The sequence below is a fragment of the Ranitomeya variabilis genome, chromosome 7 (assembly GCF_051348905.1).
Source record: "Ranitomeya variabilis isolate aRanVar5 chromosome 7, aRanVar5.hap1, whole genome shotgun sequence".
NCBI classification, from domain to species: domain Eukaryota; kingdom Metazoa; phylum Chordata; class Amphibia; order Anura; family Dendrobatidae; genus Ranitomeya; species Ranitomeya variabilis.
Genome location: NC_135238.1, coordinates 189,615,481 through 189,759,659, shown reverse-complemented (window position 1 = coordinate 189,759,659; position 144,179 = coordinate 189,615,481). Strand labels below are relative to the sequence as shown.

General features: G+C 43.3%; 1 protein-coding gene across 2 annotated transcripts; it reads left to right on the top strand.

Moving 5' to 3' along the window:
- The first annotated feature begins 57,701 nt into the window (after positions 1–57,701).
- Positions 57,702–111,835, top strand: COL6A2 (collagen type VI alpha 2 chain). 2 transcript variants are annotated; one of them, XM_077272555.1, is made up of 28 exons: positions 57,702–57,866; positions 67,216–67,310; positions 73,297–73,925; positions 76,350–76,370; positions 77,403–77,468; positions 79,507–79,560; positions 79,644–79,688; positions 79,800–79,826; positions 79,916–79,942; positions 80,028–80,072; positions 82,422–82,475; positions 85,817–85,879; positions 86,798–86,860; positions 92,273–92,362; positions 92,535–92,597; positions 93,121–93,183; positions 93,485–93,547; positions 95,616–95,678; positions 97,130–97,180; positions 97,265–97,300; positions 97,632–97,694; positions 97,846–97,908; positions 98,236–98,271; positions 98,442–98,487; positions 100,053–100,205; positions 101,417–101,869; positions 103,046–103,084; positions 110,453–111,835. In XM_077272555.1, the coding sequence occupies exons 2-28, from the start codon at positions 67,223–67,225 to the stop codon at positions 111,049–111,051; spliced, it is 3,063 nt and encodes a 1,020-aa protein (XP_077128670.1). In that variant the 5' UTR covers positions 57,702–57,866; positions 67,216–67,222; the 3' UTR covers positions 111,052–111,835. The 2 variants fall into 2 exon arrangements, with proteins under 2 accessions (XP_077128670.1, XP_077128671.1); XM_077272556.1 differs by lacking the exon at positions 110,453–111,835 and adding an exon at positions 104,306–104,696 and having other exon boundaries at positions 57,734–57,866.
- Positions 111,836–144,179: the final 32,344 nt, after the last annotated feature.

Sequence of the window (144,179 nt, the reverse complement as noted above, 5' to 3'; positions counted from 1 at the left end):
AGGGAGCCTAAAAATAGAGTTCACAACAGCTCCTCACTTGTCACCATAAACTAATATAGCATGTTCCTCATTCTGGCACCCAAACAGTAATTAAGTCCCTCATCCTGGCCCCCTTTATTTGATAATCTAGCCTAGCCTGGCCCCCCCATATAGCCATTCTGGTCTGTCCATTGTACTGGCCTTACCCCCATAAATCCATCCTGGTTCCCCCATATATCCATCCTGGTCCCACTTATATATACATCCTGGCCCTCCCCCCCCACCATATACAGTTAGGTCCATATATATTTGGACAGAGACAACATTTTTTTAATTTTGGTTATAGACATTACCACAATGAATTTTAAACAAACCAATTCAGATGCAGTTGAAGTTCAGACTTTCAGCTTTCATTTGAGGGTATCCACATTAAAATTGGATGAAGGGTTTAGGAGTTTCAGCTCCTTAACATGTGCCACCCTGTTTTTAAAGGGACCAAAAGTAATTGGACAATTGACTCCAAGGCTCTTTCATGGACAGGTGTGGGCAATCTCTTTGTTATGTAATTCTCAATTAAGCAGATAAAAGGCCTGGAGTTGATTTGAGGTGTGGTGCTTGCATTTGGAAGGTTTTGCTGTGAAGTAAACATGCGGTCAAAGGAGCTCTCCGTGCAGGTGAACCAAGCCATCCTTAAGCTGCGAAAACAGAAAAAACCCATCCGAGAAATTGCTACAATATTAGGAGTGGCAAAATCTACAGTTTGGTACATCCTGAGAAAGAAAGAAAGCACTGGTGAACTCATCAATACAAAAAGACCTGGGCGCCCACGGAAGACAACAGTGGTGGATGATTGCAGAATTATCTCCATGGTGAAGAGAAACCCCTTCACAACCGCCAACCAAGTGACCAACACTCTCCAGGAGGTAGGCGTATCAATATCCAAATCTACCATAAAGAGAAGACTGCATGAAAGTAAATACAGAGGGTTCACTGCACGGTGCAAGCCACTCATAAGCATCAAGAATAAAAAGGCTAGACTGCAACTTGCTAAAAAAAATCTAAAAAAGCCAGCACAGTTCTGGAAGAACATTCTTTGGACAGATGAAACCAAGATCAACCTCTACCAGAATGATGGAAAGAGAAAAGTATGGCGAAGGCGTGGTACAGCTCGTGATCCAAAGTGTTGTGAATTAGACTTTTTTGGCTCCCTCTTGTGGTTACTATTGATATGATTCTGGGATTTCCTTCCCTCAGTTTGCACCCAGCTGGGTCGTTACTTCAGGGGTGTTGCTATATAAACCTCATGGAACCTTAGTCCAGTGCCTGGCGTCGGTGTTATCAGACACATTCTGTTTGCTCCTGTTTGCTGGTCCTGGTTCGTGCAAAATTAAGCTAAGTCTTGCTTTTTTGTTTTTTTGGTTATTTATTTGCTATCATTTTTGTCCAGCTTGTACTAAATGTGATTCCTGACCTTGCTGGAAGCTCTAGGGGGCTGGTGTTCTCCCCCCGGGCCGTTAGACGGTTCGGGGGTTCTTGAATTTCCAGTGTGGATATTTTTGATAGGATTTTTTGCTGACCATATAAGTTATCTTTCTATATTCTGCTATTAGCTAGTGGGCCTCTCTTTGCTAAATACCTAGCTCATTCTTATGTTTGTCTTTTCCTCTTACCTCACCGTTATTATTTGTGGGGGGCTTCTATCCAACTTTTGGGGTATTTCCTCTGGAGGCAAGAAAGGTCTTTCTTTTCCCTTCTAGGGGTAGTTAGCTCTCCGGCTGGCGCGAGACGTCTAGGATCAACGTAGGAACGTTCCCCGGCTGCTGGTATTTGTGGTGCTAGGATTAGTTATATGGTCAGCCCAGTTACCACTGCCCTATGAGCTGGTTTTCTGTATTTACAGACTTAGCATTATTCCTGAGACCCTCTGCCAAAGCATCCCACATCATCTGTAAAACATGGCGGAGGCAGTGTGATGGCTTGGGCATGCATGGCTGCCAGTGGCACTGGGTCACTAGTGTTTATTGATGATGTGACACAGGACAGAAGCAGCCGAATGAATTCTGAGGTATTCAGAGACATACTGTGTGCTCAGACCCAGCCAAATGCAGCCAAACTGATTGGTCGTCGTTTCATACTACAGATGGACAATGACTCAAAACATAAAGCCAAAGCAACCCAGGAGTTTATTAAAGCAAAGAAGTGGAATATTCTTGAATGGCCAAGTCAGTCACCTGATCTCAACCCAATTGAGCATGCATTTCACTTGTTAAAGACTAAACTTAAGACAGAAAGGTCCACAAATAAACAGCAACTGAAAACCACTGCAGTGAAGGCCTGGCGGAGCATCAAAAAGGAGGAAACACAGCGTCTTGTGATGTCCATGAGTTCAAGACTTCAGGCAGTCATTGCCAACAAAGGGTTTTCAACCAAGTACTAGAAATGAACATTTTATTTACAATTATTGAATCTGTCCAATTACTTTTGGTCCCTTTAAAAACAGGGTGGCACATGTTAAGGAGCTGAAACTCCTAAACCCTTCATCCAATTTTAATGTGGATACCCTCAAATGAAAGCTGAAAGTCTGAACTTCAACTGCATCTGAATTGTTTTGCTTAACCCCTTAAGCCCCGAGGGTGGTTTGCACGTTAATGACCGGGCCAATTTTTACAATTCTGACCACTGTCCCTTTATGAGGCTATAACTCTGGAACGCTTTGACGGATCTTGGCGATTCTGACATTGTTTTCTCGTGACATATTGTTCTTCATGTTAGTGGTAAAATTTATTCTATATAACTTGCGTTTATTTGTGAAAAAAACGGAAATTTGGTGAAAATTTTGAAAATTTTGCAATTTTCCAACTTTGAATTTTTTTGCCCTTAAATCACAGACATATGTCACGCAAAATACTTAATAAGTAACATTTCCCACATGTCTACTTTACATCAGCACAATTTTGGAACCAAAATTTTTTTTGTTAGGGAGTTATAAGGGTTAAAATTTGACCAGAAATTTCTCATTTTTACAACACCATTTTTTTTTAGGGACCACATCTCATTTGAAGTCATTTTGAGGGGTCTATATGATAGAAAATACCCAATGTGACACCATTCTAAAAACTGCACCCCTCAAGGTGCTCAAAACCACATTCAAGAAGTTTATTAACCCTTCAGGTGTTTCACATGAATTTTTGGAATGTTTAAATAAAAATGAACATTTAACTTTTTTTCACACAAAATTTATTTCAGCTCCAATTTGTTTTATTTTACCAAGGGTAACAGGAGAAAATGGACCCCAAAAGTTGTTGCACAATTTGTCCTGAGTATGCTGATACCCCATATGTGGGTGTAAACCATTGTTTGGGCGCATGGCAGAGCTTGGAAGGGAAGGAGCGCCATTTGACTTTTCAATGCAAAATTGACTGGAATTGAGATGGGACGCCATGTTGCGTTTGGAGAGCCCCTGATGTGCCTAAACATTGAAACTCCCTACAAGTGACACCATTTTGGAAAGTAGACCCCCTAAGGAACTTATCTAGATGTGTGGTGAGCACTTTGACCCACCAAGTGCTTCACAGAAGTTTATAATGCAGAGCCATAAAAATAAAAAATCATATTTTTTCACAAAAATGATTTTTCGCCCCCAATTTTTTATTTTCCCAAGGGTAAGAGAAGAAATTGGACCCCCAAAAATGTTGTGCAATTTGTCCTGAGTACGCTGATACCCCATATGTGGGTGTAAACCATTGTTTGGGTGCATGGCAGAGCTTGGAAGGGAAGGAGCGCCATTTGACTTTTCAGTGCAAAATTGACTGGAATTGAGATGGGACGCCATGTTGCGTTTGGAGAGCCCCTGATGTGCCTAAACATTGAAACCCCCCACAAGTGACACCATTTTGGAAAGTAGACCCCCTAAGGAACTTATCTAGATGTGTTTTGAGAGCTTTGAACCCCCAAGTGTTTCACTACAGATTATAACGCAGAGCCGTGAAAATAATTTTTATTTTTTTTTCTCAAAAATGATTTTTTAGCCCCCAGCTTTGTATTTTTACAAGGGTAACAGAATAAATTGGACCCCAAAATATGTTTTCCAATTTGTCCTGAGTTCGCTGATACCCCATATGTGGGGGGGAACTACTGTTTGGGCGCATGACAGAGCTCGGAAGGGAAGGAGCGCCACTGGGAATGCAGCCTTAAATGGATTGGTCTGCAGGCGTCACATTGCATTTGCAGAGCCCCTGATGTACCCAAACAGGACAAACCCCCCACAAGTGACCCCATATTGGAAACTAGACCTCCCAAGGAACTTATCTAGATGTGTTGTGAGAACTTTGAACCCCCAAGTGTTTCACTACAGTTTATAACGCAGAGCCGTGAAAATAAAACATCTTTTTTTCCCCACAAAAATGATTTTTAGCCCCCCAAATTTTTATTTTCCCAAGGATAACAAGAGAACTTGGACCCCAGAAGTTGTTGTTCAATTTGTCCCGAGTACGCTGATACCCCATATGTTGGGGTAAACCCCTTTTTGGGCGCACGGGAGAGCTCGGAAGGGAAGGAGCACTGTTTTACTTTTTCAACGCAGAATTGGCTGGAATTGAGATTGGACGCCATGTCGCGTTTGGAGAGCCCCTGATGTGCCTGGACAGTGGAAACTCCCCAATTCTACCTGAAACCCTAACCCAAACACACCCCTAACCCTAATCCCAACGGTAACCCTAACCACACCCCTAGCCCTGACACACCCATAATTCTAATCCCAACCCTAATCCAAACCGTAAATGTAATCCAAACCCTAACCCTAACTTTAGCCCCAACCCTAACTTTAGCCCCAACCCTAACCCTAACTTTACCTCCAACCCTAGCCCTAACCCTAACCCTACCCCTAACCCTAAACGTGACTGAAGTACGTGGCACTTAAATACGTGGCACTTAAATACGTGGCACTTAAATACGTGGCACTGAAATACGTGGCACTGAAATACGTCATACGTGGCACTGAAATACGTGATACGTGGCACTTAAATACGTGGCACTGAAACACGTGGCACTGAAATACGTGATACGTGGCACTGAAATACGTGGCACTGAAATACGTGGCACTGAAATACGTGGCACTTAAATACGTGGCACTATGACTGTCAGAAAATGTTCATTAAACGGTTAGGGGTGAGGTTAGGGGTAGAGTTAGGGTTAGGGTTTGGATCCCTTTATCACCTTGATGGTGGTGGGTGGCTTTTCAGTGTGTTTTCTGTTTTTTTTCGATAAAAACGCATGCGTTTTTAACGCAAACGCATGTGCTTAAAAACGCAAGAAAATACTGCAGGTTGTATTTCTGAAAATAAACCCATGCGTTTGAAAACGCGACCAAACGCGTACAAAAAAACGCATGCGTTTTCAATGTTAAATATAGGGAAAAACGCATGCGTTTTTTTGTGCAAAAAACGCTGCAGACAAAAACGCAAGTGTGAAACCAGCGACGCTTTTTATAGCAAAAAAGTTTTTGTGTCTCCACATTTTGAGACCTATAATTTTTCCACATTTTGCTCCACAGAGTCATGTGAGGTCTTGTTTTTTGCAGGACGAGCTGACGTTTTTATTGGTAACATTTTCGGACACGTGACCATTTTTGATCACTTTTTATTCCGATTTTTGTGAGGCAGAATGACCAAAAACCTGCTATTCGTGAATTTCTTTTATTCAGTTTTATTCTTCGGGTCAGTACGATTACAGTGATACCTCATTTATATCATTTTTTTATGTTTTGGCGCTTTTATACGATAAAAACTATTTTATAGAAAAAATAATTATTTTGGTATCGCTTTATTCTCAGGACTATAACTTTTTTATTTTCTTGCTGATGATGCTGTATGGCGGCTTGTTTTTTGCAGGACAAGATGACGTTTTCAGCAGTACCATGGATATTTATATCAGTCTTTTTGATCGCGTGTTATTCCACTTTTTGTTTGGCGGTATGGTAATAAAGCGTTGTTTTTTGCCTCGTTTTTTTTTTTTTTTTTCTTACGGTGTTTACTGAAGGGGTTAACTAGTGGGGCAGTTTTATAGGTTGGGTCGTTATGGACGCGGCGATACTAAATATGTGTACTTTTATTGTTTTGTTTTTTTTATTTAGATAAAGAAATGTATTTATGGGAATAATATATATATTTTTTTATTATTTATTTAGGAATTTTTTTTTTTTTTTTACACATGTGGAAATTTTTTTTTTAAACTTTTTTACTTTGTCCCAGGGGGGGACATCACAGATTGATGATCTGATAGTGTGCACAGCACTCTGTCAGATCACCGATCTCACTGACAGGGCTGCAGGCTTACCAGCGTCTGCACTGAGAAGACACTCGGTAAGCCACCTCCTTCCCTGCAGGACCCGGATGCCGCGGCCATCTTGGATCCGGGACCTGCAGGGAGGAAGGAGGTAGGAGACCCTCGGAGCAACGCGATCACATCGCGTTGCTCCGGGGGTCTCAGGGAAGCCCGCAGGGAGCCCCCTCCCTGCGCGATGCTTCCCTATACCGCCGGTACACTGCGATCATGTTTGATCGCGGTGTGCCGGGGGTTAATGTGCCGGGGGCGGTCCGATAGGCAGCTGACACCCGGCCGCGATCGGCCGCGCTCCCCCCGTGAGCGCGGCCGATCGCGTATGACGTACTATCCCGTCACCGGGAATTAAGTCCCAGGTCACCTTGACGGGATAGTACGTCATACGGGATTAAGGGGTTAAAATTAATTGTGGTAATGTCTATAACCAAAATTAGAAAAATGTTGTCTCTGTCCAAATATATATGGACCTAACTGTATAACCATCCTGGCCTCCCATATATATATATTTATATATATATAAGCCTCCTGGCTGCCTCATATATATGCATCCTGGCTCCCCCATATACAGCTCTGGCAAAAATTAAGAGGCCACTGCACAGTATTATAAAAATAATCTTCCGTACATGTCTAACAGCCATTCCATTCCAGTGTCAGTTGAATTCCAACCAGAATACACCTCATTCTACTTAATGTGCTTCTGATTAGGTGATCATTTTAACCAAATCTTATTTAACGAAGGAAAGTATAAAAAACCCTGCTGTGGTGTTCACAATCCTCTTGCAATAGGACAAGCTGGGTGGCAAAACAAGTGCTAGTAATAATCCAAAAGTAATAGGAATGAAAAAAATAACATTTAACCATGCCAAAGGAGTCAAAAAGAAAAGTCTTGAGTGAGGAAAAGAAGGGCTCAATTCTGGCTTTACTAACAGAGGGACGCAGTGAGCACCATATTGCCTCCATCCTTAAAATTTCTAAGATGGCAGTCCATTACAACAAGGTCAAACAGCAGACACTGAGGACAACAATGTTACAGATCGGCAAAGCGCAAAAACGACTCTCCACTGACCGGAATGACCGCCATCTTATTCGAATGTCACTCAGATCTGCAGGATGACATCAAGTGACCTACAAAAGGAATGGGAAATGGCAGCTGGGGTGCAGTGTACAGCAAGAACAGTTCATAACAGGCTTCTAGAGGCAGGACTCAAGTCATGCAAAGCTAGAAAAAAGCCTTTCATCACAGAGAAGCAAAGGAGAGCCAGGTTGAAGTTTGCCAAAGACCATAAGGATTGGAACATAGAGGACTAGAGTAAGGTAATCTTCTCTGATGAGTCTAATTTTCAGCTTTGCCCACAACCTGGTCGTCTAATGGTTAGACAGAGACCTGGAGAGGTGTACAAGCCACAGTGTCTTACTCTTGGTGGAGGATCGGTGAAGATCAGGGGATGCTTCAACAAGGCTGGAATTGGGCAGGTTGTTCTTTAGGAAGGATGTATGAATCAAGCCGCATACAAGGTTTTCCTGGAAAAACAGTTGATTCCTTCTGCTCAAGCAATGTTCCCCAACTCTGAGAACTGTTTTTTCCAACAGGACAATGCGCCATGCCACACAGCTAGGATAATGAAGGTATGGATGAAGGACCACCACATCAAATCCCTGTCATGGCCAGCCCAATCTCCAGACCTGAACCCCATTGAAAACCCTTGGAATGTAATCAAGAGGAAGATGGATAGTCACAAGCCTTCAAACAAAGAAGAACTGCTTACATTTTTGTACCAGGAGTGGCATAAGGTCACCCAAAAGCAGTGTGAAAGACTGGTGGAAAGCATGCCAATACGCATGAAAGCTGTGATTAAACATCATGGTTATTCCACAAAATATTGATTTCTGAACTCTTCCTGAGTTAAAATATTAGTATTGATGTTTCTAAATGATTATTAACTTGTTGTTTTGCATTATTTTAGGTTTGCAAGCAGTGCATTTTTTTGTTATTTTGACCATTTCTCATTTTCAGAAAATAAATACAAAACTTCGGCGACATGTTGTCAGTAATTTATAGAATAAAAGAACAAATTTACATTTTACTCAAAAATATACCTATAAAGAAAAAATCAGACAAACTGAAAATTTTGGGCTATGTTCGCACGCAGCGTTTTTGATGTGTTTTTTTAACTGTAACATTGCTTTCAACCAATACAAATGCATTCACTTGGAAATGTCATTGTAACATTTAACAACCCTAGCTGGCCATGTGGAGTGTGACACATAAGGAGACACATCTTGTTTCATTTCTGAAGGAGGGACTCTTAAAGTCACAAAGCTTACTTTTAGAGTGGCATCAGGCGGCATTAATATTCTTAAAGGGCCATTATTAAAAAGTGAATCTCCTAAGCTGTTATTGCCTATGCAGTGAGTGGCTGGGCTGCCAAGAATTACGACGCACCCCAATACCCCTTTCATGAGAGGTACAGGAGGGGTTCCTGAAAACATGTTGCATTGAATGCAAGGCCTGCCCTGCTATCAAGTCATATGCACACCAAGAATCCTTTGAACCCAGGTACTGGATGGCCACAGGAAAACCCACTTCACATTCTTCAGTTGGTTTTGCCATACTGTTTTCTTATGTATTGACTGCAAGGCCTGCCCAGCTACCCAGTCATATGCACCCTAATAAGCCTTTGAACCCAGGTACTGGATGGCCACAGAAAAACCCACTTCACATTCTTTAGTTGGTCCTGCCATACTGTTTCCTTATGCAATGAATGCAAGGGCTGCCTTGACCCAAATTTACACACACCCCAATCCCCCCTTGGAAGAAACATGGAGAAGGGCCTCATGAAAAAAACTGTCCCATTACAAAGGAGCGGGTCTCAAAGACTTGTAATGCCCATACACTAAGTGTTTTGGCTGACAAACATTTTCCCATGAGGGGTACATTTTAAAAAAATATTTAATGGGGATCATAGACACCCTTGCCAAAAAATTGACTGTCAGTGGCAGCACAGAACATGTTAACCCTGGTGATCTAGTGGTGGAAAATGATGAGAGGTGGAGGAAGGCCTCATTAAAAAAACTAGGCCCAATGTAAAGGAGTGTGTCTCCCAGACTTGTAATGCCCATACATGCAGTGCATGGGCTGACAAACATTTTCCCCAAGGGGGATACATTTTTTAAAAATAAACTATGGGCATCATAGACACCCTTGCCAAAAAATGGACTGCCTTTAGCAGCACAGAACACATTCAGCGTGGTGATCTAGTGGTGGAGAATGAGGAGACATTGCTGAAGGCCTCATTAAAAACTAGGCCCAATGTAAAGGAGTGTGTCTTCTAGACTTGTAATGCCCATACACACAGTGCATGGGCTGACAAACATTTCCCCAAGGGGGGTAAATTTTTTAAAAATATACTATGGGCATCATAGACACCCTTGCCAAATCTTGGACTGCCTGTAGCGGCACAGAAGACGTTAAGCCTGGTGATTTAGTGGTGGAGAATAAGGAGACATAAAAATAAATCATAATGAAATCAAGCAAATAAATTAATGATGTGAATCCACCGATGAAAGTAAATAACAAAAGGGAGGGGCGAACACAGGTTCATAGATTTGAAGCCAGAATGTGTCCAACGAGAAATGTTTGTCCCTAGCAACAGCTCAGAGACAGGGCTATAAATAAAAATATAATATAAAAGTCTTTGAATAATTTTCTATTGTAGAGGTATACACTACCTCACTAGAGGACTGTCCAGAGATAGGGAAAATGGAAAATATAAGAATAAATGTGAATAATAGACGTACATCTCTTTTTGATGACATTTCCCCCTGTGGGAGTAACATTTGTTTTGGTTTCCAATTAGTAACAGGCATCATAAAAACACCCTTGCACAAAATAATTTGTGACTTTGGCATCACGGAATCCTTTCACCCTGGTGTTCTACTGGTTGTGGATGATGAGGATGAGGATAAGGAGGATAACATCAAACAGACCAAAGTGTATACCCATGTGTGGTTGTGAAGAGGTGCATGAGAAAACACCTCCCAAGGAACAGAATGTATTAGAGCCTGGTTATGTTTCGCTGTTTTCTCTTCGTGTTGTACAGAAGTCTTGCCCAATCCAGCCCTCGTTCATTATTATAAGAGTCAGCCTGTCAGAATTTTCTGTTGACAGGCAGATGCGCTTATCTGTTATAATTCCACCAGCGGCACTAAAAACCCGCTCAGACAGGAAGCTAGCAGCAGGGCAGGCCAGGACCTCCAAGGCATAGAGAGCCAGTTCATGCTACATGTCCAGCTTGGATACCCAATAATTAAAAGGCACAGAGGAATCACGGAGGACATTTGTACGATCTGCAAGGTACGCTCTCAGCATCTTCCCAAACATTGCACTTCTTGTGACAGCACCCCTTGCCTCTGTGCTGGCACGATGGGAGGGTCTGAGAAAACTGTCCCAGAACTTTGCCATTGTTCCCCTGCCTGAGCTGGATTGTACTTCTGTCTCTCTCGCTTGGACTCCTCGGTTGTACAACAAACTCTGACGTCTGCTGCCAGCGTTCTCGCATGGGAATTTTATAAGTAACTCTTCTACAAGGGCCCTCTGGTACTGCAAAATTTTAGTACACCTCTCTGCCTCTGGCAGAAGAGATTGAAAGTTCTCCTTGTAGCGTGGGTCTAGAAGTGTCACCAACCAGTAATGAGTGTCACCCAAAATTTTTATAATGCGAGGGTCACTTGAAATGCAGCACAAAATAAAGTCAGTCATGTGTGCCAGACTGCTAACAGGCAACACTTCCGTGTCCTCACCAACAGGACGACTGACCATGCTGTCCTCCTCCTCCTCATCATCCTCCTCCTCCCTGTCCTCAGGCCATCCCCATTGAACAGACAGTATGACAGCTGTGCTTGTAGTACCATCTATAGCACATGAAAGTAGCTCCTGTTCTTCCTCCTCCTCCTCATTGCCTACCAATCCACGTTGGGAAGACATGAGACTGGGCTGAGTGTAATCCCCCTGTATGGTTCCTTGATCCATGTCCTCGTGCTCTGCCTGCAATGCATCCTCTTTAATTGTGAGCAGAGAGGTTTTCAGAATGCTGAGAAGTGGGATGGTGGCGCTAATTATGGCATCATCGCCGCTCACCATCTTGGTGCAGTCCTCAAAGATTTGTAGGATGGTACGTATGTCTGACATCCATGTCCACTCTTGAGGTCTTATGTGTGGAGTCTGAATGAATATCGACGGCCTTGTTGATGTTGATAGTCAACAACTGCCCTCTTCTGCTCGCAAATCATTTCCAACATATGCAGTGTAGAGTTCCAACACGTGGGGACATCACACACCAGTCGGTGAGCCAGAAGCAGCAAACGCTGCTGAAGCACGGCAAGAGCGGCTGAAGCTGTAGCTGACTTTCTAAAATGGGCAGACAGACGACGTACTTTCATTAGCAGATTCGGCAGTTCCAGGTAGCTTTTCAGAAAACGTTGAACCACGAGGTTAAGCACATGGGCCAGGCAAGGTACGTGTGTGAGCTCACCTTGCCTCAGAGCCGCCACCAGGTTCCAGCCATTGTCACACACGATCATGCCTGGCTGAAGATTCAGCGGTGTTATCAAATATCTGACTGCTCTTTCAGCGCTGTCCAAAACTCTTCTGCATTGTGCGGGTTGTCACCTGTGCAGATTATCTTTAACACAGCCTGTTGCCGCTTGGCTGAAGCAGTGCTGCAGTGCTTCCAGCTTCTGATTGATGTGTTGATTTCATAGATGGAGGCTGAAGAGGAGGAGGAGGTGCAGGAGCTGTACACTGTGGGGCCAACCCTGATTGATGTAGGGCCCGCAATCCTCAGCATGGGGAGGATGTGGTCCATCCCAAGGTCCGACTGGGTCCTGGCTTCCACTATGTTAACCCAGTGTGCTGTCAGTGAGATGTACCATCCCTAGCCACAAGCACTTGTCCATGTGTCCGTGGTTAGGTGGACTTTCCCTGTAACAGCATTGTTGAGGGCACGGGTAATGTTGTGGGACACATGCTGGTGTAATGCCGGTACGGCACACTGGGAGACATAGTGGCGACTGGGGACTGAGTACCTTGGAACGGCCGTCGCCATCAGGTTGTGGAAAGCTTCCATCTCAATGAGCCTAAAAGGCAACATTTCAAGCGCAAGCAGAAGAGAAATGTTAGAATTTAGTACTGTGGCCTGTGGGGCATTGGCTGGGTATTTCCACTTGTGTTTCAATGAGCGGACGGGCTTGATGATGGTGCTGCTTGACTGTGGGCAACAACAGGTACAGGGCTAGAGGCATCTTCACATGCACGGTGGACTGGGGATTGGCTTCTATGCAAAACAGTGGAAGAAGCAGTGGTGTCACCTGCAAACAGTGCTTTGCTGCCATGTGCCTGATCATGCTGGTGGTGGTCAGGCTGGTAGTTTTGCTACCCCTACTGATGCAAAAATATCATTTTACAAACCAGATACAACAGGACTCATCCTGACATCCTGACAACAGGACTCACCCTAAAAGCCACAGAAAACTGCAGCTAGGTATTGTTAGGTGTTGAGATCCCGCCTCTGCACAGGGGGAATCTCAAACCATCTCCGCTGCAGTCTCCCATTCTTCTCCAGCCACAGTGGAGTCTGCTCAGCAGAGATGTCGGTCCCAGTGTCTAGCTCAGGCTGACACTGGACCACTGGTTGCTGCTGCCTTTCCAGCTTCTACCATTGTAGCCAGTACTGGTCAGCGGCGAGCAGAAGTGTTTGGGACTAAGTCCTGCTCTTCCCTTTCTGAGCATGTCCAGGGCAAGATCTCTCGTTGGAGATCAAGGGTCACATGCTTAGATACTGCAGCAACTCACATTGGTCCTTTAGGAAGGTCCTGAAGGTGTTCTTCTTCTGTGGCTGACTCCCATTGGTCCTTCTGGAAGGTCCTGTTCTTGCTGCAGCTATAAAAGATTTGCATGGCCACACGGCCATGCGCTAGTGTACATTTGGAATCGTGTGTGTGTTGATGAGTGCAAGTCGTTCTTTAAAATCCCCTCCCTTGTGTATGACTGTTCGCAAAAGGTGGATGCTTGCTGTCTAGCTCCCGACTAAGCTGTCAACATAAAGACACACGATACAGCATCTATTGCTCTAACCGCCATTGCGGCACCGTGTGCTTATAGAGCGCTTTCCTATCCCAAGTCTGGGTGGTTAGTGGCATCCGCCAAAGCTGCACAGCACGCACTCTTGTGCTTTAAGTTATATTATCTGTTACTTTGACACCCCAGTTACGGTGTCGAGCGCAAGTGGTCTGAACGTACTCTAATCCTGTGTCTTGGGATAGAGTCCTGAGACTCCTTGCTTGTGCTCTTGGTGCAGTACCGTGGCCCTGTGATGCAACAGGGTTTGCTTCCTTCACACAGGGTGAAGTTAACCTGTGTGTGTATCCACATTGTACCGCCATATAGTCCATCATTACTCAGCAGCAGGTTCCTTCTCTGCACGGTGGACCCCGGGCTGCGAACGCACCTTATACCATCTCTTATAATTTGGTGTGTTCCGCTAGCCCTAACAGGTATATAGTAAATAAGCAGCAGACAGTTATGGAGCTTTTGGAGGTATGCAGTGAGAGCTATTTACTCACATACAGTGCCTGCAGGCCTTGCACTGATGTGGATATGTGCACATAGACTCCCCTGCCTACCTAGAGCTGAAATCTCGGGACCCCTAAATTAGCCCTAAAAAGGACTGTTGGTTTCTCAGGAGTTGTGGACTGAACAGTTGCAGACCTACACTAACTATTAAAAGGACGAATCTGGCCCTATCTCAGCAGCAGCTCTCCCTACACTAGCTAAGTCCAGAGCAGAATGCGGCAATCAGAGCGGCACCAGGTCTCTTCTAGAGCTCCCGCCGAATAATACCGGAAATACTCGGTAGTCGCCGAGTACACGGAGCACAGTGATACTCGGGCAAATACCAAGTAGTGGCGAGCACGTTCGCTCATCACTATTATATCTAGACTACCATTCAAAAGTTTAGGGTCACCCAGACAATTTTGTGTTTTCCACGAAAATTCATACATTATTAATCAAATGAGTGGCCAAATGAATTGAAAATCTAGTCCAGACATTGACAAGGTTAAAAATAAAGATTTTTATTTGAAATAATAATTTTCTCCTTCAAACTTTGCGTTCATCAAAGAATGTTCCCTTTGCAGCAATTACAGCATTGCAGACCTTTGGCACTCTAGCAGTTAATTTGCTGAGGTAATCGGGAGAAATTTCACCCCATGCTTCCAGAAGCCCCTCCCACAAGTTGGTTTGGATTGATGGGCACTTTTTGCATACCATACGGTCAGGCTGCTCCCACAACAGCTCAATGGGGTTGAGATCTAGTGACTGCACTGGCCACTCCATTACAGATAGAATACCAGCTGCCTGCTTCTTCCCTAAATAGTTCTTGCATAATTTGGAGGTGTGCTTTGGGTCATTGTCCTGTTATAGGATGAAATTGGCTCCAATCAAGCGTTGACCACAGGGTATGACATGGCATTGCAAAATGGAGCCTTCAAAATCCCTTTTACCTTGTACAAATCTCCCACTTTACCAGCACCAAAGCAACCTCAGACCATCACTTTACCTCCACCATGCTTGACAGACAGCGTCAGGCACTCTTCCAGCATCTTTTCAGTTGTTCTACGTCTCACAAATGTTCTTCTGTGTGATCCAAACACCTCAAAATTGGATTTGTCTGTCCAGAACACATTTCTCCAAACTTTCACTGTCCAATATCTGTGTTCTTTTGTGCATATTAATCTTTTCCTTTTATTAGCCAGTCTCAGATATGGCTTTTTCTGAAGGCCAGCATCCTGGAGTTGCCTCTTCATTGTAGATGTTGACACTGGTGTTTTCCATGTACTATTTAATGAAGCTGACAGTTGAGGACCTGTGAGGCATCAATTTCTCAAACCACAGACTCTAATGTACTTGTCTTGTTGCTCAGTTGTGCAGCGGGGCCTCCCACTTCTCTTTCTACTCTGGTTAGAGCCTGCTTGTGCTCTCCTTTGAAGGGAGTAGTACACACCGTTGTAGGAAATCTTCAATTTCTTGGCAATTTCTCGCATGGAATAGCCTTCATTTCTAAGAACAATAATAGACTGTCGAGTTTTGCATCAAAGTTCTTTTTTTCTGGCCATTTTGAGAGTTTAACGGAACCAACAAATGTAATGCTCCAGATTCTCAACTAGTTCAAAGGAAGGTCAGGTTGATAGGTTCTCTAATCAGCCAAACTGTTTTCAGCTGTACTGACATACTTGCACAAGGGTTTTCAAGGTTATTCTAACCATCCATTAGCCTTCTTACACAGTTAGCAAACACAAAGTACCATAAGAACACTGGAGTGATGGTTGTTGGAAATGGGCCTCCCTCAATATGAAGATATTGCATTACAAACCAGACATTTGCAGCTAGAATAGTCATTTACCACATTGACAATGTATAGAGTGTATTCCTGAATCATCTAATGTTAGCTTCATTGGAAAAAACTGTGCTTTTCTTTCAAAAATAAGGAAATTTCTAAGTGACCCTAAACTTTTGAACGGTAGTTTATGCATCCTGGCCCCCCATATATATCCATCCTGGACCCCATTTATATATATCCATCCTGGCTCTACCATATATCCATACTGGCAGCCCCATATATATGCATCCTGTTCCCTTGTCCTGCCTCCACCCTCATAAATCCATCCTGGCCCCCCATAAATCGATACTGTCAGGACTCTGAACATTTTTTACCTTTTGTGCATTACTGCCCTCTTCCAAGATGGCGTCTTTGGTCTCATGTGCACTGTGTCTTCCTGCTATAAAACTCCACCCCAGCCTTCAGTCTGTGCTAGAGTATTCTGCCTTGCATCCAGCTCCTGACCTCTGATTACTCCCTGGCTATACACCTGCTCCTGTGAACCTGTGTGGTGATCCTGCTACTCTGCTCTGAGTTCCTGCTGCATACACAAGTTTCCAGCAATCCTCCTTCATCTGCTGCTCGTGTTTACTTCATCGGCATTTGCTGAACATGTAAGCTGCTGCTGCTTTGCTATAACCTGAGACTATTAACCAGGCCTCCCTGGTTGAGCTAAGATATGATTTGAACTGCCTATAAGCATATCTATCTGTGTCTGGACTAAGACAAGGATTTATTCGTGTCAAGTATCCTCAAGAATAACTGTGCTTCATAGACTTTCTGCTTGATTGCATTTTTCTCTGAAGACTGCTAAGCTGCGTTTATTATTTGCACCAAGTGTTGTGGACTTGAGTTTCTCTCTGTACCTGTTTGAATCACCGTGTGATAATATAGACTTTACCACTTATAAAACTGTGTCCTGTAGTTGTCTTGTTCCACGCAAAGAGTCTCCTGAGTTATCCCCTATAATTATTACAGATACTGGCCTCCCATATATATGCATCCTGGCTCTACCATATATCCATCCTGGTCGCCCATATATCTGCATCCTGGGCCCCCATATATTTGCATCCTGGTCCTTAGTCCTTTCCCCCATATATCCATCTTGACGACCTCCTTATATCCATCCTGGTCCTTTTTTCCTGCCCCCCATATATCCATTCTGGTCCTTTTTTCCTGCCCCCTTCTTCTGAAAAAATGGTTAAAAACCAGCTCACCTGCTAGGCATGTGTTGTGGGGAAGCCCGGATACCGTGTAGTCATCACGTGGAACAATAAAGCGAACAAGAAGAAAAAAATCCACCTTCCAAAAAATATCCAAATTTATTGAGAATAAATTGCAAAGTCCAATGACATGGTTCACATGAAGATGAGTAGCAGCAGGCTACGCATTTCGAACAATAACATGTTCTTTCTCAAAGTTGCTCCATATACATAACAGCATGGTTAAATACCAGCTACAGCCAATAACAATTGATTTACCAATCACATGACACATAAGTTAACTCATACAATTTAAAAACATAATAATGAAGAACAAATAAAGAAAGATATAAAAACTAACACACATATAGGCAAGAAAATTCATAAGAAATATACAAAAGTTGTGTCTTAGTAGTGGAACATGATTTCTTTATGAGCATTCAAGCCCGCAGGATGGCAAGTATTCAGGCAAAACATCCAATAGGCTTCACGTGTCATTAAGCGTCTTTTGAAGTCTCCTCCTCTGGCTTACAGCGTGAGTTTCTCAATGCCGATAACCCGTAGAAATGCCGTACTCCTCTGATGACAGGTAATAAAGTGCTTAGATGCATGAGACATAGAACGATTACCATTAGTGGAAACAATAATATCTGTAATGTGCTCAGAAATGCGGATTTTAAGCATATGAGTGGTGCATTCTATATAGCTCAAATTGCATTTTATACATGTAATCATGTACACCACATTTTTGCTATTACAATTAATCAGCTGTTGTATCTTAAATTCTTGTCTATTACCACTATCATGGAAAGAATGTGCAATAATAGAATGAGCACAAGTTCTGCACCTAGAAGCACCACAGCGGTAAAAACCAGTGTGATGCAACCAGGTGCGAGAAGTATTGCCGGAATTGAAGAAACTTGGGGAAAGAATGTCAGATAAAGTAGTGGCTTTCTTTGCCACCACTTGACATCCCGAAGATAAAATGGTTGATAAAATCTCATCTTCATACAAAATGGGAATGTTTTTTAAAATAAGAGACTTTATACTATTGTATTGAGAACTATATTTAACAGAGCAAATTATTTTCTGATTCTCACTACCATTATTAATTTTATCTCTTGGCATCAACATATCACAATGTTTTTTCTGTTTGACAATGTTCTTTGTGGAGCGCCCCCACACTGCCGCAGGGCCGAGGGGTACCCGGAGCCGGGCCTCTAAGTCTCAGTCCTGGGGTTGTCACGGTGGCTAGACCCGGTCCGTGGCCCTGTCTGTCAATGGGGGACGTCCGGTGCAATAAGTGGTGTGGTAACGGTGCAAGTCGCGGTAAATAACGAGGACACCAGTTTGCAGTCTCTTTACCTCTTTACTGAAGATGTTGGAGACCTCAGTCCAGAGCGCTGTTAACTGGGTTTTCAGAGACCGGCCGGTCCAACGACACATCAGGAGTTCTCCTCACAGGTGGGAATCAGTATCTACCTTCTAGCGCTGTGTGTTGTAGTTCTTCCCTGCTGAGCTCCCGGGATAGTCCTCACAACTGTTTCTTTCTGTCTCTACTGTTCGTTCTCCGTCCTCCAGGTGATATGGTAGGACGCACCCGTATGACGGGGTAGGCCTGGAGTTCTTCCGGGACTCTAGAGTCGCCCCTCTCCCACAGCTGCCTCCGTTGTCTGCTTAGGTGTTAAGTGAGACAGCCAACCTGTAATTAGCTGTCCTGCCGTGGTTTGCAATGTACTTAAAGTCTCTTACTTGCTCGGCGTTCCGGCCACCGATTGTTTGCGCCTCAGCAAGGTGCTGCCTCTTTCAACAAAACCCCTGCTGGTATTCTCCTTTTCTGTATTCCCGTTGTTTGCTGGTTAGTTCTGCTCTGAGGAGTCTGCCAGGATCCCCATCCCTGACAGGTCCTCTCACTAGCTCTTCCCAGCTACTTCTCCCTGTCTTCCTGTCCAACCCCCAGTTTTACCAGAGTTGTGAGGAGTGGCCTACTAGATAGGACCACCCCCCCTGGTGGCCGGAGTGTGAAGTGTGGTGAGAATGTACCTGGTCAGAGAAACTCCTTAGTGCAATCAGACGTACCATAGCTCCCCATAGTGGCGGAGCCACAGTACTGCAACAACCAGGACTCTGGGGTACTGCATTTGCTCTATCAAGGGACCAGTTAGAATAACCCCTCTTTCCCAATCTGTCACAACCTAAATCAATTTCATGCCTGAGAATAACAGCATTATTACAATTTCTGGTGATCCTAGTTAATTCACCTACTGGTATTGACTTGATGGTGTGTCTAGGATGACTGCTAGAAGCGTGTAAAATGCTATTCCCTGATAGTGGTTTACAATATGTGGAAGTGGCAATGACATTACCCACAATACCACGTAGAGTCAAGTCCAAAAAAGAAATCACATGAGGATCAGTACTACATGTAAAACGAAGATTAAATCCATTAGAGTTAAAATAACTCAAAAGTTCCGGGCTGGCAGACACTTCGTCACTCCAAATAAGGAGCATGTCGTCGATATATCTGCCATACCAGAATATGTCCAGCAAAAAAGGATTATCATCAAAATACAAAATTAATTCCTCCCAAAAGGACATAACCAAATTGACTATGGATGGTGAGTGTTTGCCGCCCTAGGGGATTACGACTAAAAAAAATTCCCACCACTATATACTCACAAGAATTTGTGAATGAATGGAACTTGATTTTGAGCAGCTGTTCTATCCAACTCATGCAACTTATCATGAAATATGAGGATATAAAGTTGAAAAATATTCAATCAGAGATTAATGATAATAAAATCAGCTTGGAAAATAAAAATAATGCTAAATATAATGAGGAATTAGTAAGTATTAAGAAATCTCTCTCAAAATCAGAAGATGCCATTATGAGTCGTAAGAAAAATAAGAATTACTGGCTCAATTGCACCATGTATTTATTTTTCCGATCAAAACTCATGGGACCAACAAACTATAACCAGACTGATAACAGTAAATTCCAGAAATTTCCTGGATCTTAACTTCTCCAATACACAATATTTTGCAGCAACTTGGGATCCCTTTCTGCCAAGTGTGCTGTAACCAGTGACCCCACAGGTAAAAATATTCTATACATACATCCAGAGTAATATAGGGAGGATGGGTGGGAATTCTACACTGCCTCATAGACCCCTTTAAACCCTTTCACCATTTCTTTCTTCCTCTTATCTTCCTTCAAGTCCTTGATTTAAGGTACCGTCACACTAGGCGATATCGCCAGCAATCCGTGACGTTGCAGCGACCTGGATGGCGATATCGCTGTATTTGACACGCAGCAGCGATCTGGATCCCGCTGTGAAATTGCTGGTCGCTGCTAGAAGGTCTGCACATTATTTGGTCGCTAGGTCGCCGTGTATCGCCGTGTTTGACAGCAAAAGCGACGATACCAGCGATATTTTACACTGGTAACCAGGGTAAACATCGGGTTACTAAGCGCAGGGCCGCGCTTAGTAACCCGATGTTTACCCTGGTTACCAGCGTAAAAGTTAAAAAAACAAACAGTACATACTCACCTGCGCGTCCCCCAGCCTCTGCTTCCTGACACTAAAGCGCCGGCCCTAAACTGAAAGTGAAAGCAACAGCGGTGACGTCACCGCTCTGCTGTTAGGGCCGGAGCTCAGTCAGCGTCAGGATGCAGAGGCTGGGGGACGCGCAGGTGAGCATGTACTGTTTGTTTTTTTAACTTTTACGCTGGTAACCAGGGTAAACATCGGGTTACTAAGCGCGGCCCTGCGCTTAGCAACCCGATGTTTACCCTGGTTACCCGGGGACCTCGGCATCGTTGGTCGCTGGAGAGTGGTCTGTGTGACAGCTCTCCAGCGACCACACAGCGACGCTGCAGCGATCGGCATTGCTGTCGCTATCGCTGCAGCGTCGCTTAGTGTGACGGTACCTTTAGTCTTTAAGAAATTGATGTGTAAATCGTCTGATCATGTTTCTTTGTGGCTAAAAGCAGTGTAGGAATGTGGAAGATAAGGTTTACAATATATCTCTGGCTACCAAGTGGGTACAGACATAGAGGCTGGGGTCAGAGTATTCAAAGGCAAAGTTTGTGTAAAAGAATCTACCATTGTGCATTGACTTTTCTCTAAAATTAAGTTCTAATGACAAGATAAGTCATATTTATTGATCTAGACTTTTTATTGTATGTCACGCCATATGTTACTGCATCTCATTGCAGTTGTGATAAGTGCTATACCAATTAAGTAGGATGAAAGGGTTAACAACATAAATTTTGGACTCTTCCCTCTTGTGTTATAAACCAAAAAGTCGTTTTTTAAAACATCCTGTTTGAGCCGTGCCTGGATAACGTCTGCAGAGGAGATACAGAAGTGTGATTTGAAGGAAAATGGAATTTGCTGGACAGCTCAATAATGAAAAGAGAAAAACGAGAAACAAGGAAGAAAGACAGGCAACAAAAAGTTAATATTGCAGAGAATTTAGTCAATTATACTTGACAAATATTTTTTGCGAAGAAAATGTTCCATGAATTGAAAGACAAATGAATAGCGTAATGCACACCATTACTTAAATCATAGAGTGTCATTTTCTCCTATTTTAGCCCCTCAGCAGCTGTGGTCTCTTCACTTCTGTAGGCGGGCAGCAGCTTGTCTCATGTGACCGTCAAGAAATTGAATCTCCCAAGAGTGCACAGCAGTCAGCTCTTACTAAACCCATCTCCCCTATTGTGGTAGTTTTGCTGTCCTGTCTTCCTCCAATGATTCTCATAGATAAATACCTTTAACACAGCCCAAGCAACTTTATTATTATGTAATGTCCTCCAAATTTTTGCTCCTTTGGCCCCACCACCCTATCTTGTTTTTATCTATTAACTTCTATAACCCTTCACCCCTACATTTGAAATTGTTGCTGGCCAGACGATGTCTTGACCGATTCTTCGGCTAGCAGCTACTCTCCTAACAAATTATTATTATTTTTTATTATTATAGCGCCATTTATTCACATTATTATGTAATGCCCTCCAAATTTCCAGCTCCATTGGCCCCACCACCTTATCTTGTTTTTATTTATTAACTTCTATAACCCTTCCCCCCTATATGTGCAATAGATAGTTGATGGCCGGACGATGGCTTGGTCGATCTTTCGGCTGGCAGCTATCTCTCGTAACAAACCTACATTCGGGAGTGTTTGGCTCAACAGAGAGCTACCAGTACAAAATAATTGGCAATCCAGAATCAAACAAGCTGGCTCCTTCTCTCCTCCAATATTGTCTCTCAGAGGCGAGCTAGAGGGTCCCCATACGCATTAGACTGTTGGCCTGGTCCTGCAGACGTTGGCGGTGTTTGCTCAACATGAGTCTAATATGTATAACAGCCTTAAGCCATAACTTTGTTAGTTTCCATCTCGTCAGTGCCTCTAGTATTGGCACCTGCATTAGGAGATAAATATCTGTGGAAAACATTATAAGGTACTGCCACTGACCAATCTGTACAAGAGAAGGTACTGCAGTATTTATGTCCCAGAACAAACAGCATGGAGCACTAACATAATTTAAAGTATTATAAAAAAACATTTTTACTCTTGTTTTCAAGTGCTCTATCAGTGCTACAACTCATGATGCCTGTGCTAGTCATCAAAAATGAAAGGATAGAATCTGTCATGTCCCACGACTTGGAAATGATGCAGTATTGTCTTTGTATTGTTGCTCTTCGCTGCTATGCAATAATTGCCTTTTAGAAGCTTGTCCTCCCTCTCTCCCTGTCTGTCTCCCTTGCTCTGATGTCAGTAACCCCTCCCTTCTTCATTCTGAGTATATCTGCCACATTAAGAAGCTCATGTCTTGCATCTCTGGTTCTGAATAGTTTTTTTAACCTAATGTAATTGTGCAGAACTACAAGACTTCAGCTTGAAAATAAAACTTCATACGCACCTCTACATTTGCGTCAAGCTATCTGTTGAAATTTCTTTATGTGAGTAATGGTACATAGAGACAGCCAAGAAACAGTGTCTCAAGAGCCCCCACACTCGCAGCCTAGTTATGGAGTCAGAATAGAAACAGTCCAGCTTGTCCAAGGAGGTCCACTGTGCTGTCACCTATTTCAGTGGGATGCCCTCTCCCCTTACCACTAAAAGGTTTTTCTTAATTATTATTATTATAAACACCCTCCAAAGATTACATTCTGGTAATTCACTAGAAGAGATTAACAACTGCCCAGAATGTTATTGTATAAACCAAGTAAGAAGCAGTGGGGTGAAATTTGGACCTTGTTTTAATTCTTTGAATAACTTTCACATAACAGACACATGACAAACATGACAAACAAACAAAAAAAGGGACAGAAGTCACACAATTGTGATTTCATAAAGGTCAGCACAGTCAGTTCTGCCAAATCTCAGCCCCAAAGGTAAGCATGGACTCACCCAAGCCATATATTTCCAGCGCCATATGGAAAACTGTGATTGGCATTGTGACCTTTATGGGCACATGTGTGGCAGACATTATAGGAGACACCTACGTTACGTATAGCTGGTATGGATGCATGTGTATCTGATGGTGGGGGCACTGTGACTTTTATTGATCATGTGTATGGGCAAGCACGGTGGCGCTGGAGTCCTGGGTTCAAACCCCACCAAGGACAACATCTGCAAAGAGTTTGTATGTTTTCTCCGTGTTTACGTGGGTTTCCTCTGTGTTTTCCCGTTTCCTCCCACATTCCAAAGACATACTGATAAGGAATTTAGATTGTGAGCTCCATCGGGGACAGCGATGATAATGTGTGCAAAACTGTAAAGCGCTGCGGAATATGTTAGCGCTGTATAAATATAAAGATTATTATTATGTGTAACAAGAAGCATGTGTGTCTGGCATTGTATGAGGCCCATGCACCTAATTTAGCGGGTTTTTTTGCGGTAGTCTTGATAAAGAGTCCATTGAAATAAGATATGTCAAGATTGTTAAAGGAAATCTATCTACGGCAGCATATGTCAGACAATGAATGCATGATTACAGACAGGTATGTTTGAGTCTGAAATGCTGCAGCTTTTCAAAGAAAAACATACTTTAAAAGCCACCAGGCACCAAGTCGCACAAGAGACTAGTCTCACCACCCATTCCCTTGGAGTGATCGGTATCTACCTATATTTTGCAAGCAGGGAGAGCCCTGTCAGTCCAAGGAATAAGGTGTAGAGAATCCAGTTTCTCCCAGCTCTTATGGAGCTAGGGTGAACAGGGGGACGATCAGGGGCGTGACATCACAGCTAATCTAATCTATGTCGAGTTATGGTGTTCCATATGCCAGAAATCTTATACTAGTCAGTGACTGGAGTATGATTTCTGGTGTGCCACATGGAGATGCATGCCTCTGATCGGTGGCGTAACTACAAAGTTATGGGCCCCGATGCGAACTTTCAAATGGGGCCCCCCATACCAAAATATATAGGTGAATTAGAAATGGCGACACACAAACGTCATCTGCGTTAGTAATACAAGCACCATTACAGAATTAGTCGTCGGCTGGGTATGTGTATGGCTATAATATGTGTTATGTGTAGTGTTGAGCGATACTGTCCGATACTTGAAAGTATCGGTATCGGAAAGTATCGGCCGATACCGGCAAAGTATCGGATCTAATCCGATACCGATACCCGATACCAATACAAGTCAATGGGACTCAAGTATCGGACGGTATCCCTGATGGTTCCCAGGGTCTGAAGGAGAGGAAACTCTCCTTCAGGCCCTGGGATCCATATTAATGTGTAAAAGAAATAATTAAAATAAAAAATATTGCTATACTCACCTCTCCGACGCAGCCTGGACCTCACCGAGGGAACCGGCAGCGTTCTTTGCTTAAAATGCGCGCGTTTACTTCCTTCCGTGACGTCACGGCTTGTGATTGGTCGCGTGCCGCCCATGTGGCCGCGACGCGACCAATCACAGCAAGCCGTGACGTAATTTTCAGGTCCTGAATGCAGAATTAGGCATTCAGGACCTGAAATTACATCACGGCTTGCTGTGATTGGTCGCGTCGCGGTCACATGGGCTGCACGCAACCAATCACAAGCCGTGACGTAATTTTAAAATGCGCGCGTTTCCTGCCTCCCGTGACGTCACGGCTTGTGATTGGTCGCGTCGCCCATGTGACCGCGACGCGACCAATCACAAGCCGGAACGTAATTTTAAAATCCTGAATGCCTAGAATTAGGCATTGAGGACCTGAAAATTACGTCACGGCTTGCTGTGATTGGTCGCGTCGCGGCCACATGGGCGGCACGCGACCAATCACAAGCCGTGACGTCACGGAAGGAAGTAAACGCGCGCATTTTAAGCAAAGAACGCTGCCGGTTCCCTCGGTGAGGTCCGGGCTGCGTCGGAGAGGTGAGTATAGCAATATTTTTTATTTTAATTCTTTATTTTACACATTAATGTTGTTTCGATACCGATACCCGATACCACAAAAGTATCGGATCTCGGTATCGGAATTCCGATACCCGCAAGTATCGGCCGATACCCGATACTTGCGGTATCGGAATGCTCAACACTAGTTATGTGGCTATGTGGGATCATTATGGGATGTCTGCAGCTAGCCAGACTCTGCTCCACTATGCATATGGCTATAATATTTGCTCTGTGGCTATGGGGGATCATTATGGGATGGCCGCACCCAGCCGGAAATCTGCATCCCATAAATTGGTGCATGGGTCCCACACCTCTAAGCTGCTGCCCGCAGAGTACATGACACGTGTGCTCCATACCTCCCAACTTTTGAAGAAAAGAAAGAGGGACAAAGTTTGCTGCGCGTGCAGCGGGTAGTGGCACATTTTAGGCCATGCCTCTGACCACACCCATTTCACAACTAGTCACACCCAAATCCACATCCCAACCACACCCATTTAGCACTGCTGATCACACTGTTCCATAAACAATAATTATAAACAAAAAAATATGGACACACATGATGCTCCATACTGTATAATGGCCCCACATGGTGCTCCATACTGTATAATGGCCACACATGATGCTCCATACTGTATAATGGCCACACAGTGCTCCATACTGTACAATGACTACACATGGTGCTCCATACTGTATAATGGCCACACATGATGCTCCATACTGTATAATGGCCACACATGGTGCTCCATACTGTACAATGGCCACACATGGTGCTCCATACTATACAATGGCCACACATGATGCTCCATACTGTATAATGGCCACACAGTGCTCCACACTGTACAATGGCCACACATAGCACTCCATACTGTACAATGGCCACACATGATGCTCCATACTGTACAATGGCCACACATAGTGCTCCATACTGTAAAATGGCCCCACATGGTGCTCCATACTGTACAATGGCCACACATCATGCTCCATACTGTATAATGGCCACACATAGTGCTCCATACTGTACAATGGCCACACATAGCGCTCCATACTGTACAATGGCCACACATGATGCTCCATACTGTACAATGGCCACACATAGTGCTCCATACTGTACAATGGCCACACATAGTGCTCTATACTGTAAAATGGCCACAGATGATGCTCCATACTGTACAATGGCCACACATGATATTGCCTACAGTATAATGGCCACACATAGTTACTCCTACACACGCGGCTTCGCTCCGTACACCTTGCACATGCAGCTCCGGTCCGTACACACATGGCTCCGCTCCGTACACCTCGTACACACACGGCTCCGCTCCGTACACCTCGTACACACACGGCTCCGCTCAACTCGTACACACACGGCTCCACTCCGTACACCTCGTACACACACGGCTCCGCTCACCTCGTACACACACGGCTCCGCTCCGTACACCTCGTACACACACGGCTCTGCTCACCTCGTACACACACGGCTCCGCTCCGTACACCTCGTACACACACAGCTCCGCTCACCTCGTACACACACAGCTCCGCTGCGTACACCTCTTACACACCCGGCTCCGCTCCATACACCTCGTACACACCCGGCTCCACTCCGTACACCTTGTGCACACCTGGCTCCACTCCGTACACCTCATACACACCCGGCTCCGCTCCGTACACCTCGTACACACCCGGCTCCGCTCCGTACACCTCGTACACACCCGGCTCCGCTCCGTACACCTCGTACACACCCGGCTCCGCTCCGTACACCTCGTACATACACGGCTCCGCTCTGTACACACACGGCTCCGCTCCATACACCTCGTACACACACGGCTCCGCTCACCTTGTACACACCCGGCTCCACTCCGTACACCTCATACACACCCAGCTCCGCCCCGTACACCTCATACACACGCGACTCCGCTCCATACACCTCGTACACACCCGGCTCCGCTCCGTACACCTCGTACACACCCGGCTCCGCTCCGTAGACCTCGTACACACCCTGCTCCGCTCCATACACCTCGTACACACCCGGCTCCGCTCCGTACACCTTGTACACACCCGGCTCCGCTCCGTACACCTCGTACACACCCGGCTCCGCTCCATACACCTCGTACACACCCGACTCCGCTCCGTACACCTCGTACACACCCGGCTCCGCTCCGTACACCTCGTACACACCCGGCTCCGCTCCGTACACCTCATACACACACGGCTCCGCTCCGTATACCTCATACACACACGGCTCTGCTCTGTACACCTCATACACACACTGCTCTCCACACAAACCCCTCCTGACCTCACACAAAAGCTTACCCTCCTCCAGCACGATGACAACCAGCACTGCACTACTGTCCTGCACTACACGGAAGCCCTTGATCATGTGACTCCGACTCCTCCCCTCCTGTGACCTCATCACAGGTCCTGTGCGCACAGAGCAGCGGCAGCCATAGTTGTGGTGTGCGGCTCTCTGCGGTGGAGGGGCTCTGCTGTGGAGGGGCTCTGCTGCAGGACAAGTGCAGTCCCACACGTGATCGCGCATGCACTGAGAGAGTGCACGCGCACCAGGGCCTTTAAAGAAGATTTATTTAAAGGGCCGGCGGCCCATTTTGTAGCTCAGAGTTCTTAGGGGCCCGCCCAGTCTGCTGGACTGGGCGGGCCCCTAAGCACTGCGGGCCCCGTCGCAATTGTGACCCCTGCGACCGCGGTAGTTACGCCCCTGCCTCTGATCAGACACTCCCGATTCATGAATCAGGAACATTTGACTCTACTATGTCTCCTCATCAAGACCGGCAAGAAAATTGCTGGTCTTGTTGAATCAGGGCCCTAAAGTTCAAACAGTTTTGTGGCAGATTTCTGGTGCGAATCATTTAATGAATTAGCCTCTAGACAGAGTTGTACGATAATAGATTCTGTCATCCAAGATAATCGGGTTGATTATGCTAATGGCATTCTGTTCAAACTGTGATCAGAGTTTGATCCGAGTGTCAGCATAGTGAATTGGAGAGAATCAAAGCACAGTGAGAAGATGGAGAATAAAATGTCTCCTTTTCTATTGTGTGATTCCTTGGAAATTGTATTGCACTCAGATGTCAATCGTGTTAGTTCACAGCACTCTTCAATTGACAAAAGTGCAGATCCGAGTTTTCTCCTGTATAAAGACGCAAGGTCCAAAATCCAAGAAGCGTGGTGGGATACATCATGCACAGGAAAATAGTGGACAGTGTGCAGCAGGTGACGAAGTCAAAACATCTTTATTTTGCCATATACAGGATGCGACGTTTCAACGTGTAACAGGTCTTTTTCAAGCATGATATCCGAGTGCAGTCCGATGTTTTCTACACACCCATAGACTTAACTGGTAAATTGCATCCAATTTCAGTGAAATTGTAGCATGCTGCAACTTTTCTCACTGACAGATTCCGTCAGCGAAAACAATCGGTCATCAGCACTGCCCCATTGAATAACATCGGTCCAAGCCCGATCCGATAAAAATTCAGATAGCACTCATCCGATGTATATGGCGGTGTGAGCGAGCCCTCTGTTAGATGAATGGCAGTTATGCCTGCTCTTGTCACAGCTTGGTATAATCATAGACCAAGAAGTTCTCGTGAAATGTCAGTATGAGTTTGGTTATTTAGGTCAGTGACATATTTATATACTGACTACTAAAAATAATATTGATCAGGAATTTTAACTAATCTTATTCTAAAGGGAAAAACAATCTCTTGGCTCATAAATTTTGGTCAGTAACAGAACACTTGCCATACATGCCTCTTATTAGGAAATGAGAGTTCCTTAGAAATATCTCTTTTGTTTTTCTAGTTCCAGGCAGATTCAATATCCTAGATTCCCAATGGAAATCCCCAAGTAGTGTTCCTAGTTTATGTCAGACACAGCTGTGGATGAGCTCACATCAATATGATTCAGAGAAAGGACCATTCCAGCTACAGTAAATGCAAACTTAGGTAGAGAATCAGGGGGCGGACATGCCATAGGTGCAACCTGTGAATCCACAGAGAGGCCCAAGAGATAAGAGAGGCCACTTCCACCTCCAAACCAGTGAGCAGCTTCTGTCACAGACACTTATAGTGCATTATGATGCACTATAGAAATGCAAAAGGCTCATATTCTGCTCTTACATAAAAGTCCTCTTCTCTATGTGTCCGCCCCTCCAGAGAATATTATGTAGCCTAATATCGCAAATGCCCAAACAAGACAAAAAACACATTATCTGAAGTAAACTGAGGACTGGGGTGTAATACAGCATGGGAGTGAAGGGGGTTACATGGCCGGTTTGCTGTGGGCTGGAAATAAGTTCTCTTTGTCCTGAAACTCCTCTTCTAAACAGGGGTCAGACAGGTATGTATGGTGATTGTGAGTTCGGTCTTTACTTACTTGTAGATCAAGTGTCCTTATAGCTTCCCTGTCAATGGGACTGGATCCGGCTGCACCTACAAATATGACAGGAGACCATTGGTCCGGTTCAACAGTTTTGGCTTTACTGTGTAATACGGATACAAACAATTGTGACATACATATTGAGAGAGAGTCTTTTTTGGTGATGTTGTTCAATTGGTCCTGCGTATTATCAGTCCTTGACTCCATTCTGCCTGACCTGCCTCCACCTCAATTTTCACTGTTGGTACCAGGAACCTTCTATCAGGCATAACAGTTTCACTGAAGCCCACTATCTTTCCCTTTCACTGCGACCCGGCTGATATCTTAAGGAACCTTCACACTAAGTGACTTTGCAGGGAGAACGATGACGATCCGTGATGTTGCAGCGTCCTGGATAGCGATCTCGTTGTGTTTGACACGCAGCAGCGATCTGGATCCCGCTGTGATATCGCTGGTCGGAGCTAGAAGTCCAGATCTTTATTTCGTCGCTAGATCACCCGCTGTCATCGCTGGATCGGCGTGTGTGACACCGATCCAGCGATGTGTTCACTTGTAACCAGGGTAAATATCGGGTTACTAAGCGCAGGGCCGCGCCTAGTAACCCGATATTTACCCTGGTTACCATTGTAAAAGTTAAAAAAAAACAGTACATACTCACATTCCGATGTCTGTCACGTCCCCCGGCGTCCACAGGGTTACGCGCTGCTGCTCAGAGCTTCCTGCACTGACTGTGTCAGCGCCGGCAGTAAAGCAGAGCACAGCGGTGACGTCACCGCTGTGCTCTTCTTTACGGCCGGTACTGACAGTCAGTGCTGGAAGCTCTGAGCAGCAGCGCGTAACCCTGTGGACGCCGGGGGACGTGACAGACATCGGAATGTGAGTATGTACTGGTTTTTTTTTACTTTTACAATGGTAACCAGGGTAAATATCGGGTTACTAAGCGCGCCCTGCACTTAGTAACCCAATGTTTACCCTGGTTACCCGGGTGCTGCAGGGGGACTTCGGCATCGTTGAAGACAGTTTCAACGATGCCGAAGTCGTTCCCCTGATCGTTGGTCGCTGGAGAGAGCTGTCTGTGTGACAGCTCCCCAGCGACCACACAACGACTTACCAACGATCAGGGCCAGGTCGTATCGCTGGTCGTGATCGTTGGTAAGTCGTTTAGTGTAACGGTACCTTTACTCACAGGGGAGACAGAGATATGGCACTCAATTCCTCCATCCACCATAAGCTATAAGCCCAAGACTGTTCCAGTGACCAGACGAAGCATCAGATGTGTCTTTGTATTGTTAGGAGTGTTGGCAGATATGCAACAGATACAGACTTATTTGTGTGCAGGAGGAGTTTACACTTTTCTGACAGTAGATGGCGATGTTGTTACTGTTATATGTTTAGTTGAATGTAATGCATATACTTGTACTTTGGTTTCATTTTCTCTCTTGTAAAAGGTCCTTTCAGACTTCTTGTTATGCTGTATTAAGAAGCTGATGCATGTACCTCACGTTCTGTGAAGATAAAGTTGAATTACCCCATATAATCTACTCTCAGAAGTTTCTTTGCGACCAAACTATGCAACAAGGAGACTTGTACTGAAAGAACCCTCCCACCTCTGCTACGTGCATCTTCTTAGAAACCATTGACACCGTCATTGTCTAGCACTTTCTGACTCTACTAAACACCCCACTCTCCTCCACTCATGACTTAACTGACTCAATTAGGAAGTGCTTCCCCTATGAATTGATCTAACTCCTCTCAACCAGTGGGTTAATCCCATATATTAACTGTATGTTTTTCTGTGTATCCCTATGGTGGTAATGGTCCCCCTAGTGCACAGACCTCCCTCCATTCCCAGGAACGGCCTTGAGGCAGAGCCTCTAGGAGAACCGAAACACAAAACTGGCCATAATAATAACATAAAACATTCTTTATCACCCATATACATATCAACAGTAAACAAGGTCAAATAACTCCCCTTTTGCCACAAAGTCGTCTATCCTTCTAACCCCTACAATATCACAGCTGATTCTTTCTGTGAGGTAAAACATTTCCTGACTGTTCAAAAATAAGCAGGGAATATTTTAGCTCACAGAAAGCAGCATCTCCTATTCCCTGCTATCCTGCTTGCTTACTCTTTTGCTTCCTACCCTGGCCAGGAGATGTGATATGTTCAGCCCATGTTTCTGAATGGTGAGACACAGCTGTTGCACAGTACTGTATATAGCAGGGGCACATTTATAAGCTTATCTCACAATAAAGACTGCTCATTGTGAAACTGAGTACTAAGAACATGTGTTCGAAATGGGTCCAGTTGCTCAAGGCATTTCTGTATTCTTATACACCAGCTTGTTAAGCAGCTTCATTTTAAAGTTGTCAAATAAAGACTTTTGATTTTATCTCCTGAGCTGGATACCTTTTTTCCTTGTAACAGTGCAGAGAGGTTGATCCTGAGGCTGGCACTGTTAGCAGCAAGATTTTAGCTAGTTAGTTAGGTGGTTGTTAATCAGTCAGATAGTGTAGCTAGCTAGTGTCCAGTGTGGCTGTGAGACTGTCCTTCCAGACTTTTTTTTGCCATTACTGAGGTCCACAGACAAAGGCAGTAGGGCACATGTCCTACAAGTGTGCTGTGCACTGCTTCTATTTTGTTCCATGCATGAGTATAACAATCTAAATCTTATTTTTTCACTAGATAAATGTGAAACAGCATACCATATCCCAGTTTGTCATTTAGTGCTGTGGTGACATTGTTCTGTGATTTGAGCTGTTGTGCATGAAGAAATATTTTTTGGGGCAGTTGCTAGCGTGATACACAATGTCATATCTCACCTTGTTATCTAGTGTCAGTGAAATTCAACAGTGTGCATAGCTCATGACATTAAAAATATATATACATTTTTTCTGTTGCTAAATGTCATACAGCCCGCAGTATTCCACGTTGTCATTTTGTGGTGGTGATATGAAGCTGTCTGCAGACCTGTGTGTGATGTTAAGGTGGATTTAGAGGAGCAGAGGCCACTTGATACAACGCTTGCTATCTACTTGGGCACAAGTTCTTTCTGGCCATCATCTACAAAACCTACCTCTGTATGGCTGCCAAAGAAAGGAAGTGGAGTAGCCCATCCAGTATCAGAAATTGTAAAAATGCTGCACAATTGCTCACTGCAGCAAAACAAACAGTCTTTTCATCCCTGATATCATACCTGTCTCACAACTCTAAACAGCTATTCAGTACTTTCAATTCTCTCCTGCTTCCACCAGCTCGCCCGCCCTCTCCTCTCATCTCATCTGAAGACTTTTCCTCACCACCTGTGAACTTGACACAATAACGTCCCACCTCATTCCAAACTTTACCACAGTCTTCATTACAAGCCTAACACACCTCTTCAACCTGTCACTAACAAACTGGTGTCTTCCCTCCTAATAGAAACATACCTCGATTACGCCCATCCTCAAATAGCCCACCCTTGACCCACCCTCTGTGTCTAGCTATCGCCCCATATCATTTCTCCCCTATGCCTCCAAACTACTGGAACAACACATCCATTTTGAACTGTCCTCCCACCTCTCCTCTTGCTCCCTCTTTGACCACTTACAATCTGGCTTCAGATTGCACCATTCCACTGAAACTGCCCTGACTAAAGTCACCAACTACCTACTAACTGCCAAATGAAAGCGACGGGTTTGTCCTCCTCCTTCTCCTGGGCCGGACATCTGCCTTTGATACAGTGTACCATTCCCTCTTACTACAGACTTTCTGATCTGTTGACATTACAGACTTGGCCCTTTGTTGGATCTCCTCGTACTTTACAGACAGGACATTCAGTGTATCCCACTCACACCACATCCTAATCTCGCCCCCTATGTATCGGTGTCCACCAAGATTCAGTTGCAGGACCGGGCACGATGCTTAGGGCACGCACTCCCTCCCTCTTAAAGGGACAACCCACATAAACCTAAGATATTCCCAGCCTATAGCTGGGAGACACCTTCTATTAAAGGATTCTCTTCCATTCCATTTCAACAAAGACTTTATCACATTCAAACAGTCCCTCACCACTTTCAAGTTCACACTCACTGCAGCAAAACAAACCTACTTCTCATCTGTCATATCCTTCCTGTCTCACAATCCTAAACAGCTATTCAACAATTCTCTCCTCTGTCCCCCAGCACCCCCTTCCTCTCCACTCATCTCAGCTGAAGACTTTGCCTCATTCTTCAAGCAGAAAGAAGATTGATAAGATCAGACAAAGTTTTTGCCTAAAGTCCCAACAGCCCCTCCTCATGACTAATCAGCCCTCCTCCTCCAAAACCAGCTTCTCAGCCATTACAAAAGATCAACTTTCCTCTCTGCTCTCTAAATCACATCTCATCAGCTGTGTACTTAACCCAATCTCATCCCACCTCGACCCAAACCCACCACAGTCTTCATCCCAACCCTAACCCATCTCATCAACCTATCACTAACAACTGGTATCTTCCCGTAATGCTTTAAAAAAGCCTCGATCACACCCATCCTCAAAAAACACTCCCTTGACCCATTCTCTCTGTTTATAGCAACCTGAATGGTAATCATATAATTCAACCCCTGAACTGAACTACCTTGCATGTTTACTCCATTCAATGTCAGCAAGCAACCTGAATGACAATCATATCATTCAACCCCTGAACTGAACTACCTTACATGTCTTTTTACTCCATTCAATGTCAGCAAGCAACCTGAATGGCAATCATATCATTCAACCCCTGAACTGAACTAACTTGCATGTGTTTTTACTCCATTCAATGTCAGCAAGCAACCTGAATCATCTTCAATCAGGTTTCCACTCTTTACACTCTACTGAAACTGCTCTCACTAAAGTTTCTAATAATCTACTAACAGCTAAATCTAATGGTCACTACTCCATGCTATTTCTCCTGGATCTCTCCGCAGCATTCGATACTGTGGATCATCTGCTCCTCCTAAATATGCTCCTCTCCATTGGCCTCAAGGACACCATTCTCTCCTGGTTCTCCTCCTATCTCTCTGACCACTCCTTCTTTGCATCTTTTGCTGGTTCCTCCTCTCTCCTTCCCCTTACTGTTGGGGTTCCTCAAGGATCAGTCCTAGGCCCCCTCCTCTTCTCTTAGTATACCGCCCCTATTGGACAAATAAGTCACCCGTCAGGGCCGTAGGGTACCCGGTACAGGGTCCGGTGTTCAAAGGGGATGTCACGGTGGCAACCCGGTCCGTGGCCCTGGGTGCCCATGTAAAAGGGAAATTGAATAAAGTTTATGTTCGTGACGCCACCTGTGGTATTTGGTCAGTGGGGACCGACGCTGCTTTAAGGGGTCCTCTGGGGTGATGTTGTGGCAGCTAGAAGGTATAACTTCCCACAGGTGAAATGTATCCCCAGGGCTCCCGGTGTGTAGATGGAAGGTGGTGAATGGCACAGTAAAGAACGAGGACACATGTTTGCAGTCTCTTTACCTGGTTTACTGAAGACTTCAGGCAGCCACAGTCCAGGGTATCAGATCACAGGATAGGCAGAGTCCAGCCTATCATTACTCCAGAATCCAGTACAAAACTATTACCCTCATCCACAAAGCACTCCACGGATCAGCACCACCCTACATCTCCTCCCTGGTCTCAGTCTACCACCCTACTCGTGCTCTCCGTTCTGCTAATGACCTGAGGTGAACATCCTCCATAATCAGAACGTCCCACTCCCGTCTCCAAGACTTTTCACGTGTGGCGCCAATTCTTTGGAATGCACTACCCAGGTTAGTATGATTTATCCCCAATCCCCACAGTTTTAAGCGTGCCCTAAAAATGCATTTGTTCAGACTGGCCTACCGTCTCAACGCATTAACCTAACCATCCCTGTGTGGCCCATTCAAAAAGCTTAAACCATAACAAGGTTCCTCGCATCATGTTCTCATACACTTTATGCAGTTAATTAGCCCTCTGTGTCTGTACTGTTACATATTTAGGCTGTTAACTGGTTCATGCAGCTTTACATGAACACCCGATCCTTACACTATGGCTGGTCCGAACAACGAAAGCAGTTGTTACCATCCATCTCTCGTGTCTCCCCTTTTCCTCATAGATTGTAAGCTTGCGAGCAGGGCCCTCACTCCTCTTGGTATCTGTTTTGAACTGTGATTATTGTTATGCTGTAATGTCTATTGTCTGTACAAATCCCCTCTATAATGTAAAGCGCTGCGGAATATGTTGGAACTATATCAATAAAATTATTATTATTAATACGAATGGTAACAAAAGATCCCAGAAAAACTTCTAAACAGATTAAAGGTGAACTTCAAGCTCAAGGAACATCAGTGTCAGATCGCACCATCCGTAGTTGTATGAGTCAAAGTGGACTTCATGGGAGATGAGCAAGGAGGACACCATTGTTGAAAAAAATCATAAAAAAGCCAGACTGGAATCTGCCAAACTACATCTTGACAAGCCACCAAGCTTCTGGGAGAATGTCCTATTGACAGATAAGACAAAATGGAACTTTTTGGAAAGGCACATGAGCTCTATGTTCACAGATGGAAAATTAAAGTATAACAAGAAAAGAACACCGTCCCTACTGTGAAACATGGAGGAGGCTCTGTTATGTTCTGGGGCTGATTCCAAGGTAGACTGTGACGAGCATGGTGGTGCCAGGTCAGATATAGACCTGACGACGCTGTGTGGCCAGCCAATCACTGTAATGCCACCAACAACATGGCATTACAGTGTGTGGCAGACAATTCCTGCATGTTCATTGGCTCTCTAAAGAGCACCAAACCTGCAGGGTGGGTACCCGATCTCCCACCAAGCAACCCCGGAAATACTCGGCGAGCTCCGAGCATCTCGAGCAGTGGGATGCTCGGGCGAGTACCCAGTAGTGGCAAGCATGCTCACTCATCACTAGTGGTGACGTGTTTCTGTTATACTTTCCACTGATTGTTCCACTCCTTGTTTTGTCTTACCAATACTGAGGTAAATACTGACCAAATACTGAACATGTGAATGTGGCCTTAACGTGCACAGCAGCCAATCACAATTTGCAGTGAGCATATGGGATGAGGAACAGAGACCAGCATAGCACCAGACAAAGAAGCCACGGGAGCTTCAGGGAAGTGAGTAATGTATTTTTGCATACAAATCAACACATCTTCATAGCTTTTTGCTAGACCTAGTGCTAATGCACCAAGCTAGCAGACAGCCACGAGCCACATATAATGGGTCGTCCACAAACCACAGATTCTGGATCCCTGCTCTACACAATCTCTATAATTTGGTTCAGAATTGACAATGCAGATGTCACAATAAAGGAGAACTTCTAAAAGGGCTTGTGCAATGCCTAATCCTTCACCCTTCTCCCTAGAAAGTAAAAAATAGAGGGAGGTTGAAGTAGCACTGCCTCCCAACATGCCACCCCTATGCTTAGATTATAACACGCTATGACCAGTGTAAACACGACACAACAGACTAATAATGACTATATGGCAAAACATAAACTGTTTAAATCTTCCTCCAGAACATGAGGCAGCAGAGACTGCAGTCACAACTGCACTACAGGCATCTAGAACAGGCGGAAATAATAAGGTTAAGCCCCCAAGAAGGAAAAAAGTAAAGACAGCTCAGGATGGGGAGAAGATTAACCTTTATGGAAGCCCCCACATACATTGATAGGTTCAGCTTGGAGTCACATCTTGTGGATATAACAAGATCCAGCTGTTGTGACCTCTATTAAATGAGTCATTGGTGCAATTCTAACATCTGGGCTCTAGTCCAATCTTCAAGAGGAGTGGGAAAGTAAAGGGGGCTGGTAATAAAAGATTTTAGAGCAGAGCAGAGGGGGGTAAACTTTGCACACACTTTGTACAACAGAATTCCATTAACATTGTTCTTTCTTACTGATGAAAATCGTAGCAACAAAGCATTAGTTAGCCACTAGAATAAATTAGTCAAATAATTTCTCTCTTTGCAACAAGTTTAAAGGGCTCGTACAGTCTTAATCTACAAGTCGGCAGTTACTCTGCCCACTATGAGGCTTCTCTGGTGCCAATGATGGGTGCAACGGGAGCGTGGCTGCAAGTATGTGATTTCCTACATGCGATCACATGCCAACTAGACATGCGCAACCTCACTCAATGCAAGTATATTGAGCAAAGCCGGATATAGTCTAGTCAGAATGTGTCCAGGAGTATGCAAATCACATACTTACAGTCACATAACGGCCCACTCCCACCACCTGGACAGCAGAATCCTCAAAGCGTGCAGTGCTTACACCAACATTAACTACCCCAGCAACCTGGAAATTATGAATCTTGTGTTAAGAGATTTTCCAACTTTTAAGCATTGATGGCTTATGTTTTATGTTTTATGGCTTATGGATTATTTATTAATATTCTGATGGGTTTGGTCCAATCTCAGGGATGTCCACTGATCCCTTTTGCTGTTTACATACACACAGTAGCTTTTATTGCTGCCTGTTCCTTTTAGCATTATTCAATTTAACATGCCAATGTATCAACCAAGCAGGAGCCTGTTACTAAACGCTGGATAAACCTACAGATTCTTTTAGGGCTCGCTCAAATAAGTGCATAACATGGACAAACGCTATCCGATGATTTATCGGATAACACTAGCCCAATTTTATTCCATGGGGCAGTGCAGATCTGCTATTGTTTTCTCTGGCCAGTTCCACATCCTCCAAGTGGCTCCAGAATTCAGATCATGGGCTTCCATACAAGTCTATAGGTGCATGTGAAACATCGAAGTGCAATCGGATGTCATCTAAGCGCAGTCTGACGTCCGCTCACAGAGACAATGGAGAAGATGAAAAAATTAAGCTCTCCGTCTTCTCCACACTTGTGCTCCGATTCTATATCTCATCACACTGAGATGACACTCGGATCAAACTCTGACAGAGTTTGACCCGAGTGTCATTACGATAATCGGCCAGATTCTCTCAGATGATGGAATCATCGCTCATGTCACACGGCATCATTTTGAACCCATAATTCATCCCCTTATTGTGGAACTACAGCTCTGTATTAAGAATTTTGACCTCTAAGTAAAATCCTGGTGAATCAAACTTTTATCGACTTGTCAATCTCTTTTGAGAAACTAGGAAAATGCAATAGTTCTGACATTGGCTACAGAATATTCTCAGAGAGCAGAACATTCTCTTCTGCTTTACTTATTGCAGCATATGTTTTCTTTAGATTTTGACCACAAGATACAGAACTTTCTTCACAGACTTCTTATTTGTCTTTGTTCACCCAAATATATTTTTAGATTTCAAAGCAACCTGCTTATAATTAATAATTTGACATATGCCATACTGGTCCCATATGTTCACCATGGAGCTGGTTCTTTACTGTGACGGTGAGGATGCTTTAAACAGTGAATTTATGAGTTGAAATAAACGGCATGTAATCTCCAGGGTGTGTGACACAACATGGAGGCAAATAGATGACTTGCTGAACAGTTTGTTACCATGTTCATACATCCTAGGACATGTTATCAGCTTCGAAATGATTCAGTTAACACTTTATTACTTCCAATGAAATGCTGTTCAGACCAATCAAACTTCCAGGGTAACTTAGATGTAAGTTTGCATGATGTCATTTCAATACAGAGACACAGCTGCAGACCACAGATGTAACATCTGGCATTTGATTTACTACAAAGGATCATCACTAATAGGCATATTTTGATTTTAATGTCTAGCCTAGACTTCTTTCAAGGTGACCATGAAAGAGAAGCTATCCCTATCATCAGACAATGGCCTATAGTTTAAATTACTTTTTTGGGTTGTATATTTTTTAAAATGTTGGCAATTTTTTTTATATCATGATTAGAGATGAGCGAATATTGTCGGCTCCCTCCTTTTTTCGGCAAGCTATAGCGCTCATCGAAGAAGCTGCAGCGGGAACCCGGATACCTGGATCGCTTCCGATAAATCAGATGTTCGGTGCCGTAGCTTCATGTGACATGGCTGTGTGAAAGTCACAACACACAGGCTCTCCATGCAAATGTTGTGACTGTCACACAGCCTCAGCACCGGACACCTGATTATCAGGATTGCTCCAGGTGTCCGGGTTTCCGATGCAGCTTCTTCGATAAGTGCTATAGCTTGCCGAATAAAGAGGGAGCAGACTATGTTTGCTCATCTCTAATCATGATCTTCAACGTGCAATGCCAATATTTTTATTATTAATTCCCCTTTCATTAGCTGTGAGTCAAGTATGTACATTGTGTACACCTAAATTGTGATGCTGAGTCGCTTCTCACGGACAAGACATAACTCAGGGTAGTCAAGAAGTCCAAGGTCAAGTGCCAGGAGGGTACTTCATAAACATAGGGAAGAGATGAATAAGTAGTCAGGTAATGGTCCGAGCTCAGAATAACAGGAAGATAGCAGATCAGAGCAAAAGGCATAATAAAAAATGGGTAGTCAATAGGAAAGTCCAGGATCCTGCAACAAAGTATCAGAAAGTCAGAATGCTGCGAACAAGTTAGAGAGAACAAGGCACACAAATCTAAAAGCTGTGGCTGGCAACTCTCTGGAACTGCCTGCCCAGTTAAGTAGCTAAGGGAAGAGGGAGTGCAGCGCCCCAGAGTCCTGGTCGTTGCAGTACTGATGCTCCGCCGCTGAGGGGAGTGATGGTATGTCTGATGGCACTGAAGGAGTTCACCTGACCAGGTATCACAGACACCAATACACTTCATAGTCTGGCCTCCAGGGGGAGCTAAGGGCGCTATGTATTAGGCCACTCCTCACAATCTGGTAATACTGGGGGTTAGGCAGAAAGTTAGACAGAAAGCTGACTGGGTTGGAACCAAGCAACATCCTGTGGCAGAGGGTGTTGCAGGGGAAGATTCAGGGGGTCCCTGTCAGGGGTGGGATCCTGGCAGAGGCCTAGCAAACAGGAAAGAACATTAAGGAACCGCGCCTGCACTACATCGCGGCGATATCTCAAGAAAGGACAAGAAGCGAGGTTTATTGTGGAGAGTGAGAAATGAGATCAAAGCAAAAAGGAGATAACACCAGTAGGAGTTGTGCTGTAAGATCGAGGCAACATCCTACTGAGGCGCGTAGCCGGTGGCCAGAACGCAGAGGAAGTATTAGACTCCAAGCAATACTTCAAACAGCGGCAGGACAGTTGATTTTAGGTTGGCTGTCTCACCAAAATCACCTAAGAAGACATAGGGGGCAACTGTGGGAGAGGGGCGACACTAGGGTCCCGGAAGAACTCCAGGCCTTCCCGTCATACGGGTGCGTCCTATCCAAATCATCTGGGGGAAGGAGAAGAAGATCATAACAGAAATGAGTTGTGGGAAATAACATCAGAAACAGACACAACAGTTGTGAGGACTATCCCGTGGTGCTCAGCAGGGAAGTACTACAACACACAGGCGCTAGAAGGTAGGCACAGATTTCCACCTGCAAAGGGGACTCTGGAGGTGCCATCGGACCGGCCGGTCTCTTACAGCCCTGTTAACCGCACTCTGGATTGAGGACCTTGAAGCCTTCAGTAAAGAGGTAAAGAGACTGCAACCCTGTGTCCTCGTTATTCATCGCGACCTGCACCACGCACCACCACCTACACCCTTTCATTGGACGCCCCTTAGCAGGGTCACGGACCGGGTCTAGCCACCGAGACAACCCCAGAACTGAGACAGAGAGGCCCGGTATCGAGTGCCCCGCGGCCCTGCATCTGGGGGCGCTCCAGGAGCACATGATGAAAGCTCAGCACCACCCAGTCCCAGATTGGACGGCCGAGCTGTCAATAAAAACAGACAGTTCAGCAAGTTCCTGCACTAGACTGGATGACTGAGCTGTCAATCATTGCACAGACAGCTCGGCACACCCCAGCACTAGACTAGACGACTGATAAGTCAATCACTGCATCCTAATACACACTGAAGGGTGGAATCATTACATAAATACTTTCTAGTTGCTGTCTTCTGCTATTTCCAGCACTGCACCAGTGATATGCGGCATCATGGGATTGCAGCTCTGACTGGCCGATTCACACAATGGACCATTACTTTGTTTCTTAAAGTAAGTCTATGAGAACCTCATTCTGAGTCTCACAGACCTACATTTAGGAAGTGGCTTTCAGTCCAAACAGGAACTCTGGTCACACCTGTGCTGGCTGCTCATACCTGCACTCACATGGTGCAGCAAAGGACCAAAGAAAGGGTAGACACGGCAAAAAACTGCGACTGGTAAGTATTTCAATGCACACACTGTACATAATTACTAATAGCTAATGGCTAATGAGATTTAAAAAAATTAAGCTGGACTGGTGCTTAATAAAAAAAAAAAGCAAAATTAATAATCTTGCAATTTTCACACTTGTCACTGGGTCTATTTTAGAATTATACTTTTCGTCCTCTCAGGGAGAGTTTTTAGCAGATTCCTTATCATCAGAGGCAAGATTACAATGAAAGTTAAAAACTCTATAAATACTTTATACAAAGCTGACAGCACAGGATCCATGAATCACAATAGGTTATGTCACAGTTGTCCCGCTTTACCCTCATTTTATAATGATCTTTGTACACGCGCATTAAATGCTTGAATGCAAAAGACAGGGTACCAGTCTGTACATTGTGGCTAATGTACACGTGGAATTCCTGAAACAATGGGAAGCTAGAGACAAAAAAAAGCCCTATGGGCTTGTCTGAAAATTGCAAAATTCTAACTTTTTTATTTTTATTACAGATTGTGATATGGAAGAAAAAAGAAATTTACATTTTTAAATACATTAAACACAGACTATAGGTCATTTTTTTATGATAGCTTCCTTTCAAATGAGGATCACTAGCTTTAATTGGCGTGTATTATATCCATTCTTCATTATAAATCTGTAGCAAATGGCAATTTCAGGCATCGTTAAAACTAGATAAGTGTTCTGCACTCTGTCCGGTGGGGGGCAGTACATCTTTATACTTGAATTGGGATGGGACTTAGATGTGGCCCCTGATGTACCACATTCAATAATATTTTTATTTTACTAGGAAGATTCATTTGACCCCTTCACCTCCAGGCGATTTTCCTTTTTTCAACTTCGTTTTTTCCTCCCCTTCTTGCAAGAGCCATAACTTTTTATTATTTGAAATATAGCCGTATGAGGGCTTGTTTTTTGAAGGACAATTTGTACTTTTGAATTACATCATTGACATTACCATATAGTGTACTGGAAAATGGGGGAAAATTTTGAAAAAAAGATTGAATAAACACGTATAGCTTCTATTTAAGTGGTTAAAAAAAAATCCAACATTTTTCTGGATTTGGGGCTGGATGACGGTTTATTTTTTGTGTGCTCAGTTGATGTTTTTGCTGATACCATGTTGGGCTAGATACCATGTTTTGATCACCCGTTATTGCATTTTAATGCAATCTTGTGCTTGTGGCTGCCCAAAAAAATTAATTCTGGTGTTTTGATTTTTGTTCTTGTTATACTGTTTATCAATCTGATTAATTTACTTTATACTTTGATACATCAGACATTTCTGAATGTGGCAATACCAAATGTGTATATTTTATTTTTGATTGTTTTATTTTGAATTGGGGTTAAATTGAACTTTAATGTCTTTTTATTTATTTAACATTTTTAAAAACTTTTTTTTTACTTTTTACTGGCTTCAATTGTCCCCTTAGGAGTCTTGAAGCTGCGATCATCTGATCGTCTGTGCTGCACATAGCACGGCTTCAACCCTGCTATAGGGAGCAAAAATCACAACCTATGAATGCCGGCCATGGGCTGACGTTCATAGGAGTTTTACAATGTCAGGCACGGGGGTCTTCTGCAGACCCCTGTCTGTCATCCCAGCCCATCGGCTCCCCACGATCATGATTGCGGATCCACTCGCGGCTGTTAGAGGCAGATGACAGCTGATCAGATCAGTTGTCATGTGCAGGGAAAGATGCAGGTTCAGTGTCGGAGCCCACATCAAAGGCTGGGACAGGACTGATGACATACCTATACGTCATCGGTCATGAAGGGGTTAAACATTAGTAAATACATGAGTCATTACGCTTCAATGGGCTTGCTCACATGTTGACATAAGTACAATGTGTAGGTGCACATTCACACAGCAGACAAAACCTAAGGTAAAAACAATGGGCAAATACCGTGCAGTAAGCTAATAGTGGCAGTGCATGTTACTAACGCAGGGTACTTACTTGACACTATTTTGACGAAAAATGTGTAAAGCCATCCCACCGCGACAAGGTGTACCCAATTGGGATGATCCCTAATGCTAATACCTCACCTCGCTACGTGCCAGCAAACCTCAATAGATGGGACAGAACAGGATCCAGGCCTGACTCTTTCACACCTGTCTGTAGAAAGCTATGTAGACAAGGTGCATAGCCCAAAAGGGGGCGCACCCCCCTATATGTAGAGAGCACAAAGAACTAAAGCAACACCAAAGAACTTTCCAGAACATGACATAAGAGGATCCTTTTCACTATTTAAGCTGCTGGTAATCCTATTCTCACCGGCAGCTACACCATTAGACATTTCAATTTGCGGGTATAAAAATACTCTTAAAAACAATTATTGAATTTTCCATGTTATTTTTCATGCTGATCAATAATGAATTCACTAATACAATATTTCATATTAGACTAACGCTGAATAGACACTTTATGATCTCATTCATGTTGTTCCATGTTGTTACTCATTTTATAGTCTACATTCCCCAATTTTCAGGGGGTAATATTAAAGCCGAGTTCCAGTACATTGGGTGCCAAACACAACACTGACCTCAAACTCAGCAGCTCTTCGGTAGTCGCCCCGTCCTAACTAGTAAACCGTTTCTCACACAGAGTACATGAGGAAACAATTTATAAGTGGGAGAAAACCCAACATTGCCTCTTCTGTACCATGGAATAAAGCCCAGACACAAGGCCCAAGAATGTTAATTAAGGAACCTCTGTGTCTGTTCATTTAACATCTTACTAATACAAGGAGAATTTAACTGTGTACTAGGTGTGCAAATCAGTAAGTTGACATCCTGACATTAACATTAGATATTGAAGGTCATTCTCTGGTGTAAAATTATATTTTTCAGAAGGTTTAGGAAACTTAAAGGGTGTTGCCATCTCCGAGATCATATCCCAATATGTAGTAGGTGTAATAATAATAATATTAGCAAATAGCTCCAGTTAGAAAAATAGTATAGTTCTCCTGATGACTATGTCGCTTACCCCATGTGCAGTTTATTGCAGTAGCTTAGGTATCCATGGTTATGACCACTCATATAGTGACAGTTAGTTGCTAGTGGTCGTAACCATGGATATCTAAGCTACTGCAACGCCTGAACATGAGGTAAGCAACATAGTTATCAGGAGAACTATACTACATTTGTAATTGGAGGTATTTGGTAATATTATTATTACACCTACTACTAAAGAGATGGGTATACCCTTAACACTTCAGACTTATCTTTATATATGCAGGTATTGTGCCACAGTCAGCACACTGATATAATCAGATTGTTCTACACTAAGATTGTCATGCAAAATATTAATGTGTCTATGTTGTGCTGACCTCCTTCACATGGCTCATGAAACAGTTAATTCAATTTGGGAGAAAACTGGAAAGAGGTCAAATTTAAAAAGTTAGAAAAGGTCAAGAAAGCTGATTACCACCAAATCTATTGTAAGGCCGGGGTCACACTTGTGAGTGTGATGTGAGGAACTTGCACCAGTCTCTCGCATCAATACCCGGCACTGCCGCCGGCACTCGGACTGGAGCGTGTGGCTGCATGTATTTCTATGCAGCCGCATGCTCCGATTCGAGTGAAAGGTATTGATGCGAGAGATTCGTGCAAGTTTCTCGCTTCACACTCGCAAGTGTGACCCCGGCCTAAGCTTGACTTACAGACAGTTGCTTATGAGATGAGAGAAAGTAAAAAATAATCATTTGGGAAGAAAGTCGTCAATTTTCAGTTGCTCTTTAAGCAGTTATAAAGACAGACAGAAGTGGTGACGTGTCTCTATTGCACTTTTCCTCTGATTGTTCCACTCCTGGTTTATAGTTTACAAATTCTGAGGTAAAATACTGACCAAATACTGACTGCGTGAACGTGGATTAAGGCTATGGTCACAAAACCGATTTTTCCTCATCCGACAAAATCAAGGCGATTATGTAAATCACACTCTGATCAAAATTTGGTCAGAGAGTGATCTGATTTTCTTGTATGTGGAGAATTTAATAAAAAGTTTCTCCATTGTGTCAGTGCGTGAAAATCAGACTGCACTCTGATGTCTTCCAAGTTTGGTTTGATTTTTTTCACGAACCCATAGACATGAATGGCCCAGTGCGATTTGATTAAAGGAGACAAATCATGCATGCTGTGATTTTTTTCCTCCACCCAATTGAGGAAAATCTGTAGCAAACCTATGACTAATCCATGAGAAAAATGTAGGTGTCGTGGACTTCAAAAACAAACAAACTGATGTGCCGGTCAATATTTGTGCCTAAAACTTCCACAGCTTGTGAATGAGTTTTGTTTGAATCGTATCCATATTGCTGCTGCTGTATTCTGCCGAGGGTCCAAAATTTGGATGGAAAATCTGCAGTAATTACAGTAAGTGTTAACATCCCCTAGTGATTACCATTACCAACACCCTGAACGCCACATGCAAAGATTCTGCCAAAAAAACACTTATGGAGGACACTAATATAACATAAGACACGGCTCATAAAGAGGCTACATACCCTGCACACTGAAGATAGCGGTCAGCGGAATGATCGCTTAGCTAAAAGATATCTCTCCTGACTCCCCCACGCACACGAATATTTGGACACGTTCCTGTGTCCTCCTAATTATCTCTCCGCCATTGAAATTGAACAGGCTGGATTTGCAGCGCCCCAGAGTTCTGGTCGTTGCAGTACTGACGCTCCGCCACTAAGGGGAGTGATGGTACGTCTGATGGCACTTAAGGAGTTCACCTGACCAGGTATCACAGTCACACACTACATTTCACACTCTGGCCACCAGGGGGAGAAAAGGGTTCTATGTATTAGGCCACTCCTCACAATCTGGTAAAACTGGGGGCTGGATAGGAAGTTAGTCAGAAACTGACTGGGTTGGATCCAGGCAACATCCTGTGGCAGAGGGTGTTGCAGGGGAAGATTCAGGGGGGTCTCTGTCAGGGGTGGGATCCTGACAGTGGCCTAGCTAACAGAACAGAACATTACGGAGCCGCTCCTGCACCCGTTGCGGCGGCATCCTAAGAATGGAAGCGAAGAGAAGTTTATTGTGGAGAAGTGAGAAACGAGATCGCAGCAAAAAGGAGATAAAACCAGTAGGTGTCGTGCCGTAAGATCGAGGCAACATCCTACTGAGGCGCGTAGTCGGTGGCCGGAACGCCGAGGAAGTATTTGGCTCCAAGCAATACTTCAAACAGCGGCAGGACAGTTAATTTTAGGTTGGCTGTCTCACTTAAATCACCTAAGCAGACATAGGGGGCAACTGTGGGAGAGGGGCGTCACTAGGGTCCCAGAAGAACTCCAGGCCTACCCGTAATACGGGTGCGTCCTAGCCATATCATCTGGGGGACGGAGAAAGAACATCAGAATAGATACGAGTTGTGAGAGAGAAGAACATCAGAAACATACACAACAGTTGTGAGGACTATCCCGTGGTGCTCAGCAGGGAGGTACTACAACACCCAGGCGCTAGTAGGTAGGCACTGATTTCCACCTGTAAAGGGAACTCTGGATGTGCCTTCTGACTGGCCGGTCTCAGCCAGCCCTGTTAGCAGTACTCTGGATTGAGGATCCTGAAGCCTTCAGTAAAGAGGTAAAGAGACTGCAACCCTGTGTCCTCGTTATTCATCGCGACCTGCACCACGCACCATCATCACATCTTTCATTGGACGCCCCTTAGCAGGGTCACGGACCGGGTCTAGCCACCGTAACATCCCCAGGACCGAGGCAGAGAGGCCCGGTACCGAGTACCCCGCGGCCCTGCGTCTGGGGGCGCTCCAGATTCATCTCACCCCAACATCACCTGTTGGTAGATGGTTGAGAAGAACCTTAAACATTAGATGGTCAGCCGATCCCACCAAAATGAGCATGTTCTCGGATGACTTTTGTTTAATGTGTATAGTTTCCTTTAGGGACTGGTACCATTATTTGGTCATTTTCTTGTCTTCATCACTACGACATTACTTTTCAGCTTAGCTGTGCTAGTTAAAAAATGAAGCCGAGTTCCTGACACCAGTTTGTGTATTTACACGTAAGTACGTGACATCCATACTTCTCTGTGTATATATATGTGTGTCAGCTCTACCCGGTGGTCGTTTATACTCTTTCTAAACCCAAGTATTTGCAAATATTTAAATTTGAAGGGAAATGTGATTTATTATAATAAGTAGAGGCATCAACTTTTCACTTGCAAGAATCAGAAGGCACAATATGCATGATAGAAAAAAACAGATAACATCATGAGAAAATTCATAAACACATAATATATGCGCTATAAGAGATATGATGGAAGCCACACATTCACAATCTGCAAATACGATGTTAGCAATTTCATTAAAGGGAATCTGTCACTGGGTTTTTCCCATGCAGTCCTCCATATTCGTGAGCTCTGTATAACCCCACCCCCACCTGTGATTGGTAGCTTTCTGCCTATGCACAGTGTACACGGAAAGCTGCCAATCAGTGGAGTTGGCGGGGTTAAACAGATCTCAGCATTCAGAGAACTGGTAGATCCGCAGCAGTAAAAAACAGAAATGTTATCAAAACTGCAGCAAGAAGTAAGTGACACATCCCTGGAATCAGAGTCTCTGCCCCTATATTATGCTGCTCTCAGATGGGGTAACAAAAACCTGGTGCCAGATTACCTTTAACCCCCTCCAGATGTCCCATATTGAATAGTTTATTGATTTTTTTGCTTTCTTTTTAAGATTAAGTGATGCTTTTCTTAAGTAATTAGTTTTAGCGGATTGAATTGTTACAAAATATACATGGAGTGAAATATTCTGGGTATACACAGGCGAAATGGCTACCTGTAGGTGTTCCAGACCCTCAAGATGAAAGTCAAGGGCCAGTTTGTTTGAAAGCTTGAGGTGCAGGAGTGTCCTGGGACTGGTGCCCATGGGGCTATGCATGGTGCTGATGCACCACTCTTCTACAATGCCCCAAGTAAGCGTTGGGAGTGGACAGGAACCAGTAAGAATGATGGAAAGAAGACCTCACTGTGCTTGTGTTACTACCAAAATTAATACCCATGGGTGAATGTTACCAACAATTTCAAGATTTCAAAACAAAGGAGATGCTATTGTTGATAACCTTCAAGAAATTCCTAAAGAGTCCATAAAAATAGGACACTATATTTCCTATCCGTAAAAAAATGAGAGGATTCTGTGATATTTTACAGCTGGAGAAATGGTTAAAGATTGATATGACTGTAATTATCATTTTGCAGTCAAAGAGAATGTAGTTAATGTCTTTATATCAGAATGATGGGCTGTAGACGTATGCCACTTAAAATCATAATTATTTAATATGGTTTTCCAATGTGTCCGTAAAATATGTTGACTATGCATGATTTTTTTGATAAGCTGTCCAGGAGACATAAAAATATAAAGTTGGAAATCCTGGGAGATGCACAGAGGACCATTGAATGGCTCACTCACAAATGTGAGGTTAAGGACAGAATTAAGAACAGAAGCACATTACAAAGATTTTATTACATATTGCTAGGGATGGGCAGACCGGAGAATGTTCGGGTCTGTCGGATTTGAATGAACTTTATAAAAAAGTTTGGTTCGGTACCAGAACGGTACCCAAACTTGATCCCGAACTGGGACCTGAACATCAGGAGGTTCCCAGGCTGTCATCTCCAGCATGGGAAATACCAGTGTTTACCAGCAGTAGCCTTACTGAAGTCACCACCGGACATAGCCGCTGGATATCGCAGATCGCTGCAGGTTCCCAGGCTGTCACACAGAGGACAGTGGGTGAGCCAAATTACTGCCGGTCAGGCATCGGCTGATGACTACTACTCTCACCATCGCGAGCCTGATCTCTCTGAAAGAATCGAGAGCTGGCAACACTGATGAGAATTTTCACCAGTGGGCATCTGGCCATGGTAGGAAACACATCAGTGAAATATATAACTAGTGCAGCGCATTTATAGCTTACTATACATGCATTTAGCTAATGAATAAAAAAATAAATGGAAAAAAATGGCTTGATGTATACCTTATTTTTATGTACCAGCAGAGGGAAAGCAGACAGCTGGGGTCTAGTTTTATTATTCTGGAAAGGTGACAATAAACATGGAGCTTCCCACGATATCGATATCAGCACACAGCTGTCTGCATAGTATTAACTGGTTATTAAAGAGGCGACCCCCAAAAATGACTTGGGATCCCCCTTATTTTTAATAACCTGCAGAGGCTAAGCAGACAGCTACTGGCTGATATTAATAGGCTAAAAAGGGGCCATGGATATTGACTCTCTCCCAGACTAATAACATCAGTCCTCAGCCACCCCAGAAATGCACAATCATTAGATGCACCAATTCTGGCACTCAGCCTCAGCTTTTCCTGCTTGCCTTGATGCATTGGCAAGCGGTAAAATGGTTTTGGGGTTGATGTCAACTGTGTAATGTCCGCTGACATCAAGTCAATGGGTTAGTAATGGAGTGACGTCTAAAAGACACCCCCATTACTAACCCTATACTCAAAAGTAATAAACACACACACAAAGAAAAAAGTGTTATAATTGTATAGAACCCTTTTCTACCTCTTCACAACCTTGGAATTTTCTGTTTTTGCATTTTTGCTTTTTGCTCCCCTTCTTCCCAGAGGCAAAAGTTTTTTTATTTTTCCTGTCAACTTGGCTTTGTGAGGGGTTGCTTGTTACAGCACAAGTTGCACTTTTTAATGACACCATTGATTTTACCATACTATGTACTGGAAAATGGGGAAAAAAATCCAAGTGCCGTGAAATTGCAAATAAAGTGAAAATTCACATTTTTTTTTGTTTTTTTTTACTATGTTCACTAAATGCTAAAACTGACCTGCCATTATGATTCTTCAGGTCATTACGGGTTCGCAGATACCAAACATGTATAGGTTCTTTTTTATTTGAGTGGTGAAAAAAAAAATTCCAAAGTTTGTAAAAAAATAAAAATTACGACATTTCCGAGACCCGTAGCGTCTTCATTTTTCGTGATCTGAGGCTGGGTCAGGGATTGTTTTTTGCAGCAAAAAAAGGAAAATCCAGCTTCCAAAAAAATTCCAAATTTATTGTGAATAAAACATGAAGTCCAGTAGGATGAATTCACATGATGATGAGTAACAGATTGCTTTTTGCAGGTCGAGCTGACGTGTTTATTGATACCATATTGAGGTAGATACAATGTTTTGATCACCTAACATTGCATTTTATTGGAATATTGAGGCGACCAAAAAAAATGGAATTCTGGTGCTTTGATTTTTATTCTTGTTACATCATTTACCGATCGGATTAATTATTTTTATATTTTGATAGATTTGGCGTTTCTGAATGCAGCAATACCAAATATGTGTATTTTTGTATTGTTTTATTTTGAATGTGGCAATAGGGGAGTAATTTGAACTTTTACAGTTTTTCAATTTTTTATATATTTTTAAAAACATTTTTTTTTCACTTTCACTTGCTTCCATAGTCACCTTAGGAGACTTGAAGCTTAAGCCCTGCTATGTGTAGCAGAAATTATCATCTCCTATGAACTCCGGCCAAGGGTAGGCATCCATAGGAGACCAGCAATCACAGCCACAGGGGTCTGCAGACCCCTGGCTGTCACACCAAGCCATCAGCATGCGCCCTGTGATCATGTGACAGGGGTGCTGATGAGCGGGGTTTGTGACATTCTTCCGGTAAATGCATCTACATGTTAACAGCCGTGAGTGGATTGTGATTCCACCCATGGCTGTTATGGGCACATGACAGCTAATCAAATTAGCTGTCATGTGCCTGAAAAGATGTGGGCTCAGCGCATCAAAGAGGGGGAGGCGACTTATGACGTACCTATACGTCATAATTTGTAGAGGGGCTAAAAAAAAAAAATAATCCAAAGAGGTCCGCCGTAAATCCATCCCATGTTCCACGATGATCCTCAACTCTGCTATAGGCCGGGGTCACACTTGCGAGTGTGATGCGAGAAACTTGTGCGAGACTGTCGCATCAATCCCCGGCACTGCCGCCAGCACTCGAGAGCGGAGTGTGCGGCTTCATGTATTTCTATGCAGCTGAACGCTCTGGTCTCGAGTGCCGGCGGCAGTGCCGGGTATTGATGCAAGAGATTTCCGCGAGTTTCTCGCATTGCACTTACAAGTGTGACCCCGGCCATATCCAGATGCCGTGCTGAGCGGTGACATCAGTAAAGGTATCATTTAATTCATCTTCCTATGAGCTACATGCCCATATAGAAGGCTTAGGAGGGTTGATCCTACTTACAGATTCTGTTTCTCGCTATATTGATGGTGAATTTAGATTGTGAGCTCCAGCGGGGACAGCGATGTCTGTAAAGTGCTATGGTATATGATGGCGCTATAAAATAAAATAAATCACGCTGGTTTCTTTGTATTTTTTCCATTGAAATGAGTAGTACTAGAATGCTTCTGGGATTATACAGTATTTCTCTAGAAACGATAGGAGATGGATCTGAATTTCACAAGAAAGCATCACACAAGTTGTGATACATGGTCTTGGTCCTAATGGGAGGCCTTTTTGATTGCTCCAAAGCATTGAATTTTCCGTGGAAAATGATCTAGGGAAAGAATATTTACTCTTGGAGAACCTCAAACAACACATTTGTGGATGCTTTCCCTTGAACATGCAGTTAAGGGATTTTAGAATATAACCCCCTCATTTCTCACTCCGGGGTGAGTCCCCAGACAAGCTGCACATTTTAAATAATGAGAGGCACACTGGGATCTGTTAATGGAAAACAAATGTCAGATTTTTTTTTTTTTTTCCCTTAGTTTCTCTTGGAGACAGAAAAATAAAACATACGATTCTCTTCCAAGTGGTTTTAATTTAACGGAAAAAGCAAGAGGTAGAAGTTTTAACTCTTTCCATAATGTTATGGAAAAAGTTGTGCATAGAGATTTGAAGCGGTTAATTGTGGAGAATGTTGTTACGTTGCCATTGCAAAATAAAACCAGGTTAGATGTAAAGAATAATAATAAAAAGAAAAACTATTAATATTCACTAGTCTTGGTGCAAAAAAATCGTAAATGCAATCCCATGTGATGCAGTACAGCTTTGTATCCAGTAACAAAAAATATAATTGCTTCTAAAAAAAAGTCATGCAACATAATAAAACATATTTTTTCACAGTGCACTTAATCCAATATAAAAACTTGAATCATGAAAAAAAAAACTATTCAAATCATACCGTATTTGGTTACATCTGCACAGATCAGTCCGGAGAATGGCAGAGGTAAAAAGCACTAGCAACTTGCGGTCTAGTGGGAAAGGATTGTAGGTGGTCTATGGCATAACCGCACCAACCACTTATTTATTGCACCTGGCTATTATGGAAAGAAGGCTGTTTTTGGCTGGAAAACTGGTCTTCTATAAAAACTACACATCCACCATTTCTAAACACCCCATAGACCACTTATGTCAGCAATAGGGCTGCGTATACATTGAGAAAAGGTTCAGTAACAAGATGTGAAACCATTAATGTATGGGTTACCAGAAGCATTCTCGGCCATATAGTGAGCTGCCAGTAATTTCACATTTCTTGTGGTTCCCTCATACATGGAATATGCCCAGTAAATGAATATTTATAAAATGTTTGACATTATATGACACATATCCCATTACATTATGTAACCTGTACTCTACACCATTAAGTACTATGTAGATTAGGATTTCTTTTTATACATTTAATGGCTCATTTAAAAAGTAATGCAATGCCCCCGAACCAGGATTCATTTAATCTTCCCAATCCTCTATTTCCAGTTAGATGAGACTCGTAGGACACACATTCACTCCAGTGTAGGAAAAAAATAGGTGTCCAGAAGAAGCCGTAATAGCGAAACTCTGAGTCAGGCAGCTAACGGCACCATGATTTTATTTGCACATTGTAACAAGTTTTATCCTGTGAATTTATTAAAAGATTTCTGGTGGTAAACTAATTTCTTCGGAAGTTCACTATTGGCTGGACGTGTATCGCTTCTGTCTTATTTTGTGATACGTGAGAAGACCTTAACAGGTCGAAACGCGTTGGTTACATCATGTACTCCGTTATTTGCTGTACCACTATGAAACAAGGATTTTAATGGATTTGTCTAAATAAATTGAACTTTTATCCAAGTTTCATGCTGGGGATTTACTTCCTTTTGTCTTCTGACGTGAGAAGACAGGGACCTGAAACTAGATGATTACTGCCTTGTGGATTATTAGAGAACAGAACTTATGATGTTATGGTCCTTCCTACTTCGCGACATCACTAAACAGAGAGTTTGACAATAAAGCTATACAATTTTATATATTCTTTCTGTTATAATTCTTGATGAACCACAAGGTGTCTGCTTGCAGTTTCTGAAGATCTCACTTGATTTTTTATCTTCAAGGGATACGAATCTTTCCTGATCATGTGATGGACACAAAAGTTCTTGACTCCTTAGAAGACACCACTCTGATAATTGTACCCAGTGTACCGTAACTATGACAAATCATGTACCCATGTGTCTACAACATTGTCATGTTTATGCCTGAAGAAGGGGTACAACACAAGCAGAAACGTGTTACACGAGAGATCCGTAATAAGTTCTATCTTGAATAATCCAACATGATCCCCAGGTTCTTATGAGTCCATTATCTCCAGGAGGTCTATTTCTACTTTCTTAAACTGTGCAATATGATACAGTCACATTACAAATGTTTAGGATTTATCACCTGATGAGCTCTAAACATTGATGCAGCATTCGTGGAATCAATTTGACTATGTGGGAATTCCTCTTTTTATGCTCCTGTAAAATGAATGCATTCAGCATATCATTGCAGAATCCCCGTGATGGACACCTCTACAGAGTAATGTATGCCAGTCCTCAGAGATACTAAGGCCACAGCAAAGATGTAAAGTTACCTGTAATGGAAACCATAACAGCTACTATCACAAGTGTGCAATATATGAACCCAGCAGCATCTTATCTGATAGTAAATCTTAGGCTACAACTCAAAAAATAATAACAAAAACCCCTGAAATTCACAGTTTTTGGATATATGCCATTGTGCACCATTCCAAAACATTTTGGGATTTGATGTCAAGTGCTGCATTCAATTTAATGATAACTTATAAAAAAGGATGTGGACTAGAAATCATGCAAAATTTGCAGAAAAATGTATATGTATAAAAATGTTAAGGGGGTTTTTGACCCTCTAGCAGACTTTCGACAAGTAATGATGTTTGTAAAATACCAACAGTGTGTAATAAACATACTATCAGGATTCAGCTCTGCTAGCTGGTAAGAGATGTCATCATTTGATGACAAGTTTGTGATTTTCCCACTTGCAGTCACATGCCAACTAGCTTCTAATCTGCTTTTTTGATGTTATATAAAGAGAAGACGATGAGAAGCTAGTCTGTGTGTGACAGCAAGTATGATAATTGCATGCTTGTGTTCACGTGATGACCACTCACCCAGCTAGCAGAGCCGAATCCTAACAGTGTGCAAGTTGCATGCTTGTGTTCACGGGATGACCACTCACCCAGCTAGCAGAGCCGAATCCTAACAGTGTGCAAGTTGCATGTTTGTGGTCACGTGATGACCACTCACCCAGCTAGCAGAACGGAATCCTGACAGTGTGCAAGTTGCATGTTTGTGTTCACGGGATGACCACTCGCCCAGCTAGCAGAACCGAATCCTGACAGTGTGCAAGTTGCATGCTTGTGGTCACGTGATGACCACTCACCCAGCTAGCAGAACGGAATCCTGACAGTGTGCAAGTTGCATGCTTGTGTTCACGGGATGACCACTCGCCCAGCTAGCAGAACCGAATCCTGACAGTGTGCAAGTTGCATGCTTGTGGTCACGTGATGACCACTCACCCAGCTAGCAGAACGGAATCCTGACAGGGTGCAAGATGCATGCTTGTGTTCACGGGATGACCCCTCGCCCAGCTAGCAGAACAGAATCCTGACAGTGTGCAAGTTGCATGCTTGTGTTCATGTGACAACCACTCGCCCAGCTAGCAGAACCGAATCCTGACAGTATGCAAGTTGCATGCTTGTGTTCATGTGACAACCACTCGCCCAGCTAGCAGAACCGAATCCTGACAGTGTGCAAGTTGCATGCTTGTGTTCATGTGACGACCACTCGCCCAGCTAGCAGAGCCAAATCCTGACAGTGTGTATATTACATAATATTTGTATTTTGAAAACTGCATTACTTGCCAGACATTTTCCCTGGTTGGAAGAGCTTTTACTCTCTCTCCTGGGCGATGTATAACAGATTTATCAGCATGGTGCATACTCATATTGAGGAATCTGGCTTAGGCAAAAAATGGCAGGACAGACTCTTCACTTTTCTTTGTTGGAAGGTGGAAGTATTGTTTAAATAAAGTAATCACTCTCTGCAGCAACTTTTCTTATTGGAAAAGGTAGAAAAAGGTGATTCATAACTATAGCCATCCTACTAAAGGCCTGATTTTTCAATGTATTTACACCAGACAACTATCAGAAATAGGTTTTATATAAACCACCACTAAGGGGCGCGCTATGCATGTGACTATTTACAGCTAGCATTAAAGTCAATGGGATTTATATCCCTACGCAATGATTTCCTCCTACTGGCTTCTCCAGGAAAATGTTATGGATCTATGTTGGGAATCAGGAGGTCAGAACCCTTCCCTTTGTTGCCAGTGACCCCATTTAGAGGTCTACCTCTATAGTAAGCTGGCTACTTTTAAATTGTCAAATAATTGCCAGGATCTAAGTTTTCCAGCAAAATATTATTCAAAGACTAACAGGTAGTTCACCGACTTTTCTGTCCCGGTGCATCTATTTCCTAGTTAAGTGAACCACACACTAGAGAAATTCTACATGTAAAAATCTCATGATTCATCAGACCGGTCACCTCCTTCCACTGCTCCAAGGTCCAGTTCTGACTCTTGTGTGATCATTGAAGGCACCTTCAGAGGCGGTCAGGTGTCATTTTGAACCTTCTGACCAGTCTGTAGAGATACAAGAAGCAATGCACTGTGTGTCCTGGCACAGCTAGATTTTGCTCCTCACTTCCCACTTTTGGAGATATTCACCATTGCATAACAGGTACATCCAAGATGACCAGTTCTTTTGGAAAGGCTCCACCTCAGTCGATAAACCTTCACTATATGTGTTCACTGTCCCACACGTTAGTAAAGGCATGCAAGTAACTGCACAGTGAGGGGCTGGATGTTATAGACTGGGGGAAATGAGAATGAATGAAAACCTGAACTCACTGAGCCCGATCATTCAATCCTTATAGTGTAGATGTTTTTTGTATATTAATGAACTCTCAGTTTTGATCCTCTATAATTTCCCACATGGAAACACACTGGAATCGTCTCAAGTCAAAACGAAAAGCTACAAAAAAATCATTAGAATCGAAAAATAGCAACTCAGAAGCCAAAACATACTGTTACTTGTAGTCCTACCAAAAACTTCTACCAAAAGAATAAGTCCAGTATTTAGTCATTCTTTTTGTTTTATTCTACAGGAAATTAATTAATTGCGGTATAAAAATATGATTTTTCTCATGAAAGAAATTTTTTTTTAAAAAAATGATTAGATGGAAAAATGGTAGATCAAACGCATTCCGTTAGCATGGAGCATGTACTTCCACACCCGTCAGTGGATCCACAGCGCCACCCAGTGGTAAAGTGTTGACATGACAAATTCATATAACTTGCAAGGGACTCCAAGGGGCTGACCCAAAATTAGAAAAAAAAACTGGAGAGATAGAAGGCGCTTGGGTGTAGGAAGGAAACTTTTCTGTCCTGGGAAGAAGGTCCCATCTCCAGCATCAGCTTCTCCCTTACTACAGAGAATGCACAGGTCCAGCCAGAAGCTGACAGTATAAAAAACAGTCGCTGTGTTGCTGTCTTACTACCTTTAAGGTAAGAATTCTAATATTTTATGTAAAATGTAAGGTTTAGCTTTGGGACGTCAAAAACCAATAGCAGGAATCAACCCAATCTTGTAACGTGGTAGAGGGTCGTCTTGGCATACTTATGGTTAACAGATCAGGTACCAAAATCACAAGTAGGCTGGGGAGAAATGTGCAGATTTGGGAATGATTTACATGCCAGGAAACAATTCCTATTGTACCCTGCTCCCTATAAGGGAGACTTCTCCAACCATCATGGTTTATATTTATATGCTAAAGCGTTTGATCATAAAAAAAAAGTCTGATCAATTTCTGGTCCGATCAATTTAATGATTATCACGATCATTTATCCATTTTGACTCAATCTGAGAATTTTTATGTATGTGGAAGAACAAAAGGAAGATATTGTTTTCAGCATTCTCAAAGAAATGTCAGTATTACATAGGATGTAAGATCCAGAACAAAGTTTTAGTTCATTTTTTTAAGTTGGTTGTTAGTTTGTAGATAATACTCATCCTGTATAGACCAGACCTAAACATCCTATGTTAGAGCGGTGTCTCCCCAGAAACATTGGGGATATTATGTCCGCTTTCTGTCCACTCCTCCAATTATTCTTTATAAGAGGTTACATTCTCATATATTCTACATGTTAGGATTAAAATAAGATTATCGGCACTTTAAAGTTACAAACCGGTACAGTGTAAGGACTTCAATGTCTCGCCATGAATGACAGGCGCGATCGATTATTATTATACAAAAAGTAATACTATTGATGATCTGTAATTGCAAATACTGTAACATGATATGAGTGACCTGTGGCTGTTAAGCTCCTGTGGTACTACAACTCCCAGGTCGATTCATGTTGGGATTTGTAGTCTCGGTGAAGGTGATGAGCCTCAGATTGGGACCAGTGTACTATAACATGTGCAATAAATCGCCTATAGGCTGCGAAATCGTAATAGTCCTTTGGTTGGTTTATAGCAAAAGACACAACTGGGCTATGACCATCTATGGAGCTTGTATGATTTTATGCATGTATGTATTCCTTATTTATATACTTTAAATGGATTTATAAATATTTGAGCCATAATATAAACAATACATTTTATCATTTTATCAGCAGCCGTGAGTGCAGCCACCTATAGCACATCATACCATTACGTCAGCCAAGCAGAAATCAGAATGGGTGGGACTCGGGTCTCCAATTACTGATGTCATTTTATTATGGCCGCTGTATTGTTATATGGCGGAACAACATCAGTAACATAATGGCATTACCCCATATTCCTACAGTAACTATTCGCACTGGGATTAACTTTCCTGGTATTATTTACTTTCTTTTTTAACCGTGACATAGAAATAAAAGTGGCAGAGATTGTAAGACCCCCTTTTGTTTTACTTTTTTCTGGGTCAGCGGAGAATAGTAGTACCATTTGTGGACTTTGGTGAAAATGTCATCAATTGCAGGTATTTAATATGAAAAAGTTATCAGGCTATAAAATCCAATACTTACTATTACTATTACTTACTACTTTCAATGACTATGAAATCTATTCATCCATCTTTGGGGTGCTAGATGTCAGCTTTTCACCAATCAGCTAACACTTGGAGCTATGGCCAATGGCTGTGTTACGTGTATGCCGCTAGGTTCAGATAGGGTCGGGATAGGTCTCATGAATTCTTAGGAACTCTGGGGGAACCATTACTTAGGGCGACCATGTACTGCAGCTTCCTTAGGATCCACTTGCTCACATAGACACAATTTACACATCCAGTGCAATTCAAGTCTCTTAAGCACAGGCTTCATAAACAGTACAGCTGCTTCTTAGGGTACTGTCACACAGTACCATTTTGATCGCTACGACGGTACGATTCGTGACGTTCTAGCGATATCGTTACGATATCGCAGTGTCTGACACGCAGCAGCGATCAGGGATCCTGCTGAGAATCGTACGTCGTAGCAGATCGTGTGGAACTTTCTTTCGTCGCTTGATCACCCGCTGACATCGCTGGATCGTTGTGTGTGACAGCGATCCAGCGATGTGTTCGCTTGTAACCAGGGTAAACATCGGGTAACTAAGCGCAGGGCCGCGCTTAGTAACCCGATGTTTACCGTGGTTACCAGCGTAAACGTAAAAAAAACAAACAGTACATACTTACATTCCGGTGTCTGTCCTCCAGCGTCTCAGCTTCTCTCCACTGTGTGAGCGTCTGCCAGCCGGAAAGCGAGCACAGCGGTGACGTCTGACGTCACCGCTGTGCTTGCCGGCTATGGCGCTTACACAGTGGAGAGAAGCAGAACGCCGGGGGACAGACACCGGAATGTGAGTATGTACTGTTTGTTTTTTTTACGTTTACGCTGGTAACCACGGTAAACATCGGGTTACTAAGCGCGGCCCTGCGCTTAGTTACCCGATGTTTACCCTGGTTACCGGGGACTTCGGCATCGCTCCAGCGCCGTGATTGCAACGTGTGACCGCAGTCTACGACGCTGGAGCGATAATCATACGATCGCTGCGACGTCACGGATCGTGCCGTCGTAGCGATCAAAATGGTACTGTGTGACAGTACCCTTAGAGGCACATTGATAAACAGTCTCTTTTGATAGCACAGTTCAGCACAGATGCTTTACAAAGGCACAGTAGTACACAGCATTCCTTCTAGCACAGTGAGATGGAGGAGGGGGGAGGGTTTGTTGGGGGAGAAGATCCCTGTGACACAATTGTTTCCAGTTCTTATCTTCCTGCTCCTGATAGACTTTCTCAACTAGCAGTACAAGGGGTTAGGCCAGCTTCTCACTTTTTAATGTAATCCTGTATCCTTATGGTTCACTTGCCTGAACTTTTATGAGAGACAGATCACACACCACTCATCCCTTCAGCTGCTGCCAGAATAGTCAACAAGTTCCCCACAACACCCTGGGCCTCTGCTAACCAGTCCCTATCTCCTGTGACTGTGTTAACCCTTCTACTTGCTGGATGCTTTTGAAGCAATAGCATTCAGAGTCAGCACTGCTTCTGTATGTCACAGATGTACACAATGTGCAGAATGCGAAGTCCACAGCATCATACACAGTGCAATGACTTTTCTTAGGTACCACAGCTCAGCTCCTTTGAAATGAATGGTAGCTGAGCTGCAGTACCTTAGAACGGCCACTCCACACCGATCAGAGCTATGGCGTTTCAGATACATACATCGTGTACTTCCTCTAGCCAATGGGACTTGCTAACAGCTAAAATAGGTCATCAGATCAGTAGGGGTTTTACAGTTGGCACCCCCAACACTGAACTAAATTGATGTCACATCCTAACAATATTGCACTTCTTTAAAAGTTATTTCTACTTTGGCAATTGTTTTACATTGCTCAAAAGCAGCTTTTTATTTTGTGTATTCAGTACCTGTACAGACATATGTCTCCATGGGTACAGACTACAAACAACCACAGTGTGTAGTCTGATCTTATACTCATAGGTCAGTCCACTCCCTCTGCTCCTCTTATTATTATTCTGCATGTATTAGGAAAGGGTAATATATTACTTCAAGATCAGATTATACACTGTTTATAGTCTGTAACAATTTAGGCTGCTTTCACACTAGCGTTTTTGGCTGCACGTCACAATACGTCCTTTAGGAGAAAGAACGCATCCTGCAAAGTTGTCTGCAGGATGCGTTTTTCCCCATAGACTAACATTACCAAAGCGATGGTTGCGTCGTGTTTTGGCGCACCCCCGCCACAAAAAAACTTTACATGTAACTTTTTTTGTGAGTCGGGACCGCCATTTTCGACCGTGCATGTGCGGCTGAAACTCCGCCCCCTCCTCCCCGGACCTTACAATGAAGCAGCGGAAGCGTCTTAAGACTGCTTCCGCTGCCAACGTCGGGCATTTTCTTCACAGTATGCGTCGGTACGTCGGGCCGACGCTAGTGTGAAAGCAGCCTAACAGAGGTAACAGGCTCACAATAAAAGTGTTTCAACAAATGCATAATACATCTATAACAATACTACCCTGATAAGGATGATCCCGGATTAAACCTGCTACTGATCCAACAAAGTCCCTCATAAATTTTGTATCATTTTGTTTTGGTCTAGTATTTTCTAAAGGGGTTTTACCGTAAATCAAATTTTTCATGCCATCGGCCAGTGCTTGGTTATAAAAATAATCTCAGCGCCCAGAACAAAAAACAAAAGATGGGGAGGTATAGTCAAAGTCTAAAATGATAACTCTGTAGAAAAGCCACGTGTTTCTCAACGCAAGCAATGAATAGCCAGGTCTTTCACTGGGAAGGAACAACCACGGGAAGGGCAGCATCCAATGAAGGAAATCCACCTATGCCAAAACATGGTATCCATCCACAGACAGCTGTTTCGGGGTATTTGCCCCTCATCAGTGTGGAGTAGGAAACTGGCTATTAGGAGCAGTGCCTGGTGAAAAGACTATAAACAAAAGGGTGAATTACCTCGGGGAGATCAAAACATCCAACACCGCGGAGACTCCTCACTGTGTTGAGGAACACGAGATGGTGTATCCGCGGTGTTGGATGTTTTGATCTCCCCGAGGTCATTCACCCTTTTGTTTATAAAATGAAAACTCTAACCTACAACTAAATTTTATTAGAGCCATTAAATTGTACAGACAGAAAAATTTACCAAACACTACAACCAGCCGATCCAACAATAAAGCTGAATGGTGGAGATTACAAGTGTGCCCTCACAGGCCCTATTGAACCCTAATGCACCCTTCCTTACAGCGGAGGTTGGCACCCTAACTTGAATACAGTATGGCGCCCCTGCTCACCATCGGCTGACCCTGGATTCACACCTAGAAATCCCTAGCTGTATTCCAGAATGCAAACAACCAAAACACGGTGTGCCGCAGAGATTAGAAAGAAGGAGATGGTGTGAGGGTTTATCAATCAGTGAACCAAAGGAGGTATGCCCATATAAAGGTGATCTGTTCTTTGGTAGCAACAAGACGTTAAAGTTACTCCCTTAGGAGCCCATGTGATGCACGCCAGCCACCCAGACCAGAAACCAAAAATCATATACGATGGGTAGGGAGGGGAAAGAGAGGGGTATGACTAAGCTAAATCACCGTTAACTCACCATACTCACATGTCCCTACCTTGCCGCGGAGGTTGGCACCCTAAATGGCACCCCTTCTTAGCATTGGCTGACCCTCACTTCCACTCATCAACAACCCTTCCAACTCTCTATAACCCAAGGTTCAGTAGGGAAAAAGAGGAAGGGGAGGGGGTGTGAAGTTGGTGCAAACTTGTTAGTGATGGAAATAGTAAAAGAGCCCCAAATCTCAAAAACTAGTATACTGGTGCGCTAACTGGCAGACGAAGTGCTAAAGTGCTTTGTATATACCATGGATGCTGAACAAGCTCTGATACATTTCAATGTATAGCACCTGCGGCAAAACAGACAATGGTAAATTTCAGTGCATGACACCGGCAGCATATGACAAATATCTTTTAGATGTATAAAAATGCATATCTTATACTTAGTGTATACCATGGATGGTAAACAAACACTGATATATGATGTATAGCACCTGTGGCAAAACAGACAATGGTAGATTTCAGTGCATGACACCGGCAGCATATGACAAATATATTTTAAGTGCATATCTTGTACAGTGTCACATGCACAAGCCACACCACAGAATGCTCAACATATCACCAGGTGCAATGAGTGATCCTATCAGTTGTTTTAATTATTCAAATAATAAAAAAGCAAAACCGCAAAACCGATCACTCATTGTCAAAAAGTCAAAGCAGTATCAATGCCCTTGAGATGTTGTTTGCCCACATAGAGATTGACCTAGGAACCAATACACTTATTGCAGTATGTCCATGCTAGCACCATATAGTAAATCAAATTCATATCTGAGATCCGAAGAACCAAAAAATACCTCAACGCGTTTCACTTCCATTGTGTAAGTTCATCAGGAGGCGAATGGTATATCCAGTGTCAAGGGATGGAAAACATCAGGCAGATAGGACATCCTGGTTGCAAGTGTAGATAATAATCTCAGTGCCCCCCTTCTCCATTTTAGTGCTGCCTCTTTTCTGCCGGGGTGATGTCACGACCACAGCACACATCACTGCTGCAGCCAATCACTGAGCTCAGTAGTACTGCCAATGTAAACAGTACAAGCTGCTCAGTTATTGGCTGCAACATTAATCTGCTCATCTCTATTTATGTGAATAAGGCTATTTTGTTCCCTGTACAGTCAGGCCATAATAATAAAACAAAATCCCTGGGGTTCTAGGAAGATCTTAAAATAAGGTAACTACAGCTTCAGATGTACAACGACACATGACAAATTTCACCATATCATTATTTATTTAGCAAAAACGCATAAACAGTATGTGAAAAATTAAGTAAATCATTACTGCTTTCATAGGAATTAAGAATGTAAGTTGCAGTCAGGTGCTACTAATCTGATGCCATTGATTAATTGTACATCAGCAAGTGTGGCCACCTCTATAAAAGCAGAAGTTTTGGAAGTTTGCAGGTCTGGAGCATTCAGGCATGTGTTAACACAATGTGAAGGAGGAAAGACTTTCACAATGACCATAGAGATGCAGTTGTTGCAGCCCATCAATCTGAGAAGGGTTATAAGGCCATCTATAAGCAAGTTGAAGTTCATCATTCCACAGTGAGAAAGATTATTCACAAGCTGAAAACATTAAGATAGTTGACAATCTTTCCAGGTGTGGACATCCCAGCAAATTCATGCCAAAGTGAAATGATTCAATGTTCAGAGAAATTGCAAAAAAAACAAGAGCTACAGCTTAGACTATAAAGGCCTCAGTCAGCAGGTTAAATGTTTCAGTTTATGACATATAACAATTAGAAAATGACTGAACAAGTATGGCTTGTTTGGCAGTGATGCTAAGATAAAGCCTCATCTATCTAAAAAGAGCATGGCAGCTAAAGTTTTCAAAGTTGCATCTGAACAAACCTTGAGAATTTCAGAATAATGTCCTTTGGACAGATAAGACCAAAGCTGAGATGTTTTTTCCATAATACCGTGGGCCACTTTTGGTGAAAACCAAGCATAGCACATCAACGCAAGCACCTCATACCAGGTGTCAAGCCCGATGGTGGAGAGGAAATTGTATGGGCTTTATTTGCAGCCGCATGACATGGGCATCTAGCAGTTTTGGACTTCACGATGAACTGCTCTGTATAGTAAAGTAGTCTAGACTCAAATGTGAGTCTATCTATCCAAAAGCTGAAGCTTGTTAGACAGTGGGCAACTGCAACCACAAATCTTCCTCAAAATGGTTGAAAAAGAAAAGAATCCGGTGTTGGTAATGGCAGAGTCAAATCCCTGACTTTACCCAATATAAATAGCCTAGTGGGACCATAAGAAAGCTGTGCGCAAACAAAAGTCCAAAAGCCACAATGGAATAAAGCAGTTGTGGCGCCCCGGAGTCCTGGTCGTCACAGTGGCATTGCTTTCCTCTTGGGGAGAGGGATGTCATGCTTGGGAGCGATGAAGGATATCTTTCACCAGGTAAATCTCACATGCAACACGTTCACACTCCAGGCCAGAAGGGGGACCGCTAAAACTGGTTTAGGGTGAACTCCCCTATAAATACATTCTGGTTGGAGAGAAAGAGTCAGTTCCTGTCAGAGAGACAGAGGAGAGAGCAGACAAACATAGAGTGTCAGAAGGTCTGAAGAGGCCCTGTAGTCTGAGGTACTACAGCCCCTGGAGAGAGAGATTGCCAGAAGGGAGCTTGTCGTGGAACATCAGCTGAGGCGGAGCTGGTGCGATAGGAGAATAGCTGAGCAGACATGGGGGTCTGCAGCTTCTGAGAGAAAAAGGAAACTGAGAAGGAAAGAACAACTTGTGGAAAGTGTGCAGGATAGAGAAAGCACAGGAGAGAAAAACCAGGGGAGCAGGGCTGAGAAGAGGCTACTTCCCTGGCTAGCACAGATTCCGGTAGCCAGAAGACCGAGGTCGTGTCAGACTCTAAGGGACATAGCTGAAGCCGGCAGGACAGCTGAACTGCAAGTTACTAGTGATGAGCGAATATACTCGTTACTCGAGTGTCCTCCGAGTATTTTTTAGTGCTCGGAAATTTAGTTTTTATTGCCGCAGCTGAATGATTTACATCTGTTAGCCAGCATAAGTACACGTGGGGGTTGCCTGGTTGCTAGGGAATACCACATGTAATCAAGCTAGCTCACAGATGTAAATCATGCAGCTGCGGTGATGAAAACTAAATCTCCGAGCACTTACAAATACTCGGAGGACACCCGAGCGTGCTTGGGAAATCTCGAGCAACGAGTATATTCGCTCATCACTGCAAGTTACCTGTCTGCCTTTACACCCAGGAGGCACAGTGACACATAGAGCCCGGGTCATGATAGAGACCCTATAAAAAGGCTCGAGTCACCTGTCATACGGGTTTGTGTCCTAACCTATATGGGGGACAGAGAGGAACTGTGAGGACCTTATCAGAAGCCATAGGCAGTAAGGGACTACAACACCACCAAGCTTTGAAGGCTTTTATCTCCATCTGGTGAAGGGGACTCTGGATTCGCTTCCAAGCCGGCCGGACCCTGCTTGTCCTGTGATCTGGTGCCCTGGACTACAGTTGCCTGAAGCTTCTGTAAACCAGGTAAAAGACTGCAAACCTGTGTCCTCATTCTTCACTGCACCACTAACCATCTGCAACTACACACGGGAACCCTGAGGACCCCTCTTCACCTGTGGGAAGCGTTACCATCTTGCTGCAACAACATCACCCCAGAGGACCCCTTTAAGCAGCGTCGGTCCATATTGACCGAGAACCACAGGTGGCGTCACGAACAATAGACTTTATTCACAATTCCCCTTAAAAGACCATTCCCCTTTAATTGGGCTCCCAGGGCCATGGACCGGGTCGCCGTCACCGTGACATCCCCTTTAAGTCCCGGACCCGGTACCAAGTATCCCCATTGCCCTGGTGGGTGACTCACAATGCTTGTTCTGAAGAGTGGTCCAAAACTCCTCCAGAATGATGTGAGAGACTCATAAAGTCCCTCAGAAGATGATTACTTCAAGCTATTGCTGCTAACGATAGTTCTGCAAGGTATCTATTCATGGGGTATGCTACATTTTTCATATTCTGTTTTTACATTTTAGCCTAGATTTTGCAAATAAATAATGAACCAAAGTAATTTATCATGTGTTCTGTTCACCTGAGGTTGTATTTACCTAATGTTAAGACCGTCTAAGGACCATAGAATTCAGAAAGGGTGTGCTAAGATTTTTTCATAAATGTATAAAGAAATCTGTCTTACATGTTGCTATGCTGCATTGACTCTTCTATGTCTGTGCCTTTCTTTACAGAGTGGTCATGGCCCAGCTACCGGTGCTCTGTTTGCTGCTTTGCTTTGCGTTTGGCTCTATATCAGCGCAGACTGATGATGCAAAGACGTGTGAAGGTAACTCTCTAATATAAATAATGTTATCCAGCTCCTTGTCAGAGATGGGTTTCACAAAGTAACTGACATTGAGGCGTTCTGGCGGTAAGAGCCTATTAAACATACCAATTATTTGGTTTATACCTTGAATTCTTAGTGTAAATATTCTATATAAATTGGCTACCTTGCATCTTTGCTGGATAAACAGAGAATTATATGGTAGCCGTACAGATCTGTGGCCATACATGGAAACTGCTGCTTGTTTTCAGCACTATCTTCTGGCTCATGGCAGGGGATGACATGCAGAGAACCTCCTTGATGGCCTCCATAAGCTCTAACGGGGCATATGAACAAGTTTTTCTTATGGGACAACCTTTTCAACCGGGAGTCTCCTAAACAGCAATCTCTAATTTATTTTTTTGCTCTTGTAAATTATCATTGCTGCATTTTTTTTTCTTGCTAGAAACTTTAACTCATGACAAAGTCGAATATTTATTTTAAGGCAGGTGCCATCAATTCTCCTATCTGAGAAAATCGGGCCGATTATTAAACATTAAACTCGGACAAGCTGTAATTTTTTCTTTGGATGTACATGTGTACGGTCCCATAGGATAACATTGGTCCGACTGCGATCCGATGTTTTGTTGGCTCGCACTCTAACAGAAAATAAGGAGGTGTGACCTGGCCTTATACAGCTAAAATATACAGTAGCTGTTTTTTCTATATACAGTAAACCTTCCATACAATATTCCATTAGAAATAAGTAATATACCACTATAAACTACTATAATATAAAAGGAATAAACAGACTGGTAACTTTGGCTCTTATATACAAGTTCTTCTCACTAATTAGAATATCATCAAAAAGTTAATTTATTTCAGTTCTTCAATGCAAAAAGTGAAACTCATGTATTATAGAGAGTCATTACACACAGAGTGATCTATTTCAAGTGTTTATTTCTGTTAATGTTGATGATTATGGCTTACAGCCAATGAAAACCCAAAAGTCATTAACTCAGTAAATTAGAATAATGAACAAAAAACACCTGCAAATGCTTCCTAAGCATTTAAAAAGGTCCCTTAGTCTGTTTCAGTAGCTGCACAATCATGGGGAAGACTGCTGACTTGACAGATGTCCAGAAGGCAGTCATTGACACACTCCACAAGGAGGGGAAGCCACAAAAGGTCATTGCTAAAGAAGCTGTCTGTCCACAGAGTGCTGAATCTAAGCATATTAATGGAAAGTTGAGTGGAAGGAAAAAGTGTGGTAGAAAAAGGTGCACAAGCAACCGGGATAACCGCAGCCTTGAAAGAATTGTTAAGAAAAGGCCATTCAAAAATTGGGGGGCGATTCACAAGGAGTGGACTGCTGCTGGGGTCATTGCTTCAAGAGCCCCCGCACACAGACGTGTCCAGGACATGGGCTACAAGTGTCACATTCCTTGTGTCAAGCCACTCATGAACAATAGACAATGCCAGAAGCATTTTACCTGGGCCAAGGAGAAAAAGAACTGGACTGTTGCTCAGTGTTCCAAGGTGTCGTTTTCAGAAGAAAGTACATTTTGCATTTCATTTGGAAATCAAGGTCCCAGAGTCTGGAGGAAGAGTGGAGAGGCCACAATCCAAGCTGCTTGAAGTCTAGTGTGAAGTTTCCACAATCAGTGATGGTTTGGGGAGCCATGTCATCTGCTGGTGTAGGTCCACTGTGTTTTATCAAGACCAAAGTCAGTGCAGCTGTCTACCAGGAAATTTTAGAGCACCTCATGCTTCCCTCTGCCGACAAGCTTTTCGGAGATGGAAATTTCATTCTCCAGCAGGACTTGGCCCCTGTCCACACTGCCAAAAGTACCAATACCTGGTTTAAAAACAACAGTATCACTGGGCTTGATTGGCCAGCAAACTCGTCTTACCTTCACTTCATAGAGAATCTATGGGGTATTGTCAAAAGGAAGATGAGAGACACCAGACCCAACCATGCCGACGAGCTGAAGGCTGCTGTCAAAGCAACCTGGGCTTCCATAACCCCTCAGCAGTGCCACAGGCTGATCGCCTCCATGCCACACTGCATTGATGCAGTAATTGATGCAAAAGGAGCCCTGACCAAGTATTGAACACATTTACTGAACATACATTTTAGTAGGTCAAAATTTCTGATTTTAATTAATTTATTAATTTTAATTTCAATTTTTTAAGCTGGCGTTATAAAGTTTTCTAATTTACTGAGATAATGACTTTTGGGTTTTCATTGGCTGTAAGCCATAATCATCAACATTAACAGAAATAAACACTTGAAATAGATCACTCTGTTTATAATGACTCTATATAATATGAGTTTCACTTTTTCTATTGAAGAACTGAAATAAATTAACTTTTTGATGATATTATAATTTAGTGAGAACCGCTTGTATATTGTAATAAGTAGTGTTGAGGATACCGTCCGATACTTGAAAGTATCGGTATCGGAAAGTATCGGCCGATACCGGCAAAGTATCGGATCTAATCCGATACCTATACCCGATACCAATACAAGTCAATGGGACACCAAGTATCGGACGGTATCCTGTATGGTTCCCAGGGTCTGAAGGAGAGGAAACTCTCCTTCAGGCCCTGGGATCCATATCAATGTGTAAAAGAAAGGATTAAAATAAAAAATAGGGATATACTCACCCTCTGACGCGCCCTAGACTTTACCGCCGTAACCGGGAGCCGTTGTACCTAAGAATGCGCGCTTGAAGGGCCTTAGATGACGTCACGGCGCTCTGATTGGTCCGTAGCGGTCGCGTGACCGCTACGCGACCAATCACAAAGCCGTGACGTCACCTAAGGTCTTTCAAGCGCTTGAAATATCTTAGAAGACGTCTGCAGCTTCTGATTGGTCGCGTAGCGGTCGCGTGACCGCTACGCGACCAATCACAAAGCCGTGACATCACCTAAGGTCTTTCAAGCGCTTGAAAGACCTTAGGTAACGTCACGGCTTTGTGATTGGTCGCGTAGCGGTCACGCGACCGCTACGCGACCAATCAGAAGCTGCAGACGTCTTCTAAGATATTTCAAGCGCTTGAAAGACCTTAGGTGACGTCACGGCTTTGTGATTGGTCGCGTAGCGGTCACGCGACCGCTACGGACCAATCAGAGCGCCGTGACGTCATCTAAGGCCCTTCAAGCGCGCATTCTTAGGTACAACGGCTCCCGGTTACGGCGGTAAAGTCTAGGGCGCGTCAGAGGGTGAGTATATCCCTATTTTTTATTTTAATTCTTTCTTTTACACATTGATATTAATCCCGATACCGATTCCCGATACCACAAAAGTATCGGATCTCGGTATCGGAATTCCGATACCGCAAGTATCGGCCGATACCCGATACTTGCGGTATCGGAATGCTCAACACTAGTAATAAGGCTATAGTATGCCATACATGAGATGTCCACTAGGTGGTGCTATGTACCCTATTGCTATTTACAATAACTAGATGATTTTTTAGTACTGAAACATGATTTATTGAAAGTTACATATCAAGGTATTAAAAGTAACATTATATATTGATTTAATGCTACATCAAAAGTAAGAATATAGAGACAGAAATATATGCCAGTAAATAATATAATAAATGTTATATCATAGAAGTGAGGATATCAGCAATATTGACCACATCTATACATATGTATAGCCCCATACAATATAATGGCCCCATATAGTGCTCCATACAGTATAATTGGCACCACATAGTCTTCTATACAGAATAATGAGCCCCATATATTGCTCCAAACAGAATAATGAGCCCAATATTATGCTCCATAAAGAATAATGAGCCTCATATAATGGTCCTTACAGTATAATGGGCACTACAGAGTGGTCCATACAGAATGAGCTGCATATATTGCTCCATACGGAAATTGACCCCATATAATGCTCCATACAGTATAGTGAGCCACATATAATTCTACATACAGTATATGATGGGCCCCATCTATTGCTCCATATATAATGGGCCTCATATAATGCTCCATACAGTATATGATCGGCCCCATACAGTATACTGAGTCCCATATATTGCTCCATACAGAATGAGCTCCATATAATGCTCCTTACAGAATGGGTCCCATATAATGCTCCAAAAATAATTGACCCCATAAGATGCTCCATGTATAATGGGCCCCATATAATGCTCCATATATGATTGGCCATATAAAATGCTACATGTATAATTAGTCCCATAAGATGCTTCATATATTATTGGCCCCATATACTGCTCCATATGTAATTGGCCCCATATACTGCTCCATATTAAATTGGCCCCATATACTGCTCCATATTGAATTGGCCCCATAAGATGCTCCATATTAAATTGGCCCCATATAATGCTCCCTATAGAATTGGCTTCATAAGATGCTCCCTATATTATTGGCCCCATAAGATGCTCCATATAGAATTAGCCCCATATAGTGCTCCATATATGGGCCCCTTCTGATGGTCCCCATATATTGCTCCAAATATAAAAAAAAAAAAATTAAATACTCACCTCTCGTTGCTTGTCGCTGCTCTGCTCTGAACTCCTCACCGTCGGTGTCTTCCTGCTCTCTGTGCTGTGACTGCTCAGGCAGAGGGCGCACACTGGTGATGTCATCGCGCCCTCTGACCTGAACGTCACAGTCAGAGGATGGAAGACGCTGCAGTGCTGGAATCGGGAGAGGTAAGTATCACAAGTGCCGGGGCCCGGAGCAGGCGGGGGGTCCCCTACCTGCTCAGGTCCCCGGCACTTGCCCGTGTGCGCCGTGTGCTGACGCTGGTCCTGCCCATCAAGAGTCACTCTCATCTCATCAGTCCATATAACCTTTGAAAAATCTGTCTCTTGGCCCAGTCAGGTTTCCAGTTCTGTGTCTTGTTCAGTGGTGGTCGGATCTCAGTCTTCCTTACCTCGGCCATGTCTCTGAGCACTGAACACCTTGTACTTCTGGCCTCCATGGAGGCTGCAGTACTGGAATATGACAGTACTGGAGGATAATGGCCCATTTTGCCTGAGGAATACAAGTTGCTTAATAATTCTGTACATTGATAAAGGGTGTTGTATCCTTAGGTCTCACGCTCCTCGTTACACAAATACTCATCACCTGATCTGCTTCATCCAATAAGCATTAAAGTGCATACAGCTTGCAGCTGTAAAATCTCCATAAAAATGATAATATAGTCAAATACTTGCCTAATAGCTGTGCACACAGAGTAGACTTAAAGGGTTTTCCCATGAACAAAAGTTCATTTTAATCAGCAGATCTTTGAATAATAGTAAGTTCCACAATTGGATGTGTTTAAAAATAATGTTCCTGTGCTGAGATAATCTTATAAATGTTCCCCTTCTGTGTACTGTGTAATGACTGTGTCTAACCGTACAGGGACATGATCTGATCATACCACATCTCCTGGGCAGGGGAAGGAGAAAAAAGTATACAGACAGGACCGCATGGGATCACAGCTGTAAGATTCTTTCTTTGATTAAAACATTGCCTAAAACAGATAGTGAAATGTTTTGCCTCACAAAAAGAATCAGGTGTGATCTCACACTGTCCTGTCTGTATACTCTCTTTTGCTTCCTCCCCCTCCCATGAGATGTGATATGATTAGACCATGTCCCTGTACGGTCAGACACAGCCATTACACAGTACACAGCAGGGCACATTTAGAAGATTATCTCAGCACAGGAACGTTTTTTTAACACATTAAATTATGGAAATTATTATTATTCCAAGATCTATTAATTAAAATGTACTTTGAAATTCCCACTAAGACAGTCATGCCTGATCTTTATGTGGTAGCATATAACAATCGATTTTATCTTTGTAGATTTTTCTTCAGCTATTTTTCATTCGTTTGCAGAATAATCTATCTATTTTGGCTAGTATGTGGTATGTATGGTATTAAGAGGTACAACAAATTTGGGACTTTGCTTATTCCTTACATTGACATTGACTCCTTTACATCTCTTGCCTTTACATTGATTTTTTTTTCTTGTAGACAAAGCCAAATGTCCAATCAATGTGTACTTCATCATTGACACATCTGAGAGTATAATTCTTCAGACTGCTCCCATCCAGAGCTTGCTGGATCATATGAAGAAATTTATACCTGCCTTCCTGGCAAAACTAGAAAATGAGGCATACCTAGACCAGGTGTATCTGAACTGGCAATATGGAGGTCTACATTATTCAGACGAGGTCCAGATCTTCAGCAAACTCACCACTGACAAGAATGAATACATTTCCAAGCTTCGAGGAGTGCAGTATATTGGACGAGGCACCTTCACAGATTGTGCGATCTCTAACATGACAGCTCAGATAAAGGCCCAGATACAGGCCCAGCCGCCGCCGCCAGGAGGACGTGAACCTGTGAATTTTGCTGTGGTGATCACCGATGGTCATGTCACGGGTAACCCATGTGGAGGAATGAAGACACAGGCAGACAGAGCACAGTTGGCTGGTATTAAGCTTTTCTCGGTAGCTGCAAGTCGTGATGTCTATGAATCTGGTCTACGAGAAATTGCTAACATGCCACATGAGCTGTTCAGGAACGCTTACTCAGTGACCAACCCCAATGACCAAACCGAGATTGATCAGAGAACGATTGATAAAATCATTCAAGTTATGGTAAGTGAATAGCAAAGGAATAGTAGGTCAGATTTACTATTCTTAGGGAACCTTGACTTGATGGAGAATGCACCAAATTTTGTTGTTTCAGAGCAAATTTTCCAGTTAGTTTTAAAACTATTTTTATATCATTAAAACAAAGTGCCTCAAAACATAATGGGGTATGTCTTCATGGTGAGGGCTGACTTAGTCAAATATGGGAGTAGCTTAGATGTGACAATGAACCAGAATGCGCAAAAATAAGCAAACCAAGAAGAGGTATAAAGTAGTTAAAAGCATGTAAAGACGTGCAAAATTTATCATGAGACACTGACTAATTTTAAAGTGAATCTGTCAGCAGGATTTTACTATGTAATCTGAAGACAGCAGGAGATAGAGGCTTAAACACAGAATTCAGTGATGTGTCACTTGTCAAATTGATTGCTGCTGTTTAATAACTGTGAAGGATTTATCACTAAGAGATTAACATGGCCCTACTACATTAGTCCAGCAAACGCCCCCACCTGTGATAAGCATCTCACTGTCTATGGACTTTGTACACAGAGAGCCTGGTGTGGGCGGGGTTAGCTTTCTCAGCTATGCCCCCACCTGTGATAAGCATCTCACTGTCTATGGACTTTGTACATACAGAACCTGGTGTGGGCGGGGTTAGCTTTCTCAGCTATGCCCCCACCTGTGATAAGCATCTCACTGTCTATGGACTTTGTACACAGAGAGCCTGGTGTGGGCGGGGTTAGTTTTCTCAGCTATGCCCCCACCTGTGATAAGCATCTCACTGTCTATGGACTTTGTACACAGAGAGCCTGGTGTGGGCGGGGTTAGCTTTCTCAGCTCTGCTTCATTATAAATCTAAAATCTCTCATTGTGTCAGAACTGCTGCACCCAGTAATCTAAGTGATACATTGTTGAAATCAGGGTCTCTTGACCTACTTTACACTGCTCTTAGATGAGGTAGGAAAAAACTGGTGACAGATAGTACTTGGAAAGTTTTAGAAATTGCAGCAAAGTAAAGGTTTAAAGCAGATTAAGATCCAAGTGTAGACTAGACATATTGGAAAAATCAACTAATCGGTGGATGATTTTCTGCACTATAGAAAGGTGCCACGTGTGTAGGCTTTCTATAATGAAGTAGTTAGTGTTAAGGACCCTTACACATTGATGTCGAGGAAGATAAGGATCAATTTCGGACATTTGTTCTTTAAGAGATAAGCTGCTGGAGATGTCTGACAGCGGCTCTCTTGTGCAGAACACAGGAGCGCTCGGCAGATCACGCCAAAGCACAATTTAGCAATCAGATTTCTAAAATTAATGGGAGGGCTTTAGACTGGGTTCAGACTTTCATATTTCAGGGTCCTAATATGAACCGCAATGCCCGGACTGACTGCCGGTTTCTTGCCCCAAACTTACAGCATCACATATGCCTATGATGCGATGCGATAAGTTCAGGAAAAAAGTAGTCAGTCCATGAGTAGTGGTCCGAATACGGACCGTAAAATATGTCTGTCTGGACCCAGCCTTATGGAAAGATCCAAATGAGAGACCAATCTCACCAATGCAACAAGCAAAGAAATGGCAGTGCATGGAAGGCTTCATGTGACTGAAACTAGTGAGTTACATGAATAAATGAAGGCACAGAAAACTAAAACTAATCCATGGTGGCAGAAGGTATAAGAAGGCAGTGATATATGATTGTGGGTCAGTTCCGTCTGCTACCACATGAGATGGGTATAGTCACATGAGTCAGCAATGTAGGAGCCTACTTATTTTTTTGCAGCAAGGACAATCTGTACAATAATAGATTTGATTAGCGTTTATCTGGCATTTGGGTACAAGTCTGCAGTCACTCTATGCGACAGCAGACTTGTGAAGCCTCACAACCCACGCACTGTACCCTGTGAGGGTCCTCCGTGCTTGCACTGGGAGCTGGTGGTTATGTGACTGCAAGTATGTGGTTTCCGGACACATTATCACTAAACTGTTTCCATCATCGCCCGGGAGGTCGCGCTCAACTAGTTGTCATGAGGCCGCATGTATGAAAATCACATACTTGCAGTCACACATCCACCACTTTCGGTGCCGACACCAGAGAATTCTCACAGCACGCAGTGCACGTGACATGAGACTTTGCAAGTCTGCAGTCACAAAGAGTGACTGCAGACTTATATCCTAAGGCTGGACAACGCTTTTAACTAAAAACAGTGATGCAGATTTTTACACTTCATTATTTGTTACTAATTCCTCCATAATTTCTATTTGCTTATAACTATTACATTTACCCATATCTGTCTATCTATCTATCTATCTATCTATCTATCTATCTATCTATCTATCTATCTATCTATCTATCTATCTATCATCTTTTTGTTAAAATGTTATCATTATTCAGACTAACTATATTTTTTGTTGTTTTTTTTTTCTCTATAGAAACATGAGGCTTATGGAGAGGTATGTAAACTCTTTTCATGTAACTTGTCTTAAGTCGAGTAGTTTTTAATTTGGACACAACATAGGTCCCAATGCAAATCACATAAAATACACTTTCAAACATTATTTATAGAAATGTTATAAATATAATAGGGGTCTAAGGGGTAACGTTTCTCCTTATGGAGAGTGAAGAAAAGATTGGTGTGCACTAGGGTTAAGATAAGGCGAGGTGCTGGTGTAGAGGACTGGAGTGTCCCAAACACTAAGACTAAATTTAATACACCGCACACTCTAAAAGTATCATATGAAAAAAGTGAATTTATTGAAGTGCTTTTAGATATACTATTCAACAATGCAAAGTTGCGACCAGAAGTCAAACTGACAGTTTGACTTCTGGTCGCAACTTTGCATTGTTGAATAGTATATCTAAAAGCACTTCAATAAATTCACTTTTTTCATATGATACTTTTAGAGTGTGCGGTGTATTAAATTTAGTCTCCTTATGGAGAGTGACATACCATCTCTGGCTTGTCAAGGTAAGGAGGCTTATTCGCCGTGCAATGCTCCTCTGGGAATTTAAATATGCAAATTGCCTCTTCTGAGAAAAAGAGGACTTAACTCTATAGTGCCACCTGGTGGCGCTTTAGAGTTAAGTCCTCTTTTTCTCAGAAGAGGCAATTTGCATAAATGTAATAGTTTGTTTATTATTTGCAGATATAGAATTGTGCATTTTTATGATTCTTTATATTGAAGGTTTATAGGTACAGTTACCTACAAAAAAAACAGTACAATTTGTTGAGTGGGACAAGAGGATAATCTACCAAAATGGTTCAAGGAATCTGCCTAGGTTATCAACATATTATTTACAAGTTGCCAAAGGCAAATAATTCCTAACTGTAAAATATAACTTGTAATAATTACTTTTAATAAATATATAATATGGAAAATGTGCACAATTAAAATCACAAATAAGGGGAAAATAATAAAATTAAAGTTATAGCCACGATTCTACGCTAAATTCAGCTGTACAAATTAATATTTTGTTTCTTGCAGTGTTACAGACTGAGCTGCCTGCAATTACCGGGACCTCTGGGCCAACCTGGTCAGAGAGGACAGAAAGTAAGTGAAAATTGCTTAACTTTGTTTTTCATAGGACATAATATTTATCACTAGTGCTGCCATAAACTCTGTGCACCCAAAATGTGACACTTGAGCTTTACCATTCAATGTCCTTATTGCGGGAATGTCACCTACAGAGGTTTGGAAGCAAAAGAAATGAATGTAATTTCTTTGAGATGGATCCTGATGACATCTGCAGCAAACTAGACCAGTGAATCAAAAGACATCAAAAACGTTTCAGGAAAAAACTCTTCTGAAATTTTGGAAAACCCACTTCAGTAAACACCCTAGGAAAATAATTTTTTCTTTAAAACTCCCCCCAAAAGAACAGTTTATCGAAGTAGTTTCTGGAAAACTTGTGGATTTTCACAGTAGATTTTCACAATGGGCACAGTATAAATTGTACTTATTGTAGTGTAGCTCTGTCAGTGGTCGCCTTGCAGCTCTAAAAGAGCTACCATGGACCGGCTTAGCGCAAGCCACTCTGCTTACCAGATAACAGGGGTTGCTCAGGGTTTCACCTTTTAACCCCTATACAGGGATATGGACTTAAAAGGGTTCCCTGGGCTGGGGCCAAGGAATAAGCTGCTGTACGGTGATGCAGGCTGGGTCAGAACCAAGGGGGCAGGAAAAGTGCAAAATCGGAAGCCGCAAGAATTGTCAATAAAACAAGCCAAGGTCAAAAACGGAAAACAAACTAAACAGAAGTTGACCTAACAGAACTGAACCAGAGAAGCAAAAGACTATATTGAACTGCTTCCAGCAGGAAGCTTAAGTAGGGTGTGGTGCTCTCCAATTGGCAGGAGCAGGGAGTTAATCTGATAACTACAGCACCACCCATACTGTCATACTGGATGGCATTGCAGGTCCAAGCCACCCTATTCTTAGTGGCTGGACAGAGCTTGTGCCAATCCAGAGCTTCTTGTTCTCACGTCTCTTCTGTCATCAGAGTCGCCCACAGAATGAATATGGTGGCACCTGGCGACAGAATCAGATATCACAGGAGCAGCTCCTGGTGTAGATGTGACACTTATAGGGTCAGATTCATCATTGCTTTTGTGACTTTTTTGGGTAGTTTTGTATCTTTTGTCCCTGTTTTTCGCTTGCACCACATTCATCATTTAAGTTTATATATTTTTTAAATCACTTCTTTTTATTTGTTCGCTTGCTATTTTGTTTTGTTATAGTTCACCATTGTGAATGGGGTTTAATCTTTCCAGATGTTTTCCACTGATTCACTATTTGCAACTTTTGGAAAAGTTGTAAAATATTGGTGCAAATGTACTCCAGTCCCCTATTGGAGTGGAGATATGTATACTTGACATTTTGATGCAAATTTTGCACAGTTTTAGTAGAATGTGTAACTTTTTTTGAGCTAGAAAAGCACAAGACTGCTTAAAGTAAAAATAAGCAGACTTTTTTTGTTCAAAATTCATGAACTGCATTAACCATTTTGATAAATTTGGTGAGAAAAAAGAAGTCATCGAAGATCACAAAACAAAAAAAGAATAAAACTTAAAAAAAATTAGATTACTGTATAAAGTAATCAAACAAAATTTCACTAATAAAAAATATCGGATCTGATTCCATAATAAAAAAAAACAACAGGAAGCATAGACAATATGTACATATCCTCACTGACAAGTGTCTTAGGGTTGGTTCATTTTGACCGCATTTTTTCCATGTGATTTTGCCTTGGAAAAAAGACAGCGTTTTATAGTACCAGCAAGGTGAATGAGATTTCTGAAATCACATGCACATGCTGATAGTTTTTTTCCTTGCAGACTTGAACCATCAAAGCGTTTTTTCAAATCTGCAGCATATCAATTCTTCCAGCTTCTTTTTTTTGTAGCATTTTCACCCATTTAAATGAATGGGGAAAGAAAGCAAGTGAAAGCACATAAAAATGCACTCAAAAACAAGGCTAAAAAGAACATATAATACGCACCCTTTTATCCTGCCAACAATCTGGCTTTTACAGCAGAAAAATGCAGCACATACCCTTAATCTGATTTTATTTATTTTTTCTCCATTTCAGGGTGCCAAAGGTAACGCTGGTGAGCCTGGAGCTGCTGGTCTAAAAGGACGTCAGGTGAGCCATGTCGGTTTGTATATCATTTGCATTTTGCATCATGTTATATTTGAAGAGTTCACATATGTATGCATTATTTTTAGGGTGATCCTGGAATTGAGGGACCAATTGGATATCCTGGACCTAAGGTATATTTTTATTTTGAGAAGTACACATAGCCGAGAAGATATTTTAGCCATGCCGGTCTCGTGATGATTCGTCTAACTTTTTTTTCTTTTTTCTTTTTTATTGTATTTTAGGGTGGTCCTGGTGCTAAAGGAGAAAAGGTAACACCGACTACTTAACCTATCGAAGGTCATTACTGATTTGGCAACAACACATGTTCTGTACTAAACTTGTGACTTTTCTTCTTTAGGGAGATTTTGGTGCAGATGGAAGGAAGGTAAGTTGGGTTTGTCGAATTTTTACATATATAGTTTAAGCTTGAGTGAATTCTAAATTAACCGCTGTATTTCTCTTTATACCAGGGTTTACCAGGACTTTATGGAAGAAATGGCACAGATGGACAGAAGGTATGGAGATCAAAGTGGGCTAGGCTAGGGTCACGCCACCGTGTATTCTCTCACTGAGAGAATCGGGCTCATTATGCTAATCACACCCTAATCAAACACTGATCAGAGTGTCAGCAAATTGGGATCTGATTCTCTTGGAAATGGCTAGATACAAAATTTAACAACTTGACAAAATAGGGCAATGTAATTATTTCCATTTACAGCTGTATTTATTCTAGTAAGAATTGCTCTTTCCTATGTGCCCATCCTGCGGATGTTGCAGTAAACACAGAATACTACAATTAGGAAATATTTTAATAGCATTATAGAGTTTTCTGGCACTTTTGTTGTATTGCAGTTTTCTCATCTGGTTGTAGCTAAGATCCACGTTTCTCAATAATAAAATCCAAAGTCTGAAAGTAATGTCAGCCCCCTTTGTGAGCCATGGAAATACTCATGAGTATTCTTTCCAGTGTAGGCTGTTCAACTCAACAAGGCTCTTCCACAGGTTAAATGCAAATTATGTAAGAAGATGGCCCATGTTCTCTCTTGAAGAACAAGTTTAATGTTATGAGGTGTAATGTGAAATGTGATGTATAATGTGACTTGTAAGGTGCATTAAAGATGTCAGTAGTATTGATAAAGTGTGTAGTTTGACAGTATGGATAGTGAGAGTTAATGTTTGGGACTAGCAGTAACTGTTTTTCCTGTCAGGAGCCAGTTTTTCTGTCAGGGCCTGGAGTGTATGGCTAGAGGACCTGAGGTCCAATGTGAGCAGTGCCTCATTTTGGGGTGTCCCTGAGGTGAGAGGAGACTAAAAGGAAAGGGATAGCAAGATCTGGAACAGAAGTGACTGAGAGATAGATTGATCTACCTGAGACGGGTCCTGGGAGAGGACGCCTAGCCACAAGGTCCAGAGTTTATAACTCTTGAAGGTAACGGGCCTAGACAGGACTGACTATGTGAGATGAGTAGGGAGGGAGTTCCATAGATTCAGCAGGAGTGACCATAATGGCACCCTAAAAAAATAGAAGAAAAGGAAACGGGGGATGAATAAATTACTCTTACTAAGCAGAACTGTAAAGTTGAGCTGGTTTGCGGTGAAGTAGTGATAAACAGTCAATACTGAGTATCAATAGAAAGAGTAAGGTACCGTCACATTAAGCGACGCTGCAGCGATATAGACAACGATGCCGAACGCTGCAGCGTCGCTGTTTCGTTGTTGTGTGGTCGCTGGAGAGCTGTCGCACAGACAGCTCTCCAGCGACCAACGATGTCGAAGTCCCCAGGTAACCAGGGTAAACATCGGGTTACTAAGCGCAGGGCCGCGCTTAGTAACCCGATGTTTACCCTGGTTACCAGTGTAAATGTAAAAAACACTACATACTTACATTTCGGTGCCTGTCGCGTCCCCCGGCGTCTGCTTCCCTGCACTGTGTAAGCGCTGGCCCTAAAGCACAGCAGTGACGTCACCGCTGTGCTTTGCTTTACGGCCGGTACTGACACATTCAGTGCAGGAAGCTCTGAGCAGCAGCGCGGACGCCGGGGGACGTGACAGACATCAGAGGGTGAGTATGTACTGTTTTTTATTTTACTTTTACAATGGTAACCAGCGTAAATATCCGGTTACTAAGCGCGGCCCTGCGCTTAGTAACCCGATATTTACCCTGGTTACCATCGTAAAACATTGCTGGCATCGTTGCTTTTGCTGTCAAACACAACGATACACGCCGTTCTGACGACCAAATAAAGTTCTGGCCTTCTAGCTCCGACAAACGATATCACAGCAGGATCCTGATCGCTGCTGCGTGTCAAACACAATGATATCGCTATCCAGGACGCTGCAACGTCACGGATCGCTATCGTTATCGTTGGAAAGTTGGTCAGTGTGAAGGTACCTTAAAGAGAAAAGGCAAAGATAGAGAACAACAAAGGAAAGAAGGAAGCAAATTGTGTGCCTGTGATCTCTTGTATAAATATTCCCTACCAAGTTCCCATTCAGTAAAACGTTTATTGTGGAATGGTGGATGAATGGATGCAAACCAGCATCATCGGTTACATGTGGCCTGTACGGGCATAGCGTCCTCACAGCAGAAGTCCATACACCCTTCCAGGACCCCCAACCTTCATGTAATGTAGCAGGGTGCAATAAATGAGAACCTCACCCAAGGCTACCACCCTGCACCACATTACAATTACACGAACTCTTTCTGATAAGTAATGTTTAACTTTTCTTTTCCTTCGGTATTTTTAATGCATGCAAATTACTCAAGCCAAAATTGTATATGTTTTAAAAGGATATAAAATGTATTAAAGAATATTAGAACTAATGATAATAGGATGATAAACACAATCATTGTCTCTGTTTAGGGTCGAGCTGGTCGGATTGGTGCTCCCGGATGTAAAGGAGACCCAGGAGGCAAGGTAAGATTTCCCATAGCTATGCAGTCTAGTGAAAATCTTGCGGAAATGGTGTGTAGGATACTATTATGTAGTGGTCCAGATAAAGAAACCTTCAGCCAATGTACTAATCTGTAGGTAGATACCATTTTGAATACATGTGGCTTTCTTGCTTCCAGTCAAGTGGGCGGTACCAGGTAAAATGAACAGTCAGCACCCTCTCTATACAATGAGTGTGCTGTAATCACTCCCCTGCTTAATTTTTTTCCTTCCAATTTGCAGATCACTATGTCTGCAGGTAAATATTTTTTTTTTTATTTTTTATTAATGTTAGGTTGCTTTTAGGAAGTGCTACATCTGTAGTTAAAACAGTTCCCAGTTGAAAAGTTTGTTACATAAAGGATCATTGAGTGTGAGTCGCCCGCCAGGGCCGTGGGGTACCCGGTACCAGGTCCAGTGGTCACAGGGGGATGTCACGGTGGCGACCCGGTTCGAGGCCCTGGGCGCCCATGTAAAAGGGAGATTGAATAAAGTTTATGTTCGTGACGCCACCTGTGGTATTCGGTCAGTGAGGACCGACGCTGCTTTAAGGGGTCCTCTGGGGTGATGTTATGGCACCTAGATAGTATTACTTTCCACAGGTGAAGTGTATCCCCAGGGCTCCCGGTGTGTAGATGGAAGATGGTGAATAGTGCAGTAAAGAACGTGGACACAGGTTTGCAGTTTCTTTACCTGGTTTACTGAAGACTTCAGGCAGCCACAGTTCAGGGTACCAGATCACAGGGCAGGCAGGGTCCGGCCAGCTTGAAAGCGAATCCAGAGTCCCCTTTACCAGGTGGAGTTAAAAGCCTTCCTCAAAGCATGGTGGTGTTGTAGTCCCTTACTGCCTATGGCAGTCCTCACAGTTCTTCTCTCTGTCCCCCATATAGGATAGGACATTACCTGTATGACAGGTAACTTGAGCCTTTTTACAGGGACTCTATCACGCACCGGCCCCAATGTGTTAATGTGTCTTCAGGTGTGTGTGGCAGACAGGTAACTTGCCGTTCAGCTGTCCTGCCGGTCTCTGCTGTAAGTCCTAAAGTCCCTTACAACCTCGGTGTTCCGGCTACCGGTTATCTGCGCTTCAGAGGGAGGCAGCCTGTTCGCAGCTGGTCTCCCCTGTTGTCCCTCTCCTGTGCTTCACTCTCCTGCACGCTCACTGAACGATGTTCTGCTTTCGGTATTATCTCTGTCCAGGATTTGCAGCACTTTCTCGTGGCTGCACGGCTCCTCATACGTTCTTGCTGCCTCAGACTGCTCCAGTCTGCTTCCTGGCACTTTCTGTCTTTCCCCTCCGAAACCACAATATATATATATATATATATATATATATAGGGGAGTCACCTAGAAATAGGATCAAAAGCTCCCTCTTGTAGCCTGGAGTGTGAACATGTGTGTATGGTGATTACTTGATAAAAGATATCCTTCATCGCTTCCAAACGTAACATCACTCTCCCCGTGGGGAAAGCAATGCCACTGTGATGACCAGGACCCTGAGACGCCACAAGTGCATATATGAAAAGCTTCCTAGTGTCCAAAAATAAAAGGTCATACAGTTCTGAAAGGCATAGTGCATACAGTGTCCAGATAACTAGTGCCCACATTATCAGTGAAAAAGTGCTCACAGTGACCATAAGAGTCAGGTATATGGAGCTCAGAAAAAGTGTCGGGATAAATACAACTAACCATACAAAAATAATTACAAAATGGCTAGATAAATGTTTGCACAGTGAATTTACAGGAATTTACATTATCCTGTTCAATAGCGTCTTATAGTGCCCTAAGTACTAGCATCAAACTTTGCCCAAATTACTTGGGCCATGCAGAGCACACTGTCTAGGGCCACATTGGGCTTAGGTAAATAGTGTATTATCCAGTTTCACCTCCATCATGGCTAAAAGTATTCTGGTAAAAACAAATATTAAGATTTATAACATAGATCCAAAGGGTAACATTTCTGCTTGTGAAGCAAGCCTGGCATGCCAATCTGAGGAGACTTGTAAGCCATACATGCTCCTCTGGGAAATTAAATATGCAAATTGCATCTGCAAAGAGGAAGAGGACTAGAACGAGAGTGCCGAGTATTGGAAGTAGCAATCCTAAAAGTCAATGCCGACCCTTTAATGAGCCTTGAACCATGACTTAGGGTAACAGGCAAACCAGAATGTCAATTTGCAGACACTGTGTTTCAGGGTTTTGCCCCTCATCAGTGCAAGATGTGAGATCTGGTTCGACTGGATTGACAAACTCAGCCAAAACTCCAGCACCCCAGGTGTGCCTTCAGGCTATCTCTTCCACCAACATGTGCTAAACTTCCACAGCCAAGTTTTTCCATTGCTTCTTTTACGCACAACACATAACTAAAAGCAATAAAGCACCACAACTTGCCTCTTCGAACATAAATAAAACAATGGAAAAAGACAGTAATTCCATGGGGTCCAGTAATATAGTGTTCAGTGCATATAGTGCATAGGTAAGGAACGAAATATTGTGCCAATGTAAGCAGGGTCGCCAATTTGACTTTTTATTTTTTTCTGGACAGATTATCAAAAAATCACAAACGATATGTTTACGGACACATTGGAAAACCATAATCATTATGATTAGAAGTGATACACATCTACAGCAAATAATGCTGATAAGAAGACATCAGCTGCGTTCACTGTAAAATGATGATGATAATTACAGTCAAAATAATTTGTAGAAGTTTCTTCAGCTTCAAAAAAAAATCACATACACTATACATTTATTTTACAGACAGGGAAAACATGTGCCCTATTTTTACAGACTGTCCTGGAATTTCTGGGTGGTTGGCAACCCTGAATATAAGTAATGCAAATAGTACCAAGATACGGTATTACAAACAGTTTCTAGGTAAACGGTGCTCAAATGAAACATGAATAAGGGATAGATAAGGACTTACACTACCCTTTCCCAGACTATATAACATTATCCTAAATAGTAAATTATAAAGAAATTAATAAGTATCAATCAACAATCATCAATCAATCACGCCCTGGTCCTGAGTGCCGGGTATTGAAGTGAGAGACTCGCGCGAGTTTCTCCCATTGCACTCACAAGTGTGACCCCGGCCTTACTCTGACTGCCACATATAGAGGCAAAATGTCCGAGTGAATAACCTGCAAGCATTCCATTAGCCGATGTCCTGCGATTGATATAATCAATTTACCATTTACTGTGTTTTTACATTTCTAGACCATCATCTTTTCTCGGCTTTACATTTGTGACTATGTAATTGTTATTTACAGCTTCACTAAGTAAAGTTATAATTTTTGTGTAATATTTGTAATGTATGTTTTCAGGGTCCCGATGGCTATTCAGGAGATGCTGGAGACAGGGGAGAAGATGGCGATCGTGGAATTAAAGTATGCATTTATTTAGTATTCTGTATTCTGTCTGGTATTATTTTTCAGATTTAAAATTAAAGAAATAATCCTCCTATAAAAGGTTTTTATCCACTTAGTATATCGCAATCATCATATTATATAGCACTGTGTACTTACAATTGCTCATTTTGCCTTTCAACCCAGATACTTCTTCTCTTTTCTCTATGTAGAAACAAGAAGTCTCTTGTCACTGTGTTTATTATTCCCCTCTTCACCTCCTGATCCAGTTGCTCCCTCCTCCTACCCCTGCCAGGGACTTTTGCAGTGACTGATGACTCATACAGGGGAAATTGACCTCCTGTTTCTACATAGAGCTTAGAAGGCTACAGCTAGTCAGAATTGAATCTCTGATATCATAGACCTATTGGAAAGAGAAGAATTTGCAGAGTAGAAAGGCAAAATGAGCAATTGTAAGTACATAGTGCCATATAATATGACAACTGCAATATATTAATAGGATAAAAAAATTGATGGGAGACGTTCTTCTTTAAAGATCATTTAGTGGCTGAACAAATGGTAGAATACTGCATAGTAGTTAAATATGTATTGAGCTATTCAGCAGTATTTCTTGCTGGTAGTTTTGAGAGCAAACATCGTCTTTGCTGTAGCCATTAAACTTAAAATAGAACAGCTCATTATTTACCTCTTAGTACTAACCTCTGTGAAATTACCAGGGTTTGTAACCAGTAGGGTAAAGGAGCACAGGGGTGTAGTTAAAAAAAAGGTGTCTGCTGTCCAGTACGGCTCAGTGCAGCTCAGTAGTGGAATATAGCCCAGGGTATGACATTCATCTTACTGAAGCATTGTACTAGACACATATTTGATAAGTACTGAACATAGAACATACATAAGGTTTATAATATTCGTTATTAATTGACGGTATTTTTTATATTTCAGGGTGACCCTGGTCGGCCTGGACGTAGTGGACTACCTGGAACTATTGGAGAGAAAGGAGATAAGGTAAAAAAAAGTACTGTGTTTCTCCGAAAATAAGACCTACCCTAGTATGCTTGAAATATAAACCTCACGCCAAAAATAAGTTCTAGTTACAGTCAGGACCCGCGTTAGACGGCAATTGCCCAGGTCTCCACTCTTTTCGGAGACCATATTTCTAGTCCGAGGTTAAGACTACTTAAGGACCTTTGGTGACATCATGGTCATGTGATGTCACCATGATATCTGCAAAGGTCCTTTAACTGCAGGAGTCTGGAGGAAGTAGGCTGGTATGTACCAAATGTGCAGTGTGTGTACATACATGTGTATGTATGTTCAATGTGTGTAAATGCATGTGTATGTGCAGTGTGTGTCTTTATACATGTGTATGTGCAGTGTGTGTGTATGTGTGTATGGAGCGCCCCCAGACGCAGGGCCGCGGGGTACTCGGTACCAGGCCTCTCTGTCTCAGTCCTGGGGTTGTCACGGTGGCTAGACCCGGTCCGTGACCCTGCTAAGGGGCGTCCAATGAGAGATGTGATGGTGGTGCGTGATGCAGGTCGCGATGAATAACGAGGGCACAGGGTTGCAGTCTCTTTACCTCTTTACTGAAGGTTCCAGGATCCTCAATCCAGAGTACTGCTAACAGGGCTGGCTGAGACCGGCCGGTCCGAAGGCACATCCAGAGTTCCCGTTACAGGTGGAAATCAGTGACTACCTTCTAGCGCCTGTGTGTTATAGTACCTCCCAGCTGAGCACCACGGGATAGTCCTCACAACTGGTGTTTGTTTTTGATGTTCTTCTCTCACAACTTGTATCTATTCTAATGTTCTTCTCCGTCCCCCAGATGATATGGATAGGACGCACCCGTATGACGGGTAGGCCTGGAGTTCTTCCGGGACCCTAGCGTCGCCCCTCTCCCACAATTGCCCCCTATGTCTGCTTAGGTGATTTAGGTGAGACAGCCAACCTAAAATTAACTGTCCTGCCGCTGTTTGTAGTATTGCTTGGAGCCTAATACTTCCTCGGCGTTCCGGCCACCGGCTACGCGCCTCAGTAGGATGTTGCCTCGATCTTATGGCACGACTCCTACTGGCTTTATCTCCTATTTGCTGCAATCTCGTTTCTCACTTCTCCACAGTAAACCTCGCTTCTTTTCCTTTCTTAGAATGCCACCGCATTCAAGTGCAGGTGCGGCTCCATAATGTTCTGTTCTGTTCTGTTTGCTAGGCCACTGTCAGGATCCCACCCCTGACAGAGACCCCCCTGAATCTTCCCCTGCAACACCCTCTGCCACAGGATGTTGCCTGGTTCCAACCCAGTCAGCTTCTCACTAACTTCCTATCCAGCCCCCAGTTTTACCAGATTGTGAGGAGTGGCCTAATACATAGAACCCTTTGCTCCCCCTGGTGGCCAGAATGTGAAGTGTAAAGTGTGACTGTGATACCTGGTCAGGTGAACTCCTTAAGTGCCATCAGACGTACCATCACTCCCCTTAGTGGCGGAGCAACAGTACTGCAACGACCAGGACTCTGGGGCGCTGCACTCCCCCCCGGTTAAATCCAGTACTCCCGGACTGGGAAGAAAACAACAATACATGTCAGCAAAAGACATACAAATTTTGAAATGCTATGAACAAGTAATTATAACAGTGCTTCCCTTTATGGGAGGTGAGGACTCTTGAACGTTACAAACAAAACATGGTTAAATATTTTAAATAACATACTATAAATAACTTCTATTACCCAGCCGGTTATTCTACTAAGTGCAAATTCTGAACAATAATTTAACTTTTCCTTTAAGGGCGTATAAGCTGAACCCACTAAAGGCTTACTATAAAACTCTAAAATATAAATTAACTTTTTCTTTAGTTTTCTCTTCTAAGTGCAACACTCTTCTTTTGTTACTCTCTGATTTTTCGTATGCAGGACCGCCTGTCTATCTGCCCAGGCCTACTGCCTCTTTTCTTAGTACAGGATCAAGTGGCCATCTCTCTATGGCTCTCAGGAGGACTCACTAACTAACCCCTACGGGTTTACTCTATTGAAATTCAGCTTTCAACTCTTTTCTGTCCTCATTCTCTGATAACATTATTAAACATTCTCTATAACTATCTAGCTAACTACATATTACTCCTATGTAAAACATTATTACCATCTACTTTCTTTCAAGACAACATTATACTTTAAGTGCAACTAGTGAATGTTCCCTTTAAGAGGGAACCAAGTCTCTTTGAGGTAATGCAGACTCTCTCTATCTGCAAGTCCAGTTAAGGCAAGAGCTTCCATGCTGTACTCAGGAACAGTCTCTTCATAAAGCTCTCCTTCTTGTAAAACCAGTAAGGGGCACCTTTAAGAAGGTGCGAACTATTTACAATACAGTTTGTGAACCATTCACCGTCCATGATTCGGCAGTCTTTGTAACCAGTGATGAACAAAAGCAAAAATAAAATAAAAAAACAAAAGCTAAAATAAAAAGCAATAGCGATCCCGGGTAAACAAAGGGATCCCTTTAAGAATAATCCTGGTCGGGTATTAGCAACAAAGGACACGGAAGACAAACAGTTAATGAACTATATACAATTTCAGCCCTCTACAGTTTAGGCTCACAAATCAGGAGGTGGCTTCCACCAGGGATTTACCTCACAGGTAGCCCTCTGTGGCTTAGGAAGGTTTGGCCCTAAGTCCACCCCTCTCAGCCGAGGACGGGTGGAACTCAAGGTCACATGTTGGGTCGAGACCGCCGGATGATCCCCATCACAGGCAGCAGACGGCTCCTCCACAAGGGATCCAGTCTCCTGGGCCTCAGGGGCGGCCTGAAGGGCTGCGCACCGCTGGACGTCCTGAGCCCTCTAACCAGCTCCTCGCTGCCACCGGGTGTAGACTACGGCATCTCCAGGCTGCAGGTCACGGTCAGCGTCAATCTCCACATAGCAGGGTTCCACCTCGCCCCGGGTGACATGTACCTTCAGCGGCTCCCCGATCTCCTGGATAACTCCCCTTCCTTCCTGGGAGTTGAAGGTGACCACTACACCCCACTTTGGCGGAGGATCTTTCACTTCAGCTTTCAGATTGATCACAGCCACAGGCCGGGCTTCTCTTTCCTTCTCCTTTCGCCACGCGGCCATCAGGCGCCGCCGGTGATCCATCCATGGCATCAGTTCCAGATCCCGCTCCCGCGATTCACGGCCCGGCGGCGGGGTCCGTGGATCTTCCGCGGTTGGGTCAGGTGAAGAGGGGAACGCAGAGGACAGGTAGATCTCTGCAGAGTGGACCTGCCGGAAACTCACACGAGCGTAGGCCACTCGGCAGCGCGCCAGCCGCCGGGCTTCAGCTGCGGCTACCCAGTCATCTGGCGACTGTCTGCTGGGCCTCCCCATCGGCAGCTCCGCGATGGCCAGCCCCTGCAGCAATGGGGAATCCGGGACTGCTGTGGGTGATGCAGCCCTGCGCTGGGCCGGATCGTCCCCATGCGGTGTCCTGGAAGTCACCATCTTTGTCCCCTCCTCTGGATCTTCTTCTCGCGCTCTTTTTTGGGTGCGGCCCCGTCTCCATGGTCTCCACCCTCCATAGAGAATGAGGAGGCGGACCTCAGCTGCTGACAGACACGTCCTCAGGATACAGCAATACTTAGACTGGGCGGCCATTGTCTTTCGCGCTCTTCAACTTGTCTACGCCCACTTTCACGCCCTTCTTCTTCTCCTGCGCTCCTCTTAGCGCTGTAATGGCGACAGTCTTTGGCGGGAAATGGCAATACACAGTCTTTGCAATAAATCACAGTTCAGGCACAATTCAGACACACTTCCAAGGCACACATGACCTGATTCTTCAGGCTTAAGTAGATCCTGTTCGTGACGCCAAGTTGGAGTGCCTCCAGACGCAGGGCCGCGGGGTACTCGGTACCGAGCCTCTCTGTCTCAGTCCTGGGGCTGTCACGGTGGCTAGACCTGGTTCGTGACCCTGCTAAGGGGCGTCCAATGAAAGGGTGTAGGTGGTGGTGCGTGGTGCAGGTCGCGATGAATAACGAGGACACAGGGTTGCAGTCTCTTTACCTCTTTACTGAAGTTTCCAGGATCCTCAATCCAGGGTACTGCTAACAGGGCTGGCTGAGACCGGCCGGTCCGAAGGCAAATCCAGAGTTCCCTTTACAGGTGGAAATCAGTGACTACCTTCTAGCGCCTGTGTGTTGTAGTACTTCCCTGCTGAGCACCACGGGATAGTCCTCACAACTGTTGTGTCTGTTTCTGATGTTCTTCTCTCACAACTCATATCTATTCTGATGTTCTTCTCCGTCCCCCAGATGATATGGCTAGGACGCACCCGTATGATGGGTAGGCCTGGAGTTCTTCCGGGACCCTAGCGTCGCCCCTCTCCCACAATTGCCCCCTATGTCTGCTTAGGTGACTTAGGTGAGACAGCCAACCTAAAATTAACTGTCCTGCCGCTGTTTGTAGTATTGCTTGGAGCCTAATACTTCCTCGGCGTTCCGGCCACCGGCTACGCGCCTCCGTAGGATGTTGCCTCGATCTTACAACTCCTACTGGCTTTATCTCCTTTTTGCTGCGATCTCGTTTCTCACTTCTCCACAGTAAACCTCGCTTCTTTTCCTTTCTTAGGATGCCAGCCCTGACAGAGACCCCCCTGTATCTTCCCCTGCAACACCCTCTGCCACAGGATGTTGCCTGGTTCCAACCCAGTCAGCTTCTCACTAACTTCCTATCCAGCCCCCAGTTTTACCAGATTGTGAGGAGTGGCCTAATACATAGAACCCTTTGCTCTCCCTTGTGGCCAGAATGTGAAGTGTAAAGTGTGACTGTGATACCTGGTCAGGTGAACTCCTTAAGTGCCATCAGACGTACCATCACTCCCCTTAGTGGTGGAGCAACAGTACTGCAACGACCAGGACTCTGGGGCGCTGCATGTACATGTGTATGTGCAGTGTGTATATGTGTGATGACATGATTATATTTGAAAAAATGTTGATTTTTAGTTCAAGAATAAATGTGGATTATTGTTCATGATTAATAAGACATCCCCTGAAAATATGCCCTAACCAATCTTTTGGAGTAAAAAATAATATAACACCTTGTCTTATTTTCGAATACACGATAGATCCAATTGTGGAAATGTGCTGTAAGGTCTTAACATTTTTGAGAATCCTTAGGATGTAAATGCTTTTGTACAGAAACATTACATTTCTAAGGTCAAAGCTGCATTTAATCAACACATGTTTAATTGGAAAGTAAAATAAAATGCAAGTTCTACCTCCACAAATTTCACTGTCTTAGTCTACAGTTTCTCATGTTCTTACTCTACATGTGGTGTATAAAAATTCTGGAGTTAGATATCCTTACTTCCAATTGTTGGTTTCTTAACTTGTTATTTCTGAATTGTCCTATATGTTTCTCCACCCTGACCCTCTCTAATTGTAACTTGTTAGGGTCCCGCAGGAAACATTGGAGCTCCTGGTTCTCCAGGTGAGAAAGGGAATAAAGGAGGACCAGGAACGCAAGGACCAAAAGGGGAACCAGTAAGGCCATACTTGTCTATTTTTAAACTTGATTGGTTGAATATCTGTTGCTATTATCACAATGTCGGGTCTATTATCTGTTGTTCATCTTAGCTCAGCATGGTCTATCATAACTCAATAGACTCTTTTGGTCTCGTAGACACTTTTTTTTATTGACTTTGTTATCATTTAGGGTCGTAGAGGAGATCCTGGTACCAAAGGAGGTGCAGGAACTGATGGTCCTAAAGGAGAGAAGGTAAACAATCTGCTGGTCTAAGGCCCATTTACACTTCTGACTCCGGCCTCTAAACAACCACCAATTGGCCATATACAGTAATCATATAATGGCCTGTTTGGACAGACCAACCAGAATTCTTTGCTCGCAGACTGATTGTTAATATGACCGTTCTGTCCTCATAGAATATTATGTTTTCAGCAGTACATATCCTGGTTACTCAGGATGATGTGCTGCCGAGAACAATGATTTTTAAGCTGCTTAAAAATCATTGCACCTGATGAATTAGTGTTTTGCTTATTAGGTGATTTCCAGTCTGTTTAGACTGATAATCGAGAAATTAGCTTTCCTAGGAATGCTTTTTCCCCCAATTTCAGCCCATCTAAGTGGATGCTATGTGTTCTTCATGTATTGATAACAGTTTGGTCCAAATTATGGGAGTGAACTCAATGATTTTTCGGGAAAGCACAAGTAAATTTTAAAATATTTTGATAATAGTTTCAACGTCTCTCTTGATTGTTCTTTTGCTGTTTTTTGCATACAGGGTGATCCCGGACCAGAGGGTCCACGAGGTCTTGGTGGAGAAGCTGGAGTGAAAGGGGGAAGGGTAAAATCAAATTTATGTTTAGGTGCATGATTTGGCATATAGTCACAAAAGTTACACACTTATAGAAAACCTTGTATCATGATACCACACAGAGTTTTCTTCAAGCGATGCAGCCTAGCTAATGTACACTTATGGTGGTCAAGCTTTGTGTAGCAAGTTCCTTGATTGAACCTTGTTGTGATGACAATATGACATATAAGCAACAACACGTACAAGTATTCAGTTACTATCAGGCTTAATTAGGCTTTTTTCTACTCTAGCAATTATGTCATTAATCATTGACGTACTGTTGTTCTTAAAGGGTGATCGTGGCGCTCCGGGACCAAGAGGAGGTCAAGGACCAGTAGGTGTAGCTGGGAGAAATGTAAGTTTACCAATTACCTTTATATTTTTTCTTCGACTCTCATTGTGACCCACTATACAGAAATACATGACAATATAATAATGAAATGGACATACCACGGTCTAGCAGCGATCCAGCCAGCTCCAGAGCAGTGCTTACAAATTCTAAAGTAAAGAGCTTGTAAGCACTGCACTCCTTTCCTAGGATACTGACCACCACTGTTAGACTGCAGAGGTGGCTGGTAACCTAAGTAACAAGGCATAAACAATAAAATAATCAAATCCTAATATCTTGAGAACAGAGAAGATTTTAAAGAACATAGGTTGCTTGATTTTACAAGCACTTTGCAATTTTACCAATTTAAGATGGTAGGACAACTCCTATTATTCCATTTAGTCTCTATACGGCTTTATTTGATTCTCTGATATTCTTTTCAAGTCATCATTTGTGAATTAATTTTAGGTTTGCATAGCAATGTCCTAAAATTTCTGCTTTCCAACATTTAAAGAGGTACAATATTCCATTTGCTGCAAGTTATCACTTTGTGTCCTCCATTGTAAGTCCAGCAGCAGTTGTACAAGACTGCGGCCGCATCATTCATCCACTATGAGACTACAGAAGATAGTTGAGTGCTGTTCTTGGCAATATCAGGCAGTCCTCATTTAAGCTGGACAAATATGTCCCCAATTCAAATAGTTATCACCTATCCACAATAGTATTATAATACCCCTTTAGCAATAATTTGACAGCGCAATTACTATGATGAAACACATATCTCAACGTTCAGAAAATTACCTACTTTTGAAGTCAAATTTTGATGGAAAAAATGCGTATTTTATTATATCAATATGAAACAAAATCGGAAATATTCCAATTTCACAGTGGTCACAGTTCTCTCAGCCTTTAAAGATCAGCAAATTAAATCACAAGACCCTGATCTAGTGGCCAGGTCAGTATTCCGTGACCACAGGACAGGTGCCCTATGAACTGCCTCCTACCTGCCTTCATCCCCGGCTTATTTTTTAACTAGCCGGCCTGGCGCGACATCATCACAGTTGCATGACACACACGCCTGCGCAGGTTTGTGCTGAAGTTTTCTGCACAGCACATAACTGTGAACAACGCTGTGCAAAGAAAAACATTGAGGAGGGCTGTGTAACACAGGTACTAGGATGCAGTGACACAGAGCAAGGGTTAACAGCGGAAAACAATTACTTGTTTAAAAGGTACAGGGGTAGCCTCCTCGCAGGGAGCAACAGGGAATAAACCAGGGGGAAGATGAACGGTACAAAGGAAAAAAATAACTCAAGGTGGCAGTTTATAAATGTCAATTGCACTTAGCGTAACTCAGATGTCCCTCTCTCTTCCTGGGTTGGGTGGCTGCCTGCTGAGGCCGGTGCTGAGTTCTTCCGGCTTCCCCGCCTAACAAGTCGGTTTCACTTCTGGCGGCAGCGGGCGGTCAACGGTCTGACCCGCTGAACCCCTAATCCGTTTTGCTGCAGCACAGCATGGAGTAATTCACTGCGATCCTTCACTCGGCGTACATTCCTCCTCACGCTCGATGAGGTCTGAGAGTCCTTGTTGTACCCGGCCTTAATTGCTGCCATGTGACCTATCTCTCTCCGCGGCTCAGCTCTAAACCCCCCTGACTCCTCTCTCTGGTGGGCAGCCCCTCTCTTTTCCAGCGCAAACCCTCTTATCCTTCCCTTGGTCACCACGCCCCCTCTACACAGGTGAAGGCTCTGCTCCGTCCTCAATCTCCTTCTCCCCTGCAACAGTAGGCCCGGGCCCAACAGTTCCGGACCCGGTGCCTTGTCAGCACCCACAGCCCGGTCTTCTCTACAGCTGCAGCTAAACCAGAGGTGAAGGCTCCTCATTTTCAGGGTGTTCCTGAGGTTGAATTAGAAGTAATCAAAAATGAGTGGCATACTTTATCTTTTGAGGATGCCCTTTAAATTCATTATGTCCCATCTGGCCTACTTTTTGTTTTTGTACAGAAAATAATTATATGGTATATGCATTATTTTATTTGTATTTGGTTTGACATTGTCTATAGTCCTAATATTAATATCATTGCTTTTATTTTCAGGGGTCAAGAGGAGACCCAGGTGACATGGGAGAAAGAGGGAACCCAGGCTTACCAGGTCCTAAAGTAAATAACAGTTTGAAATTTGTAGAATTCTTATTTAAAATATTCTTCTACAGACAGGGAAGGCAATTAATTTTCAAAGGAGCCACATGCGAAACTGTGACTGTTGGGGAGGGCTGAACTTTATTTTGCTAATATTATTATTATTATTATTGTTACTGTATATTAATAATATCACTTAATACTGAGCAGAATATGAGCTACTTCTAAAACACATTATGATAGTGCTTATTGCATAATATATTCTTACCAGTAGAAGCTAAACAAAATTACATAATGTACTGCTTTTTAGAAAGTTTAAAAAAGCAGTAAATCATACAGCTCCTGTTGTTCACCTTGTACCTTGATCAGTACTTCCCCCCACAGTATGATGACCCGTCAGTCACCTCAGTACAGAATGATGTCCCCACACACAGTATGATGTCTCCTCATCACCACCAAGCACAGCCTGCCAGTACAGACACCCACACAGTATGATGTCCCCACAGCTCTTTCCACACCCACCCACCCCAATGCAGAATGATGCCCCCACACACAATATGATGACACAAACACACACTCACACTGTATGGTGCACCCAACTGCTCCCCACACCTTTACATACAGTATGATGCCTCCACAGGTCCCAACACAGTATGCCCCCATAGCTCCTACTCAGAGTATTAAAGCTAACATATCTGCACCCAAACAGTATGATAGCCTCCAAATCATCCACAAAGTATGATTTCCCCAACATCCCGCTTTACACAGTATGATGCATACCACAGCCCCACATACACACATTATGATGCATACCACAGCCCCACACACACACAGTATGATGCCCCCATGGGCCCAATAAAGTATGATGGAGCCCACAGCAGTCCTACAGAGGATGATGACAATTACAGCTCCCCCACATAGTGTGATGGACCCAACCGCACCCCCCCACAATGATGGCTCCCACAGTTCCACACAGTATGATTGCCCCCACAGTTCTACACACAGTAATATAGACTCACAACCCTCCACAAAGTATGATAGCACCCATAGTCATCCCGCCTGCTGCGCTGAGATTTAGTTGCATATGCCACATGGTGGAAGACAGAGCTGACTGTTCCCTGCTCTACCAATGAATTCAATGTTATCTACATCCTAAGTATGCAGATACTGATGAAGTTAAGATGCCAGGTGGGAGAATGGTGGTACGCCAAGGTTTTCAGTCCTTTGACAGTCCTGGCCTGCGGGCCATACTTTTCCCAGGTCCATTCAAGCGTAATTAATTGGCTAAGACATTTACTTTATGTAGAATTTGTAAATTACTTTTAAAATCTTATACAATATTTCATTTTCCATAAAAAAATGTAAAAACTTGATCTGTAGTCCTTAAAAGCTGACATGCATGACATCTTTTTTCCTATATTAAATATTCTCCATTGAAGGATTTCATTAATATTATTATTTATTTCTTACAGGGAGACAGAGGGAGACCTGGTATTAGTTATCCAGGACCCCGCGGAGCTTCAGTGAGTATGATATGCACCAAGTCTTAAAAAAATGACTGTTCATGGAGTAGCAGATTGTTATTGATTTTCTCATTTTTGTTTTAGGGTGATAAGGGAGACAAGGGGCTTCCAGGACCACTGGTGAGATATCTTTTTGTCTTAAACCAATAATTTCACCTTTGGGTAATTCTGCTTTTTAAAATGAATATCTGTCCTGTGCCAAGCTTTATTATGGTTGGTGTAGGTGTCTTTTTGAGGCCCTTCACTGTTGTATTATATCAAGCAGGATCAGGTCTTCTCCAGGGCACCAGGAGCCTGTCTGTGCCATGATCATATAATGCCATATACCAGTCAATTCTACAGTGTTTGTTTGAGAGCCACAGGCGTATTGATGGATTTATACATCCTATACAACCAATACAACCTATATCTTTTAAGTTTAAAAATATTCGATCCTCTTATTTTTTTGCAGGGGGGACGAGGAGACTTTGGTCTTAAAGGAGCAGCAGGACCTAAGGGTGTAAATGGAGAGCCTGTAAGTAGACATTGATTTAGGTATGGGTGCCATATTAACTCCACTGTGTTGTGAGATTCTCTGACTTAGCAATTTGTGGGAAAGTGAAATTTGTAGCATTTTAAATCATCATCATGTAGGTTTTTTTTTAATTTGAGTTCCTCTTGCACAGGGTGACCCAGGACCTGTTGGAGAACCAGGCCCGCGTGGACAAACTGGAGGCCCTGGACTTCCGGTACATTTTTACTCTTACATATTAGCCATATACTTTTAAGTTTACCTTTTATATGACCTGGTATAATCAATCTGAGCTCATCATATCCCATGCATCAGTATACATATCTTCTGTATTTTGGGGTATCTATCTACAAAGTGTAGACATGACGAGTAGAAGTGTTAATGTATAAGAAGCTATATCGGAGAAGTCACTGCCAAAGTTTTGGCTATATCACTGTACAAAATGAGAAACAGTCTTTTTTTGCTTGGATCATCTTTCACTTGATTATTTTTAGCATTTTGACAATTTGAAAATTGCTTGACTTTAGTTTTCTTTCCATTTTAGGGTGATTTGGGCCCTTCTGGTGATCCCGCTTTAACTGTGAGTATATGTGAAGTTCCTAAAAAGAAAAAGAGCACTTCTGATTTAATTATATGTATCAATCCAACACACTGAAACTACACTAAATATATCAATGTGATACAATAAATTGTTAAATCCTCCATTTACGGATTATTCTTGACGCAACTAATGATTTTTTTCTTTCCTAGGAGTGTGATGTAATGACTTATGTTCGCGAGACATGTGGATGCTGTGGTTAGTTATAAAATATATAATGTACAACTTCCCATTATCAATATGTATGTCATTTTATTTGAAAGAATATCAAATCCTTAATATTTACTATGATATAGACGGCCATGTCACTAGTTTTTCTAAATTTACCGTTGCTTTGGCAAAACTTTTCTTCCCACTTGTGAAAATGAATCTGAGGTAAAATTGGCTCCCTGCAAGAAAATAACATGGTTTGTTCTTGTCAAATCTTCATAGTAAGCTGATTCTGTGGCTGTACCACATGAATATGTATTTTTGTGATTTAATATGGATTGATTAAGGTGGTCAGAGTGTTTTCAAATGTTAAGTGTTGTTTGCGCCATAACTTTACCCTCAAACTTTGCTGCCTCTAATGATAATTGATCTATGTTCATAACTGATGTGTGATCAGGTCTTCCCCATGTCGGCAGCGGCCCAGAACTGCTCAATTACAGAGCTGCACTGCACATCTCCATCGACTGTATAGTGGTCGCGAATGGATACTGCAAATCCGCTCTTTATTCAAATCAATAGGGGGTGAATGTGCGGTATCCGGCTGCCCCCACTATTCCATCAACTGAGCTGTTCTGTGCAGCTCCGTGACCAAGCATTTGCGGTCAACCCCGGGAACAGCCCATTGGCAGGGTGCCGGGTGTCATGCCCCCACTGATCAGACATTGATTACCTATCCTAAGGATTGCTCATCAGTGTTAAAGTCCTGGAAAACACCTTTAGCTAGAATCCGTATTAGAGACAAGTGAATTTCCAAAAATGCATTTCTTGCAGATTTTCTCAAATCGTCCGACAGATTTGATTATTTATTCATAAAATTCTGCCTAAATCGAATTTGTCCTAAACTGATATTTATTATGCTCTCATGTCTCTTTGGACCCCATAGGGTAATAATCATAGGGCTGGGAAGGGATGAAAAAACCTAAAAGTTTATACTCACCTATGGCTGCAACTCTCCACCTGTTACACCACTTGCTTCTCTTCAGTCTTCTCTCCTTCAATCTTCTGGCTCTAACTAAGGCTCAAATATTCACATGGGTTGTTGTGATGCACATGAGTCATTGGCATTACCCCATGTGAACCCCATTGGGTGATGCACTTCTTTAACATGCTTTACACCTTTTGTGGATACGTGAGGCATAGTCAGTGCCCAAATATTGAAGAAGACCGAAGAAGAGAAGATCATAGAGAAGACTGATCTGAAGTGAGCAGAGTACTAGGAGGAAAGATGTGGAGGCAAGATAGGTAAGCGACTTTGCGAGGACAGGTGGGTATAATATTTTTCAACCCCTTTCTAGCCCTATAGAGAAGCAAATAGTTGATTAGTTACCACTCTTTTGCTGGATTTGCGTGAATCGAATCCCAAAAATTTTAATTTGGAAGATTTCAAGGTGTTTGTGAAATTTGTGACAAATTTGATTAGCTAATCTGTAATCTGCATCCTTCTTTTACAAGTGCTAATTTATGCTCTTGTAGCCTGTAATTAGGTTCCTACACATTAATTATTTTAAGGTCCGACAATTTCATTGACTTACCACTCTTGTTTGCTCCTACAGATTGTGAGAAGCAATGTGGTGCCCTGGATATCGTCTTTATTATCGACAGCTCTGAGAGTATTGGATATACAAACTTTACTCTGGAGAAGAACTTTGTCATCAATGTTGTAAGCAAACTTGGATCTATGGCTAAAGATCCCAACTCTGTTACAGGTAAGTTATGTTTTGAGGTACAAGACATAATTTTGCAGAAACAAAACCGTATTTGTCCATCTTTGTCTGAGAATTGTATACATTTAACTTTTTTCAAGCTTGAACGTAGTTTTTTGCCATTGTTTATGCTTTAGTACATGTTTCTATTGTGCGCTAAGTAACCTGCTTAATTAATTATTTAGACTATTAAAGCCATGTATTAACCGCTAAATGTATATCCCAAGAAAAAATCAATTAAAAGTAACAAGGGCCACAACTCAAAAATACTATCATATCTCTATAAAGGGCATGAACAAGCCCCAAACAACATGAGTATATTAAACCCAATAAATCTTTATTGAGTAAACAGAGTATTAAATTGTTAAAAACATGAAACAATACTGCTATTTAAATACAGGGACAAGTCATACATTATACCAGATAAGTACGCAATTCATGAACCAGTGAATAAGAGCCAAATGAGATGATATATATCACAATACGAGCACTTACAAGAGGTGCCACTGATTGTGTGTAGTCACCGCCGCCCAACATGCGTTTCGCCCTTTCTTCATCAGGGGATGTGACTTAATACTCTGTTTATTGAATAAAGATTTATTGGGTTTGATATACTCATGTTGTTTGGGGTTTATAGAGGTATAATATTACAGCGGTGTTAATTTATAATAAGGGAATTTTTGTATGTCCATATAATGCGTAAAATGGTTGTTTTCAAAGAAATACTTGTATTCTATTTTTTCAGATTTTTTAAAATTTGTTTTAATTTATTTTCACATATCTTTTCTCCCAAATGGTCGCAAACAACCTCTGTGGGCCATATTTTTGGTGGAATTTTACATTGTAACTGGTCTATCTATAAGAGCCTCAGTGGCAGAGAAACATAGTATTTTTGTACAGGATACCTAGTGGTCTCAATGAAGTTCATCCAGTCATGTCAGCCACTGGTAGAAGCATTTTGGAAAAGCAATGAAGTGCAGCTGAACACAACATAATTAATATTTATCAGGAGCAACAAGAAAAATTAATTATATTAGTGATATTAAAAATTACTCGATATTATTTTACATAGATGCATTGCATAGTACATTCAAATAATCCTTTGCCTAAAACATTTTCATTGGTCTTTCCACATTTTGATAAACAATATTTTCTACAAATGTTTATTTATTGATTAAAAATGCATCATAATCAAGAAAAATATTACCCTATAGGTACTCGAGTTGGTGTTGTTCAGTACAGTCATGAAGGCACATTTGAAGCAATTCAACTGAATGATCCCCGCATTGACTCTCTATCAAGTTTCAAAGAAGCGGTAAAGCGCCTTGAGTGGATTGCTGGGGGAACATGGACCCCATCTGCTCTGCAGTTTGCATACAACCAGCTAATCAAGGAAACAAGACGAGAGAAAGCTAAAGTGTTTGCTGTAGTCATTACTGATGGACGTCACGATCCCAGAGATCCAGATGATCTTCTAAAATCACTGTGTGACCCTCATGTCACAGTAAATGCTATTGGTATTGGTGACATGTTTCATAAAGAAGATGACCCTGAAACCCTGACTTCCATCGCCTGCGACAAAAAGGAGCAAGTTCAGAAGATGAAACTTTTCTCTGAACTCGTAGCTGATGAATTTATCAGCAAGATGGAAGTACTGCTTTGCCCAGGTACATGAATTTGTGTTAGGAATTATCTTTACTTTTACATGTGTAAAAATATAGGCTTAATTTTGAAATGTAAAGTAAAACAGAAAAGGTGGAGACGAGCTTCTATGTAAGGCACAGAAAAATTAGGAATTTGTGCTCTCCTGTTTCTCTGTAGCACCTGGTCAGATGCAGCAGCATGGAGAATTTCTTTCAGCATCATTGAGCATTGTCATTTCCAATTTAGCCTTGGGATGAGATAAAAAAAACTTGCTAGAGAGCAGCAAAATGGGCCTTTGTCTTTTTTTGCCTGTTCTTTGACTCATCAAGCCTCCTTTTTCGAGTCAACTGTAAGTTGTCATTGCAGTGAGCTGACAGTCTGTCTTAGGCTGGCCATATATATTAGATGGCTGTCGGCCGAACAATTCTTCGGCTGATCGTTTGGCAGACAGCCATCTCAGCCAACTCTCCCTTACACAGGAGCGCTCGGCCAAGTGTTCACAGTGTGAAAGCTCCCGACTGACATGTCAACTTATCTCAGGGAGAATGATGCGATCGGCAGTCTGACATTGGAAAAGCGCGATTGATATCTCTCCCAACCATCAGTCGGTTGGTGCCCCACTCACACTAGAACGTTGGCCAATCCTGTCAAAATCGACGAGTTCAGCTGAGAGTATACTAATGTGTATGGGGACCTTTAGGGACTGCGTATATGTTCTGTTCTGTGTGTTGGCAGGAAAAATTCTACGTAAAATATACATGTTCTTCCCCTTTTTTGCTGCATTTTTTGATGCGTATTTGATTCATTTAAATGGGTGAAAAATGCTGCAAAAACACTGAGAAGAACTGACATGCTGCAATGGAAAAAAAGCAACTTGTGCTCAAGATTTCAGAACTCTCATTCACTATGCTGGTACGGTGCATTCTTTCATGGCTTAAACATGCTGAAAAAGCAAGGAAGGAAAATGTTAGCGAAAATGTTAGCAAAAATGCAATGTGTGAACATACCTTTAACATGATGGATTTTATCAATTTTCCAGAGGGAATGATGAGTTTAGGAGACAGGGTTAGGTGGCAGAATAAATGGCTCATAAGTGGATAAGATATATTACACAACTTTTCTTTTTATGTTATTGATATGTGCAAAGTTTGTTGAAACCACAGTATTCATTTTACTCCTTTATCTTGTCTTTTCTATAGACCCTCAAATTGTATGTCCGGATCTGCCATGTCAAGCAGGTAATATATTTTACTTTGATCATTTTCGTTTTAGCAGCAGTTGATCCTGGAAGCACAAGTTCTTGTGTGTGTATATGTGTAAGCCATTGTCTTATGTTCTGTGATCATGCTTCAAATTTTAGCTTGGCTTTTTACATTTCTTGCTTGAATTTAATATATAGCAGTTGTCACCACTGTCATCAAAACAGCCATTAAATCTATTGTCCCTTTTAAACTAACTTTAGCCCAAAGGCTCAGTGAAGTGTAATAAAAACAAACCGACCTTTACTTGCACTCCTTAGGTCCAGCGCGGGGTCTCTGCTGCTGCTCAGTCTTTAATAATTGGTACAGCTCCAACATATTGCAGCCAATCATTGAGATCAGCGGTTAGTGCCGCCTACAACTGCTGAGCCGCTGAACTCACTGATTGGCTGCAGCTCTGTTGACATAATGTCACCACTGCAGCCAACCAACAAAGATTGGGGCAGTGGCGTAGAAGCAACGCAGGGCCAGGATAGGGTAAGTGAAGCTCAGATTGGGTTTTTTCATCATCACTGATACTGCATGCTAACATTAGTTCAAACAGGTCAACCCCTGTAATTAACAACAAAAAATAGTCAGTACGCAGCTAATATATATTTCAAGGTCCTGAGTCCTGACATTTTAGGCTAAGCTCATCCATATGTTTCTTCCAACATATCTACAGTACATAAGAATATATACTGTACATTTTGGCAGTCCTTTGTATATTTTTATGTAAGAGCATCCTCTATGGTTAGGATGCATTCATGCTCCCTTTTAGGATGCCTATGAAATTCCTAGTTGTAAGTCATTAGGTAGCGGAATAAGAACATTTATGTATCTCCTCCATATGAGATGAGGTTAGACATCTTCTTGTGCTATCACAGGGCCTTTATCCTCTTCCTCACAGCAAAAAAGTTCTATGGTATAGCCAGAAAATTGCAGGGTGTGCTTAGTATTTTACTATATTGATTGCTGTGTCTGTTGCTAACATTTCCACTACGTCTCGTAAGCTGTTTCCTACGATTTCTAATATTTTTTTTTATACTTCTCTGACCTGCACAGTTTGGATAAACATAAATAGCTAACTAAAACCTATAAGTCAAGGATTATGAAATTAGGAACTGCAAAAAAGACTTCCTAATAGCTATAAACAATTTAATGCTTATTGTATCAGGGTAAAGGGAACCCTGACCCTGTCCTTCTGGCCCTCACTTGCAGGTGGGAGAGGATATAACCCCGAAACTATCGTTAATTACGACCAAAGTGAAGAGGGTGTGAAGGTCGCCTTTCCTAAAACCTTCCCTCAGATTGCTGAATACCTTGAGTCTCAGAAGGCGAGTTCCGAGCCCCCAACACACTCCCAGCTCATTGCTATGATGGTTTATACAGCCGAGAGAGCTAAATTCTCCAGCGGAGAGGAGAGGCAGAACTGGACCGGGTTGTTTGTTGATGCTTTTAGGAGGGTCCATACAGACATTGTAGGCGATGCCAAAGCACTGACCGGAATTTGCTGAAGTGATGTTCTTATTTCACATTTGTCATGAAGGCAGCGTGCACCTGTTACAGGTTTAATGGGTGTATACATATATATAAAAAGAGATTTATGGGTGTTTTCAATGTAAACATGATAGTTAAGTAGATGTACATACAAAGCAAAGATCTATAGAGCTATATCCCAGACAGGACTCTGGCATGAAGAAAGTATTAATAACTATGCAGTATATTATAATTTATGGAATGTAACTAAACATACATAAAATATGATATATTTACAAATAAACATTTAGTGCAACTGTTATTTATTTAACCAGCACATCTATGCCAACTTCCTTAATGTTTAAAAAGGACCTTTCACCAGTTTGAGCATGTTAACCTAGTTACATCATGTAATAGTAGCTGCAGAACTGAGTAAAGCATAGTTTTCCTATTTTTATTTGTCCATTTTTTTGCATAGATATTTGCTTGTAAAGTTTAGGTTATAATTTATGTTTAAGTTAAACTGGGTGTTGCCAGAGACTTGTCTGCGGTGGTGTGTACTTCTTCCCCTGCATGAGCTTAACCAATAAAAAGCAGGCAGTGTCATGTAGAGAAAAAGAGATTGAAAGAAGAAATATAAACCAGCTCACCCGTGATGCATAAACCAATCCTCGGGAGCACGGACCCGCTGTGTTCAGGCGTATAGAGTCCAAAAAGAAAAGAATGTCCAGCTTCACCGAATCCGTAAAAAAGAGTTTTCTTTATTCACATACTATTGAGCATAGAGGATACAGACTTCAGCACAAGCCATATGGGTAAGAATCTCAACGCGTTTCTGGAGACTAAGCTCCCTTAATCATGACCATATCCTCTATGCTCAATAGTATGTGAATAAAGAAAACTCTTTTTTACGGATTCGGTGAAGCTGGACATTCTTTTCTTTTTAGAGAAAAAGAGAACACTCTCTCCTCTTTGATCTCTGCAGCTACTGTGTAGAGATACAGCAGAGCTGAGTTAGGTATTATTATAAACACTTCCAGATCTCATCTCACAGTTCTATCAGCTCTCACACACTGAATGCGGTGAGATGAGATGTGGAAGTGTTTGTAATGATACATAACTCAGCTCTGCTGTATGTCTACACAGTAGCTGCAGAGATCAAAGAGGACAGGAGGGCATGTTCTTTCCTCCCCTGCATGATGCTTGTGATTGGTCAAGGTCATTCAGGGGCAAAATACACTCTCATAGAGACAAATCTCTGGTAACACCCAGTTGAACTTTAATATAAGTTATATCCTAAACTATACAAGCTAATATTTCTGCATCGGAGAGGAAAATCTAAGAATTAAAAAGAAAAAATTGTACTCAGCTCTGCAGCCCCTACTCTACGATGTGGACAGTTTAACATGCTCAAACTGGTGAAAGGTCATCTTTAACCATACTCAGAACTCTGAAATATTGGTTATTATGCAGGTAGCCACAATATATCACTCTCCCTTCCCTCCAAAATAATAATTGCATGGCCTAAAGTAAAGTAATTAAGTGTTGTAAGGTCTTTGAATTCTAAACTTTAGGTTTCCCTATGTCTGTCATTGGTGCTTTTATTTTGTATTTAGGTAGGGAAAAAAGAAACCGCTAATACAACTTGTTATAGTTCTAGGACCCTGCAAACCATTCTAAAGATCTCACATTTCAGAATTTACTCAGCCCCATAGATACGATAATTAACCTGCACCATTGGCAAATTGTGTGCTTAACTCAATAGGGCATCAAACTGGGTCTAAGATAATTCAGAAATCTAAGGAAACGAGGCCCCAAAGGAAAATCCCTCTAAAAAAATGATTATAAATACCATATTTTAGAAACAGGTCAAAACAGGAATACAGTGCAACGGTTCGGTCATATCTTGCCTTTCTCAAGCCTAAAAAATACAGCTATGAACCTGTTTCTAACATTATGGAATGAAGATCAAGGTTTTTGGAAGGAAGGGTTTGCCTTTGGGGCCTCGGTTTCCTTGGATTTCACATTTCAGAATTTAACTGCATTGGATGGAGGTCAGCTACTATCAGTGGAAGAAGATATGTCTGGCTATACATTTGACCTGCCTTGGCCCGTCCCTTTCAGAAATATAGTATTGCTCTGCACAATGTCCATTCAAACTAATAGTCCGCCATGTAGCGCATGGCCAGAGCTATACGATGAAACGCTCTCATCTCTTGGTCATAGAATGAGGTCTCTACAGGTGAACCCTCTAAGATGTTCATACTGCTAAGTATGGACATCATACGCAATAAAACACCTTTAGGGTTAAAAAAACAACTAAAAAAAGTGTTTGTTTAGATAACTATATTCTACGAGTTGCTACGAAACCATATTTTAAGTAATAGTTCTTCATTATCCTCTTTCACTTTCTTTTTTTTACCTTTCTCGTTTTGTCTGCATCTCACTGCTTGATTAAATGTATACACGCTTGTATGTGACCTTGTGAGAATGTGTCCAAAGAAATGCTAATTTTCTAACTGCAACATACGCAGTAAGATGGTGTAGATGAAGTCATGTTTGCAGTCTTTGTTATGTCTGTATAATTACAATTAGAGCAGTTCATATTAATGGAAAATAGAAATGTTTTTCTGCTTACACCTCTTGGCATAAATTCCTTGATTAGAAATGTTGGGATGTGAAACAGAATTGAAATATGGCAGTGTGAATGCCACTTGTAATATTGCACCACTAAACATCTATGTAGACAAATTAAAGGGAACCTGTCAGGTCGCCTTCTTTCACCTTTTAGGCTATGTTCACGTTCATTATTTGGTCAGTACAGTATTTTACCTCAGTATTTGTAAGCCAAAACCAGGAACGGGTGAAACATTCAAAGAGGTGACGTGTTTCTATTATACTGTTCCTCTGATTGTTCCACTCCTGGTTTTGGCTTACAAATACTGAGGTAAAATACTGACCTAACACTCACCATGTGCACGTGGTCTCAGACATTTATTCTTGTGTTCCAGCATGGCCACGTGCACATGTGAGTATTTGGTGAGTTTTGTTACCTCAGTATTTGTAAGCCAAAACCAGGAGTGGAACAGACAGAGCAAAAGTATAATAGAAACACGTCACTACTTCTGTATGTATCCCCCACTCCTGGTTTTAGATTACAAATACTGAGGTAAAAAACTCATCAAATATATGTTTATTCAGTTTTGGATCTGCACATATTGAAAAAAATGAACATATATACATCGGCTTGTTATATATGTTACTGAACCAGGACTAGTCCGGTGAGGCATTTACTCAGTGACACTAACCTGTTCAGTAGCTGCAGTAACTACTCCTCCTGCATGTAAATTATAGTCGCTGCTTGCCAGACTCTTCACAGTTTATTCTTTGGGATTAGCTAAAATTAATTTTTCCAGAGAAATTTGATTTCTGGAAAAGTTATTCTCCACAAATGTATTGTGCCCTTGTTATGCTCTAAGGTCTTTCTAGACTTTAGAGCATAATAAATGTAATGAATAAAAAAAATAGGCATACTCACCTCACCACTCACTTATCTGGATCCTCCGCTCTTCACCATCAAAATCTGATCACCATTACATCGTTTGATCCCCACCACTCAAGCTTCAAATTCCTGGGCATCTCACTCTAAGCTGGGACTTCTGACTGGGACGGTTTTGCGCAAACAAACAAAAGTCACAATGTCATAATGTCACAATGTCATAACGTCACAACGTGCCCTGCAGCACCATCAGACTTGGAAGTCCTGGCTCGGTGTGAGAGGCTTGGGGAGCGAGAGGAGGGGATCAAAAGATGTGACGAGGACCAAATGAATGATGATGAGGAACAAGGTGGCTGGAGAGTAGAGTGGTAAGGAGAGTTTTAGCATTTTTTTTAACCTTTTGATGGCCTTTTATGACAGACACAGAATAATGGCGGCCATTTTGCTGAATCTGTGACAAAGTGCAGTTTCGGCAAGTGCAAATTTTTGTAAAATTTGAATAGGATTCAATTTCACTCAAATTGTTTTCTCACATTTGTATTTGCGCTTTTCCGGACAATTCAGTTCCACTATCACAAGTCTGCTCTGCATTGCGCTATTAGCAGACCAGTGACAGGGAAACAGAGGTGTCGGGAGGAGACGTCATCTGCGCAGGAACTGTCCGGGGTTATGACTGCAGCTAGTGAATCCAGACTAGTGTCAGTGAGTAATTGCCCCTTGTTCATTAGTACATAGCAACGTGCTTTTTATAAGCTGGCTTTTCTCATATGTGTGCAGTTTTAAAAAGAAAAAAAAATTACTGGAATATACAAATAAACATCTAAAAGGTCATAAGGACAGCTTAAAAGTTTCAGGCGACCGGAAACGTTCCCATCTGTAATTCTAGGGCATTTTCTTCTCATTAAAGGGCCACTGTCCCCCCCCCCCAGGCGTTATAAACTAAAAGAGCCACCTTGTGCAGCAGTAATGCTGCAGTCTAACAAGGAGGCTCTTTTAGTTTTTGATTCATTTATTACCTCAAAAAAGCGTTTTAAAAATTGGCCACACATACCAGATATTATGCCAGGAGGCGGTCCGAATCGTCCTCTATCAATCCCCTAACTGCCGTCACTCTTCTCTTCAGGGGCGATGGTACCCGCCCCCTGAGCGCTGTTATCTTCTGAAATCCGGCGCCTGCGCTGTGCGTGCCTGCCTGGGGCCTGCGCAGTGTTCATTGTCAGTGCGCCCACCCTGTTCCTGAATCCCCGCCCTGCACTGTGTTATTCATTATGCACAGTGCGGGGCTGGGGTTCCTGGGCATGCGCACTGCGCTGTTTAGACGCTCCCCATCTCCGACGCTCCCCAGCTCCCCTGCCTTCCCAGGAACCCCAGCCCCGCACTGTTATTCATTATGCACAGTGCGGGGCTGGGGTTCCTGGGCATGCGCACTGCGCTGTTTAGACGCTCCCCAGCTCCCCCGCCTTCCCAGGAACCCCAGCCCCGCACTGTGCATAATGAATAACAGTGCGGGGCTGGGGATTCAGCAACAGTGTGGCTGCACTGACAATGAACACTGCGCAGGCCCCAGGCAGGCACGCACAGCGCAGGCGCCGGATTTCAGAAGATAACAGCGCTCAGGGGGCGGGTACCATCGCCCCTGAAGAGAAGCGTGACGGCAGTTAGGGGATTGATAGAGGACGATTCGGACCGCCTCCTGGCATAATATCTGGTATGTGTGGCCAATTTTTAAAACGCTTTTTTGAGGTAATAAATGAATCAAAAACTAAAAGAGCCACCTTGTTAGACTGCAGCATTACTGCTGCACAAGGTGGCTCTTTTAGTTTATAACGGCTGGGGGGGGGGTGACAGTGGCCCTTTAAGTGTGAAAACTGTAAAGCGCTGCGGAATATGTTAGCGCTATATAAAAATAAAGATTATTATTATTATTATTATTATTATTAAATCTCCAAAACATATATTTAATAGATTCCAAATCTATAACACCTGATAAGTGCCATGTCTAATATTGATGTGGAAACATCTGAGCCCAGGTATGACTGCTACCTTTGCAAATTCCCTGTGGGCATCGCTGGGGACATTATATTTTGTATGGCTTTTTGCTGCCATTTAGCAGTAGATTTTTTTTGTTTGTTCTGCCATTGTTGATTTTTTTAGACTTCCCCAAAAAATGTTCTGAAACAGATTAGAATTCCCTCCCTTCCCTTTCACATTTATTTTTGTATTTCATAAAAGATTCATAAAAAGTAATTTGTTAGGAGAAAAATTGTAAATGAGATATGTTGGTGAACAACCGAAAGTACACAAGTGAGCTATATGCATGCATGCAGGTTTAAATAGTATATATAGTATGTCAGCTGTATACATAGCATATATACACCTTCTTCCCGCAGAACTTGCAGTTGCACAATGCACTCAGCGCCCAGTGGATGTTGTCTTCCTTTTGGATAGCTCTGAACGTATGGGAAAGCAAAACTTCAGGCAAGCAGCAACATTTGTCGAGGAGGTATCGAAACGCCTGTCTCTGTCCAGAAGTGATGATGACGCTAACAATGCTCGCGTGGCCCTATTACAATATGGTGGAAAGGATGAGCAAGCTGTGGTATTCCCACTTACCCATAACCTAACAGAAATTTACCAAGGTCTATCACGTCTTACTTACTATGACTCATCCTCTAACATTGGAAATGCCATTACGTTTGCTATCAATAGTATCCTTGGGGACCGCACAAGAGGTGCAAGGAAATTTGCAGAAACCTCATTTGTATTAATCACTGATGGCGTTACAGGTCAAGAGGGTCTGGATGAGTCAGTGAGCTCCATGAAAAAGCATAACGTTGTGTCTACTTTGGTGTCTGTTGGATCAGACCTCGATATGCCGGTGCTAAAGAAACTTAGTTTAGGAGAGGGAGCAGCCATCTTCAAAGAAAGTAATTATGGAAGACTCACTGAAAATGCTTTTATGGACAGATTTGTTCATTGGGTTTGTTAAAAACAAGACTAGATTTATCTAGAAATGAGAAAAAAATGGATCTCCGTACATGTCCCCCTTTACCAGTACATACCGACCTTGAGATTTAGATTTTTTTTTCCACTAGTAAAAATATCTATATCTTATGGGCTTTGTGTACTGGTAAATTGGCCCCATGCTGATCTTTCAAAATATCTATCAAGATTAATTCCTAAATGTCTTTAATAACTGTGGTTCCTCATAAATAAAAATTCCTAGAAAAATGCGAACATTTTCTCATTTCTCGATAAATCATGAACATTTCACACAAACACACTTGAAACATGCAGCACACACCGGTACATGCAATGACAGATACAAACTTCAACAAAAAGGGGGTGCATTTGTGAATAGGGAAATACACTAATTGGTGAACACAAAACATAGGGTTTGGGAAGAGTACACGTAAGTCTACATGTAAGTGCAGGGTAATGTCTCTAAAATTGGAATATTTTGTGTCGTAACAGGAAAACATTCTCGGGTGTGCACAACATCTTGTGTCATGCTCAGACGTGATCAGCGTCTCATTCATGCGGTGCTAACTGCAGGTCACGCGTCATGGTGTCCTGAACTTTAAACTTGTGGCAGGGGACATAATGGGGCTAAAGGTTGGTTACATAGAAATGTATTTTTGTACATCTAACGAGGAGACCTCACCCTCACAACCATTTGTTTTCAAGTGATACAGCGATCTATGGAATGGGAGACCATCTTTTGTTTGTCCTTGAATATCCTGCTGTAAAGACAATAAAATGTTCTCCTGTCATGTTGTGTCTCACTTTAATTATGGAGTGTTACTAATTGACTTGTCTAAAACAAGTCTGCAGCCTGTGCAAGGATTGCAGGGAAAACACTGAAAATATGTATTCCCTGCAGATTTCTTATGGTGTGAAATAATATATGTGCTTCCTCCAAACAAGTGGTATTGTGGCAAGTGGTATAAAACTCCAAATAGAGTTTTACTGGAGGAGAGATATAAAATGGGGTCTTATCACAGGTATAAAGGTTTAGGAAGTCAAGGAGATACTCACCCACTAGGCCTACGTGTTTTGAACACTAAGGCTCTTCATCCATGTACTGCACCCTTATTAGATTGGACAGGGTGAGCTGATGTGATATTTTTTCTTTGCCTTTTTTCTTTTGATAAGCCAGGCTGGCACAAAGTCATCATTGTGCTGTGACACACACACGACATTGCAATCGCCCCGCTATACAAATGAAGAGCTGAGCAAAACATCAGGTAGAGGAAAGCTGCTGAGCTCCTGACGAATGGTAACAAATTACTAACCTGTTTACTGGACCGAGTCCTGCAAATCAATTCCCCCAAAACTAGTAGCTTTATATGACATTTTTATGGTGTGAGAATTGTACCCTTATGGCAAACCATTTGTCTTATTGATATTATGCTTGTGGATATCTCATGTCATATAAACCTCCTGCCATTTCACTGCCTTGTTGGTACCTAGGACTCGTTCTTCCATTGAACAAGATTGTCTTTCATTTGGTCAAAAAGAACCTTTCAGTGGATTTTTTTTTAATTTACTGAGGACCTCATTTGGTGCTCCTCCACTGATTCTAGAGTAGTTTTTCTTTTCTTCTATGCCCCTTCATGCCAAAGTTATGCCCTCAGTGCAAATTTTCTCTTTAACCAAAAGAGCGAGTACCTTAGAATTTCTCTGCTGGCGTTTATTTTTACTCCTCTGATGTTGGCCAATCAAAACATGGCAGCGCCAACAGAGAAGTTCAGTGGTTTACGCCTAATTTGTTGAAGAAAAAATTGCATTTTTACTTCTTAGGGATATAACTTTGGAACAGAGGGGCACCAAAGAAAAGGAAAAACTGATCCAATTGGTGCTGCTGCACTGATTCTTGAGAGGTCCCAAGTTCAAATTAAAAATCCAGTGTCAGGTTCTCTTTAGAACATAACTTTTTTAATCTAAAGTTTGACGATACATAGACAGTCTTGCTTTTGCAGCTCCAGAAAAGGTCGACACTAGGGTTGAGCGACTTTCATTTTTTTAAGATCGAGTCTGGTTTTGTGAAACCCGATTTAGTCCAGAGTCGAGTCGAGTGAAGTCGGCCGATTATCGCTAAAAGTCGGGGATCGACCGAAACACGAAACCCAATGCAAGTCAATGGGGAAGCATAGCCGGCAGTGAGTGGAGGCCAGGAAAACACCTACAGTGCACATTTTACTGCCAAAAACATCCATTCTTGTTTTCTGAAGCTTGTCAATCTTAATTAACTTTATAATAATAGTTGGGCACTGGAAATTGGGGGTCATTTGGCAAAAGTTGTGGGGGTAGGGCTGGTTCAAGGTTTTAGTGGGCCCAGGAAACATGGACTACGTCATGGCGGTGGAGCAGGGAGAGGTAAGTATTTCAACGTTGCAAGTGCTGTGATCCTGAGCAAGCAGGGGGGGCCCACTCGTTCGCATTGGCACTGGCACAGGGCCCCTCAAAGTACGGCGGTGTGTTTGCATGGCGGGGGCGCCTCCCACCAGCAGCGACACTTTTGCGTACTCTGAGTGGCCCTGTGCCAGTGACGTCGCCAACGAGTATGCCCCCCCACCTGATGAAGGAACCTGCACTTTCATCTGCACCTTCCTCTTTGTCCCTGTGTAAGGTGGTATAATATGCGGGAAGGGGAACCTTACTTTCAGCAGGGTCAGATTCTGGCTGTGTAGAGTACAAGGGGAATGTAGTGGTCTAGGTCAATGTACCAGCAGACTCATCTAGCAGTGGCTGGGCAATGGGCAGGATGATGAGGAAACAGATATAGGGCCAAAGAATAAAGTAGGCTAAATGCAGATCAAAATTGGTAACAGGACTAAACAGGCGGCATTGCTTTGTTCAGTGGAGTAGCAAACCCAAGAGCAGCAGACACTGTTTCAAGGGCCTAACCACACTAGTAGGCCAAATGCAGTTTAATATCTGATAGTATAGGCCGAAAGCCAGAATGTGGAAGCTCAGCTTTGTTCAGTTGAGGACAACACCAGGGAGGGGCAGACACCGTTAGTAGGCCCTAACCACCATTTTGTTTTTTAAAAAACACTTAATGAGAGCCAGAAGGTTGAAGCTCAGCTTTATTCAGTTGAGGGCAACACCAGGGAGGGGCAGACACCGTTAGTAGGCCCTAACCACCATTTTGTTTTTTAAAAAACACTTAATGAGAGCCAGAAGGTTGAAGCTCAGCTTTATTCAGTTGAGGGCAACACCAGGCAGGGGCAGACACCGTTAGTAGGCCGGAACCACCATTTTGTTTTTTAAAAAACACTTAATGAGAGCCAGAAGGTTGAAGCTCAGCTTTATTCAGTTGAGGGCAACACCAGGCAGGGGCAGACACCGTTAGTAGGCCGGAACCAGCAATGTGTTTAAAAACAGCAGTTAATCAGAGCCGGAAGGTAGAAGCTCAGCTTTATTCAGTTGAGGGCAACACCAGGGAGGGGCAGAAGCCGTTAGTAGGCCCTAACCACCATTTTGTTTTTTAAAAAACACTTAATGAGAGCCAGAAGGTTGAAGCTCAGCTTTATTCAGTTGAGGGCAACACCAGGCAGGGGCAGACACCGTTAGTAGGCCGGAACCAGCAATGTGTTTAAAAACAGCAGTTAATCAGAGCCGGAAGGTAGAAGCTCAGCTTTATTCAGTTGAGGGCAACACCAGGGAGGGGCAGAAGCCGTTAGTAGGCCCTAACCACCATTTTGTTTTTTAAAAAACACTTAATGAGAGCCAGAAGGTTGAAGCTCAGCTTTATTCAGTTGAGGGCAACACCAGGCAGGGGCAGACACCGTTAGTAGGCCGGAACCACCATTTTGTTTTTTAAAAAACACTTAATGAGAGCCAGAAGGTTGAAGCTCAGCTTTATTCAGTTGAGGGCAACACCAGGCAGGGGCAGACACCGTTAGTAGGCCGGAACCAGCAATGTGTTTAAAAACAGCAGTTAATCAGAGCCGGAAGGTAGAAGCTCAGCTTTATTCAGTTGAGGGCAACACCAGGGAGGGGCAGAAGCCGTTAGTAGGCCCTAACCACCATTTTGTTTTTTAAAAAACACTTAATGAGAGCCAGAAGGTTGAAGCTCAGCTTTATTCAGTTGAGGGCAACACCAGGCAGGGGCAGACACCGTTAGTAGGCCGGAACCAGCAATGTGTTTAAAAACAGCAGTTAATCAGAGCCGGAAGGTAGAAGCTCAGCTTTATTCAGTTGAGGGCAACACCAGGGAGGGGCAGAAGCCGTTAGTAGGCCCTAACCACCATTTTGTTTTTTAAAAAACACTTAATGAGAGCCAGAAGGTTGAAGCTCAGCTTTATTCAGTTGAGGGCAACACCAGGCAGGGGCAGACACCGTTAGTAGGCCGGAACCACCATTTTGTTTTTTAAAAAACACTTAATGAGAGCCAGAAGGTTGAAGCTCAGCTTTATTCAGTTGAGGGCAACACCAGGCAGGGGCAGACACCGTTAGTAGGCCGGAACCAGCAATGTGTTTAAAAACAGCAGTTAATCAGAGCCGGAAGGTAGAAGCTCAGCTTTATTCAGTTGAGGGCAACACCAGGGAGGGGCAGAAGCCATTAGTAGGCCCTAACCACCATTTTGTTTTTTAAAAAACACTTAATGAGAGCCAGAAGGTTGAAGCTCAGCTTTATTCAGTTGAGGGCAACACCAGGCAGGGGCAGACACCGTTAGTAGGCCGGAACCAGCAATGTGTTTAAAAACAGCAGTTAATCAGAGCCGGAAGGTAGAAGCACAGCTTTATTCAGTTGAGGGCAACACCAGGGAGGGGCAGAAGCCGTTAGTAGGCCCTAACCACCATTTTGTTTTTTAAAAAACACTTAATGAGAGCCAGAAGGTTGAAGCTCAGCTTTATTCAGTTGAGGGCAACACCAGGCAGGGGCAGACACCGTTAGTAGGCCGGAACCACCATTTTGTTTATTAAAAAACACTTAATGAGAGCCGGAAGGTTGAAGCTCAGCTTTATTCAGTTGAGGGCAACACCAGGCAGGGGCAGACACCGTTAGTAGGCCGGAACCACCATTTTGTTTTTTAAAAAACACTTAATGAGAGCCAGAAGGTTGAAGCTCAGCTTTATTCAGTTGAGGGCAACACCAGGCAGGGGCAGACACCGTTAGTAGGCCGGAACCACCATTTTGTTTTTTTAAAAACACTTAATGAGAGCCAGAAGGTTGAAGCTCAGCTTTATTCAGTTGAGGGCAACACCAGGCAGGGGCAGACACCGTTAGTAGGCCGGAACCACCATTTTGTTTTTTAAAAAACACTTAATGAGAGCCAGAAGGTTGAAGCTCAGCTTTATTCAGTTGAGGGCAACACCAGGCAGGGGCAGACACCGTTAGTAGGCCGGAACCAGTAATTTGTTTAAAAACAGCAGTTAATCAGAGCCGGAAGGTAGAAGCTCAGCTTTATTCAGTTGAGGGCAACACCAGGGAGGGGCAAAAGCCGTTAGTAGGCCCTAACCACCATTTTGTTTTTTAAAAAACACTTAATGAGAGCCAGAAGGTTGAAGCTCAGCTTTATTCAGTTGAGGGCAACACCAGGCAGGGGCAGACACCGTTAGTAGGCCGGAACCAGCAATGTGTTTAAAAACAGCAGTTAATCAGAGCCGGAAGGTAGAAGCTCAGCTTTATTCAGTTGGGGCAACACCAGGGAGGGGCAGAAGCCGTTAGTAGGCCCTAACCACCATTTTGTTTTTTAAAAAACACTTAATGAGAGCCAGAAGGTAGAAGCTCAGCTTTATTCAGTTGAGGGCAACACCAGGCAGGGGCAGACACCGTTAGTAGGCCGGAACCACCAATGTGTTTAAAAACAGCAGTTAATCAGAGCCGGAAGGTAGAAGCTCAGCTTTATTCAGTTGAGGACAACTTGAATTAGGGACTGCATACAGACTTAGCAGGCTGTCCCCTGTGTGGACCATGCATCCAATACATTAACCCATTGAGCCACAAAGGACACGTAACCTTCCGTGGCCATGCCTACAGGTCCATGTGTCTGTTGTCAGGTGTACCTTTGTCAGTGTAGGCCTATTGGAAGGAGGGACCGCAGACAGGCTTCGAAGGCCTAACACAATAAAATGGGCTGGCTGTAGGCACTTTAAAATTGGTTCCAGGGGTACACGGGCAGCAGTGGTCTGGTCAGTGGAGGCCTAGTGGAAGGAGGGACCGCAGACAGGCTTCGAAGGCCTAACACAATAAAATGGGCTGGCTGTAGGCACTTTAAAATTGGTTCCAGGGGTACACGGGCAGCAGTGGTCTGGTCAGTGGAGGCCTAGTGGAAGGAGGGACCGCAGACAGGCTTCGAAGGCCTAACACAATAAAATGGGCTGGCTGTAGGCACTTTAAAATTGGTTCCAGGGGTACACGGGCAGCAGTGGTCTGGTCAGTGGAGGCCTAGTGGAAGGAGGGACCGCAGACAGGCTTCGAAGGCCTAACACAATAAAATGGGCTGGCTGTAGGCACTTTAAAATTGGTTCCAGGGGTACACGGGCAGCAGTGGTCTGGTCAGTGGAGGCCTAGTGGAAGGAGGGACCGCAGACAGGCTTCGAAGGCCTAAAATAACAAACAATAGGCTCATGGCAGTTTTACAGCGGTTACATGGATACACGGGCAGGCAGCTGGTGATGAGTGGAGGAGTATTTAAAGTAGGGACCGCAGACAGGCTATCAAAGGCCTAAAATAACAAACAATAGGCTCATGTAAGTTTTACAGCGGTTACATGGATACACGGGCAGGCAGCTTGGTGGTGAGTGGAGGAGTATTTAAAGTAGGGACCGCAGACAGGCTATCAAAGGCCTAAAATAACAAACAATAGGCTCATGGCAGTTTTACAGCGGTTACATGGATACACGGGCAGGCAGCTTGGTGGTGAGTGGAGGAGTATTTAAAGTAGGGACCGCAGACAGGCTATCAAAGGCCTAAAATAACAAACAATAGGCTCATGGCAGTTTTACAGCGGTTACATGGATACACGGGCAGGCAGCTGGTGATGAGTGGAGGAGTATTTAAAGTAGGGACCGCAGACAGGCTATCAAAGGCCTAAAATAACAAACAATAGGCTCATGGCAGCTTTACAGCGGTTACATGGATACACAGGCAGCTTGGTGGTGAGTGGAGGAGTATTTAAAGTAGGGACCGCAGACAGGCTATCAAAGGCCTAAAATAACAAACAATAGGCTCATGGCAGTTTTACAGCGGTTACATGGATACACGGGCAGGCAGCTTGGTGGTGAGTGGAGGAGTATTTAAAGTAGGGACCGCAGACAGGCTATCAAAGGCCTAAAATAACAAACAATAGGCTCATGTAAGTTTTACAGCGGTTACATGGATACACGGGCAGGCAGCTTGGTGGTGAGTGGAGGAGTATTTAAAGTAGGGACCGCAGACAGGCTATCAAAGGCCTAAAATAACAAACAATAGGCTCATGGCAGTTTTACAGCGGTTACATGGATACACGGGCAGGCAGCTTGGTGGTGAGTGGAGGAGTATTTAAAGTAGGGACCGCAGACAGGCTATCAAAGGCCTAAAATAACAAACAATAGGCTCATGGCAGTTTTACAGCGGTTACATGGATACACGGGCAAGCAGCTGGTGATGAGTGGAGGAGTATTTAAAGTAGGGACCGCAGACAGGCTATCAAAGGCCTAAAATAACAAACAATAGGCTCATGGCAGCTTTACAGCGGTTACATGGATACACAGGCAGCTTGGTGGTGAGTGGAGGAGTATTTAAAGTAGGGACCGCAGACAGGCTATCAAAGGCCTAAAATAACAAACAATAGGCTCATGGCAGTTTTACAGCGGTTACATGGATACACGGGCAGGCAGCTGGTGATGAGTGGAGGAGTATTTAAAGTAGGGACCGCAGACAGGCTATCAAAGGCCTAAAATAACAAACAATAGGCTCATGGCAGTTTTACAGCGGTTACATGGATACACGGGCAGGCAGCTGGTGATGAGTGGAGGAGTATTTAAAGTAGGGACCGCAGACAGGCTATCAAAGGCCTAAAATAACAAACAATAGGCTCATGGCAGTTTTACAGCGGTTACATGGATACACGGGCAGGCAGCTGGTGATGAGTGGAGGAGTATTTAAAGTAGGGACCGCAGACAGGCTATCAAAGGCCTAAAATAACAAACAATAGGCTCATGGCAGCTTTACAGCGGTTACATGGATACACAGGCAGCTTGGTGGTGAGTGGAGGAGTATTTAAAGTAGGGACCGCAGACAGGCTATCAAAGGCCTAAAATAACAAACAATAGGCTCATGGCAGTTTTACAGCGGTTACATGGATACACAGGCAGCTTGGTGGTGAGTGGAGGAGTATTTAAAGTAGGGACCGCAGACAGGCTATCAAAGGCCTAAAATAACAAACAATAGGCTCATGGCAGCTTTACAGCGGTTACATGGATACACAGGCAGCTTGGTGGTGAGTGGAGGAGTAGTGCAAGGAGTGTCTGTCCCAGTACTCCCAAAATATAAATAGATGTTAATGTCTCGCAAAACAACCAAAACAAAAAAAAAGGTGGCATACTTAGGTACAGGGGTGGGCTCATCTACTGAGTTTCTGACATAGTAATTTGGCAGTAACTATTTAATGGTGCCAATATAGGACACAGACACAGACTACTTTAAGTTGCATCATAGATGTCTACAAATTTGTATTGTCAGTGCCAGACATTGAATGATGTCAGCGAATAGACTAAAGATTGGTGGAGCTGTGCGACATAATTTTGCACGTGGTAGAGCACATTTTGAGCTGGGGTAGGGGGGAACTCTCTTGAGGCCGGCGGGACCGCCCCAGGGCCCCTCATGTTACAACGGTGTGTCTGACGTTGGGTGCGCACCACCACCGCCAGAGACACTACATTGTACTATGAGGGACCCAGTAGCAATGCCGTCAACCAAAAGCGAGCACACCCACCTCTTCAGACAAACAGCAGTCTCACGGGTGCTTGCGCCAAGTCGCGATACCACGGCCCCGTGTGGGGAGTTTTGCCATTTAGGGAGGTGTAAACATGTCGTATGCTGTACAATCAGCTGCAGCAAATTAGACATTAGAAAAGTAATTCACAGGCAAGAGCTTTTCATAGGAAAGCTAGGTGTCGGCCGGGCAAGGTGGGGCAAAAGATTTCGAAATCCAGTTGTGGTTCATTTTAATGAATGTTAGATCGTCAACATTTTGGGTAGCCAGACGAGTCCTTTTTTCGGTTAATATTGAACCTGCAGCACTGAATACTCTTTCTGATAGGACACTTGCTGCCGGGCAAGCAAGCTCCTGCAATGCATATTCTGCCAATTCTGGCCAGGTGTCTAATTTGGAGGCCCAGTAATCAAATGGGAATGACGGTTGAGGGAGAACATCGATAAGGGATGAAAAATAGTTAGTAACCATACTGGACAAATGTTGTCTCCTGTCACTTTCAATTGATGCAGCAGTACCTGTCCTGTCTGCGGTCATAGCAAAATCACTCCACAACCTGGTCAGAAAACCCCTCTGTCCAACGCCACTTCTGATGTGTGCACCCCTAACACTCCTAGTCTGCTGCCCCCTGGAGCTCGTGTGAGAACGATCACGTGCGCTGTGTGCTGGGAATGCCTGAAGCAAACGGTCAACAAGAGTTGATTGTTTGGTTGCTAATATTAGTTCCAAGTTCTCATGTGGCATAATATTTTGCAATTTGCCTTTATAGCGTGGATCAAGGAGGCAGGCCAACCAGTAATCGTCATCGTTCATCATTTTCGTAATGCGTGTGTCCCTTTTTAGGATACGTAAGGCATAATCCGCCATGTGGGCCAAAGTTCCAGTTGTCAAATCTCCGGTTGTGATTGGTTGAGGGGCAGTTGCAGGCAAATCTACGTCACTTGTGTCCCTCAAAAAACCAGAACCCGGCCGTGACACGCAACCAATTTCCTGTGCCCCCGGGAAAGGTTCGGCATTAAAAATATACTCATCCCCATCATCCTCCTCGTCCTCCACCTCCTCTTCGCCCGCTACCTCGTCCTGTACACTGCCCTGACCAGACAATGGCTGACTGTCATCAAGGCTTTCCTCTTCCTCTGGTGCAGACGCCTACTCCTTTATGTGCGTCAAACTTTGCATCAGCAGACGCATTAGGGGGATGCTCATGCTTATTACGGCGTTGTCTGCACTAACCAGCCGTGTGCATTCCTCAAAACACTGAAGGACTTGACACATGTCTTGTATCTTAGACCACTGCACACCTGACAACTCCATGTCTGCCATCCTACTGCCTGCCCGTGTATCCTCCCACAAATAAATAACAGCACGCCTCTGTTCGCACAGTCTCTGAAGCATGTGCAGTGTTGAGTTCCACCTTGTTGCAACGTCTATGATTAGGCGATGCTGGGGAAGGTTCAAAGACCGCTGATAGGTCTGCATACGGCTGGCGTGTACAGGCGAACGTCGGATATGTGAGCAAAGTGCACGCACTTTGAGGAGCAGGTCGGAGAACCCAGGATAAGTTTTCAATAAGCACTGCACCACCAGGTTTAAGGTGTGAGCCAGGCAAGGAATGTGTTTCAGTTGGGAAAGGGAGATGGCAGCCATGAAATTCCTTCCGTTATCACTCACTACCTTGCCTGCCTCAAGATCTACTGTGCCCAGCCACGACTGCGTTTCTTGTTGCAAGAACTCGGACAGAACTTCCGCGGTGTGTCTGTTGTCGCCCAAACACTTCATAGCCAATACAGCCTGCTGACGCTTGGCAGTAGCTGGCCCATAATGGGACAACTGGTGTGCAACAGTGTCATCTGCCGATGGAGTGGTTGGCAGACTGCGTTCTGTGGAAGAGCTGTAGCTTCTGCAGGAGGACGAGGAGGAGGAGGAGGAGGGGGTGCGAACGCCTACAGCCAACTGTTTCCTAGACCGTGGGCTAGGCACAACTGTCCCTAAATTGATGTCGCCTGTGGACCCTGCATCCACCACATTCACCCAGTGTGCCGTGATGGACACATAACGTCCCTGGCCATGCCTACTGGTCCATGCATCTGTAGTCAGGTGCACCTTTGTACTCACAGATTGCCTGAGTGCATGGACGATGCGCTGTTTAACATGCTGGTGCAGGGCTGGGATGGCTTTTCTGGAAAAAAAGTGTCGACTGGGTAGCTCGTATCGTGGTTCAGCGTACTCCATCAGGGCTTTGAAAGCTTCGCTTTCAACTAACCGGTAGGGCATCATCTCTAACGAGATTAGTCTAGCTATGTGGGCGTTAAAACCCTGTGTACGCGGATGCGAGGATAAGTACTTCCTTTTTCTAAACAGAGTCTCATGTAGGGTGAGCTGGACTGGAGAGCTGGAGATCGTGGAACTTTCGGGTGTGCCGGTGTACATAGCAGACTGAGAGACGGTTGGAGACGGTATTGTTTCCGCCGGTGCCCTAGATGCAATATTTCCTCCTACAAAACTGGTGGTTCCCTGACCCTGACTGCTTTTGGCTGGCAAAGAAACCTGCACAGATACTGCCGGTGGTGCGGAAAATGGTGGCCTTACAGTGACGGAAGGGATGTTGCGTTGCTGACTAGCTTCATTGGCCGAGGGTGCTACAACCTTAAGGGATGTTTGGTAGTTAGTCCAGGCTTGAAAATGCATGGTGGTTAAGTGTCTATGCATGCAACTAGTATTTAGACTTTTCAGATTCTGACCTCTGCTTAAGCTAGTTGAACATTTTTGACAGATGACTTTGCGCTGATCAGTTGGATGTTGTTTAAAAAAATGCCAGACTGCACTCTTCCTAGACTCGGATCCCTTTTCAGGGATTGCAGACTGAGCTTTAACCGGATGGCCACGCTGTCCTCCAACAGGTTTTGGCTTTGACACGCGTTTTGGGCCAGATACGGGCCCGGCAGATGGAACCTGTTGCGATGTTGATGCCTGCTGCGGCCCCTCCTCCACCTCCGCTTCTGAACTACTGCCGCCTGCACCCTGTTCCCCCAATGGCTGCCAATCGGGGTCAATAACTGGGTCATCTATTACCTCCTCTTCGAGCTCGTGTGCAACTTCGTCTGTGTCACTGTGTCGGTCGGTGGTATAGCGTTCGTGGCGGGGCAACATAGTCTCATCAGGGTCTGATTGTGGATCTGTACCCTGAGAGGGCAATGTGGTGGTCTGAGTCAAAGGAGCAGCATAGTACTCTGGCTGTGGCTGTGCATCAGTGCACTCCATGTCAGAATCTACTTGTAATGGGCATGGCCTGTTAAATGTTTCACTTTCTAAGCCAGGGACGGTATGTGTAAAGAGCTCCATGGAGTGACCCGTTGTGTCGCCTGCTGCATCCTTCTCTCTTGTTGTAGTTTTTGCTGAGGAGGACAAGGAAGCGACTTGTCCCTGACCGTGAACATCCACAAGCGACGCGCTGCTTTTACATTTACCAGTTTCGGAAGAGGAGGCAAAAGAGCTAGAGGCTGAGTCTGCAATGTAAGCCAAAACTTGCTGTTGCTGCTCCGCCTTTAAAAGCGGTTTTCCTACTCCCAGAAAAGAGAGCGTTCGAGGCCTTGTGTAGCCTGACGACGAAACTGGCTCCACAGCTCCAGACTTAGGTGGAATATTTTTATCCCCACGACCACCTGATGCTCCACTACCACTACCATCATTACCAGCTGACAATGAACGCCCACGACGACCTCTTGCACCAGACTTCCTCATTGTTTTAAAATCTTAACCAAAGTAACTTTATTTGTTGCTGTCAAACAACTTACACGGTGAGCTATAACTTCAGTATGATTTCAATATCCCTTAACAGGTTGGTGAGACCACAAGGAAAATCAGGCACAATGTTACACACTCTGTTTTCTGTGGCACAAAATCACAGAGATGACACACACGCAGGACTGTCACTCAAGCACTAATGTCAATATTAATCTCCCACCTAATTTATTTATTTTTTTTTCTCAGGGAGACTTTAGAAACCAAATAATATAAAAAAAAAAACAAAAAAAAAAGGCTTTCTATGGCCCACAATTAGAGAGAGAGAGGTGGCACACCCAGGAGTCAAGACTGGCGCACAAGCTGAAAGGGCAATATTACTCTCCCACTGTTTTTTTAAGTTTTTTTTTTTGTTATTTTCAGGGAGACTTTAGAAACCAAATAATATTAAAAAAACCAAAAAAATAAATAGCCTTTCTATGGCCCACTGAATGAGAGAGAGAGGTGGCACACCCAGGAGTCAAGACTGGCACACAAGCTGAAAGGGCAATATTACTCTCCCACTGTTTTTTTAGGTATTTTTTTTTTTCAGGGAGACTTTAGAAACCAAATAATAAGAAAAAAAATAAATAAAATAAATAAATAAATAGGCTTTCTATAGCCCACTGAATGAGAGATAGCACACACAGCAGTGGCACACAAGCCCTGACTGAGGCCAATATTTTTCTCCCACTGATTGATGTAGTGTTTTTGTGTTGAGGTAGATTTTAGAACACAAATCAAGGAAAAAAAAAATAAATGCTTTCTATGGCCCACTGAATGAGAGAGGTGGCACACCCAGGAGTCAAGACTGGCACACAAGCTGAAAGGGCAATATTACTCTCCCACTGTTTTTTTATGTTTTTTTTTTTTTCAGGGAGACTTTAGAAACCAAATAATATTAAAAAAAACAAAAAAATAAATAGGCTTTCTATGGCCCACTGAATGAGAGAGAGAGGTGGCACACCCAGGAGTCAAGACTGGCACACAAGCTGAAAGGGCAATATTACTCTCCCACTGTTTTTTTATGTTTTTTTTTTTTTCAGGGAGACTTTAGAAACCAAATAATATTAAAAAAACCAAAAAAATAAATAGGCTTTCTATGGCCCACTGAATGAGAGAGAGAGGTGGCACACCCAGGAGTCAAGACTGGCACACAAGCTGAAAGGGCAATATTACTCTCCCACTGTTTTTTTATGTTTTTTTTTTTTTCAGGGAGACTTTAGAAACCAAATAATATTAAAAAAAACAAAAAAATAAATAGGCTTTCTATGGCCCACTGAATGAGAGAGAGAGGTGGCACACCCAGGAGTCAAGACTGGCACACAAGCTGAAAGGGCAATATTACTCTCCCACTGTTTTTTTATGTATTTTTTGTTTTTTAAGGGAGACTTTAGAAACCAAATAATATTAAAAAAAAAAAAACAAAAAAAAAAAGGCTTTCTATGGCCCACAATTAGAGAGAGAGAGGTGGCACACCCAGGAGTCAAGACTGGCGCACAAGCTGAAAGGGCAATATTACTCTCCCACTGTTTTTTTAAGTTTTTTTTTTTGTTATTTTCAGGGAGACTTTAGAAACCAAATAATATTAAAAAAACCAAAAAAATAAATAGCCTTTCTATGGCCCACTGAATGAGAGAGAGAGGTGGCACACCCAGGAGTCAAGACTGGCACACAAGCTGAAAGGGCAATATTACTCTCCCACTGTTTTTTTTATGTATTTTTTGTTTTTTAAGGGAGACTTTAGAAACCAAATAATATTTAAAAAAAAACAAAACAAAAAAGGCTTTCTATGGCCCACAATTAGAGAGAGAGAGGTGGCACACCCAGGAGTCAAGACTGGCGCACAAGCTGAAAGGGCAATATTACTCTCCCACTGTTTTTTTAAGTTGTTTTTTTTGTTATTTTCAGGGAGACTTTAGAAACCAAATAATATTAAAAAAACCAAAAAAATAAATAGCCTTTCTATGGCCCACTGAATGAGAGAGAGAGGTGGCACACCCAGGAGTCAAGACTGGCACACAAGCTGAAAGGGCAATATTACTCTCCCACTGTTTTTTTAGGTATTTTTTTTTTTCAGGGAGACTTTAGAAACCAAATAATAAGAAAATAAATAAATAAATAAATAGGCTTTCTATAGCCCACTGAATGAGAGATAGCACACACAGCAGTGGCACACAAGCCCTGACTGAGGCCAATATTTTTCTCCCACTGATTGATGTAGTGTTTTTGTGTTGAGGTAGATTTTAGAACACAAATCAAGGAAAAAAAAAAATAAATGCTTTCTATGGCCCACTGAATGAGAGAGAGGTGGCACACCCAGGAGTCAAGACTGGCACACAAGCTGAAAGGGCAATATTACTCTCCCACTGTTTTTTTATGTATTTTTTGTTTTTTAAGGGAGACTTTAGAAACCCAATAATATTTAAAAAAAAAAAATAAATAGGCTTTCTATGGCCCACTGAATGAGAGGGAGAGAGGTGGCACACCCAGGAGTCAAGACTGGCACACAAGCTGAAAGGGCAATATTACTCTCCCACTGTTTTTTTATGTTTTTTTTTTTTTTTCAGGGAGACTTTAGAAACCAAATAATATTAAAAAAACAAAAAAAATAAATAGCCTTTCTATGGCCCACTGAATGAGAGAGAGAGGTGGCACACCCAGGAGTCAAGACTGGCACACAAGCTGAAAGGGCAATATTACTCTCCCACTGTTTTTTTATGTATTTTTTGCTTTTTAAGGGAGACTTTAGAAACCAAATAATATTAAAAAAAAAACAAAAAAAAAAAGGCTTTCTATGGCCCACAATTAGAGAGAGAGAGGTGGCACACCCAGGAGTCAAGACTGGCGCACAAGCTGAAAGGGCAATATTACTCTCCCACTGTTTTTTTAAGTTTTTTTTTTTTTATTTTCAGGGAGACTTTAGAAACCAAATAATATTAAAAAAACCAAAAAAATAAATAGCCTTTCTATGGCCCACTGAATGAGAGAGAGAGGTGGCACACCCAGGAGTCAAGACTGGCACACAAGCTGAAAGGGCAATATTACTCTCCCACTGTTTTTTTATGTATTTTTTGTTTTTTAAGGGAGACTTTAGAAACCCAATAATATTAAAAAAAAAAAAAAAAAAAAGGCTTTCTATGGCCCACAATTAGAGAGAGAGGTGGCACACCCAGGAGTCAAGACTGGCACACAAGCTGAAAGGGCAATATTACTCTCCCACTGTTTTTTTTTTTTTTTTTTCAGGGAGACTTTAGAAACCAAATAATAAGAAAAAAAATAAATAAATAAATAGGCTTTCTATAGCCCACTGAATGAGAGATAGCACACACAGCAGTGGCACACAAGCCCTGACTGAGGCCAATATTTTTCTACCACTGATTGATGTAGTGTTTTTGTGTTGAGGTAGAATTTAGAACACAAATCACGGAAAAAATAAATAGGCTTTCTATGGCCCACTCAGTGAGAGATGGCGCACACAGGGATGGCACTGTAGCAGAAATGCCAATCTTAATCTCCCACAAAAAAAAAAAAAAAAAAAAAAAAAAAACAGGGACTGTCCTACAATTACTATCTCCCTGCAGTAATCTAAGCCAGGTATGGCAGGCAGCAATAGGAGTGGACTGATGCACAAATTAAATAAAAAGTGTGGACAAACAAAAAAGATAGCTGTGCAGAAAGGAACAAGAGGATATGTGCTTTGAAAAAAGCAGTTGGTTTCCACAGTGGCGTACACACAGCAATACAGCTATCACGGAGCCTTCTAGGGCAGCCCAATGAGCTACAGCGCTGAGGAAAAAAAAAAAAAATAGCTTCCACTGTTCCTGCACACCGAAGGTGGTGTTGGACAGTGGAAATCGCTACAGCACAAGCGGTTTGGTGGTTAGTGGACCCTGCCTAACGCTCTCCCTGCTTCTGACGAAGCGGCAGCAACCTCTCCCTAAGCTCAGATCAGCAGCAGTAAGATGGCGGTCGGCGGGAACGCCCCTTTATAGCCCCTGTGACGCCGCAGACAGCAAGCCAATCACTGCAATGCCCTTCTCTAAGATGGTGGGGACCAGGATCTATGTCATCACGCTGCCCACACTCTGCGTTCACCTTCATTGGCTGAGAAATGGCGCTTTTCGCGTCATTGAAACGCGACTTTGGCGCGAAAGTCGCGTACCGCATGGCCGACAAGCACAGGGGTCGGATCGGGTTTCATGAGACGCCGACTTAGCCAAAAGTCGGCGACTTTTGAAAATGATCGACCCGTTTCGCTCAACCCTAGTCGACACTATACCTGCCATATTGGCACCCATAATTGTCTGTTACAGATGCCCACAAAAAGTACTAGTCACAAATCACAGACTCCCAAAAACGTTGTTCAGTGAAGTTCTCACTGTTTGTGGCATCCGTACACCTTGATGTCTTAACTTCTTTTTGGCAGCCGATCTTCATCCCCGTATTCAATGTTACTAAATAGTTTTTAACCTTCATAAATATCATCTATTGATTTAATTCAAATGTACAATAAATGGGAATAAGGCACCTCTGTCATTCCAAGGGTACATAATAAGTGTCAGCCCCATCAAAGTATAAGTGTGATTACACAGCTTCATTTTACTCTATATGCATAGGACAGATGTAAGAAGTTAGTAATCCTTCAAGAAAACAAGTACAATCAGCTGTTACATTCCAAGACTTTACCTTCACAAAGAAGAACTTCCAAGTTTGGAGAAAAATACTACAGTTTCATAGATCATATAACAGCAAAAAAAACACCGTAAAGGTAAATCATGTTATGCTGCTCCAGCTTTAATTAATCCTGTTCTTTTTGCTACTGGGTGTTAAGAACCTGTGCAGGACAAGAGGAACTGTATTTGGATTGGAAATGGGAACAAGGATGAATGAAAGGAAGTGAAAAAAAAACACTTGCTCCCTGGTTGATAAAACCTGGCACCAAAATGCTGTGGGATGACCTTTATTCAATGTTTGCCACTACACAAAAACATTTTTTTCCAGGTCAATCATATTGAATTTGTGACAGAAAAGAATATCATAAAATAAATAGAATGATATTCAGAAGAAGTGGGATCCAAGGGCAATAGACAGCAAAGAAAACAATGAATCTCTACAGAAGAGCTAAGCATAAGTCAAATCAGATTTACATCACAGGCTGTTATGACCCCAATGGCAGAGGGTCTCAGAAGTAATTACCAAGTCTGCAAACACAAAAAAACAGCTCATAGGACAGTGGTAACTGGGCTGACCGTATAACTAATCCTAGCACCACAAATAGCAGCAGCCGGGGAACGTGCCTACGTTGGTTCAAGACGTCTCGCGCCAGCCGGAGAACTAACTAACCCTAGAAGGGAAAAGATAGACCTTTCTTGCCTCCAGAGAAAAGACCCCAAAAGTTGGATACAAGCCCCCAACAAATAATAACGGTGAGGTAAGAAGAAAAGACAAACGTAAGAATGAACTAGATATTTAGCAAAGAGAGGCCCACTGACTAATAGCAGAATATAGTAAGATGACTTATACGGTCAGCAAAAACATCAAAATTTCCACGCTGGATATACAAGAACCCCCGAACCGTCTAACGGCCCGGGGGGAGGATACCAGCCCCCTAGAGCTTCCAGCAAAATCAGGAATCACATTTAGTACAAGCTGGACAAATAAATAAGAGCAATGCAAATAACCAAAAAACAAGGAAGCAGGACTTAGCTTAATTTTGCAAGAACCACGACCAGCAGACAGGAGCAAACAGAAAGGAACTGATTACAACGATGCCAGGCACCAGACTGAGAATTCAGGAAGTTTATATAGCAACACCCCTGGACTAACGACCCAGGTGGGTGCCAAACTAGGGAAAGACAATCCCAGAGTCATATCACTAGTGACCACAAGAGGGAGCCAAAAAAGTCTAATTCACAACAGTACCCCCCCTTTAAGGAGGGGTCACTGAACCCTCACCAAGACCACCAGGGCGATCAGGATGAGCAGCGTGAAAGGCACGAACTAAATTGGCCGCATGCACATCAGAGGCAACCACCCAGGAATTATCCTCCTGACCATAGCCCTTCCACTTGACCAGATACTGAAGCCTCCGCCTGGAGAGACGAGAATCCAAGATCTTCTCCACCACGTACTCCAACTCGCCCTCAACCAACACCGGAGCAGGAGGCTCAACAGAAGGAACCACAGGTACAATGTACCGCCACAACAAAGACCTATGGAACACGTTGTGAATGGCAAACGACACAGGAAGATCCAAGCGAAAGGACATGGGATTAAGGATTTCCAATATCTTGTAAGGACCGATGAAGCGAGGCTTAAATTTAGGAGAGGAGACCTTCATAGGAACAAATCGAGAAGACAGCCATACCAAATCCCCAACACGAAGTCGGGGACCCAAACCGCGGCGGCGGTTGGCAAAACGCTGAGCCTTCTCCTGTGACAACTTTAAGTTGTCCACCACATGATTCCAAATCTGCTGCAACCTATCCACCACAGAATCTACCCCAGGACAGTCAGAAGGCTCCACATGTCCCGAGGAAAAACGAGGATGGAAACCAGAGTTGCAGAAAAATGGCGAAACCAAAGTAGCGGAACTAGCCCGATTATTAAGGGCAAACTCAGCCAATGGCAAGAAGGTCACCCAATCATCCTGATCTGCAGAAACAAAACACCTCAAATAAGCCTCCAGAGTCTGATTAGTTCGCTCCGTTTGTCCATTAGTCTGAGGATGAAAGGCAGACGAAAACGACAAATCAATGCCCATCTTAGCACAGAAGGATCGCCAGAACCTGGAAACAAACTGGGATCCTCTGTCAGACACGATATTCTCAGGAATGCCGTGTAAACGAACCACATTCTGAAAGAACAAAGGAACCAGATCGGAAGAGGAAGGCAGCTTAGGCAAAGATACCAAATGGACCATCTTGGAAAAGCGATCACATACCACCCAGATGACAGACATGCCCTGAGACACCGGAAGATCTGAAATGAAATCCATGGAAATGTGTGTCCAAGGCCTCTTCGGGACAGGCAAGGGCAAGAGCAACCCGCTGGCACGAGAACAGCAAGGCTTAGCTCGAGCACAAGTCTGTTGTGAATCTGCTTTTGGGCTCCTTCTGGTGGTGGCTAGTGGTACTGGTGACTCGGGTGTGTTTTCTTTCTCAGTTCACCTGTTTTCATCAGTAGTGGGGAGTTCCTATTTATTCCTGCTCTTCAGTCATTGCCTTGCCGGCCATCAATGTAACTAGAGCCTTTCTGTTGCATGTTCCTGCTCCTAGACTACTGATCAGCTAAGTTGGACTCTTAGTCCTAAGTTTGTTTGCATTTTTGTTCCAGTTTACAGTTAAGTCTTTCTCTGTAGCTGGAAGCTCTTGTGGGCTGAAATTACCACTCCGGTGTCATGAGTTGACACATGAGTTTTAAAGTAATTTCAGGATGGTATTTTAAAAGGGTTTTCAGCTGACCGTGCAGTTCCCTTTTGTATCTTTCTGCTATCTAGTAAGCGGACCTCACTTTGCTGAACCTACCTTCATACTGCGTATGTCTTTTCCTCTGAACTCACCGTCAATATATGTGGGGGGCTTCTGTCTCCTTTTTGGGGGAATTTCCCTAGAGGTAAGCCAGGTGTGTTTTTTCCTCTACTAGGGTAAGTTAGTTCTCCGGCTGGCGAGAGACGTCTAGGGATAAAACATAGGCACGCCCCCCGGCCACTGTTAGTTGTGTTGTAGGTTTAGCTCACGGTCAGCTCGAGATTCCATCACCCAAGAGCTTGTTCGTTATTTATGTGTCCTGACGTTCCCCTGCCATTGGGAACCATGACAGTATGGCCGGCCGAGTGTTAAAACTGTTGGCAGAAGAAAGGAGAGAAAAAGAAGTCTGCAAATTTTATTTTTTTTTTTTTCCCTTGGTGCTTGCTCTATAGTTGAATCAGTTGCATTTCAGCTCTAATTGCAGTCTTTGTCTCCCTCTCCTTCTAACCCTTGAATGGCTCTGATCTCACCTGCTTAAAATGGATCCTCAGAGTTTGGCTACAGGTTTGAATAATCTTGCCACAAAAGTTCAAGATTTACAGGATTTTGTTATACATGCTCCTATATCTGAACCTAGAATTCCTATACCAGAATCTTTCTCCGGAGATAGATCTTGTTTTTTGAATTTCAAATATAATTGTAAATTATTTCTTTCTCTGAGACCTCGCTCCGCTGGAGATCCCGCACAGCAGGTTAAGATTGTAATTTCCTTGCTGCGAGGTGACCCTCAAGATTGGGCATTTGCATTGGCACCAGGGGATCCTGCGTTGCTCAATGTGGATGCGTTTTTTCTGGCTTTGGGGTTGCTTTATGAGGAACCTAATTTAGAGATTCAGGCTGAAAAAGCCTTGATGGCCCTGTCTCAAGGGCAAGATGAAGCTGAAATATACTGCCAAAAATTTCGTAAATGGTCTGTGCTTACTCAGTGGAATGAGTGCGCTTTGGCGGCGAATTTCAGAGAGGGTCTCTCTGATGCCATTAAGGATGTTATGGTGGGGTTCCCTGCGCCTACAGGTCTGAATGAGTCCATGACAATGGCTATTCAGATTGATCGGCGTTTGCGGGAGCGTAAACCTGTGCACCATTTGGCGGTGTCTTCTGAGAAGGCGCCAGAGAATATGCAATGTGATAGAATTCTGTCCAGAAGCGAACGGCAGAATTTTAGGCGAAAAAATGGGTTGTGCTTCTATTGTGGTGATTCAACTCATGTTATATCAGCATGCTCTAGACGCACAAAGAAGGTTGATAAGTCTGTTTCAATTGGCACTTTACAGTCTAAGTTTATTCTATCTGTGACCTTGATTTGTTCATTATCGTCAATTACCACGGACGCCTATGTCGACTCTGGCGCCGCTTTGAGTCTTATGGATTGGTCCTTTGCCAGGCGCTGTGGGTTTAATCTAGAGCGTCTGGAAGTCCCTATACCTCTGAAGGGTATTGATTCTACGCCATTGGCTAGTAATAAACCACAATACTGGACACAAGTGACTATGCGTATATGACTCCAGACCATCAGGAGGTGATTCGCTTCCTTGTGTTGTACAATCTACATGATGTTTTGGTGCTCGGATTGCCATGGTTCCAATCTCATAATCCAGTCCTTGACTGGAAAGCAATGTCTGTGTTAACCTGGGGATGTCAGGGGGCTCATGGGGACGTACCTTTGGTTTCCATTTCATCATCTATCCCCTCTGAGATTCCGGCATTTTTGTCTGATTATCGTGATGTTTTTGAGGAGCCTAAGCTTGGTTCACTCCCTCCTCACAGAGATTGCGATTGTACCATAGATCTGATTCCAGGCAGTAAATTTCCAAAGGGTCGTTTGTTTAATTTATCCGTACCTGAACATGTTGCTATGCGAGAGTATATTAAGGAGTCCCTGGAAAAGGGACATATTCGTCCTTCTTCATCTCCCTTAGGAGCCGGTTTTTTCTTTGTGTCTATAAAAGATGGCTCTTTGAGGCCGTGTATTGATTATCGACTCTTGAATAAAATTACAGTCAAATATCAGTATCCTTTGCCACTGCTGACTGATTTGTTTGCTCGAATAGAGGGGGCTAAGTGGTTCTCTAAGATTGATCTTCGTGGGGCGTATAATTTGGTGCGAATTAAGCAGGGGGATGAGTGGAAAACCGCATTTAATACGCCCGAGGGCCATTTTGAGTATTTAGAAATGCCTTTTGGTCTTTCAAATGCCCCTTCAGTCTTTCAGTCCTTTATGCATAACATTTTCCGTGAATATTTGGATAAATTTATGACTGTGTATCTGGATGATATTTTGATTTTTTCGGATGACTGGGACTCTCATGTCCAACAAGTCAGGAGGATTTTTCAGGTTTTGCGGGCTAATTCCTTGTGTGTGAAGGGTTCTAAGTGTATTTTTGGGGTTCAAAAGATTTCTTTTTTGGGGTACATTTTTTCCCCTTCTTCCATTGAGATGGATCCTGTCAAGGTTCGGGCTATTTGTGATTGGACGCAACCTACTTCTCTTAAGAGCCTTCAGAAATTCTTGGGCTTTGCTAATTTTTATCGTCGATTTATAACTGGTTTTTCGGATGTTGCTAAACCTTTGACTGATTTGACTAAAAAGGGTGCTGATGTTGCTGATTGGTCCCCTGCTGCTGTGGAGGCCTTTCGGGAGCTTAAGCGCCGCTTTTCTTCTGCTCCTGTGTTGCGTCAGCCTGATGTTGCTCTTCCTTTTCAGGTTGAGGTCGACGCTTCCGAGATCGGAGCTGGGGCGGTTTTGTCGCAGAAAAGTTCCGACTGCTCCGTGATGAGACCTTGTGCGTTCTTTTCTCGAAAATTTTCGCCCGCCGAGCGAAACTATGATATTGGTAATCGGGAGCTTTTGGCTATGAAGTGGGCTTTTGAGGAGTGGCGTCATTGGCTTGAGGGGGCTAGACATCAGGTGGTGGTATTGACCGATCACAAGAATCTGATTTATCTTGAGTCTGCCAAGCGCCTGAATCCTAGACAGGCGCGCTGGTCGTTGTTTTTCTCTCGGTTTAATTTTGTGGTCTCATACCTACCAGGTTCTAAAAATGTGAAGGCGGATGCCCTTTCTAGGAGTTTTGAGCCTGATTCCCCTGGTGATTCTGAACCTACAGGTATCCTTAAGGATGGGGTGATATTATCTGCTGTTTCCCCAGACCTGCGACGGGCTTTGCAGGAATTTCAGGCGGATAGACCTGATCGTTGCCCGCCTGGTAGACTGTTTGTTCCTGATGATTGGACCAGTAGAGTCATCTCGGAGGTTCATTCTTCCGCGTTGGCAGGTCATCCTGGAATCTTTGGTACTAGGGATTTGGTGGCTAGGTCCTTCTGGTGGCCTTCCCTGTCTCGAGACGTACGAGTTTTTGTGCAGTCTTGTGATGTTTGTGCTCGGGTCAAGCCTTGTTGTTCTCGGGCTAGCGGATTGTTGTTATCTTTGCCTATTCCGAAGAGGCCTTGGACTCACATCTCTATGGATTTTATTTCTGATCTCCCTGTTTCTCAGAAAATGTCTGTCATCTGGGTGGTGTGTGACCGTTTTTCAAAGATGGTTCATTTGGTACCTTTGCCTAAGTTGCCTTCCTCATCCGAATTGGTTCCTCTGTTTTTTCAAAATGTGGTTCGCTTGCATGGTATTCCGGAGAATATAGTTTCTGACAGGGGGACCCAGTTCGTGTCTAGATTTTGGCGGGCATTCTGTGCTAGGATGGGCATTGATTTGTCTTTTTCGTCTGCGTTCCATCCTCAGACTAATGGCCAGACGGAGCAAACTAATCAGACCTTGGAGACTTATTTGAGGTGTTTTGTGTCTGCGGATCAGGATGACTGGGTTGCCTTTTTGCCGTTGGCAGAGTTTGCCCTCAATAATCGGACTAGTTCTGCCACTTTGGTTTCTCCTTTCTTTTGCAATTCGGGGTTTCACCCTCGTTTTTCTTCCGGTCAGGTGGAGTCTTCGGATTGTCCTGGAGTGGATACTATGGTGGATAGGTTGCATCGGATTTGGGGACAGGTGGTGGACAATTTGAAGTTGTCCCAGGAGAAGACTCAGCATTCTGCCAACCGCCGTCGTCGTGTTGGTCCTTGTCTTCGTGTTGGGGACTTGGTGTGGTTGTCTTCCCGTTTTGTCCCTATGAGGGTTTCTTCTCCTAAGTTTAAGCCTCGGTTCATCGGTCCTTATAGGATTTTGGAGATTCTTAACCCTGTATCCTTTCGTTTAGACCTTCCGGCATCTTTCGCTATCCATAATGTCTTCCATCGGTCGTTGTTGCGGAGGTATGAGGTGCCGGTTGTTCCTTCTACCGAGCCTCCTGCTCCTGTGCTGGTTGAGGGTGAATTGGAGTATGTTGTGGAGAAAATGTTGGACTCCCGTATTTCCAGACGGAGACTACAATATCTGGTTAAGTGGAAGGGTTATGGTCAAGAAGATAATTCTTGGGTAACTGCTTCTGATATTCACGCCTCTGATTTGGTTTGTGCCTTTCATAGGGCTCATCCGGATCGCCCTGGTGGTTCTTGTGAGGGTTCGGTGCCCCCTCCTTGAGGGGGGGGGTACTGTTGTGAATCTGCTTTTGGGCTCCTTCTGGTGGTGGCTAGTGGTACTGGTGACTCGGGTGTGTTTTCTTTCTCAGTTCACCTGTTTTCATCAGTAGTGGGGAGTTCCTATTTATTCCTGCTCTTCAGTCATTGCCTTGCCGGCCATCAATGTAACTAGAGCCTTTCTGTTGCATGTTCCTGCTCCTAGACTACTGATCAGCTAAGTTGGACTCTTAGTCCTAAGTTTGTTTGCATTTTTGTTCCAGTTTACAGTTAAGTCTTTCTCTGTAGCTGGAAGCTCTTGTGGGCTGAAATTACCACTCCGGTGTCATGAGTTGACACATGAGTTTTAAAGTAATTTCAGGATGGTATTTTAAAAGGGTTTTCAGCTGACCGTGCAGTTCCCTTTTGTATCTTTCTGCTATCTAGTAAGCGGACCTCGCTTTGCTGAACCTACCTTCATACTGCGTATGTCTTTTCCTCTGAACTCACCGTCAATATATGTGGGGGGCTTCTGTCTCCTTTTTGGGGGAATTTCCCTAGAGGTAAGCCAGGTCTGTTTTTTCCTCTACTAGGGTAAGTTAGTTCTCCGGCTGGCGAGAGACGTCTAGGGATAAAACGTAGGCACGCCCCCCGGCCACTGTTAGTTGTGTTGTAGGTTTAGCTCACGGTCAGCTCGAGATTCCATCACCCAAGAGCTCGTTCGTTATTTATGTGTCCTGACGTTCCCCTGCCATTGGGAACCATGACACAAGTCCCACAGGACTGCACAAATGACCGCACATCCCGTGACAAAGAAGGCCACCAAAAGGACCTAGCCACCAAATCTCTGGTGCCAAAAATTCCCGGATGCCCTGCCAACACCGAGGAATGAACCTCGGAAATGACTCTGCTGGTCCACTTATCAGGAACAAACAGTCTGTCAGGTGGACAAGAGTCAGGTCTACCAGCCTGAAATCTCTGCAACACACGTCGCAAATCCGGAGAAATGGCTGACAAGATTACTCCCTCTTTAAGAATACCAACAGGTTCTGCGACTCCAGGAGAGTCAGGCACAAAGCTCCTTGAAAGAGCATCAGCCTTCACATTCTTTGAACCTGGTAAATACTAGACCACAAAGTCAAAATGGGAGAAAAACAATGACCAACGGGCCTGTCTAGGATTCAGGCGTTTAGCAGACTCGAGATACATCAGATTTTTGTGATCAGTCAAGACCACCACACGATGCTTAGCACCCTCGAGCCAATGATGCCACTCCTCAAATGCCCACTTCATGGCCAACAACTCCCGATTGCCAACATCATAATTCCGCTCAGCGGGCGAAAACTTCCTAGAGAAAAAAGCACATGGTCTCATTACAGAGCAACCAGGGTCTCTCTGCGACAAAACGGCCCCTGCCCCAATCTCAGAAGCATCCACTTCAACCTGAAAGGGAAGTGAGACATCAGGCTGGCACAAAACAGGCGCTTCAACTCTTGGAAAGCTTCCACGGCTGCAGGAGCCCAGTTAGCAACATCAGAACCTTTCTTGGTCATATCCGTCAAAGGTTTAACAACGCTAGAAAAATTAGCGATAAAACGACGGTAGAAGTTAGCAAAACCCAAGAACTTCTGAAGACTCTTAACTGACGTGGGTTGAGTCCAATCATGAATAGCTCGGACCTTGACTGGGTCCATCTCCACCGCAGAAGGGGAAAAAATAAAACCCAAAAAGGGAACCTTCTGTACTCCAAAGAGACACTTTGAGCCCTTAACAAACAAAGCATTCTCACGCAAAACCTGAAACACCATCCTGACCTGCTCTACATGCGAGTCCCAATCATCAGAAAAAAACAGAATATCATCCAGATAAACAATCATAAATTTATCCAGATACTTCCGGAAAATATCATGCATAAAGGACTGAAACACTGAAGGAGCATTAGAGAGCCCAAAAGGCATCACCAAGTACTCAAAATGACCTTCGGGCGTATTAAATGCAGTTTTCCATTCATCTCCTTGCTTAATGCGCACAAGGTTGTACGCTCCACGAAGATCTATCTTGGTGAACCACTTGGCACCTTTAATCCGGGCAAACAAGTCCGACAACAGAGGCAAAGGATACTGAAATTTAACAGTGATTTTATTCAGAAGCCGATAGTCAATACAAGGTCTCAAAGATCCGTCCTTCTTGGCCACAAAAAAGAATCCCGCACCAAGAGGGGAAGAGGATGGACGGATATGCCCCTTCTCCAGAGATTCCTTGATATACGAACGCATTGTGGTATGCTCAGGTACAGACAGATTAAATAGTCTTCCCTTAGGAAATTTACTACCTGGAATCAAATCTATAGCGCAGTCACAGTCCCTATGAGGAGGCAGAGCACTGGACCTGGACTCGCTGAATACATCCTGAAAATCAGACAAATACTCAGGAACTTCCGAAGGAGTAGAGGAAGCAATAGACACCGGGGGGGAATCACCATGAATTCCCTGACAGCCCCAACTTGACACAGACATTGCCTTCCCAATCCAAGACTGGATTATGGGTCTGTAACCATGGCAGACCCAAAACGACCAAATCATGCATTTTATGCAGCACAAGAAAACGAATCACCTCCCGATGTTCAGGAGTCATGCACATGGTTACCTGTGTCCAAAACTGCGGTTTATTTTCCGCCAATGGCGTAGCATCAATACCTCTAAGAGGGATAGGATTTACCAACGGCTCAAGAACAAAACCACAGCGCTTGGCAAATGACAGATCCATAAGACTCAGGGCAGCACCTGAATCCACAAACGCCATAACAGGGTAGGAGGACAATGAGCAAATTAAAGTCACAGACAAAATAAATTTAGGTTGCAAATTACCAATGGCGACAGGACTAACAACCCTTGTTAGGCGTTTAGAGCATGCTGATTGTCATGGTTCCCAATGGCAAGGGAACGTCAGAGAACTTAAATAACAGACTAGCTCTTGGGTGATGGAATCTCGAGCTGACCGTGAGCTAAACCTACCACACAACTAACAGTGGCCGGGTGACGTGCCTACGTTTTATCCCTAGACGCCCAGCGCCAGCCGGAGAACTAACTAACCCTAATAGAGGAAAAAACAGACCTGGCTTACCTCTAGGGAAATTCCCCCAAAAAGGAGACAGAAGCCCCCCACATATATTGACGGTGAGTTCAGAGGAAAAGACATACGCAGTATGAAGGTAGGTTCAGCAAAGCGAGGTCCGCTTACTAGATAGTAAGAAGATACAAAAGGAAACTTCACGGTCAGCTGAAAACCCTATTAAAATACCATCCAGAAATTACTTTAAGACTCATGTGTCAACTCATGACACCGGAGTGGTAATTTCGGCCCACAAGAGCTTCCAGCTACAGAAACATAACATAACTGTGAACTGGAACAAAAATGCAAACAAACTTAGGACTAAGAGTCCAACTTAGCTGATAGTAGTCTAGAAGCAGGAACATGCAACAGAAAGGCTCTGGTTACATTGATGGCCGGCACTAGAATAACTGAGCAGCAAGGCTAAATAGGATACTCCCACATCCTGATGAAAACAGGTGAACAGAGAAAGTGAAGCACACAAGTCCAGTACCACCAGCGACCACCGGGGGAGCCCAAAAACCAAATTCACAACAGTACCCCCCCTCAAGGAGGGGGCACCGAACCCTCACAAAAACCACCAGGGCGATCAGGATGAGCCCTATGAAAGGCACGGACCAAATCAGAGGCATGAACATCAGAGGCTATCACCCAAGAATTATCCTCCTGACCGTAGCCCTTCCACTTGACCAGATACTGAAGTTTCCGTCTGGAAACACGGGAGTCCAAGATCTTCTCCACAACGTACTCCAATTCACCCTCAACCAACACCGGAGCGGGAGGCTCAACGGAAGGCACAACCGGTACCTCATACCTGCGCAATAATGACCGATGGAAAACATTATGGATAGAAAAAGATGCCGGGAGGTCCAATCGAAAGGACACAGGGTTAAGAATCTCCAAAATCTTATATGGGCCGATGAACCGAGGCTTATATTTAGGAGAAGAAACCCTCATAGGGACAAAACGAGAAGACAACCACACCAAGTCCCCAACACGAAGACGAGGACCAACACGACGACGGCGGTTAGCAAAATGCCGAGTCTTCTCCTGGGACAACTCCAAATTGTCCACCACCTGTCCCCAAATCCGATGCAACCTATCCACCACAGTATCCACTCCAGGACAATCCGAAGACTCCACCTGACCAGAAGAAAAGCGAGGATGAAACCCCGAATTGCAAAAAAAAGGAGAAACCAAAGTGGCAGAACTAGCCCGATTATTGAGGGCAAACTCCGCCAACGGCAAAAAGGCAACCCAGTCATCCTGATCCGCAGACACAAAACACCTCAAATAAGTCTCCAAGGTCTGATTAGTTCGCTCAGTCTGGCCATTAGTCTGAGGATGGAACGCAGACGAAAAAGACAAATCAATGCCCATCCTAGCACAGAACGCCCGCCAAAATCTAGACACGAACTGGGTCCCCCTGTCAGAAACGATATTCTCCGGAATACCATGCAAGCGAACCACATTTTGAAAAAACAGAGGAACCAACTCGGAAGAGGACGGCAACTTAGGCAAGGGCACCAAATGAACCATCTTTGAAAAACGGTCACACACCACCCAGATGACAGACATTTTCTGAGAAACAGGGAGATCAGAAATAAAATCCATAGAGATGTGAGTCCAAGGCCTCTTTGGAATAGGCAAAGATAACAACAATCCGCTAGCCCGAGAACAACAAGGTTTGGCCCGAGCACAAACATCACAAGACTGCACAAAAACTCGTACATCTCGAGACAGAGAAGGCCACCAGAAGGACCTAGCCACCAAATCCCTGGTACCAAAGATTCCGGGATGACCTGCCAACGCAGAAGAATGAACCTCCGAGATGACTCTACTGGTCCAATCATCAGGAACAAACAGTCTACCAGGCGGGCAACGATCAGGTCTATCTGCCTGAAACTCCTGCAAAGCCCGTCGCAGGTCTGGGGAAACAGCAGATAATATCACCCCATCCTTAAGGATACCTGTAGGTTCCGAATCACCAGGGAAATCAGGCTCAAAACTCCTAGAAAGGGCATCCGCCTTCACATTTTTAGAACCTGGTAAGTATGAGACCACAAAATTAAACCGAGAGAAAAACAACGACCAGCGCGCCTGTCTAGGATTCAGGCGCCTGGCAGACTCAAGATAAATCAAATTCTTGTGATCGGTCAATACCACCACCTGATGTCTAGCCCCCTCAAGCCAATGACGCCACTCCTCAAAAGCCCACTTCATAGCCAAAAGCTCCCGATTACCAATATCATAATTTCGCTCGGCGGGCGAAAATTTTCGAGAAAAGAACGCACAAGGTCTCATCACGGAGCAATCGGAACTTTTCTGCGACAAGACCGCCCCAGCTCCGATCTCGGAAGCATCGACCTCAACCTGAAAAGGAAGAGTAACATCAGGCTGACGCAACACAGGGGCGGAAGAAAAGCGGCGCTTAAGCTCCCGAAAGGCCTCCACAGCAGCAGGGGACCAATCAGCAACATCAGCACCCTTTTTGGTCAAATCAGTCAAAGGTTTAGCAACATCAGAAAAACCAGTTATAAATCGACGATAAAAATTAGCAAAGCCCAAAAATTTCTGAAGGCTCTTAAGCGAAGAAGGTTGCGTCCAATCACAAATAGCCCGAACCTTGACAGGATCCATCTCAATGGAAGAGGGGGAAAAAATGTACCCCAAAAAAGAAATCTTTTGAACCCCAAAAATACACTTAGAACCCTTCACACACAAGGAATTAGCCCGCAAAACCTGAAAAACCCTCCTGACCTGTTGGACATGAGAATCCCAGTCATCCGAAAAAATCAAAACATCATCCAGATACACGATCATGAATTTATCCAAATATTCCCGGAAAATGTCATGCATAAAGGACTGAAAGACTGAAGGGGCATTTGAAAGACCAAAAGGCATTACTAAATACTCAAAATGGCCCTCGGGCGTATTAAATGCGGTCTTCCACTCATCCCCCTGCTTAATTCGCACCAAATTATACGCCCACGGAGATCAATCTTAGAGAACCACTTAGCCCCTTTTATTCGAGCAAACAAATCAGTCAGCAGTGGCAGAGGATACTGATATCTGACTGTAATTTTATTCAAGAGTCGATAATCAATACACGGCCTCAAAGAGCCATCTTTTTTAGATACAAAGAAAAAAACGGCTCCTAAGGGAGATGAAGAAGGACGAATATGTCCCTTTTCCAGGGACTCCTTAATATATTCTCGCATAGCAGCATGTTCAGGTACAGACAGATTAAATAAACGACCCTTTGGAAATTTACTGCCCGGAATCAGATCTATGGTACAATCGCAATCTCTGTGAGGAGGTAGTGAACCAAGCTTAGGCTCCTCAAAAACATCACGATAATCAGATAAAAATTCCGGAATCTCAGAGGGAATAGATGACGAAATGGAAACCAAAGGTACGTCCCCATGAGCCCCCTGACATCCCCAGCTTAACACAGACATTGCTTTCCAGTCAAGAACTGGGTTATGATATTGTAACCATGGCAATCCGAGCATCAAAACATCATGTAGATTGTACAACACAAGGAAGCGAATCGTCTCCTGATGGTCTGGATTCATACGCATAGTCACTTGTGTCCAGTATTGTGGTTTATTACTAGCCAATGGTGTAGAGTCAATACCCTTCAGAGGTATAGGAACTTCCAGAGGCTCTAGATCAAACCCACAGCGCCTGGCAAAGGACCAATCCATGAGACTCAAAGCGGCGCCAGAGTCGACATAGGCATCCGCGGTAATTGACGATAATGAACAAATCAAGGTCACAGACAAAATAAACTTAGACTGTAAAGTGCCAATTGAAATAGACTTATCAACCTTTTTTGTACGTTTAGAGCATGCTGATATAACATGAGTTGAATCACCACAATAGAAGCACAACCCATTTTTTCGCCTAAAATTCTGCCGTTCGCTTCTGGACAGAATTCTATCACATTGCATATTTTCTGGAGCCTTCTCAGAAGACACCGCCAAATGGTGCACAGGTTTGCGCTTCCGCAAACGCCGATCAATCTGAATAGCCATTGTCATGGACTCATTCAGACCTGTAGGTGCAGGGAACCCCACCATAACATCTTTAATGGCATCAGAGAGACCCTCTCTGAAATTCGCCGCCAGGGCGCACTCATTCCACTGAGTAAGCACAGACCATTTACGAAATTTTTGGCAGTATATTTCAACTTCATCTTGCCCTTGAGATAGGGCCATCAAGGTCTTTTCAGCCTGAATCTCTAAATTAGGTTCCTCATAAAGCAACCCCAAAGCCAGAAAAAACGCATCCACATTGAGCAACGCAGGATCCCCGGGTGCCAATGCAAATGCCCAGTCTTGAGGGTCACCCCGCAGCAAGGAAATCACTATCCTAACCTGCTGTGCGGGATCTCCAGCGGAGCGAGATCTCAGGGAAAGAAATAATTTACAATTATATTTGAAATTCAGGAAACGAGATCTATCCCCGGAGAAAAATTCTGGTATAGGAATTCTAGATTCAGATATAGGGGCATGAATAACAAAATCCTGTAAATTTTGAACCTTCGTAGCAAGATTATTCAAACCTGTAGCCAAACTCTGAGGATCCATTTTAATCAGGTGAGATCAGAGCCATTCAAGGATTAGAAGGAGAGAGAGAGGCAAAGGCTGCAATTAGAGCAGAAATGCAACTGAGTCAACAATAGAGCAAGCTCAGAAGAAAAAAAAAAAAAATCTGCAGACTTCTTTTTCTCTCCTTTCTTCTGCCAACGGTTTTAACCCTTGGCCGGCCATACTGTCATGGTTCCCAATGGCAAGGGAACGTCAGAGAACTTAAATAACAGACTAGCTCTTGGGTGATGGAATCTCGAGCTGACCGTGAGCTAAACCTACCACACAACTAACAGTGGCCGGGTGACGTGCCTACGTTTTATCCCTAGACGCCCAGCGCCAGCCGGAGAACTAACTAACCCTAATAGAGGAAAAAACAGACCTGGCTTACCTCTAGGGAAATTCCCCCAAAAAGGAGACAGAAGCCCCCCACATATATTGACGGTGAGTTCAGAGGAAAAGACATACGCAGTATGAAGGTAGGTTCAGCAAAGCGAGGTCCGCTTACTAGATAGTAAGAAGATACAAAAGGAAACTTCACGGTCAGCTGAAAACCCTATTAAAATACCATCCAGAAATTACTTTAAGACTCATGTGTCAACTCATGACACCGGAGTAGTAATTTCGGCCCACAAGAGCTTCCAGCTACAGAAACATAACATA

Coding starts and splice junctions, on each gene's coding strand:
- COL6A2 (XM_077272555.1), top strand. CDS start 67,223: ATGGCCCAGCTACCGGTGCTCTGTTTGCTGCTTTGCTTTGCGTTTGGC. Junction 79,689..79,799: donor TTGGATATCCTGGACCTAAG/GTATATTTTTAT, acceptor ATTGTATTTTAG/GGTGGTCCTGGTGCTAAAGG. Junction 92,363..92,534: donor AAGGACCAAAAGGGGAACCA/GTAAGGCCATAC, acceptor GTTATCATTTAG/GGTCGTAGAGGAGATCCTGG.